The sequence below is a fragment of the Lissotriton helveticus genome, chromosome 2_1 (assembly GCF_964261635.1).
Source record: "Lissotriton helveticus chromosome 2_1, aLisHel1.1, whole genome shotgun sequence".
In the NCBI taxonomy this organism is placed as follows: Eukaryota; Metazoa; Chordata; class Amphibia; order Caudata; family Salamandridae; genus Lissotriton; species Lissotriton helveticus.
The window spans coordinates 1,176,489,047-1,176,633,225 of NC_136059.1; the positions used below are offsets into that span (position 1 = coordinate 1,176,489,047).

Genomic DNA, 144,179 nt, shown 5'->3' on the forward strand with positions numbered 1-144,179 from the left:
CTTCCCTGGACTGGAATCAAGCATCCTAGGACAGGTTTCTAGCTATCAGCCGTCTTCAGCATTCTGATTCTTTAACAAAGACAGTTGGTCTTGGTATACCTCTAGTATTGTGGGAGGGTTCCCCGGGGTGGGGGGGGGGGTGGATGGGAAGAGAGGGAGGGGTAACAAGTCAGAATAAAATGCAAACAATTGTGTTATTTCTGTGCACTGGGTGGGATAGCATGTGGGAAAAAAGAAAAAAAATGTCCTCATTAATGAATACAATCCAAATGTACTTTACTGGTTTATATCAACCAGCCACTTCGCAAGGGTTTCCCAGACCACTATGCATTTATTCCTTATCTTTTTATGGCAGACTCAGGTAGACCTGAAAAACCAAAATTCTATCATGGAACGTAAACGGTCTCAGGGTCCCCTCTTGAAGAAGGAAAATGTTAGAATATTTGATGCTCTCAGATAGCAATGTTTTGCTTACACAAGAGTCACATTTACGTAACGACAAGTGGGCAGAGACACTTAAAAATCAGAAATGGATAGAACACTGTTAGATTTGGGGGTCTCTAGTTGGCAGAGGTAGGTACCTTTGACCAAATAGGGACTCTTGCGTCTAGTCAGGGTAAGGGGCTACACTTCTAAAATAACCCCTGCTCACCCCCTTGGTAGCTTGGCACAAGCAGGCAGGCTTATCTCAGAGGCAGTTGTAAAGCATTTGTGAACACATACAGTAATACAGTGACACTACAGATGGACACCACACAGGTTGTATTATAAAAATGACAAAAATCCACAATACTGTACTAAAAAATAGACTATAAAATGTTATAAAATAGCTCAGTTCCCTCAAGTTGTAAATGCGACACTTTACTCTCAATGTACCTTGAATGCGTAACACAAAGAAAACAAAAGGGTCGCAGGGAAGGTGATGCGTCAGTTCCTTACACTCAGGGGAGTGGATGTGTCGGTTCCTTACTGCTGCACAGGGGAGTTGGTGCTCTCTTCCTTACTGTGTGGGGAGGTGATGCGTCGGTTTCTTACTGCTCTCCAGTACGATGCGACAAGATGGCACCTCGATGCGATACTCTTCTCCGGTGTGATGTTGCAAAATGGTGTCTTGTTTACGATGTGACAACATTATTGCGATGCGTACACGCCCGATGGCCATGCGGTTACTCGATGATCTTTTTTTATCCGCAACAGGCCCTGCGACAAGCTTCTCCGGTGATGCGACGGCGACATCTGTGGGAGCGGCACGCTTCTCCGGTGATCCGCAGCTCTTCAGCGATGCGATGATGACAGCAGCAGCGGCGGCTCACTTCTTTGGCGATGCGACGACAGCGGCTGCAGCGGCGACAAGCTTCTTTTTGTTGCGTCGTGCATGGGAATTCAGGGGGGAGCTGGTTGGTAAACTCTTGTAGCACGCTTCTCTGGTGATGCGCAGTGCTTCGGCGATGCGATGATGACAGCAGCAGTGGCGGCTGACTACTTCAGAGATGCGACGACAGCGGCTGCAGCGGCGAAATGCTTCTTGTTGTTGTGTCGTGCTTCCAGCTCCCAGTGACACGCAGTATCTCAGAAGGCCCAGCACAACAGCAGGCACTTCAATTCGCAGCAAGGGAATTCAGGGGGGAGCTGGTTGGTGAACTCTTGTATCACTGAGACTTCAGGCAGGAGGCAAGCTCTAGTTCAAGCCCTTGGAGATTCTTCTTCAAGTTGATAAAAAGCACACTCAGTCCTTTTTTCCTTTCTTTGGCAATGAAGCTACCACTGCAGGCCAGCCCCCAAACACACAGCACAGGGGTAGTCTCCTCCTTCAGCTTCCTGGTTCTTCTCCCCTGCAAAGGTTTGTCTTGATTCCCAGAAGTGATTTAAAGTTCATGGGTCTGGGTCCCAATATTTATACTCCTTTTCCCTTTGTTCTCTGAAGGCAGAGAGGCCTTTGCCTGGTCCAAACCAGTTCTGGTCAGTCCTGGAGCACTTTGTTGACAAGACTCCTTCTTTCCTTCCACAGTGTAGTCCAGGGACATCAGACACACCACAGGAGGTGGAGCCAGCATTGTGGAGGGAAGGCACATACCTAGTCAGGTCCCAGGTGCTACTCCTCCCTCCCATCTGCATTCATATCTCTCTATTCAGCCCTGTGCTGACTCACCCTGTCTCCTGGAATCCCCCAGCCCCTGTCACTCAAAGAGGCAGGCTTGGATAGTTAGTCAAGAAAATACCTACTTTCTAAAAGGGGTATTTTCGAACGCAGAATGATAAAACCAACTTCACTAAAATATGTATTTTATCATTCTGAGTTCAGGCATACTAAACTGAATTTCTACCTAGTTCCCTGAGTCAGCTAGGATTATAAGATGTTATAATCAAACTGCCCATTCTGGCCTATGGGGAACAGGTAACCTTGCAATAGTGATGGCGGGCGATTACCAGTTCAGGATACTATCTCTAATACCATACTCACCTGGGCCCATAAACATTGCACACCTTAAACCGGTAATCTATTTCTCCTGCTTATAAGTGAATTTAATTTTACCTGAGCACCATAACTTATCAAGTCCTTGTCACTTGTAATTTAATCACTTAGGCGAATAGATCTGGCAGTTAGAATATTAGGTAGCATAACTATTTACCTCATCATAAAATAACCACAGACTCTGGGAAGTTTTAAACACTTTATTTAGGCAATATTTTGTGAGTCAGACACCAAAACAGTGCAACCAAAGAAATTTCAAGTAGAAAATTAACAATCAAAGTAAAAATATTTAGAGACTTAGCAACATTTCTAGACATTGGTACTTGGTGATAAACGGAAACGGTACAAAGACATACCGCACAGATGAATATCGACCTAGAATGGTGCGAGGACCAACCCCTGGCCAAGGGCTGGAAAGAAAGGACTCCCAACTAATCAAGAGCCAACATGTCAGGACAGGTGCAGGACAGGACAGGTAACCTCCGCTAAGTGCAACACCAGCATCACACCCCTCTCTGCAGCTACTCTCGTTCCCCTTCTCCAGGACAGAGTTTTCTCCTTCAGCAAAATCCCCCGATTCTTCTTTCAGAGTGCTCAACCCGCCCTCTGAGGTCTGCAGCATCCACAATTCTTCTTTAGCTTACGTTGAGTCAGTGACAGGTCTGTGACAAGTTGGACAACTAACTGACTAAGCCTACCTTAGTCATACCATTTTCCAGGGCATGTATCACCCCCCAATGTTGCAAATGTGTGTATTCCCTTTATTTGATTGGTCAGAAAGACGGGGAGAGGTCATCACACCATACCAGTATGAACTAATTTCCCCTTATATCAATTAAGCTAAATTCCAGCCCATAATTGTATTTTACCATGTCTTTTATTCCACCCAGCAACATTATTTTCATTTAATATACAATGTTAACAACTTTTCAGCCTCTTCTTTCTCTCTCCGGGTCATGGGGTAAGGTTCCCAGGTGCATCGCTGGTAAAGTGCGTCTTGGCGGGGTTTCAATGACAGAGCTTCAAGGGTTTCAGTTTTTGAACGTGCATGCACACAGATTTCAAGATGGAGGTTTGCGGCACCCTTCAGGCCCGAATACAAGCTATTAATAAAGTAAAAAAAAGACGCATTAGAATACGAGAATAAATGAATGCACTGTATACCACTTATTCCTTCTCTAATTCCATTATTTTATTTTAACTATAGCATTAATGATTAGCAAGACACACAAGGTTTTAGTTTAAGCGAAAGCGGTATACACCTGTTACAACGCATTTTTTACTCCGCACTACCATTACAACGCGACCATTACTCCGCATACCATTACAACGCATTGCGCTGGGGGGCGCTCTAGGATAGGTAATAAGTATAATTTACTATCCAACACCTTCCCTAGGGTCCACGGGGACTGGAGTTAGAATAGTAAATTATACTTACCACTATCCAGCGCCCCAAGGCGCTATGCGTTGTAACGATATGCGGAGTAAAAGTCGCGTTGTAATGGTCTGCGGAGTAAAAGTATGCGTTGTAACGTCATACATCCAGCGAAAGCATGTGCATTAGCATGTGAGATTTAAAGTGGCCATATTAGGCACTGCGGCGCAGTTGCAAAGAATTCCCACCAAAAGCAGAGTACATCATACTACATAGACGCAGACGCAAAAGGGTTCCCGCTTTTTCGGCGGCCATTTTAGGACACTCAGATTATTGGTTAGTAAAAAACATATGCAAGCTTCCCTTACATAAAATAAATGTTGTGTGATGCAAATATTAGTACTTACAAAACATGTTGGTTGATTTGTTACATGTTATTTCGCGAGGATTGAATCTGAGCAAGTTTCTGTACGTATGAAACCATGCTCCATCAATAGTGAAAACCGAAAATGGCTGTAATTCACTATTAGGACATGCCACACACATTAGGGCATATCCTATCTTTTACCCTTGGGCGTACCTTAGGGGTGACTAACATGTATAAAAGGGAAGGTTCAGGGACTGGCAAGTGGGTGCACTTGCCCGGTCAACATGGGAGTGCCAGACTACACACAGGCTCTGCAATGGCAGACCTGAGACACACTTTACAAGCTGCTCCGGTGGGTGGCACAATCAGTGCTACAAGCCCACCAGCAGCATTGGATTTACAAGCCCAGGGCACACGTAGTGCACTGTACTAGGGTCTGACAAGTGAACCAATCAAGCCAATCATGGAGTCACTAATCCATACATCAATTTACCATAGGGAACACTTGCACTGTGGCACTGAACAGCAGTAGCACAGTGCTCAAAAGCATCTGAAACCAGCAAAAACATAGGGGTCAATTGCAAAAAGTGGAAGGGAGACACACGCCAATGGTGCCAGGTCTAAGAAACACTATATCTGTACCACACAATCATGCTCAATAAAAGGGGTCACCCTTATGTTTAGGGAAACCACTCAAGCAATACATGGAGATTGCGTGGTGTATCCACTCGGAAGGTAGGCAATTGCTAGGGCCAAAATTAATGGAGTTTGGTTGACTTTTGTGAGTTATTATGGCCCTAACGTTTATGATCCGGCTCCACTACATACTTTACTCCTTAGATTAATTGACTTTAAAGACCCTATTATTATGGATGGTGATTTCAATGTAGTTTTAGATCCCCGGCAGGACTCAACATCTAAGAGAGCAGTGGCGGAAACTCAAAATATGAGAACTGCCCTGAAACTGTTGATGACAGACAAAGGACTCCTAGATATTTGGAAAGTGATGAAGTGTAAAGCTAGGACAACAGGGGGAAACTTCATGTTTCATAACAAAAAGTGTGGTCACCGTTCCAGGATTGACTTCTTCCTGACAGATCTCTCCACTAGTAAGAACACGGTGAAGGTTAGTCATGTGCCAGAGCATTTTTGCAATCATTCCGCTGTAGCTCTGGAAATCAGCCTTATGAAAAGACCCCCCTCTCGTAGATGGACTCTAAATCATTCGCTAATTTTAGAACCATCAGTAATTGAAAAGCTGAAAGCAGCAACAAAATAGTTTTTCCTCTTCAATTTAAATTCAACATGTCTTCACATTGTATGAGACTCATACAAGGCTTTTTTGAGAGGTACTTTAACCTCTTTGTCTATTTCTCAAAATAAGAAAGTGAGAGAAGAGATTAAAACTCTTGAAGCTGCAATTCACAACAAGCATTTGCAATGCAATAGGTCTCGCATTAGGAAAGTTTGAGCTATTGGTATTGTAAATGACAAATTTTGTATTTGTGTGTTGGTTTTGAAAATAGCTAAATTAATAGCTTTGTCATTTACAATGCCAATAGATGTAACTTTCGCAAATGTGACATCTATAACATTTGTAATGCAATATGTGTTGTATTTACGTGACTTAGATGTATTGATATTACAAATACCAATGGCTATTTTTTTTAAATAATTAATACTTAAATAACAGTTATTGTAATTTATAATGGCAATAGCTTAAACTTTTGTAAATAACTTTTGTGAAGATTATGTTCAGTGTATTTTATTGTGACGAAAAGAGAGAGAGGTAGAGAGAGGGGTGTGTATAGAGAGAGGGGTGTGGAGAGAGAGAGAGGTATAGAGAGAGAGGGGTGTAGAGAGAGGGGTGTAGAGAGAGAGGGGTGTAGAGAGAGGGGTGTAGAGAGAGAGAGGTGTAAAGAGAGAGAGGGGTGTAGAGAGAGAGAGAGGGGTGTAGAGAGAGAGGGGTGTAGAGAGAGAGGGGTGTAGAGAGAGAGGGGGTGTGGCTCAATGGTTAGAGCGGCAGACCCTGATGCAGAGTTCTGGCCAGGGACCAGGGTTCGATTCCCGCCTCGGCGGGGTCTTGGGCTCAATTTCCTCGGACCTGTTAATTCTCGCCTCGGTGCCTATTCTAATCACAGGCCCCACGCTGCAACTCTGGGCAATAGCTTGCTTAGCCTCCACACCGGCCCCAACAGCGCTAAGGATGCCTGGCTTCACCCTGGGGGTGCCCAGGAGTGGACACTTCACAGGGAAAGCCAGGAGGGGTTCCACAGCGGTATGAGTATCAGCGACAGGAAACCGCATAGGCGACACCGCAAGGTGACCGTCTGGTGACAGTGCGCTCTATAAGTACCATGACATTTACATTACATTTACATAAAGAGAGAGGGGGGTGTAGAGAGAGGGGGCACCATAACATTGTACATGATTTACTGTTACTTTATGGTAAATGTGGCCCTGTACCTTGCAGTTAAAAGCTAAACCCCATGGAATGGGACTTACTTTGTGGGATTTATTATTCCATTCTTAAAACCACACAGAATTCCCAATTCCAGGGGTTAATGCATACATTTCCTCCCTGCTCTGAGCAGGCGTTTAACGTATGTGAGGACCTCTGGGAGAGGAGGTGGCTATGGGGGAGGGGTGAGGACTAGGCAAGGGAAGAGGAAGGTGTTTTCTGGCAAGTGGGAACATTTTTTTGCTCCCTCCGATGAGAAACAAATACAGGAAGGATTCTTGGCTACTGCTACAGTCAAAGACTCTTGTGATTCTACTGTTTCAAACTAACACACTGCAAATTCGGATATGGTTCACCCACATCCAGAGAAACATGGTTTGGACCCACTTGAAATCCGACAGAGTGAGGTAATTCTGCTCTTCTCTGCCTGACTCACTCGAGGACATAATTGGGCACCTGGAGGCTTGCGTTACACAATGCACCTTTCAAATATTCAAACAATATATCAATAAGAAACATTTTACAATTTTAGCTCCAACTTGATTGATTTTGGAAGAGTGACATAATCAACTAAAGACTAATGCACAAGACCAAACATGGTTTTTGCTCTTATGTTGCTTTTAGATTCAAGAGCAGGGTTCTAATTAGTGATAAAATCATGTCATGCTCATTGCAGCTAAAATGACAGAAATCCACCATGACTTATTTCTGGCAAGAGTGTCAAGCTTTGGAGCACAGAATTCCCATGTATAACCACAGACTAAATACTTCCTTAAGTGTTTGCCAGGAACATATTGATGTGTGACGGTATAGTTTTCTTTGAGTGTTGTTGACTCATTTGGAATTTTCCAAAATATCCTCTTTTAACCTTTGAATGGTTCAGCGGATTTTGGCTCACCGGTTTCTTTCACGTGCGCTTCGTTGGAGGTTGCACAGCAGACGCAAATTCCCCCAAATATATAAAAATGCCAACAATAGACAATGGTTTTGAGCAATTTCAACATTAAGAAAGAACATCTTTCTGGACAAACAAGATTAATAAAAAGAGTCCTACTCATTAACAGGGATCTCTTCTTTTGATCTTCGAGTTCTCTTTAAGCTTCATGTGGGAGGATCAGGGATTAAGTGGTTTACAAACAAAACCACAAAAATGACCGATTCACATCAGGTGTGCCAAGACATTCTTGGCACCGCATCAACTAAGGCACTTTTTTAAATTAGGCACCATTTTGACATTTCGTATGTCTTGATGTTATCAGGTGCAAGGTTATGGTGTGCTCTTACTAGCAGATGTTGAACTATCAGGTGCAATTACCACCTCAAGACTCACACTTAAACATTACATATATATATATATATATATATATATATATATATATATATATATATTCACTGAAAAAACCATAGGTTATAGACCATATATAGTTAGGAATTTGCATTTACAAAACCTTGAAAATTCAATGAAAAAACCATAGGTTATAGACCATATATAGTTAGGAATTAGCATTTAAAAAACCTTATTTTACTCACACAAAACCATTGAAATTCCATATATAGTTAGTTGTACTAACTATATATCGCGCACCCGCAATCCACTGCTGATCATGTCACATATTACATCATTCATGACATGGTCAGTGACATCACTGATGACATCACTGATGACATCTCAAATGACATCACTGATGACATCACTGATGACATCTCAAATGACATCACCGATGACATCACTGATGACATCTCAAATGACATCACTGATAACATCTCAAATGACATCACTGATGACATCTCATTTGACATTACTGATCACATCACTGATGACATCATTCATGTGATAATACGATTAACCTCTTCAGACTCTAATATAACCTTAGATACACTCAGTGTAAACAGACACTCACAGACTGTCACTCATCCATGGAGTTACTCACTCACCTAGTCAGTCATGCAAAAATCAATCATACCTCCATTTTCTCAACTATACAGTTATACACACCTTACTTATTCAAACATATACTAAAACATATTTACTCTCTTATACAATCCCTGATACAAGTTCACAATGATCCATACAGCCACTCACACATTCACTGGCTCTTATGCACAGTTATTTATATATGTCAACTCTCACATGTACTGTGTTTTACATATGTACTTACTTTGACATGTAACACTGAGATATCCATTCACTCACCAATACACTCATGCACACAGTCAACCGCCCATACAGCTGTTTCCACATGCACTTTTGAACCCATACATCTAGTGAATCAACTGCTCACACATCTATGCACAGAGCCATACACCTCCCAGCCACCCACACACACACTCAGTCGCCCATACAAATACTTGGGCAACCAATCAATAACCCATATAGTTACTCATATAGCTACTGATCAACACATGCAGCAGTTTACAGAACAACAGACATAATGATGCACAAATTAAGACAGTTTAGTCGCTAACCCATGCACTCAGTGAGACACATTTAATCACTCACTCATACAGTCAGTCATGTACCTACTAAATCCTTCATCCAGACACTTATACATCCACTCAAGACATATTTTAACTTTACAGAAAAATACAGTCACTGGATGTTGTCATCAGTGATGTCATCAGTGATGTCATTTGAGATGTCATCAGTGATGTCATCAGTGATGTCATTTGAGATGTCATCAGTGATGTCATCAGTGATGTCACTGACCATGTCATGAATGATGTAATATGTGACATGATCAGCAGTGGATTGCGGGTGCGCAATATATAGTTAGTACAACTAACTATATATGGAATTTCAATGGTTTTGTGTGAGTAAAATAAGGTTTTTTAAATGCTAATTCCTAACGATATATGGTCTATAACCTATGGTTTTTTCAGTGAATTTTCAAGGTTTTGTAAATGCTAATTCCTAACTATATATGGTCTATAACCTATGGTTTTTTCAGTGAATATATATATATATAGATATATATCTATATATATGTATATATATATATATATATATATATATATATATATATATATATATATATATATATATATATATATATATATATATATTCACTGAAAAATACCATAGGTTTCAGGGACGTTATAGTTAGAAATTAGCATTTAAAAAACCTTTCAAATTCACTGAAAACTCATAGGTGGCAGGGATGTTATGGTTAGTTGGGCATTTCACTCGTACAAAACCAGAGAAATGTGGCCGCTATAGTTAGTTGAGCTAACTATAACTCGCGCCCCCACAATGCATTGCTGATGACATCACATATTACATAATTCATGACTTAGTCAGTGACATCACTAATGACATCTCAAATGACATCACTGATGATATCACTGATGATAACATCCAGTGACTGTGTGTTTCTGTAAAGTTTAAATATGTTTTATATATGTTAATGCCAAGGTGTATGGAAGAATGAGTGGGTGTATGAGTGTGTGAATGGATGATTTAGTAGGTGCGTGACTGACTGTATAAGTGAGTGATTAAACATGTCTTACTGAAAGGATGGGTTAGTGACTAAACTGTGTGAATGTTTGTATCAGTCTGTTAGTTGGTGTGTAAGGGGCTGCATGGGTTGGTGGGTAGCTACATGAGTGTCTATATGGGTTATTGATTGGTTATGTGGGTATCTGTATGGATGCCTGAGTGTTTGTGTCGGTGGGGAGTGTGTGACTCCGTGTAGAGATGTGTGAGTGGGTGATTCACTGGGTGTATGGGTTCAAGACTACATGTCTGAAGGGCTGTATGGGTGGGCGAGTGTGTGTATGGGTGTGTTGGTGAGTGAATAGATGTCTCAGTGGTACATGTGTGAGTAACTACATGTGTGAAAGGTAGTATATGTGAGTGTTGGAGTATATAAATGACTAAATGTGAGAGTGGCTGTATGGATGAGTGTGTGCTTGTATCAGTGATTGTATAAGAGAGTAAGTATGTATTAGTATCTGTAGGAATAAGCGAGGTGGTGTGTGTATAACTGTATAGCTGAGTAAATGGGAGTGTGATTGATTCTTTGTATGACTGACTAGGAGTGTGAATAATTCTATGGATGAGTGGCAGTGTGTGAGTGTCTGTATAGGTGTATGAGTGCATATGATAGTGCTATATTAATGAGTGACTGCATGTATGAGTGACTGTATGGGTGAATGAGTGGATGTGTGTGTAGACCTAGGAATCAGTGAGTGGGTATGTATTAAGTGGTATTTGTGTGTCTAAGGTTTCGAATATGACAGTCTGTATTTTCGAGTGGGTGTATCAAACGTTATATTAGGGTATGAGGAGGTGCATCAAATTATCATGTGGATGATGTCATCAGTGATATAATTTGAGATGTCATCAGTGATGTCACTGACCATATCATCAATGATGTAATATGTGACGTCAGTGCATTGCGGGGGTTTGAGTTATAGTTAGCTCAACTTACCATAACGGACGAATTTCTCTGGTTTTGTACGAGTGAAATGTCCAACTAACTATGACGTCCCTGACACCTATGGTTTTTTCAGTGAATTTCAAAGGTTTTTTAAATGATAATTTCTAACTATAACATCCTTAACCGCATGCGTGCGGTTGAAATTCTGCTGCTGCGCTGACTTTTTCAAAAGCGCACTTTACATGACGAGCTGGGCTCGTCATGAGCGTGCGAGGAGGCTACCTCATGACGAGCCCAGCTCGTCATGAGCGTCGAAGGGGTTAAAACCTATGGTTTTTTCAGTGAATTTCTAAGGTATCTTAAATGCTACTTCCTAACTTTAACGCCCCTGAAAACTATGGTTTTTTCAGCGAATTTTGCAAAGGTTTATGCTAATTTCTAACTATTACTACAGAGGTAGGACATGTGCAGAAAGAGGAAGAAAATCGCAGAAAGAAGAAGCAAGAGAAATGCAGAAAGATGCAACAGAAGTCCAGAAAGATGAAGAAAGGTGTAAAAAGAGGCAAGAGATATGCAGAAAGAACCAACAGAGGTGCAGAAAGAGGCTTTGTTGCAAAGTCATCCTGTGCCTCCAACTTTTTGCTGACTGGTACTGGTGGTAACTGACTGACTAACCAGGCCCGGAGCCAGTGCTATGCTGAAAGACACTTAGAATTTTGTGACAACGCCTACATACACTAAGGTACACTATGGGTTGGGGTACCCCTGTGATTGGCATGACCTCCCCTGTAAGGCCCTAGTACATAATAGGGCAGGGGGATTAAAACTACCTCTAAGTCAGAGGTGCAGAAAGACGCATGAGAGGTGCAGAAACAAGCAAGAGAAGTGCTGAAAGAAACAACAGAGGTGCCGACAGAAGCAAGAGCAGTGCAGAAAGAACCAATAGAAGTACAAAAATAGGTAAGAGGGGTGTAGATAGAGGTGGGAGAGGTGCACAAAGAGGCGAGATAGGTACAGAAAGAGGCAGGAGGGGTACAGAAAGAAAGAAGAGAAGTGCAGAAAGAAGCAACAGAGGTGCTGAAATGGGTGTGAAGGGTGCAGAAAGAGCAAGAGAAGTACAGAAAGAAGAAACAGAGGTACAAAAAGAGGCAAGAGAGGTACAGAAAGAGGGAAGAGGGATGCAGAAAGAGACAAGAGGGTGCAGAAAGAAGCAAGTGAGCTACAGAAAGAGGCAGGAGAACTGCAGAAAGAGGCAAGAGAATTGAAAAAACAGGAAAAATGGATGCAGAAAGAGGGAACAGGTGTGCAGACAGAGGCAAGAGAGGTGCAGAAAGACAGAAGAGGGCATAGGAAGAGGAAAGAGGGATTCAGAAATTTGCAGAAGTGGTACAGAAAGAAGCAAGACCAGTGCACAAAGAACCAACATCGGTGCAGAAAGAGGCAAGAGGGATGCAGAAAAAAATAGGAGTATTGCACAAAGAGGCAATACAAGTACAGAAAGAAGCAGGAGGGGTGCAGAAAGAAGGGAGAGAAGTGCAAAAAGTATCAACAGAGGTGCTAAAAGAGGCGCAAAGGGTGCAGAAAGAGCAAGAGAAGTACAGAAAGAAGCAACAGAGGTACAGAAAGAGGCAAAAAGGGTGCAGAAACAGCCAGGAAAGGTGCAGAAAGAGGGAACAGGGGTACAGAAAGAAGCAAGAGAGGTACAGAAAGAGAAAAAGGGTGCAAAAAGAGGCATGAGGGGTACGGAAAGAAGCAAGTGAAGTACAGAAAGAGGCAACAGAGGTGCAGAAAGACGCAAGAGAGGTATAGACACAAGCAAGAGAAGTGCAGAAAGAGGCAAGAGATCTGCTGAAAGAAGCAACAGAGGTGTGGAAAGAAGCAAGAGAAGTGCAGAAAGAGGCAAGTGAGGTGCAGAAAGAGGCAAGAGAGGTGCAGAAAATGGCAAGAAAATAGCAGAAAGAGGCAAGAGGGATGCAAAAAAAGGAAGGAGGGAACAGAAAGAAACAAGAGAGGTGCAGAAAGAGTGAAGACGAGTGCAGAAAGAGACAACAGGGGTACAGAAAGAAGCAAGAGAGGTGCGGAAATAGGCAATAGAAGTGCAGAAAGAGGCATGTGTTTGCAGAAAGAGGCAAGAGAACTGCATAAAGAGGCAAGAGAGTAGCAGAAACAGGCAACGGGGTTCAGAAAAAGGGAACAGGTGGGCAGACAGAGGCAAGAGAAGTTGTAGAATGAGGGAAGAGGGGTACAGAAAGAAGAGAGTGAGGTTGAGAAAGAGGCAAGAGAGGTACAGAAAGAGGTAATAGAAGTGCAGAAAGAGGCAAGTGAGGTGCAGAAGGAGGCAAGAGAACTACAGAAAGAGGCAAGATAGTTGCAGAAACAGGCAAAAGGGGTGCATAAAGAACCAACAGAGGTACAAAAAGAGGCACGAGGGGTGCAGAAAGGGGAAAGAGAAATGCAGAAAGAGGCAAGTGAAGTGCAGAAAGAAGCTAGTGAGTTGCAGGAAGAGAAAGAGAGGTGCAGAAAGATGGAAGAGAAATCCAGAAAGAGGCAAGACAGGCACAGAAAGAAGAGAGGTTTGTGCACCATTAGTACCAATTTAACACCCACATTTCACAATAAGTAACACATGACCATTGCAGCTTTGCAAAGGCACTTCCACCATGATGTAACACGTGAAGCTGCTTTTTGGGGAATATTTGAGCCATTTGAGCTAGAAACAAAGCTTTTTTGTTCAAATCTGCAGATTATGCAGCAGATGATGGGACCTTTGGCAAATGCAGAAAATGTTTAATTATGTGACAAGTGGTGAAGCCAAATTCTGTATACTCAGCCCCCTCACATCCATGCACCATACTCAGCTCTATCAATGCCCCACTCCAAACTCACTCCCACACTGCCCTGCTCTATATTGAACACCCTCACAGCTTTAATCCACTGGGTGTTTACTCTTCTTTGCACCGTCTGCCAATATAATGCAACATTGATGCCCTGAAGACAGTGTGCCTATACGCTGTGCTAATGTTACTTTCTATTAAGCTACCTTCATATTTCCTGGTGCTGTGGAAGTTGTTCAGTTGTGCATGTACACTACAGAATGATGTATAGTGTCAAAATACCCTCTGGTGTTGGAGGAAAGACATGAATGCAGGAGGGAAGGAGACATTGAACTGACACGAGACGTCCAGTTTACAATAAAGCACTGCCAACAAGCAACAAGGCCCTATCCGTGCCTGAGCAGCTTAAACCTGAAATACCATTAACAAGATGCATTGGAACAGTAACTACAGTGTGTGTATGCTTTAGAGCAGCGTGACAAAAAGCAAGCACGCTCTCTCGGTACATGTGCATTTTAATTGTATTTGCCTTTGCAGCACTTTGATATTACCGTGACTAGGGAATGGCATCTTCTTGGGAAAGTAAAGAAAACGGGCCCACACCCTCCGGCTTTGAAGCGAAACAAAAACTAATTACAAAGCAGTGAGCTTCTTACACATCGTACCTGCTGCAGTATTTACAGCTACCCACCTGTCTTCTTCCTCAGACTTTCTATAGACTTTGTAACACAATTAAATGGGATTTGAAATGTGTTTAAAGTTCTATTTTAAAATAAAACTCTTTAAAAAAATGCTAAAGCCAAGATTAGGGCAAATTTCGGGATTCCTAACTGTATGCTAAATGGTACATGCGGAAAAAAAATTGTGTGTGGAATTGTCACCTGTGGATCAGCTGTGACTGGGTCGGTGAGGCAGGAAGGTTACAGCAGAGAACCCCTTCAGCTGGCAGGTTCCTCCTGGCTGCTATGCTGTATAAGGAAGAGCTCAATGAAGAGAGAGCCGGCGCAGCCGGAAGTACTGCTCCATAATTCCAGTTGCCACTGTCATAGGTAAAGTGAAAACGGACAAATAATGCATGACATCATTAGTGCAGGTGTGATTCTGTTAACACTTGTGCAAAAGCGAAGGAAAACTGGTCTAGACGGAAATTCAATATGTCCTTACAGCTACCAAAAAAACACAACAGAGAAATGCTACACCCTGTGGATAAGAGACCGTGAAGGGAGAGGCTCAGGCACCTGTGCACTGCACGGGCCCATCTAGCGCCTAAGACGTCAAGACTCTAAAGTGCACTTCGGTTGCTCATGATGCACAGCCAAGTTTGGATCCAGGGGCCTCATTTATGAAAAGTGACGCATCGCTGCGTGAAAACAGCGATGCGTCACTTTTCACTGCGCTCTCCTTGTGACATGATTGATGCATCATATTTATAATATGACGCATCATGTCGCAAGGAGTTACAGATACGTCAGTATTTCTGACGTATCTGTAGGCGCAAAAGTGACGCATTGCTGGAGTGTGTCACAAAAGTGACGCAACTCCAGCAATGCTTCCTTTCACATGGGGAAAGCCCCATGTGAAAGGGCTTGCGTCAGTCTTACGCCTGCTGTGAGGCAGGCGCAAGATTTTGACGCAACAGCGTCCTAAAAGTGACGCAGTGAAATCTCATAGATTTCACTGCGTCACTATTACGAGGCTTTTTGCAGGTGAACACCCCCTCTGCATACATTATACCTGACGCAGGTATAATGTAGCGCAGGAGTTTACAAAGTGACGCATCTGCTTAGATGCATCACTTTGTAAATAGTGCGCATCAGGAGGCATGTTTTACGCTGCCGATGCGTCACAAAAAGTGACGCATCGGAAGCGCAAAACTGACGCAAGGCCTCATAAATGAGGCCCTAGGTCTTTATAATATGGAGGCGCGCTGCCGCTGCACAAGTGAAATAAACTCCCAGCACTTAAAATGTACAGGCACTGAGGCACATTTTTGCATTTAATTCTTTTATACAGGGTCTTGTAGCGACCTTTTGCTCTGGTAAATATTACATCTGGACTTACATTTGGTGTTTTAAAATGTACTACAAGCACTGCACTTGATTTGAAGCGACCTCACCTTCCAGCACTTAAAATGGGGACGCCTAAAGCATAGCTGCCAAGCTTTCACATTGGTTATGTGTGACATTTTCCTAAGTTCTATGTACTTATGAGTGACATTCAACTACTATGAGGGACACTTTCTCGCAAGCAAAATCAAGCAATGAAGACAAGGGAAACACATAAATATCAGAAATTACACCCATTTGAGCAATGAGAAACTCTAAGAATATCTAAAAACCTGCTTCAAATCACCAGAAATGGAAGGGCACTAACCTAGTGCCCAGTTTACTTATGCTCATGATCATGAAGCGCTAAAAGTAAATTAAACAAGTATTGGAGTAGGTACTAGTGCCACTTCTTCCTCTTTAGTGAGCATGTGGCGGGACAGACAATAAACCAATCAAACATTACAGTGATTGTATTTAATTCTTATATCACCCTGACCAGCATAGCTGCCAAGTTTTCAGACTGCTTATGTGTGACATTTTGGTGGTTTCAGTCTGCGTATAAGTGGCATTCACTACCTAACGAGTGACACTTTCACGCAAGAAAATCCAAGCAGTTACTAGTATTTTTGTGCTTCTCTGTGAATTTTGATTATTATGCAAGGTAGAAACCCAGTTTCTGAAGTTCACAGTCAAGGCCAGACAAATGGGAAACCTTGCAATGCAAACAACTCCTCAACATGTCACAGATGACAAATGCATGAAGATGTAATGAAGACAAGCATGTGCCACTACATTTGGTGTGCCTGACATAGCCTTCTCGTAAAATGCCCCCAAGTTACATAATTTCATCACTAGAAAAAGGCAGAAGTTCCTCCCACTTTGAAATAACTGAAGGGTTCTGCTGAAAACAAAACTACCCACCCAACCTACCAGATGAGAGGCGCCTGCGCAGATCTCAGCTGCTACTATTAATCAATAAAGATTAAAAACCATCTGTAGCTTGGTAAACCTGAAGTTTGGGAAATGGATTCTAATGACACATCCAAAGTACCACAACCAACACAAAAAACAAAAAACAAAAAAAACCCTATCAACCATGAACCCAAAGCGTGCCCAGAAACCTTGTTCTGAGTATGTATAAGCACTAAATAATTGAACATGAATGGGCACCTACGTACTCAACAATTCAAAAGTGTCTCAGGCTTATCACATGGAACGTGAAACATAAATACAAACAGAGTAACTATTAATATCTGCTCTACGTGTTACCACTTCAATAGGCCGACCTTGCACAGCTGTTTAAAATCATGCCTGAACTGGCAATGCCAAGCTGCCCTCTTCTGTATTAATTTTCTCACCTATACTGCCCCTCCCTGGGACCCTACTTTGCAATTATATGATGCTGCTTAGAGAGCATCACTCAAGGGCCTCTCTGTCCGAGGTGGGACCCGACCCAATACCCAACGGTATGTGAGGCCCTAACAATACTCTTCTCACTGGTGGCTAGTGTTGGCAGGTGGGGCGGCAGAAACATTATTTAAAAGAGATTGTCAGCCATCTGCCTACTCGCTAGGCAGGCCCCTCTCTGCTGGAATAAATCAGGAGAGCATCAAGATTCCAGGGCCTCTCTCTGTCCACGTGGGACCCAGGTCAACAGGAAGGATGTGCGAGGCCCCAACATGAAGAAGTTACAGACTGATGCAGGTAACTCAGCTGCCGAAGGGTCAGTCTCAGCTGACTGAGACCATTTACTATCCTCACAAGCTGACTAAGGGTAGCCCAGTAATTTCACATACAACAATGTAGACTGCTAGTACTGTCAGAAACTAGCTTTTAAATTACCCACGGATTTTTTGAGAAGTAAACAGGAAATATATTAAGGGAGCCAGAAAAACATAGTTGTTCCGAGCCCAGGCCGCGGCCTCGCCAGGTCATAACTTGTGATCTACAACAAATAAGTTCTGTAACACGACCCCAGTGAACACTGGCGGCAGGCAGCTGCCTAAAGGAATTATTTGTATAATGTAAATAATTCAACATGCACACTTACTCACTCCGGTGGCTGCATTGAACCCCTGTGTCTCTCTTACTGCAACTTCACTTGTTGCAGCGATTCGGTTCTGCGAGGCAGGTTTAGGCCGGCGGGAGTGACCGCCTGCAGCCCGGCTCCCACCTCCACAGTCAGTTGGGGGCATATGTATGAAAGAAATTTTTAGTCGCAAACGCTGCGTATGGCAAAAAAGCAGCGTTTGTGACTAAAAATTCGCAAAACGTGATGTATGAGGAAGATCGCAATCGCAATATTAAGGAATTGCAAAATTTGCGATTCCTTAATTTTGGGTCACCCAGGCCTGTCGTGTCCAATTCAGTGACAGTGAGTCACTCCACTCTCCTTCTCTGCAACTGAATTCACTGCGGTGCAGGTGGGGTTAAAATTTACTGTAGCTGCTCAGAGAACGCAAGCTGAGACACATAGCGGTCACTGAGAGCAGGCAGCTTGCCGCGCCATTATGAATTGTGCAAAGTAGTGCAGTGCCTCTCACAAGTTAACTCCTGAGAAGTGTGGCTCAGTGGTTAGAGGCGGCAGATCCAGAAGCTGAGATTGGCCATGGACCAGGGTTCGGTTCCCTGCCTCGGCGGGTCTCGGGCTCAAAAATTCCACGGACTCAACAATTCTCACTCCGGTGCCTACTCAACTCACGGGGTCACACTCTGCGACTCTGGGCAATAGCTTGCTTAATCTCCACTACGGCCCCTCGCGGCGGGATGCCTGGCTTTCACCTTGTGGATACCCTGCTGGGGTATCTCACAGGGGAATACCAGGACGGGTTCCCTAAGCAAGCGCCTTGATGCCTTTGGGTGATACGTGCGCTATATAAGTCGCAATACATTTACATTTACCTCTGTTCCCCCCTGGCGCCTAAGTCAGTGCCACACAACCTGTCAGATTGGGAGCCATGTCTCGGTAGTAGCCAGTGGGCACTGCCTCGATGTCACCAGTTAGCACTTTAAGGCAGTGCTAACACAGCCTCAGTGATAGGTGTCTGCCTGGCTCCCCGCTCCTGCATTGCCCATTCAGCCGCTGTCATGCACGGCGCCAGTGCTTCTAAAATGAAAGCGCGCATTGCAATGACACCAGTCGGTGTGGGGTCTCAAAGCGGGAGGAGGATGGCCACCTAGTGGTAGAAACGGCCCTGCCTGGGCTCGTATTGGGAAACTTCAGATGACTGCATAATGCCTAATGGTAGAAACAGCCCTGGGTTACACGAAGGAGTTAACAGGAACAAGCTAATAGCAGCAGCAAACTAACCTCAACTGCTGCTGATGGTGGCAGTTATATTGATTTTCATTTGATGTGAGGCACAAGATGGCTGTCAACACTTCCTGGTTTGAAGTATTGCCAGACAATTAGAGCCAAGCTCGGGGGTAAAGCTCCACCCACACACACACACACACATATATATATATATATATATATATATTCAAAAAAGAAGGAGAGAACTCTGGGTAGGTCTCAGTTTAGGTGGAAAGCAGCTCCTGTTAGAGCACTCTCAACACCAGCGACACTCTAGATCTGCTCACCTCAAATGTCTGTTTTTCTATCAAAGTTTTTAAGCATAGGATTAGACAGTGCTATCCATGCCGAGATAGAAAATGATAAAGTCTTTTGCCATTTAAACAGCAAAGTCTTTAAGCATAGGACTAGTACAGTGCAGTCCTTGCCGAGCTGTCAAATAACAAAAGCCATTTATCACTCCAGGCACAATATTACAGCTTTGAATTGGTAAAATACCAAGTCAAGCCAACCTGAAATGATTAAAAGCAACCCCTGACACAGTGTTTCGCTCTAATTAGAGCTCTTCAGAGAGGTATAGCTTTGTCCAGACACAAGGGAGCACCCAGTATTAAGTCAAAACAAAACCCTTTCAGGCATAGAGTGACGCATAAATTATGCAAAAAAGAAGGAGAGAACTCTGGGTAGGTCTCAGTTTAGGTGGAAAGCAGCTCCTGTTAGAGCACTCTCAACACCAGCGACACTCTAGATCTGCTCACCTCAAATGTTTGTTTTTCTATCAAAGTTTTTAAGCATAGGATTAGACAGTGCTATCCATGCCGAGATAGAAAATGATAAAGTCTTTTGCCATTTAAACAGCAAAGTCTTTAAGCATAGGACTAGTACAGTGCAGTCCTTGCCGAGCTGTCAAATAACAAAAGCCATTTATCACTCCAGGCACAATATTACAGCTTTGAATTGGTAAAATACCAAGTCAAGCCAACCTGAAATGATTAAAAGCAACCCCTGACACAGTGTTTCGCTCTAATTAGAGCTCTTCAGAGAGGTATAGCTTTGTCCAGACACAAGGGAGCACCCAGTATTAAGTCAAAACAAAACCCTTTCAAGTGTCTGGACAAAGCTATACCTCTCTGAAGAGCTCTAATTAGAGCGAAACACTGTGTCAGGGGTTGCTTTTAATCATTTCAGGTTGGCTTGACTTGGTATTTTACCAATTCAAAGCTGTAATATTGTGCCTGGAGTGATAAATGGCTTTTGTTATTTGACAGCTCGGCAAGGACTGCACTGTACTAGTCCTATGCTTAAAGACTTTGCTGTTTAAATGGCAAAAGACTTTATCATTTTCTATCTCGGCATGGATAGCACTGTCTAATCCTATGCTTAAAAACTTTGATAGAAAAACAGACATTTGAGGTGAGCAGATCTAGAGTGTCGCTGGTGTTGAGAGTGCTCTAACAGGAGCTGCTTTCCACCTAAACTGAGACCTACCCAGAGTTCTCTCCTTCTTTTTTGCATAATTTATGCATCACTCTATGCCTGAAAGGGTTTTGTTTTGATTATATATATATATATATATATATATATATATATATATATATATATAGACGCTCAATAATCTTTTTCAGATTCATAAAAAAGATAGACAGCACTCGCGGGAAACTTTTAGCACAGCGGGTTAGCACGGCGGTGGCAAATAAACCCGCTGTGCTAAAAGTTTCCCGCGAGTGCTGTCTTTTTTATGAATCTGAAAAAGATTATCGAGCTTCCATTGATTTCGCGGCGCGCCACCGCGTCACAGCACCCGCCTGTGTAGTGCCTCACGATTAGGCGTACGTAGAGCTGGTATATATATAAGGCCTCTTTCTGAACCAAGACCTACCTTTTTGCCAACTTTGGTGTAATTCCATTCAGCAGTTCGGGCTGTAGCTTTGTCTAAAGTTTCCTATGGAAATTAACATGGGAAAACGCGTTTTGGGACCTCCCTTTTTTCTCAGCCCCCACTTGACGAATCACCCCGATACTTTCAAGACAGGAGCTGACCGGAGCGCCCCATTAGTTTTGAAAATTACACAAAGATTCATCAAACGACGCAAAAGTTATTAGGAAATAAAACGCTTTTTGAACAGAAACGAGGTCCTAACTATAACTACCTACTGGTGACCGCCAGACTCGGCCGCCATGATTGAAGACAAATGCTCGCAGTGGCGCGCGCGCTGCACCACTCACGAGCTTCTTTTCTTTTTTTTGGATCCATTTCACGGCCGAAGCAAGTAAACGCTGACGTCTTGTTTTAGTCCTCTTTTCTGCCGATGTCTCCCGGACCTTGCAGTAATATCCCAAAGCGTGGGGGGGAGATGTCTCTCTCATCCCGCGCATCTGATCTGTGTTTTATGAGCCATGTTTTTACCCATATCTCGGAGGCTGCCACAAAGGTATCACAGTAGCGAGAATAATGAGAAATGCACCGAGGCCTCTGATGAAGTGCCCCTGGGCTCGCAGTGCAAGGCATTTTTACAGTCCGTCAGGGAGGGTCTGTACTTGGAAGAGCGGAGCGCTAGAGCCCCGACGCGTGCCTCGTAAATTAGGCACTACGGCGGGGCCTGTAATTGGTTTGTCACGGAAAAGATTGAGGTCTGCTCTGGTGGTAAGTAATGGCTGTCGTGATGCGGGCCTGGAGTGGGGTCACGGGCGTGTCCTCCCCCACCATTACCTCAATTTGTGCGATAATGTTCTTTTGAGTCAAACTTATCAGTGAGTGTACATGCGTGTAAGAGCCATAGTCATAAAAGCCACAGAGTTTATATCAGTCCTAATTATGAGCTCTTCTTTACTCTTTTACGAGCGCAACCATTCTACCGCTTAAACACTGCACAAAATTAAATGACGTTTGCTCGACTAGTTTTACCGTGACACGCCTTGTATTTATATTTTTAAGATGAATTGATGGCCTTTATAACTCTTCCCACAATACAAATTTTAAAAAAACAGCATTCCGTACTTCACTTTTTTGTATACTTTGATGGCATGTACAGTAATCCTTTCAGGGGCATTCCCATTGTCCCGTGTTCTCACCCAGCGGAGTTATTTTCAGCATAGAATATAAATGATTTGAAGTATGTTCCATCTGCAGTTTATTGCAGTAAAAATCCTCTGTTGCCGGTCCCTGCACCACACAGTGGTCCCTTTGTTTCAGCCCTAATGAGCGCAGTTTTGGTCTGGGGTCCTTACAAAGTTCTTGCTGACTTGTTTTTAATGTTTACTTTGCGTTATGACTGCCGGTCGTTAGTGCTTGTTTTATCACTGGTGTCTTTGGCGTGAGCATTGCACAGAAAACAGTTTTTTTAATGGATATTTATTTAACCCCTGCTGCACTCCGGGCTCCGATAGCGGATTCACAAGGGCGGATATGTTTTTCTGTTTTTATTTATTTATTTATTTATGCGTTTTTATATAGCGCGGACTTTACCCGAAGGTGTCAGAGCGCTTCACAATAGGAACAGAACTGATACATGAGAACATTACAAGTGAACAAATTACAAAAGCAAACGTTACATTACATGAGGCAAAAGTGACAATAGTGAGCCAACAAAATACAAGAGGTAGCAAACGGTGCATTACAGGAGGAAAAAGTGACATGTGTGCAGGTTACAAAAGCGTACAAAGCCTGAATTGGCCTGGGAACGGGATTTATCAATATCCTGGCCTATCTCTCTATGGGATAAGCTGTGGTTAAAATACACAAAACGTCCAGGGCTGCTAATACCACTCAAACTCTTTACTTTTTATATAATCATCTACTTTTCACTCCACAGAAGTTAGCCACCTTCTCCCAGGATCTTTCGCCCACATGTTGGTCCTGTTCCTGTACACATGCAGATTTACTTCACATGCTGCTTCACTGCTCCAGCATTGCTTCCTTTTGGAAATTGGTCTGGTCTCATTTACATAAGATTTTTGGTTTTACACTCCCTTTCTCCCTTCCCAATGTCCTTTTAGGTTCCTTATCCCCTGATTTACCACTCTCCCCTTCTCACTATAAGTTGCTTGATTTGTTTTTGGCCGTTGCATTTCATCTCATTACCTCCAATTGGAAAGATTCCACTAAAGTTAGTTATTCAGCTTGGTGGAATGTTATTTGTTTTCATCATAGACTTGATACCAACTTTGTTACCCCCGTTTCATTAGCTGTTAAGCAATACATATTATGGATCCCTCTCACTACCTACCTTTCCAAGACCCCTCCCTCTCCTCAAACTGTTATTGTTAATTACCAAAATCCTTCTGATGATGTTCGCAAACCACCATGATTTTGCTTATTTCTCTTTTTATTTCAATTTTCAAGTTTTATGCTTATTTATTGATTGCGGTCTATTACGCATTCTTTATTTACATTCATTATCTGCATACAATGTTCTCTTTTCTGAATTGCCATACTCCATTTCCCTCTTTTTTTTGTTTTCTTTTCTCCCCCTTGTTTTTTCTTTTTCATGATTTAGCTATTGGTGTTTATTGATTCCGTTTTATTATACCTTCTTAAATTTCAGTTGTATACCTCTTACGCCTCTCATTGATTGACTGTATTACATTTTGTATTTTATGCTATGTTTTTGGTTTCAATAAACTTGAACTTAAAAAAACCAAAAGCGTACAAAGTAAACATAGAGGTATAATACTGCAATATATGGAGGACACTCAAACACAAGAACAAACGTTACGTAGGCAATGGTGGCACTTGTGCAGGTATCGAAAGCAAACAAAATGTAAGAGGTAGCAAACAGTGTGTTACAAGAGAAAAGTGACGTGTGCATGTTACAAACGAGTACCAAACACAGGTAGAAGGATAATACTGCAATTAATGGCAGACTCCCAAACCACAAGAACATACTGGGAAGGCACTTCCATAGTCATGTAAAGCAGAGTTTTCTATGATGTAAGGTCTTCCTTCAGGTAATAGAGAGGACGTGAATTAAGTTTGGAAGTGTCTTTGAAGGAGGAGAACTTTGAGGTCAGTTTTGAAGGCCTGAGAGGAGGTAGTGGTCCGGAGCTGAGGCAGAAGTGAGTTCCAGATTCTCACTGCGCTGCCTGAAAAGGATTGGGCCATCGATCTTTACTTCTTGAAAGTGGGAGGTTCAAGCAGTAGATTTTCCACATTACGTGATGGTCTAGAGCCTCCAGAGAGTTTCAGTTTATTCGCCAGGTAGCGAGGAGAGGAGGATCCCATTATGTAATTTAACATATTGATGAGACGTTTATGCGATTAAGCATACACTAGTCACTGGCTGATTTGCTCGTTTTCCCCATCTCTTTTCCTTTCCCTCTCCTACCGGCTATGCTTACCTCCCAACCCTTACTATGGAAAAAACATGGGCTTGTTTACCAGCAGATTTTTCATGTTTCGAATGTTTTATTTTACCAGTCGTTTCCTTTCCCCACTTTGGAAAGATGTACATCCTTTGTACTGCGTTTTCTGGAAATGTTTGTTTATCATATCCCTTGGGCTACTGGCCTTGCATTGCCCCCTGCAGCAGTTGTGACTAGTTAATAGCAGTAGAAGGCGGCAGTGTCTTATCAGAGAAACAAGCATTCATGCCACCAGTGCTGCTTCAGAACTGTACATTCAAAAGAAGTGAAGAAATTAATACAGATCACGCCTTTCTTGTGTTTGTGTTTTCATGAGATCGAGTGCCTTCACAATGGAGGCTTGTTTTTCACTGCTGCAAAGTGGCTTAAGCCTGGCCCCTCTCTCTCTACAATCGTGACAATTGCCAGTACGTGTTTTTGTTGTCTCTGAAGTCAAAGGGGAGCAGCGCCATAAATTAACTAAATTGTTTGCAGGGAGAATGTGGGGTATTGGTGTCAGTTTGGAGATAAATCAAGTAACGGGAAATACTATTTTTCATCACCGTTATCAGTGACTGCTGCTGAGATCAGAGAATGAAAAGGGGGGGCCCTCGGCCCCCCCGCACGCATGGCGGCGCGGCGACCGTCGCCCCCACTCTCTCCTTTGTCGCCATTCGGCGGTGGGGGCGTGCCCTGGGGGGCCCGGCCCACCGCCGATTGGCTGGCGGCCTCCCTGACCCGGATCCTGGGAAGTGGGTCCGGGTCAGGGGGGGCGGGCGATAGGAGGGGCCACCTGGCCCCTCGAGAATAAAGAGATAGGGAGCGCCCAGGAGACCCCCTTGTCCCTGGACGCTCCCTCGCCGTAACGGTGTGCCCCGCGCTCGGGGCTTCTTTGTTTTAGCGCTGTCGGGCCCCCAGCGGCCCGTAATTCCTTTTTCTTCTTTGTCCCTCTGCAGGTCGTGGTCTCGGGGAGGATCGGACAATGGAGAGGATTTCATCCGGAGGCCCCGAGGCATGGGGGACAGCCTTTTCAGCAATGCTGGAGCATCGGCAGTACACCAGTTCGGCGGGACGACGCAGGGACGATGGAGAATCATTTGGGGCGGCAGAGATGGAGCAGAGATGGGTCCGCGAGAACCCCAGCTCCGACGGCCGTGTCGACGGCCTCTGAAAGCGTCGGAACATGGTGAGAAAGCGCTACAAGGGGGCAGAGTAGTGGTGTGCAATAGGGGGGGCGCCGGCGGTTATGCCCGCCCGTGGCATTGGCTGCATCTTGATACCTTCCCGCAAAAAGTGCTAGCGGTTGGCTGTCTGGGCAGAGAGATCTTAGTGATTCGCGTGGAAAGCAGTTAGGTACATTGGGCAGTGCTCTGACAGGTGCCTAGAACTGCATGTTAGTGGTTGGAATGTTATTTTATTCGCTGCGTTCTGCTTTAAATGATGAACTTTTACCTTTTAAGATGGGGGAAGGATGTGTGCGTCCTAAGGCCTTTTTACCCAGCGTTTTGTTAACTCTCTGGCACTGTACCGTGTATAGGCTAACCACGAGGGAGAATGATTACCTAAATGCATAACGTTTTGCTTTGGAAGGTCAGAGTTCGCCTGGTGTGCCTGGTTTCTCAGACGGGATGTAATCTAGAAACACCCGCCTTTGCTTGTTAATTAGGCTTGATCGCGCATTCTGTAATTTTTTATTGTGTGGGATCCTGTCAATTAATTGGAAACCTTACACCGAGTGAGACTCGGGTCTTCGTGAAGAAACTGCACGACGCCATCTTCAGATTCCCTACTGGACAAAAATGTTTATTGATAGATGAGATAAAATACTCCATTCTGTACAGTATAAACATGTTGCAGAGCCTTGATTGCGCACATTCCCGGTTTCGCTTTTTTACTGGCGCGCACCTTTATTCGAACGGTTTACAAATGCCACTATTTACCCAGTTACTTTAAACCTGCAGTGGAGTACATCACATATTATTTTAAGGAAAGCAATTTATGCACGTAGCTGATGTACTCTTATTTCCCAAATGTGCTGCACACTTTGACAGCTCGGCTTTCTTTCACTTTTTTATTTCTACTGCTGGGTCTGAGAGTGATCATGCTCTTTGGCTGCACCCCGCACACTGCAAACTAGCGGACAGAAAAGGGACGGCACAAAACACTTCCTTTGCACAAAGTTTCCTCGTCTCTATGCCCCTCTAAGATCTATCTACGTGCAAAATGTGGTTTAGATCAGCGGAGCTGCGTTTGCCTAAACAAAGAGCAACAGTTCATTGTACACTTCTAAGTAAAGGCCTCATATTAGGTCCCCCAATGCAATATCCCCAATTTCAATCTGCACAGAACCTTCTAGAAGCATACTTACATTCGGGCACTTTTTCCCAAATTACACTGTGCGGATTTCTCAAATGAGGTTATCGTATTCCCAGCCCAAATACGGATTCTCCTAGGGTTAATAGTTGACATGATAGTCAAAAGGAAACTTTGGGTATGATTTAGAGTTTTGTGGATGTGAGACACCTGCTAAAAAGCTGCATGTTCCATCCGCCCTATGGACAGTGCAGAGGCATATACACCCTCTAATAGGACACACAGGACATCCGCCGCTGTTCAGTGGATGTCCTTCACCTCCAAACCTTAAACACAGCCCATTGTGTGCTGCAATCGTCTCCATCATCGCAGAGGGACCACAGGGTTAAAAGCTGCATAGGTGTGTACCACTCACACTTACCCTGTTTGCGTCTGCCTGGTCTGGTTTCGCCACCCACGCGGCGTGTTGATTCACCTTACTTGTTCATGAGTTATCTTTCTATTGAGTAAATCATTAGAGGAATATGTTTAACTGTAACATTGGGCTTAATGAATACTAACAGTTGACTCCTAGGCATGAGTAAGGCCAGGAGACAGGCCTTTGAACATGCTCTTCAAAATGACCACTCTCCACTGGGACCGCATCTTCTCTGGGCCAGAAACCAGCAAAGGGGGTCATTGGAGGGGTATTCCAGTGGTAGAGTGGTATATGGTGGTTACTCCATACAGTATTGGGAGGAAGGCATCTGCCCTCGCCTCTCTAAGCCGGGTAGTGTCACCCAGCGCCTTCCTGCACCGGGGCAAGTCTCATTTTCATGTGTAGAAAGAGTAGAATACGTTGGCAGATACGGTTCCGCCAGATAGAAGCATATGATGTTCATTAATAAAGAGTAAAGTTTTCACGCAATTTTTATTATATTGAGCATAAAACGCTTTATATTTCAATCCGGGGTAAAATTACCAGCTAATAAGCCTAGGAAGACCAGGTTTAATGGAGGGAAAATCTCCATTCCCCAGAAGCCTTAAAGGTCCGATTCATTAAACATTTATGCAGCAGCCTTTATGTTAAAGCAGGGAATTATGAAATCCAGACGTCTGCTCAAGGTCAAAACTCCCAATTTTTAAATGCGCAGGAAGAGAAGAAATACGCACTGCGAGAGACTGAAGCACATTTAAATGCCCTTCGTTTAAGATAAAGCTGTTAAACTGCGTGGATAAAGCTGTTGAACAGCGTGAAGTAATTTTAAACACACACCAGAATGTCCCAGGTCACAGAACACTGTTATGTCTTTTGTAGTAAATTTAGGCAGGGTTTGGCTGTTACCGAATTGGGTGACATTTCTAAGGGGAAGGTGATGTGTTCTGCTAAATTTTTGGGTTGCAGTGTTTGTACTTCATTATTGCAAAAATACTGCGCTGGGGCTATTTCGGTTGGGTTGGATTCAGTTTTCATTATTTCGTGAAGCTGTGCCCTGTAAAGTAATTCCCCCCCTTCTCAGACCCTGCCTGGAAAGGCATTTTTGTTCTTGGTAATTGGTCGCATTGGGTTTAATTCTGCTTCGCAGGGAGTACATCATGTGCGTACTGGGTTTGAAATGGTGTTATTTTCGCACGTGTTGTGTGATTATCCGGCCTGCTACTGCTCGCCAGGAAATTCGCGAGCCATCAACATTGGTCAGACTGGGTGACTTTTGCTTGGCCAGTCGGTTTCATGCTACATTTTGTTTGCTCTATTCCTACCACAGTTTACTCTTCTGACGGGTCTTATGTTACAGTGCTCTGACACCTTCGGGTAAAATCAGCGCTTTAGAAAACACATAGAATACAATGGGATAGAATTAGTCGTACATATATAGGTATCCAGACACATTGCGCTGGATTACTGACTCATCTGCGAAGGTAGCGTACACCTACGGAGGATGAGTGTGCAGAACGAGTGCCATGGAATTCAGAGCTGTTTACAAGGTCGTACAAACAGAAATGTAGGGATCTGCACTATCGCAGGGGTGAATATGGTACACACGCTCAAATTACACACACTCGGACTGTGACAGTTCAGAGTTGGGAATAGTGCACGGAATGGGGGTAGTCTTACCTTTGTGGGCCGAGCCGCTGCGCGCACCGGCCAGGAGTTTCAGTGCAAAACAGTGAGCGAGGCCTGTACTTTACCTTGCTCCGTGTTACCGCTTTTCTGCAGTGGTTAAACGTGTTGTATTATGGCATGGGATGTTTCATGTGCACCATGTTTGTAAAACTTTGGCACGGTGATTACAAGTTTCCTTGGATCACCCGGGTGCGGGCGTTAAATACATTCCTTAATAGCCGTGATGCCCGGGTTACATATGCCTTTTTGTGTTCATCCCTGGGCTCCTTTATTGATGTGCTCCAGGCACGTGCAATATTTTATCCAACCCATGGTGGCTGCTTATTTAGCTTACGCAAAGAACGGCCATTGACTTAAGTCAAATTTTGACGCTCTAGAATGACTAGCATTGGTGTCTGCTGAGGTGATAGTTAGAACAATCATGGAACCATTCACGAATAAGGTATAACCAATGGCTTATTACACTGTGGAGGTAAGCACCATATGAGGTGCTGTTGACTATTCTAGGGGGGGCATTGCACCAGTCCAAACATTGCACCTGTCCATAGGACCCTTCATGGATGATAGGTTAAAGTCAACATTATTAGTGAGCTATCCTAGGGTTAGCTGTATTGCGTGCAGCCTTCAGCCAAGTCATGAGGGAATATAGAGCAGCTTGTTTTACCAGTCTTTAATATCATGGATGAGTAAATGGAAAAGAACAGGGGTATGCCAACAAATAGGTGTATTTGTACTAAACACACCCCTTTAGTTCAGTCAGTAAACTTATTTCACACACAAGTAAATTGGCACAAGATACGTTGAGCCTATGATGAGATTTGAGGCGAATAATTACACACCTAAAAGGTGCCCAAGAGCCTGGTTGCGGCATCAGATAGTTCTGGGGATCCATGTGATCATGTCCGGTTGGCTGGGATGATATCTCCCAGAAGCCAAAGTGGCGAGCGGAAACGGTCCTTGGGCCAGCGTATGGCCTGGCGGAGATGGGGCTGTGCTAATTCTTTTAGCTAAAGACTGGGATGCTGCACTATTAAGTAGGCTGTCTTATTTTACACATAAGATCCTATGCATGAAGACGTGGGTAGAAAACCAGGATTAAGAGGCGATGTCCTCGCCCGCAGCACAACTTTCTCGTGTAACAATGATTGGGAAAATGGGAGGCCAATTTTACAGCCTACCAGGGTTAACATTTTCCGTCGACGTGTTAATGTGTGGTGACCTGGCACTAAGATTGTCTAAAACCTAGCGACTGATGGTAATGTAAGTTTAATGCGTGTACAGCGGTTATTGCCAGAACACTAATGGTGTGTGTCTATCTTTCCAATTTATGTATGACCGGGTCCATGGTGAATACCTGGAGTGCCCCACATTACAATGGCTGCAACAGGTGGACAGCCCAAGGGATGCTTACGTCAGTCACGGCTGGGTCCATGGCGGATATCGGAGGAGTGCTCCACACCGCAACATCAACAGCTGGTGGACAAAAATGGGAAGCAAACGTCGAGAAAGAGGACACCAAGGGTCCAGGTATTCCTGGCAGGTGTAAGTGCTACCCATTCCCTACGGTGGAAGTGGGAATTGGTCACCCATGTTTTCTTGGTCTTTTCCTGGTTGCTGCAGTTTTCTCAAACCTGTCACGCAGGGGAGGGACTCATCACCAGAGGTGGTGGAGCTATAATGGGCCAGCACAAACAACAAGCTGGATGCAGGACAGGGAAGAGTTGGTTGGAGGGTCTGTGCCATGGTCAGTTCAGGAGCTTCTTTCAGGGACTTATAGCTCAGCAGCCCGACCTCCTGTCAGCGGTGATACTTCACCTAGGGGGGGCTGAATTGGCCAAACTGGGGAGGCGAATACTCATTGATGGGTTCTTCTCCACTGTGGGTGGGTCTTCAGGACTTGGGTGGCACGGTAGTAGGGTCTCAACTTATCCCGGGGTGGCAGGGACTCGGTCAGGGTGTTGAATCACTCGATAAAGGGGATCCACACACAGTGGGACAAACTATTTCAAGCCCCCACTCGGCTTGCAGATGATCCAACATGGGTGTATTGGTTCTACCTGGTAATGGGTGTATTGGCTCTGCCTGGTAACGGGAGTCCATGTGACGGAGGAAGGGAGGGTCCTGTGGTCTGATGATGTCGGGGCCTGGCTGGAAGGGGTTACTAAAGGGAGAACTTTGTCGGGTAGACCTAGGCAGGGGGAGGCCAGATCGTCGGTTAACAATGCTGGCCTGTGGCGGTAAGGTCATTATCGGTGAGCACATATTTGAGGTCTGAGGGGGCGGGCATCATCCTATGGAGGTTCCCGCCCAGGGGGAGGAGCCTGCGGGCCACTCCCACAACTCCAGGGGCAAGGTAATAGATGCTGCAAAGCAAAGGAGCGCGGGTAGGAGTAGTTCACGCTTTCCTTAGGCTGGTAGCCACCCCGCGCGCGTGGACTCATGACGCCACCGGCGCAGAGTAAGGGCCCTCCTTTAGTGGGTAAATGGAGTTCAGGGCGTAGACCGGGCAATTCCCGGGGTAACACTGCGCATGCGCACATCCAGAGGGGAGGCGCAGCTTGTAGGACCTGACACCGGTAGTGACCCTGCCATATGGCCAGAAATGTACAAAAATTCTAGATGAGGATGTTTAGTATAAGTTAGGAAACAACTTGTATTAGAGTTTTGTTAAAGTCAGGCTCTCAAACTTGTTGCTAGAATTATGTACCTAAATGTCCTGCTGAATTTTTGTATAAATTGTTGATTATGCAATTAAAACCTTTTTTAATTTCATACTTTAATAAATACGGCCGGGCGACTAGCGCCCGCCTTCCAAAAAGTAAAGACGTCTCGTGTCCATGTTCCTGGGTATTGGGTGCCGGATTGGGGGGGAGGCGGCAGCTAGTCGCTGACCATGTGAAAAGGGGGGGCCCTCGGCCCCCCCGCACGCATGGCGGCGCGGCGACCGTCGCCCCCACTCTCTCCTTTGTCGCCATTCGGCGGTGGGGGCGTGCCCTGGGGGGCCCGGCCCACCGCCGATTGGCTGGCGGCCTCCCTGACCCGGATCCTGGGAAGTGGGTCCGGGTCAGGGGGGGCGGGCGATAGGAGGGGCCACCTGGCCCCTCGAGAATAAAGAGATAGGGAGCGCCCAGGAGACCCCCTTGTCCCTGGACGCTCCCTCGCCGTAACGGTGTGCCCCGCGCTCGGGGCTTCTTTGTTTTCCCACCCACCATCCCTTGGAACAAAAGTTTTGTAGCAGTTTTTATGTCTGGTTGAATGGTAAGTTTTGAGGGTACGGTCCACGGGTCTCACAGGATGACAGAGATGGAACTGTTGGTATATTGTTGATGCTTTTGTCTAGGAATTTTATCCCTTTTTAGCAAAACAGGTGTGAAGTGAATTGTATTTGAAGCCATGTGTCTTTAGGCCTTTTTTCCTTTGTAGCTATACGTTGATACTGTTATTTAGCGAAACATGTCTGAAGCGAATTGTATTGCAATGCCATGTGTCGTTAGGCCTTTTTTCCCTTTTTAGCTATACGTTGATACTGTTATTTATTAGCCAGTGTAGCTGTCCTTTAGAATTTTTTCCCATAGGTCGTCGTATTTATTAGGTATGGGGCATGCGGTAAGGTCATTATCGGTGAGCACATATTTGAGGTCTGAGGGGGCGGGCATCATCCTATGGAGGTTCCCGCCCAGGGGGAGGAGCCTGCGGGCCACTCCCACAACTCCAGGGGCAAGGTAATAGATGCTGCAAAGCAAAGGAGCGCGGGTAGGAGTAGTTCACGCTTTCCTTAGGCTGGTAGCCACCCCGCGCGCGTGGACTCATGACGCCACCGGCGCAGAGTAAGGGCCCTCCTTTAGTGGGTAAATGGAGTTCAGGGCGTAGACCGGGCAATTCCCGGGGTAACACTGCGCATGCGCACATCCAGAGGGGAGGCGCAGCTTGTAGGACCTGACACCGGTAGTGACCCTGCCATATGGCCAGAAATGTACAAAAATTCTAGATGAGGATGTTTAGTATAAGTTAGGAAACAACTTGTATTAGAGTTTTGTTAAAGTCAGGCTCTCAAACTTGTTGCTAGAATTATGTACCTAAATGTCCTGCTGAATTTTTGTATAAATTGTTGATTATGCAATTAAAACCTTTTTTAATTTCATACTTTAATAAATACGGCCGGGCGACTAGCGCCCGCCTTCCAAAAAGTAAAGACGTCTCGTGTCCATGTTCCTGGGTATTGGGTGCCGGATTGGGGGGGAGGCGGCAGCTAGTCGCTGACCATGAGAGTTCACGTACGGATGCGGTCTCATAAAAGACCCTCTCACTCTGACTTCAATCCTTCTGAATCCCATAATGCAGACCACTACGTTAATGCACATACTGCAGAGCTCAGCATGCAATGTAAAGCTCAGGGTTTGCAATGCTGTGGGGGCTAACTGAGCATTTTATCCTTCTTAGGTCGATGGACTGCGCTCCACCTCTTGTTTGGTTAGGCACGGGGAGATTAAGTGATTTGCCCAGAATCACAGGATGTTCAGCGTCATTGCCGAGACTCGAACCCAGTTCCCCAGCAACATCAAGATGCAATTGGAAATGTGCGTACTGTACAATGGCTGTCACATTGATTGAAGAGACAATGGTTAATAGTGCCTGGAGACGCTACTCTAGTGGAATTGGCAAAATTATGCGCACTGTAACTGAATTAGGGCGCAGAGTGCGCCTGACGGCCGTGCGGTCGTTACAATATACCACTGAAACACAATCTGTGCAGTCACACTCCAGCATGCTTAATGGCTGTTGTTGAATGACAAGCCGAGCTTCCCTTCTAGATAAGGACCCTGCCGGACTTTCGCTGATCACTTTCAAATGCTGGTGTGTGCCACTTTCTCTCCAGTGTCTGCTGTGGCTTCTTGTGGGATAGGAAAACTAATGAAAATTCGGATTTTGGGAAGGTACCTAGGGTCATTTCCTTAACTTCCTTCAAAGTACACACAACACAACATTTAAGAAATACGTGGTGTCTTTATAGAGAGGAAATGCCAAAGTATGAACCGGCATTTCTTCGGCCAATTAAGGGCAGAGATCTCCACGCATACACACCACCAGACCTCAGTGCACACTTTCACCGGACACAAACACCACCAGCCGTCAGTGCACACGTTTACCAGACACAAACACCACCAGCCATCAGTGCATGCTTCCACCAGGCACACACACCACCAGCCGTCGGTGCACACTTTCAACAGGCACACACACACCACCAGCCTTCAGTGCACCCTTTCACCAGGCATACACACCACCGGCCGTCAGTGCACACTTTCACCAGGCACAAACACCATCAACCGTCAGTGCACACTTTCACCAGGCACAAACACCACCAGCCGTCTGTGCACTCTTTCACCAGGCACACACCACCAGATGTCAGTGCACGCTTCCACCAGGCACACACCACCAGACATCAGTGCACGCTTTCACCAGGCACACACACACCACCAGATGTCAGTGCATGCTTTCACCAGACACACACACACCACCAGCCGTCAGTGCAGCTTTCACCTTGCACACATCACCAGCCGTCAGTGCACGCTTTCACCAGGTACACTTACACACCATCAGCCGTCAGTGTAAGCTTCCACCAGGTACACAGCACCAGCCGTCAGTGCATGCTTTCACCAGGCACACACACACCACCAGCCGTCAGTGCACGTTTTCACCAGGCACACACACCATCAGCCGTCAGTGCACGCTTTCACCAGGCACACACACCACCAGCAGTCAGTGCACGCTTTTAACAGGCATACACACCACCGGCCATCAGTGCACGCTTTCACCAGGCAGAGACACCATCAGTCGTCAGTGCACGCTTTCACCGGGCACAAACACCACCAGCCGTCAGTGCACTCATTCACCAGGCGCAAACACCACCAGCCGTCAGTGCACGCTTCCACCAGGCACACACCACCAGACGTCAGTGCACGCTTCCATCAGGTACACACCACCAGACATCAGTGCACGCTTTCACCAAGCACACACACCACCAGACGTCAGTGCATGCTTTCACAAGACACACACACACCTCCAACCGTCACACACCACCAGACATCAGTGCACGCTTCCACCAGGCACACCACCAGACGTCAGTGCACACTTCCACCAGGCGCACACCAACAGATATCAGTGCACGCTTTCACCAGGCACACACACACCACCAGACGTCAGTGCACGCTTTCACCAGGCACACACACACCACCAGCCATCAGTGCACACTTTCACCAGACACACACCACCTGCCATCAGTGCACGCTTTCACCAGGCACACACCACCAGCCGTCAGTGCATGCTTTCACCACTCACACACACCATCAGCTGTCAGTGCACTCTTCCACCAGGCACACAGCACCAGTTGTCAGTGCATGCTTTCACCAGGCACACACACAGACCACCATCCGTCAGTGCACGCTTTCACCATGCACACACACCACCAGCCGTCAGTGCACGCTTTCACCAGGCACACACACTACCTGCCGTCAGTGCACACTTTCAACAGGCAAACACACCACCGGCCGTCAGTGCACACTTTCACCAGGCACAGACACCCATCAGGGTAATCAACCTTTACTCCGCATCTTTTTTTCCGCGGACTTTCAGTCCGCATACCATTACTCCGCAAGGTCATTGACCTCGCATACCATCACTCTGCATTTTTTCACAACGCATGTGCATTTACCACGCATGCCTTTACAACGAATTACGTTGTAAAGGCATGTATGGTAAATGCACATGCGTTGTGAAAAAAAAACAGACTTCATGAAGATGGAACCAGGAGGTGTGTGGAACCACGATGACGAGAGAGGTAAGGGGGTTTGGGTTAATTTTTTAGGGGTGGGGGTCGTGCCGGGGTAGTGATTGTGTAGTGTAGTGTAGTGTTAGTGTAGTTGTGGTGGTTGTGTAGTGTAGGGTCGTGCTGGGGGAAGTGTTATAGGGTTTAGGGTAGTGTTGTACTGTTTGTGTAGTGTAGGGTCATGCTGGGGGTAGTGTTTTAGGGTTTAGGGTAGTGTTGTAGTGTTTGTGTAGTGTAGGGTAATGCTGGGGGTAGTGTATTAGGGTTTTGGGTAGTGTTGTAGTGTTTGTGTAGTGTAGGGTCATGCTGGGGTTAGTGTATTAGGGTTTTGGGTAGTGTTGTGGTGTTTGTGTAGTGTAGGGACATGCTGGGGGTAGTTATTTAGGGTTTAGGGTAGTGTTGTAATGTTTGTGTAGTCTAGGGTCATGCTGGGAGTAGTGTATTGGGGTTTAGGGTAGTGTTGTAGTGTTTGTGTAGTGTCGGGTCATGCTGGGGGTAGTGTATTAGGGTTTTGGGTAGTGTTGTAGTGTTTGTGTAGTGTAGGGTCATGCTGGGGGTAGTTATTTAGGGTTTAGGGTAGTGTTGTAATGTTTGTGTAGTGTAGGGTCATGCTGGGGGTAGTGTATTAGGGTTTAGGGTAGTGTTGTAGTGTTTGTGTAGTGTCTAGTCATGCTGGGGGTAGTGTATTAGGGTTTAGGGTAGTGTTGTCGTGTTTGTGTAGTGTATGGTCATGCTGGGGGTAGTGTTTTAGGGTTTAGGGTAGTTTTGTAGTGTAGGGACATGCAGGGGTAGTGTTTTAAGGTTTAGGGTAGTGTTGTAGTGTTTGTGTAGTGTAGGGTCATGCTGGGTGTAGTGTTTTAGGGTTTAGGGTAGTGTTGTAGTGTTTGTGTAGTGTAGGGTCATGCTGGGGGTAGTGCTTTAGGGTTTAGGGTAGTGTTGTAGTGTTTGTGTAGTGTAGGGTCATTCAGTTGTAGTGTTTTAGAGTTTAGGGTAGTGTTGTAGTGTTTGTGTAGTGTAGGGTCATTCTGGGTGAAGTGTTTTAGGGTTTAGGGTAGTGTTGTAGTGTGTGTGTAGTGTAGGGTTATGCTGGGGTGTAGTGTTTTAGGGTTTAGGGTAGTGTTGTAGTGTTTGTGTAGTGTAGGGTCATGCTGGGTGAAGTGTTTTAGGGTTTAGGATAGTGTTGTAGTGTTTGTGTAGGGTCATGCTGTGGGTAGTCTATTAAGGTAGTGTTGTAGTGTTTGTGTAGGGAAGTAAAGTGCTTTATGGTAGTGTTGGGGGGTCGTGTAAATGTAGGAAAAGGATTGTGTGCCAAGGTGTGCCAAGGTTGGGTGGTGCAGGGGTACTACATTAGAGTGTAGGGTAGGGTAGGGTAGGGAACTCTTACTTACCTTTACAACTTTTACAACGAGTATACCTTTAACATGCATGCCTTTGCGTTGTAAAGGCATGCGTGGTAAAGTTTCTCTACTTTAAAAATCGTGTAATTTACAAAAAGTGAGATATGGTGCAGGTTATGCAATGTACCTACAAATTCTCGATTATTGTCGCTATTCAGCTGACCTGAAAAGGAAGGGGACAAAAAATTATTGGTGGTGGTCCACTCCTTACCATCCAGAGGCACAGTGACCTGTGGGTAAAATCAAAAGGTGTGGCTCAGATCTCTAGACAAAATTTGTCATACTATGTGTGAAATCGTGCCTGGTGTGAAAAAGATACAGACAAGACATAAAGACACTCAACATAAAGCACACACTCTAAAAAATAACACATCATTAGAAGTTAGGCTGGTTGCTCAGCAAATCGCCATCTTGTGTTGTCATGGGATCAAGAGTACTTAGTTAATGCAGTGAAAGGTACCCGAGAAATGAAAAAAACATACTGTTATGTATTGATTCCAATGTCTCATGAGCCTTAGGAAACGTAGGGGTCCTCGTGCTGGTTCGCTACCTATGAATAATGCATAGTCAGTGGTTTCTCCAGAACTTACATTATCGTAGAGTCGGTAGTCCAAGATTGCTGGTAAGTATACTCACGAGGTCTGAGAGAATTTCTCCTGACTGCCCCATATGCGGCTCCGTTGAGAGTGTGTGGTATGAGGGTCAGGTCTCGTTATTTATACTCCGTGAGGTTGCCAATTAAGCTCATAATTGGCAATTTGGTAATCGGATATCTCCTTACTTGGGTATTCCCGTGTTCGTGGCCGTGTAGCGGCTGAGACGTCTGGAGTGGATTCTGCGCATGCGTCCTGTGTGGACGTGTCTTTGTGCATGTGCGTTAGCAAGCTCAGAGCGCGCCTGCGCGATTTGGAATACTGATCCTCTGAATGGAAACACTGTGTATCACGCCTCGGAAGCCTTAGAGGATTCAAAAAGGTTTAATACGTGCAATCTATACCCAGTGGCTCATCTCCTCTCATTTCAGGCAGTTATATATACGCTGGGGGTTGTGCCCACTGACATGGAAAGCAGTTTATACATGTCAGTAAATATATATAAGAATGGTATAGTGAGCAATTGATTATTGGGCCATCTCCCCTGTTCGGGGTTCATAGCTCAGTTGTGTCACTTTATGCAGGGGTGGTCTCACAATGGTTAGGACCGAGACAGCTAATAATCGTAGTCTTACAGAGTCAGCGGGTTGTATGGAAACTGGGGATCGCTTTTGATTTAGGTAAGTTGGCCCCACGGAATTTCGTCATTAAGTCCTCTGATGTGGGTGCCCAGCCGGAACACCCAGCGTTGTTCTTTCTCAAATAATCCCACCTCTGATGGCAATTGCTCTATTACTGTCCAAGCAATGTCATTGACGCAGTGTTGTGTTTCAAGAAAATGAGTGGCCATTTTGGTGGTGCTTTTCTTACACCAGATGTTGCTTTTGTGTTCATTTAGACGCACTTTAACTGGTCTGGTGGTCATGCCTATGTATTCTAGGCCGCAGGGACAGGTAATCATATAAACTACATTTTTACTATTGCAGTTCGTTAGCCTCCGTTGGTCCCACTTCGTGCCATTACTGAATGTCAGTTGTTTACTTTTTTTAGTAAGGTGGCAGCTTCCACAGTTGCCGCAAGGGTAGTGGCCATGTATTCCATGTTGGGCGAGTGGTAGTTGTTGTTCAGGTTTGGGACGAGTGTGGACTAGTATGTCCTTGAGGTTTTTGCCTCGTCTGTGAGCGAACATTGGTTTCACAAAATCTAATGTTCCACATGTGAGAATGCGCCAATGTTTATTTACGATCTTAGAAACTTCATTGGAATGTCTGCTGTACGTTGTCACACAGATGGGTCTTGTTTGTTCTTTGCTGGGTTGCACCCTGTCTTCCAGTAAGGCTTCTCTATTATTATTCCTAGCCCTCTCATGGCTGCATAAATGATTTTATCTGGGTACTGCCTTTTTTTTAGTTTCGTTTTGAGGTCTAAGGCTTGGGATTTGTAAGCAACCTCATCAGTACAGTTTCTTCTCAAACAAAGAAACTGTCCGTACGGTAAGTTTGCCCGTAGGTGACGGGGATGGAAGCTGTCATATCTGAGTAGGCAATTCCTTGCCGTGGGCTTGAAATGGGTCGTTGTTTGCAAGCTGCCTTCTTTGTGGTAAATGTTGAGGTCTAAAAAAACCAGTGCTTCGTTTGATACTGAGTGGGTGAATCTTAGGTAACAGTTTTGGACATTGAGCCACTCCATGAATTGTGTTACAGAGGATTGGTCCCCTTGCCAGATGACTAGCACATCATCAATATACCTTTTCCAGGTGAGTATGTGCTGTCTGTACGGGTTGCTAGTGTGGAGAATTTTATTTGTCTCCATGTGATGGACATAAAGCCCGGCCAGACTAGGAGCGAAGGTACTCCCCATGCTGGTCCCATGGCTCTGGAGATAGATGGTGGTATTGAATTCGAAGAAGTTTTTAGTGAGGGCCAGTGCGATGCACTCAAGCACTACTCCTCTGGGTGTCTGGTACTTCCAACTGGTACTGTACAGGACCTCCTCAATGCTTGCTAATGTCTCGTCGTGGGGTGGCTCGTATAAAGGCTTTCCACGTCGAGAGTCAGCAACAGCTGTGTACCTGGATCGAAGGTGAGCTCTTTCAGTAATTGCAAGACTGCCTTGGTGTCCTTAAGGTAAGTGTCTGTGGTCTGTACTAGAGGGCGGAGGAAGACATCCGTAAATTTTGAGAGCGGTTCTAGGATAGACCCAATGCCAGAGACTATGGGTCTCCTTTGGGGGGTTGTCCAGGTTCTTGAGTATTTTTGGGATACAGTAGAATGTTCTATGTGCATTTGTCTCTGTAAGTACGTCTCTTCTCTGTGTGTGCATCTTTGTTTCTATGTGTGTCTCTGTCTGTGTGTGCGTCTCTATACGTGTGTCAGTCTCTATGTGTGCGTGACTCTCCGTGCGTCTCTGTGTGTATGTTTCTATGTGCGTGTCTGTCTCTGTGTGCGTTTGTGTGTGTTTGTCTCTATGTGTGTGTCGATGCATGTGTCTCTCTGTATGTTTGTCTCTGTGTATATGTCTACTGTTAGCCTTTTTGGCAATGCAAACATGGCATGGGAACGCTCATAATACACATACTTATTCCACAGATACATACAAACCTGCCATTCCCTAGCACACACAGTACACAAACCAGCAAACATATCGAGCTAAATATAAACAATACCAAATTCTCTAACTCTAATGCGAGACCTGTTGCATTGCAAATGCTTGTTTCTTTTGTAGGTGGATAGAGCAGCATCCCGAGATTCTTGACAGGGAGCAACCTGCAACCCAAAGGTAAAACAGCTTATGGCATCTTTTACCACCTTCCAGTTGAGATGCGAATATTTTTTCAATTCAGGGGTGCAAACCATACCCTTGCTTTGTTTTTGTTTTTCTCTAAAAGGGGTGCAACCCCTCACAGCCCTTTCTGCTTCTCTTTTTTTTAAATATATTACCCTGCTTCCACCTGCCACGTGTCCAGTACTGTGATGTGATGTAGTCAGGGAAATATCCAGCAGGGAGGATAATTGTGTAAAGACTACATACCAATTGTTAGGTCTTGTTTCTCAGCGCAGATTTATGCATGTCCTATTGCTACCAATTATTTAAAATATACATTAGAGTGTGCATGTCCCCACACAGAGGAGTACTTCTTTCTCATCTTAACCTATTAGCTGTATCAATCAGCACATGTATAAATATTCATGCCATAAATGCATTAAATGCACAAATAATCCTAATTCATTTATTTTGTATTGCAGCATCCTTTTTAGGTCTCGCTGGAGTTAGCATCAGAAGGATGCGCCCAGTTAGAGATGTATAGCTGCCCGTCTCGGGGGAATTAGGGACAGGAGGGTGTTACGAGCTTTTCATGTGGATTTGGGTGCGCGACCGCGCACGTCCAGCACGGCGCCGTGCACACTGTCTTAAACACGGGCACCGGCAGGGAGGGAAAGCACACGGGGGGCGCGGCCACCGGCAATGTGCCCCGACGCCCCCCTCTGCTACCACAACACCGGCCCCACTTACTGGTAGGCTGCCGGTCTGCTCTGGAGCTCCCGTTCTTAGGGGCTCCTGCGGCGGCATCTCCTCATGTAGCGCGGGGCTCGCTCCATCATACAGGAGCCCCGCGCAGCTCCACCGGCTTCCCCTTCACCCGGCAGCTCCACCGGCTTCCCCTTCACCCGGGCCCCCTCCTGGGACCCGGGGCTTTCTGCAGCAACTCCGGTCTCCCTCCACCGCATGGGAGACCAGCAACGACAGCTAAAGTTTCCCCCAGGCAGGGGGAAGCGGAAACCTCGAACAGGCCCCGCCCACGTCTCCTCCGTGTTTGCCTGTCTTCCTTCCTCGACGGCCACCAATGACAGCGCGGCCCCGAGCAGGGAGGCGGGCACAGCGTCTCCCGTCCACAGTACAGCGAGGTAGGCTCTCGCTTAGAGAAATCCATTGTTTGGAAGGCATTGCACCCGGGGATCTTGTTCCATAACAAAGCGCTGCATTTCAGCTGCTCTCCTGGCAGGGGTCACAGGAGACAGCCAAGCTTCTTCCCGCCTTGGCACCAACACAGCTGGGGAAGATGATCACATTAGCATATCTATAGAATCTGGGGAGCAACCCCGCCCCCCATCGAGTCTCCCCTCCCATTCTTCCCCAAGAGACAAACTTTAAGAAGCTGAGAGGGCTTGGGGGTCACAATCCTACAATCCTGAGCGAAAGCAGAGCAAGATGGCGAGCCTTCTGACTCTGGCAGGTGGAACCAGCGAGGAGAGGGGGGTCCGCAGGGACCCCGGCGCCAGCGCAGAGCCCGAGGTATGGCAGATCTTCATTCCGGTGCTCTCCCTCTCGCCCACCGTGCTGGGCCTCCAGAGACACCAGGGTGCACCGGGGCCAAGGAGTGCACCAAAGAGCCGGCCTTTAGGAGCCAGAGGATGGCACAGAGGTGATAACCGATGACTGTACACTAGAGGGCAGCCCCGTTCACCACTGACGTCCGGGCAAGTGGGCAGGCCAAGAGGTGCACACTCAGTGCCACATCATTATATGCCACACAATTACACTCTACTGAATACAACATACACTCACACAATACCACTCAGTGCCACGTAATTATATGCTACATAATTACACTGCGCTCAACGCAACATACACTCCAAATACCACTCAATGCCACATCATTACACACCACATAATTACACTCTACTGAATGCAGCACACACTCCACACAATACCACTCAATGCCAACTAATTATATGCTACATAATTACAATGCAACATACACTCCAAACAATACCACTCAGTGCCACATAATTACACGCCACACAATTACTTTACTGAACACAACATACACTCCTCATAATACCACTCAGTGCCACATAATTATATGCTACATAATTACTGCGCTCACGCAACATACACTCCAAATACCACTCAATGCCATATAATTACACGCCACATAATTACACTGCACTCAATGCAACATACACTCCAAATACCACTTAGTGCCACATAATTACATGCTACATAATTACACTGCACTCAATGCAACATACAATCCAAATACTACTCAGTGCCACATAATTACACGCCACATAATTACACTGCTCTCAATGCAACATACACTCCAAATACCACTCAATGCCACATAATTACACTGCACTCAATGCAACATACACTCCAAATACCACTCAGTGCCATATAATTACAAGCCACATAATTACACTGTACTCAATGAAACACACTCCACACAATACCACTCAGTGCCACATAATTATATGTTACATAATTACACTGCACTCAATGCAACATACACTCCAAATACCACCCAGTGCCACATAATTACACGCCACATAATTACACTGCTCTCAATGCAACATACACTCCAAATACCACTCAATGCCACATAATTACACTGCACTCAATGCAACATACACTCCAAATACCACTCAGTGCCATATAATTACAAGCCACATAATTACACTGTACTCAATGCAACACACACTCCGCACAATACCACTCAGTGCCACATAATTATATGTTACATAATTACACTGCACTCAATACAACATACACTTTAAATACCACGCAGTGCCACATAATTACACGCCACATAATTACACTCTACTAAATACAACATACACTCCAGACAATACCACTCAGTGCCACATAATTATATGCTACATAATTACACTGCGCTCAATGCAACATACACTCCAAATACTACTCAGTGCACATAATTACACAACACATAATTACACTGCACTCAATGCAACATACACTCCAAATACCACTCAGTGCCACATACTTACACGCCACATAATTACACTGCACTCAATGCAACATACACTCCAAATACCACTCAGTGCCACATAATTACACGCCACATAATTACACTGCACGCAATGCAACATACACTCCAAATATCACTCAGTGCCACATAATTACGCACCACATAATTATACTGCACTCAATGCAACAATACACTCCAAATACCACTCAGTGCCACACAGTTACACGCCACATAATTACACTGCACTCAATGCAACATACACTCCAAATACAACTCAGTGCCACATAATTACACGCCACATAATTACACTGCACTCAATGCTACATACACTCCAAATACCACTCAGTGCAAAATAATTACACGCCACATAATTACACTGCACTCAATGCAACATACACTCGAAATACCACTCAGTGCCACATAATTACACGTCACATAATTACACTGCACTCAATGCAACGTACACTCCAAATACCACTAAGTGCCACATAATTACACGCCACATAATTACACTGCACGCAATGCAACATATACTCCAAATATCACTCAGTGCCACATAATTACACGCCGCATAATTACGCTGCACTCAATGCAACAATACACTCCAAATACCACTCAGTGCCACACAGTTACACGCCACATAATTACACTGCACTCAATGCAACATACACTCCAAATACAACTCAGTGCCACATAATTACACGCCACATAATTACACTGCACTCAATGCTACATACACTCCAAATACCACTCAGTGCCACATAATTACACGCCACATAATTACACTGCACTCAATGCAACATACACTCCAAATACCACTCAGTGCCACATAATTACACGGCGCATAACTACACTGCACGCAATGCAACATACACTCCAAATATCACTCAGTGCCACATAATTACACGCCACATAATTACACTGCACTCAATGCAACAATACACTCCAAATACCACTCAGTGCCACATAGTTACACGCCACATAATTACACTGCACTCGATGCAACATACACTCAAAATACAACTCAGTGCCACATAATTACACGCCACATAATTACACTGCACTCAATGCAATATACACTCCAAATACCACTCAGTGCTACATAATTACACGCCCCATAATTACACTCTACTGAATGCAACACACACACTCCACACAATACCACTCAGTGCCACATAATTATATCTATCTATCGCCCTCACTCTATCAATCTATCTATCTATCACCCTCACTCTATTTATCTATCGCCCCCACTTTATCCATCGCCCCCACTCTATCGCCCTTTCTCTATCTATCTATCGCCCTCACTCTATATATCACATCACCACAACATCACTCAGCACCACCACAGCATCACTCAGGGGCACCACAACATCACTCAGCGCCACCACAGCATCAATCTGTGCAACCATTCAACAACAACTAGTTCAAATATGTTCTCTCAATGTTTCAAGCTTTATTATAAATGTCACAAAAAAGATGTTAATATTTCACATCTATTCTTGGATTTTCGGCACAATAAAATACACTGAACATAATCTTCACAAAAGTTATTTACAAAACTTTAAGCTATTGCCATTATAAATTACAATAACTTTTATTTAAGTATTAATTATTAAAAAATAAATAAAAGCCATTTATTTGTAATATCAATACATGTAAGTCACGTAAATAAAACACATATTGCATTACAAATGCTATAGGTGTCACATTTGCGAAAGCTATACCTATTAGCATTGTAAATGACAAAGCTATTAATTTCGCTATTTTCAAAACCAACACATAAATACAAAATTTGTCATTTACAATACCAATAGCTCAAACTTTCCCAATGCGAGACCTATTGCATTGCAAATGCTTGTTTAAATAGATTTTGTCTTGAGAATTGAGAATGAGTTTCACATTAATGTGACTGTCCTACTGGGGTATTCCCCTAAAATCCTGCAAGCCTTGTCCCAGAATCCCTGCAAGAAGTGACCGTATGTGGCACAGTTACCTTTAATTACCATTTCCCTTTTTCCACGCCAATATCTATTCTCGAGGTGATGAATCATGGCCACCGTATTTTAACGAAAATAGCTCCTTCATAAACACAAGCAAGTAATCAAATACAAATAAATATTTTAATCAAAAATTTGAGTTTGTGAGCAGTTCTAAAAGTTTTATTTTCTAATTGAAGCTCAAGATGCTCTGATTCTTTATTCATTAGTCAGATATTAATCAGGTTACAGAATTGATCAAAACAATAAAGTTAGTGCAGTGCATACAGCATGTTTAATAAAGGAAAGAATCTTTGTTCAAATAAATAGGGTGCAAATGATGTCAGTCAGCACCCATGAAGTGTTAAAAAATAAAGACAAGAGTGAGATTAGCGTTAAGCTAAATCAATAGTTAAGAATTGTAGAATCTCCCATAAAAAGAAACAAAGCCCGTTTGCGACTGCTTCAGCACTTTGTCCTCAGCCCTCAGCCCAGGGGACTACATTAACCATTGCACAATGCGCCAGCAGGCGTCAACGCGAATACCGACGCGCCAGCGGCGCATAAAGGCTTCCTCGGACTCCTGCAGCGCGGGAGCCTGTTTGCGACTGCACCAGCACTTTGCCCTCAGCCCACGGGACTACATCTCCCATTGCACAACGCCCTAGGAGGCGCCAACGTGTATCCCGATGTGCCAGCGGTGCATAAAGGCTTCCTCAGAGTCCCGCGGCGCAATTCTTTTTAGTGGTGTTTTATGACTATATTCCCTGGTATTTTGCTTCTTAGTTCCTTAAGAACCCAGTCTAGGAAGTGTGCCTCGTATTTTCACCGACACTTGAAGAGGCCCGTATTCTGTACTGCGCTCTGTAGTATACACAAGATAAAGAAGCAATGGGCAAAAGGAAATTGACTATTGGCCAAGGGGGTCCCCCAGGAAGTAATACAGTAGTGCCCATAGATTCCTTCTTAACTAGAGAGGCAAACGTTATCTCGAAGGAGATAGCTTTGACTGAGAGAAGGCACCTCATGGAGACTGAGAAATTAGTCCTAGGCTCTGAAAGGAATGGAGAGGTGCTGGAGGCAATTAGGGATCCAATGGGGGATTGGTCCCTCCCATGCCCGCACCATCACCGACGGAAGGCCCTATGTTTGAGTCAACTACATCTACATGTACTCCCGCAGCCACCTTGATATTGGGCAATGACCACATTTTGGACTGTCCCCCCACTAAAAGGAAGCAAATTGGCGCCAAAAGAGTCATGAGGAAGCCAAGACAAAAAACATCCAACCACCAGCTGAACACAACCTGGAACTGCTGCTGGATACCCTCTTTGTAAGGCTAGAGACTATGACTAAAGATGTTTTAGCACCTATATTCTCAAAGCTGGAAGGGATTGAGAAGAGATTTAACTCATTTGTTCCCACATGTAATAATTGTCTCGTAGGGCCTGAAATAGCAGCCGGGGGGAGGGAGAGGGGGGGTGCCTTGTTTGGTGTCTGGCAGTTAGACCCAAGTCCCCCAAGTGAGCAGTAATCAAAACCAAGTGGGCGTGGTTTCGTCTTGTAAAACTAAAATTAATTGGATGTCGGGGAGGGCTATTATTGTACCTCAGGTGGCCCATATGGGAGGGCAGGTAACACCCAAGGAGGGTCCATCATCCACACGTTATTTTTCCCACCCTATAATGGCATAATCTGAAAATCAATGTATACTCGATCTCCCCCCGAATCAACACCCTAGTTGCTGTTCTATTAGGGGTTCCTTCACTTACACAAGGCACCAGGGAAACCTCATTGGACCTTATCCAAACCATTGGTGCAACAACAAAGTAGTTAATGGTCCTAATGTATCCTCTGACATCATTATAGCCAGAAGAGTGGGTTGGATTGGCCGTAAGACTAGGAAAAACCTTGAGGGGGATTGCATAATTGTTCATTTTAAGCACTCCGTTCAGGCCAAAGCATTAACAGCATGCCAATATAGGGATGACACCAAAACTAAAATGATAACTGATGCTTTACCAGTTTGGTTTTTTACCCTGTTAAACAACCCCTAGTAAACCTTCAATGGCAGCTGCCCTTCAAGCTGGCTAAGCCTGCCCAAGTCAGAAATGTGGGTCCAATACGACCTTTGACCAATCGATACCTACCTCTAGCAAGCCCACAGGGCCTTGATGAAAATGACTGACTAATGCCGGTGGCAGAAAAAATGCAGGGCAATAAGTCCCCACCTAAGGCTTTCACTAAGCTAAGCCTACCTGCTTCTATACCTCAACTCCCACCAGATAATATCTCCAATCCTATCTCCCCATACAAAGGTACTCTCATGCAATATAGGTGGCCGTAGGTCAAAGAAGGGCAATATAACACTTTCTTGCTACACACCACATTATCGCCCTACAAGAAATGTGGGAGTCTAATAACAGTTTTTACCTGGATGGTTTTACTTCATTTTGTAAATATGCCACCCCCTCGAACATGGGAAGAGCTAGGGGGGGTCTCCTTTTAATGTTTTCACTCAAACTTTCTTATTGAGCCAAATTGATAGACTGCCAATCACCCCATGTGCTAGCAGTGAAATTGTCATGTAAGAACCTCCCCACTTAGCTAGTTGTTAATTTTTACAAATCCTTCTCTAGAACCCATGAGACAGAACATCTTCTGGCCCTAGATGAATTTCTGGAATACTATGGGAAAGGTAGACAAGCTTATCATGACACCATACTTTTAGGGTATTTTAACACCCACCAATGCTGCCTTAATTGCATTTCCATGTCGGAGCAGGGGGATGGCTCTCAGTTATCAAACCATTTTGAGCACACAGCATCAGGCATTTTTCTAGAAGGTCTCCTTTCAGCCTATAATCTACATTGCCTACAGCAAACAGATGTGTCTGTCTTGGGTCCTACCTATGTAGGAAGTGGTAGCCCTAGCATTATTGACTATATCATGCTCTCAGCACTATTAATCCTAGCTGTGGAAAATATAAGCGTTTCCTGGAACTGCCATAGTGATCGCAATCCTCTAACATTGGATCTTTCCCTTTTGGCTGCCCTAAAAGGGGTGGCGGACAGCCATATCTCTAACATCCAACTTAATCACCAAAATCAGAGCATGATGCCCGAAACTCAAAAGGTGGTTAGACTGCACCTATTCGGTAGCCCATAAGGAGCTAATGCAGGCCCTAAAGCAAAATCCGAGGCCTGTAACATCAGTCAGGAGCTGCAGGAAGGCTTGCAAGTTCACAGTTCTGGAAAGGAAGAAGCAGATAAGAGAGCAGGCTTGGGAAGGCCCTCAGCCAAGAAATTGTCTTGACCGATAGCTCTAGATTTTGGTCTGTGGTAAATAGTTTTCTCTGACACGCCAAATTCTAATACAGACTGCATGATATCTGCTGAGTATTGGGTCCAGCACTTTGGAAATATCTATAGCGGTGCAAATCTAGAAGAGCCTGAGGGACAAATAGCTTCCGGTCTAGCAAGCACCCCCCTCCACTTTAGCACAGATGAGGTCTATAATGCAATCATCTCGATATCTGGAGGTAAGGCCCCTGGCCCAGATGGAGTTCCAGCAGACCATTACAAGGCCGATCCCACAGTTTGGGCCAAGACTTTAGCTCACGTTTTTAATGCAGCCTGTTCCTGTGGCTTCCCTTCCTCATGGGCAATGGCAGTTTTCATCCCCATTTTAAAAAACGGTGCACGCGTTGACCCCGCCTGTTACAGACCGATCTCGCTCTTAGATACAGCCGCTAGAATCATGGGAAAGTAATATTGGATTGTCTAACAGTTTGGCGTGATCATTTTAATGTTATCTCCGATTTACAGTAGGGTTTCAGGCAGGGGAAAAGGATGCTGGACCAATGCCTCAACCCCCATTTAGTGATCAGGAAGTATGTTATTGCCAAGAAGGAAATTTTACATCTGGCTTTTATGGATTTAACCTCAGCTTTATCTGTGTATGTAGGTGTAAGCTGTTTGTGATTTTATGTGACATGGGGCTAGATATGGAATTGGTGCCTTTCTTGTACATTGCCCATGAAAATACTATGGCAGCGGTAAGATACAATGAAGATGGCAGTCTTACAGATCCCTGGGCAGTAAGGGGGGTCCGGCAAGGGTGTATCCTGGCCCCATTGCTGTTCACGCTTTACAATAATAAATTGGGAGACTCCATAATATCTAGTTGTAAAGACATACCTAGGGCTGGCACTAAGATTATTCCTGCACTTCTGAATGCCGATGATGCAGTCCTACTTGCCAGAACCGTAATGGGCCTCTAACAACTTTTAAATGGTTTTATAGCTTTTATGGAATTGCTAGATCTAACTACAAATTTAAAAAATCACACACTATGTCTACAGACTCGCAAAAGGCTGCCAAGGCCACGTATTCTTGCAAGGGGTCCAAACTAACCAAAGTGCCCACGTTTCCATATCTAGGGGTACAATTTGATGAACACGGGTGTGCGCAAAGAACACTTATAAAGAATGTTTTAGCTAGAGCGCAGGGGCCATGCTTGATTTTGCAAAAAGGTTGGGGTCAAAACCCTTCCCCGCACTGCTGAAGATCTATAATGCAAAATGTATTCCCATGGCAACCTATGCGTGTGATATCTGGGGTTACAAGGATGCAAAGGGAATTCAGGGGGCTGAGAACAATTTTATGCATAAACTCCTTGCAGTCCCCTCTGCAACCCCATCATTTAATCTACATGAGGAATTGAGGGTGGGATACATTCGGATCAGATTGCAGTAGCCCTGTTGTTGCACTGGCTCAGAATCTGAGCATGCCCGACCCCAAATTCAACTTATAATCACCGATTGCACTGCACTGGAGGGGGCCTTGCACATTCCCTGGCTGAAATATATAATGGAACAGACAAGATGGCTTGGCTGTCCTGACCTGTTCTGGAGCCTTAGGCCTCTGGGTAAAATCGCAATCAGAGATATCATACAGCAGTTTCTGGACAAGCGGCAGGGGCTCAGGGAAGAGACAGAGCCAGCCAAGCCCCTCCGTGAGAAGGTTTGCCACATTGAGCTTGAGTCAACAGATGCAACCATATTTATTTTATGTTAACAAAGCATAGCATTGTGTTGTCCTGACTAGATTCCACTTGAACTTGGTCTCCTGGCTACTAGCATTTCCTCAAGGATATGCGAAGCCCAGTGCACTAAAAGCCTGTCCCTGTGACAATTTCTCAGATCAGGACACTCTCCATATTATGTTTTTCTGTGCCTATTACGACTGCAGAAAACACATACTTCCACTACTCAGAGATTGCCAATTTGTCAAAGACAGGCCTGCTTTGATTTATCTTCAAATGTTATCTACTCCAATGGTCTGCTTTAGGGTGGCAAGTTTCTTGAAAGGGGCCATTAGACATAGAAAAAAGTTGCCGTTGCAGTAGCCACCTTGTTTTTCCAGGAGATGCCGATGCGCTTTTTTATACAACACTATGTGCACTTTCAGAGATAAAAACTATAGCACTTGGCCTCATGCCTAGCACTGTTGCACTTTATATGATGTATTTTCTGTGGTTTAATATATGATCTTTGAAACAGCAACGCTGGTCGATTTTTATCATCCTGTAAAGTTATTTTTAATATATTTATGTGACCTAAGCTCTACATATAGAATGTAGCCCGTTGAAATGTGCTTCGTTTAAAATTGTTTGCTTTTATGGCTCTTGGCTGCCGAATAAAGTATTTTTTGACTTTGAAACAAAGCATAGAGCAAATAAGCCTTGGGAAAACCAATTAAGCAAAGAATAAAGCTTGGATTTTTAATAAACGTCAAATGGAACACAGCCTTCATCTAATCTGCTCTCATCCTGCTGAATCTGCCTCCTCCTTTTCAGCTTGGTATGAATCTGTTCTGCTCTGCATCAAAGTTTGCCCTATCCTCCTCTTTATCTGTGTTCTGCAAATCACCTCTGCTTTACTCACTTCAATTCTGCATCTAAGTCTATCAGTCTTCTCCTCTAAAAGAATTCTCTCCTGTCTCTCTCTGCAGATCTCCATCTCTAAATCTGAAACTCCTAAACTATGAACGTGTTTATAAATCTGTAAAATGTAGCTGAAAGGATGCTGCATGTTCTCTGTCTCCCCCAATTGAAATCCAACATTCTCCAAAAGGCAGATCTCCCCCATCTTGCTGTCCACACGTCATCCATCAGGCGCTGGCTATTGCTTTGTTCTCACAGCACATTTTGAATCTTATTAAAAATTAGTTTGTTTCCTAACCTACTAATAACTAAACACATTATATTAGCTGCTAGAGAAACGTATTATTTAAGCAGAAATCATGAAAAAAAAGTATGGTAATACATTTTGAAATGTGTGTGCTTTCTATTTTCTATGGCAAAAAAATGAATCTTTAAGTCAGTTATGAATAGGGCTCTGTCTAAATGCAACAAATACAATATTTGAAGGTTACCTGCTGTAAATTATACGAGATGTCTTTATTTCACAGGACAGGCACATTCTTCTGTTATCTGGAAGGTGAATTTGAAGCTCTTCCAGCATGCTAAACCATTAGCTGTCACTGTTTCTGGCATTTTAAAATGTTGTGTTAAGGGTTGCATACATGTTAATAATTATCGCAAGTTAAAACGGCATTCTATAGTGAAGAAAAAATCTAAACTAGTCAAACTACAAATTAATTGTGCAAAGGGAAAGCATAGGATTAATGGCCTGTTAACATCAAAGCCTCATGTTTTCATTTTCAGCACCCAATGTCTGCGTGTCATGTTTGAAAATGCATTTTTACTTTCTCACAATCCCCCCTCTGATGATTTGTAAAATTATCACACCTCTGCTCATTTGTAAACTCATCACACCAACTTTATTTCACATGTGAAATCATTTAAACAACACTCTTATCAATAGTTGAATGAAAATATATATTTTTTCTTTTTCTCTGATCTAGAATATTGCTACTCATCTGTGGTGTGTGTAAACATGGTAATTTCATTAGAAGACCTAGGGCCAGATGTAGGTAAATTTTATTTTACCACCTCTTAAATACCGCATCATACCGACTCGGTATTTAAGAAGTGGTAAAATAAAAGTACCGAGATGTAGGTAAATACAGATGTGCATTTACCGATTCGGAAACATTCGGTATTTACCGATGCGGTACATACCGACCGGTAAATGCCCATTCATTGAAGCCCATAGGAATGATTGGGCATTTACCGGTCGGTATTTACCGCATCGGTAAATACCGATTGTCACAAGGGTGCAGGGGGTGTCACTTTGACACCCTCTGGCACCCCAAAAGAGGCTCGGGTGCCATTTGGCAGGCATGCCTGCCCTAAGGGCAGGTCTGCCTGTCATATGGCATAGGTGTGCATGCACACATGTGCAAGCACACCAGAATCGGTATTTTACCATCAAATAGTATTTGATGGTAAAATACCGATTTTTTAATGCTTGTGGGACTCAGAAGAGTCCCACCTACATATCAATTTTCCCGATTCCGTAAAAATACCGACTCGGTATTTTACATAATCGGTAAATGTACCTATCGGTAAATTTACAGAGTCTGTAAAATACAGGGCCCTACATCTTAAATTGCATTTACCGGTCGGTAACGGCCGAATTCGGCCGTTAACGACCGGTAAATGCCTACCTACATCTGGCCCCTAATATCTATTAGGTGTGTTAAAGAACCCTTCTAAAACTAGTATGATCAGTGTCACTGTCATTGCAAAATTTTAGCACATGATAAATTTACATCTATTTCTAAGGCAACACAAGTTTTGTCTGTAATCAGATCATATATAGCGAAGTTCAAGAGTTCAGTGCAGAGTTCTGTAAGTAGTTTCTTGGAACGGTTAGTTTTCAGCAGTTCAGAATTCTAAATAGACAATCCCTAAACCTACTCCGTGTTCTTCTAAAAATGTTATCCCTAACTCTTCTTGTAGCTTTTTCTCAGGTGTAGGTTGATCTTCTGTAAAATCAGTAACTAAAATAATAAAGGTATAATAGGACAGTTCTTTTTCATTGATCAAGTATTGTTTTCTTTTCAGCTTATGATGGTTCTCAGTTATTGGTTTCAGCTTTTCTTAAACCTTTTTTTATCTCAAGCTTGAAATAAGTTTGACCCATACTGTTCAAATCTCGCATCACACAGGTCTTCCAATGTGACGTTCAGTACTTTGTCCATGCAATATGAACAATCAGGTGCTGAATATCTCCAACAGGGCATACTTGTTTTCTTTGATTTTCTTTGTTCCTGTTGATCTTCGTCTGTCTCACTTTCACCACTTTGTTCTTTATCTTCAACGGACGTCTTTGGTATCCAATCAACGGGTACACTTATTTTCATTCTCTTTTGAAGGGACCTTCTGATCTCCCTAAGTGACTCAGTGTAACACGTGTTCTTTTCCCTGCATTGATTTGTTGACATGTCACATCTTGATGATACTCTTCATCTACAAGCTTCCTAAACTTTGGGTGGCATCTAATCTTTTTAAAGAAACATGTCATTGAATCCCTTTCTAAGTGTGTGTGTCTATGTATGTATTGTGTCATTAGAAACAGCGACTATTCAGCAACACTGGTCTCCCATTAGCTGACATTTGGATGTCATTCTTGTTTTTCTCAAAATCTGTTCTGATCCAATCTTGCTCTTCTGCCTTTGAAACATTTTCTTGTACCCCTTTTAACTCTTCCTGAGTGTAAGTTATTGACATCAACATTGAATAGACAGTGTCCTTCTCAGAGTCACATGTGAAAATTCCATTAAATGTCTAGGCTAACAGGATACAATATTGTGCATCTGAATTAGCATATCTATTTCCCAGGGTAATAGTCACTCCTATTTGAGCAGTTAGACTGCAAGCTGTAGTAAGGTCAATCAATTGTGTATCTTGTGCTGAGGTAACTTCTTGAAGCCATGAATCATCGACAACATCATTTTTTGTGCACACTGCATGTGCTGCTCCTAATGAGCCATTATTACCTCTTAAACAAGGGCCATCTACAAAATGGACATGGTCGGCCTCAATCAGAAGTTCAACATTAGTGTCTAACCTTGGCTTCATGCATAGATCCATGACACCTAGACATTCATGCTCAAATTGATCACAGACATTTCATTTACTGGCAATAGTCTCAATACATTTGAAATTAGACATCTTTTGATCACAACATTTTTCAGTAGCAACTGCACAAAGTAAGGGACCATTTCAGTTACTGGACAATACAGCATTTTGTTCACACTCTTTTTGTGATTGACATCAACCGCAGCTACTAATATAAGTCAGCCAGGCATTTCTGTGGCAAAAGGGTCAAGGGTTGTTGGGAAATACACCATAGACCTTTGAACATCTTTATGTTTTTGAACAGGCACTGATAGAGTGCAGCCCTTACTCTCTCTTCAAATTAGTGTATATTCTTTTAAATAAACTGGCCTCTCTAATGCAGGGGCACAACACACTTTCTCTTTTGACACTAGGAATGTTTTTGTGCAATCGTTGTCCCATGAAAGCGGATCAGACACATCCTTGTGTGTCAGCCTCAGTAAAGGCTTTGCCACTAGGAAAAGCTTGGTATCCACTGTCTCCATCAGCCAACCATTCCCAAAAGCACTCTGACTTCTCTCCGAGGTGAAATAATCTGGTGACTTGCTTCACTCTCTCTGCTGACACCTTTCTAGCTCGTTTTTTAATTATGTGTCCCAAATATTGATCTTCTTTTTGACAGTACCCCTGACTATCCTCATGTAGTGGCATTGTGATTTAAACCTAACAAAAATCCATAACAGTAAGCAATTCATCAGTACACGGAATATGAAAAGGTATATTGGCTGGATTCGGTACCATAGGAGAACATGTAACAATTATGCTGCTAACCTCCTACAATATTCTGTACTTCTCATTGGGTTTCTGTCAACCCATGATCACAGAGTTACATGAGCTTCCAATCAATTCCTTGAAAAATCCTTTGCTCAGTTTATCTTCAATTACAGGTGTAATTCTTGCAACTGTCTCTTAAATCTTATTGTATAATAACATTTTTGGAAACACTGCATCTGCTTTTAACGTGACTCGGACTGGTCTGCTGTTTTTATTAATCTGATATCTTTCTCTGTGAACTCCCATACTACTATGTTAACTGTTTCTTTCAAATCAGAGGGTAATTTTTCAACTCTCATTCCTGAAATAAATCCTATAGCTGTCTTTTATTGGAATATTTTGAACTGTATATCCTCATCAGGAGTCTGATATTCAACACCATCTGGTGTACAGTAAATTATGCAGTATAGCTTGCACCACAAATGTCTTTCTAGCAGGCTTACATGGTTTTAGTCACAAATAAAAAATTAATAACTTCCCTCAAATGAACTTATGTTTATTGCAGCCTTATCTAAAACTAGATTTGTAATATGTTTGTTTAAAACTACTACAACTTAGATCTTCTTTCCTAAGTGAGGTAGGTCTGGAACTTCCATGTTCTCACAATGGATCAGATAATATCAGACATTTTGAGCTAAAACTGTTATTTTCAAATACGGCAAACTGTTGAAACAGGTTCTGATATTGGTTTTGAAAAGAATTCAAATTTGCTTTGGACAACTGATTTAAATTAGTTTTAGGGTTTCCCATATTTTCTGGGACCATCTTGGCTTTGAGAACTTGAATCATTGGGACCTGTTTCTGAATTTATAATTGCCTTTGATGAACTAGCACATTTTGCATCTGCATTTCTTTCTGTACTTGCACATTTCCATTTACTACATCAGGTTTAAGTCTACACTTTCTCTTCCAATGCTCCAATCTGTTACAAATATGGCAGAAGGTCCTTTTTGTCAACATTGCGACATCCATACCTGAATTTGGACCAAACCGAAACACCTCTACCTCTATCCTGTGAAACACCAAATCCTCCCTGAACACCTTGTACTCCTGTTTGTAGAACCACAACTTGTATCCTACCCTCATTCCCTGCAAACAACCTATTCTGCAATCCTCTCTGAGCAACCTTCCTCTGAACCATCATAGGTTTCTCCTTAAGCTCTTTCTGTTTCACTAGAGTACCCTTCATCCTTCAGGATCCTTTCTGTCAACTTTCTCTGCTCAAAAAACACACTTTGCTGTATGTGCACACTGATCTGACCAGAAATCATTAATCCAATAATAAACTGAGACACAAAGAATCTCATGGCACTTGCATCAGCATATTCTCTCCTGCTGTTTACTGAAACTCCTGAAACACTCTTTCACAAAATTCATGAACCGATTCTTTTAGTTCTTGTGAGGTTCTTTTAATCTTTACCCAATCAAGATCTTTTGAGGGCACTCGGCCCTTCAGAAAAGTAATCACTGCTTCATGTTTCTCGATAACTATAGAATATGGTGCATTAGTGCAAGCATTTTTCATTGTCTCCTCACTTGGCCATTACACAACAACTTTACATTCAGACCACAAATCAGTTTGCATTGCAGTGTTCAAGAACATTTTTAAATTAATCCACAACACCTAGGAAATATCAATAAATCAATAAACTTGTGTGTATCTCTGTACAGGCTTGTCTCTCAATTATTGGAAATGTCTTCACAAATACTGCAAGTTCCCCTTTGTTCCATGGTACAGGAACATGCATTCTTTCCGATATTTCTCTCCATGGATAAGCTATAGCTTCTCCCTCATCCTGTTTATTATTTTCCCCACCTAGGACGGGTGGTTTATTTTTCTTCTCGTGTTTCCTTGCCCACTTGTTTCCTAATTTCTCAAAATGATTCCATCAATGATAAGGAAACTCCAAGACGTGCAGAACGGTGACACTCGGTTGCTGCTGAGTACTCCCAAAGTATTGAAGGCCCACCACTGGCAGCCAATTATTGAAAGAATAAATGGAAATCTCAGTGCACAGTCCATAAAACCCTTTGGGGGAAGGGGCCCTTAATTAATCAATTCTCTCGTCACTTTCTACCATGCCAGGAAATGCCTTCGCTCAGCTAATCTAAGTTAGCCTTAATCCCTAAATCTAAAAGGGTAAGATGTGGAGGCAGTTCTTTTTCGTTTAACACTGCCAGATTGTGGAAAACACATGCCCCCACCTTTGCTCAGCGACCCGCCATTTCCCCTTTCGAAAGCTCCTCAAAATCTGGTTGTTCCACAACGCCACCCTATAAATCATCTAGCTCTGATTTGTCTGTTGTTGCTAGCGCTGGGATGCCCCCTAGTAGCTATGCACTTAATAAATGCTGATAATAATAATAATTTATTAACTAATTTTAGTGATTCTGTAATGTGTAATGCCATTTGTGAAGAACATCTTTTTTCAATTTCTTCAGCATCCATCTGTACCCTGAAACTTTTCTGCAAAGGAAAACTTCCTGAAATATCAATTATATATATTTTGGGCCAAATATGTCAGTCTATCATGTGTACTATCTGCACATATTGTAATTTCCTTACTCAGGTAAACTCATTATTTTTCCTGATACTGGTTAAAATGCTCAAGATCTAAACATTCCCTCATAATTTCTTCAAATTAAATTTTTTACTTTGAAACACCAAGTGGTCTCTCTTTTTTGGGTTTTGGGTCAACTTGTTCTACCATGCTCTCCATCTTTTTAAACCCTGGTGCTTTCTCAAACCATAGTCGAAAAATCCCATCTTCAAATAATGTGTTTCTCCCTGGGCTATCGGTGTTGTAAAGACAATTCTTCTCCGATCTCTCAATGCTTCAACTGTCTGGAGCAATGTTTGTGCAGCTACAGTTTGTTGAATTTGTACAGAAAGAGTCACAATTGGAGCAGTAACACTTTGCGATATAACTGTTGGTATCAAGTCAACAGGGGGTGGAACAATGTGAAATGTCTGTAAAGTTCTCTCAATCTGTATTTCTCTTGGTTCAACAGAAGCAGAAGCCACTGTAGGACTTGCTGGTGCACTATTATCAGTATTTGTAGTGGGGACCAAATAAGGTGGTGGACACTCAATTAACAATGCATCCAATGTTTCATTCCCTAAATCACTATCGGTTTAAGGCTTTTTGTCATCCCTAATTTCCTTTTCTTGTATCTTATCCTTTTCCTTCTTCTCAGGTCTCTCAGTAGTAATGATTTTGTATAATATGGTTACCACAACTGTAACATTCCTTCATCTCTGTAGTGCTTCATCCCAATTAACATCTGCAAAGTTAAGCTCTACTCTGCTAGTGTCATTCTGCCATTTCTCTTTTTCCTTGTTTCGTGTTGTCTTTTCCCACACGCTTCAGGCTTCAAATTGTGTGGTTCTACATGGTAACTTTTTCACAAAACATTTCCCTTAATCTGTCAATAATTTGCGATTCAAAAGTACCATACTTTGGAAAACTCAAGGGATCCTCTTTCTCAGTGATCTTGCACCATTGGCGAATCCACAAACATGAATTCATTCCCAAATTTGTTAACATAAAATGTGCATGCATACTCTCAGGAGGTGCCTCGTCACTGACCCAAATCAAATTGGTCATATTACCTCATTTCTTGAAACCTTTAAACAATAATTCAATGGAATGTTTTAATTCAATTCCCTAAGCATCAGATTTATTTCCTCCCATCCTGCTACAGTTTAAATTCTTGAAGCCTTTGAACAAATCTCAGTACAGGAATCACACAGCTGACCTATCAAAGCGCAGCACACTCTGACGCCACTCTTGTTCCTTGCTGCGGCTCACTCTCCTTCAGAATTTCTTTGCACGCACATACATTCTCTTGAATGACAATTGTCTGTTCTACTAAAAGAATCAATAGAATCCAATTATTCAAACAGCACACACATTCTCAAATGAAACCTCAACCAGCGTGGAATAACCTGAATCAGTATAGTTCTTCTTTTGTGCAAAAAGGTCCTGCACACTATTCACAATTGTCCCATTTACACAAAGTTTCCTTACTCAATTGGGCCGTCGACAACATTTCATGACAAATCCCTACGAAACTCAGCAGACAAACACAACACTGTGTCTTCTGCACCTTACTAAATCCCGGGAGCTTGGGCCACATCGGACTCGACAACAACTTCAACAACAACTGATCACCACATTTACACGACTCTTACAATATTTCCAACAGACATAACACAACCAAATTTGCAACTCAATCTAACCCACTGCATTTACCGCAAATGCAATTACCGCAAATGCAATTCATGCACATCCACCACATGCAGAAATCTAACCCAATGCAATTATTGAAAACACACTTACCACAAACACATTTCTCCCTATTAATACTCACACCTTCTTAAGCAACCACCTTCTTGTATCACCTTCCAATACTGCTTTGCCAGTCTTCAAGTACTGGACATTGGACTAAGGAATTTTTGGGACTTGCATATTTATTCTAACTTGGACAATTCTTTTGTAGCTCCATTCAGGGTGTTAACCTTAACTCTGCTACTTTTTGTCAAAGTATAAAACCATCCTCTGCTATCAAACAATGTGAGCGCAGAACTCTTGAGGAAATCTCTCTTTGTAAAATGAAGTATATGTGGCACAGTTACCTTAAAGTACTATTCCCTTTTACCATGTCAATATCCATTTTTGATGTGACAAATCTTGGCCACCGTATTTTGACCAAAAGAGCTCCTGCACAAACACAAGCAAGTAAGCAATTACAACAACAAAAATGCCACCCGGGTTATTAACCCTTATGTCGCACTGGAGTCCACCACAAGGGTTGTATTCATAAAGGAGGAGTGCAGAATGTAGCCCCCCTCCCCAGTCAAGCCCACTGCAGGGGCCAAAATCATTGTTCATGGGGCGGGAGGATGTGCAACCTCCCCTCCATGAGCCATCAGAGGCCCTTGGGATCCCACCCTCAGGGTTAAAACATATTGTGCATGGGATGCCAAATCCACCCAGAGACATAGCAGTTTCCCTGGCCAAGTCTGCTCCCAGCAGGTGGATGTTTTGAAAATGCTCCCGCCCACTGGGGGCAGACTTTTAATCTGTTTCCCTGACTGCATTAAAGAGGGCAGAGAAACAGACCAAAATTTTGCTCCTCCCCAAAGGGGGCTTTATTGGGAACTGCTACCTGAGGGCAGAAGCAATGCCAGCTCCTGCTAGATGTGAGGAGCTGACTGGGGCTGCATGTTATTTGGGGCTCCTCCCATGGCCCCCAACATGTGTATGCTGGGTGCCCTGGGTGGGCACAAGGGCACTAACCTTTGGCTGTGAGGGCCCTTCAGGAAGGGGCCCCATAGCCAAAATCGGCCCAGGAACGAAGGGTGTGTGTCCTCCTTCCCCTGAAAAGCATGCCAGGCCCAGGAGGATGGGGTCCCCAAGGCCGAAATTGGCCCAGGGAGAGAAGCTGCGTGTGCCCGTCCAGCTCAAAAGCACACAAGGCCCAAGGGAATGGAGTCCCAGGACTGATAATAGCCTGGATAGTGGGGCTGTATACCCCTCTTTACCAGAACATCACACCGGGCCCTTGGGGATGGGGTCCACAGGGCCAAAGTCGGCCTGGGGATGGGGCCATGTGTGCCCCATACCCTTTATTGAAAAATGTGGCCCCAGGGGATGGGTTCCCCTGGGCCAATAACGGCTCAGAGAGGGAGCTGAGTTAGCCCCTTCTCCCCTTAAAAAAAATACACAACCCTGGGGGATGATGTCACCAGGGCCTAAAGTGAGGCCTCTCTCCTTTTCCAGAAATACTTGCGGCCATGGGAAATGGGTTCCCCAGGGTCTAAAGAGGCCATGTTATGAGTGATGTAATATATGAAGTCATAAGCAGTGCATGGTGGGTGCGCAAGTTATGGTTGGCACTGCTAACTACAACTTATAAATTCCAGTGTTTTTTTTAGTTAAAACTTTAATGTTGTCACTTACATATTCATCTAACTATAAGGTTACTTTACCCTTTGGGTTTTCAAGTGAATAGCTAGATAGATAGATAGATAGATAGATAGATAGATAGATAGATAGATAGATAGATAGATAGATAGATAGATAGATAGATAGATAGATAGATAGATAGATAGATAGATAGATAGATAGATAGATAGATAGATAGATAGATAGATAGATAGATAGATAGATAGATAGATAGATAGATAGATAGATAGATAGATAGATAGATAGATAGATAGATGGATAGATGGATAGATGGATAGATGGATAGATAGATAAATAGATAGATAGATAGTGCTGAAAGTAATCCAGATGAAAATACTTTAAGATAATTTGTTCCTTACAGCATGGCAAACATCCATCCATCAGCAACTCCAGATGCAATTGAAGCGCTCATGGAATACTTAATCTAAGCTCTAAACAGAATGTAGAACTCAAACAAAAGTAAGCATGGCACATGCCACAGCTAAGTGGTTAAATGTATTAAAGGGACAGTGTATACAAATAAGTGGAATGTAACACATCCCCTTATTTAATAAAAAGAAAAAAACACAAAAAGAACAGCGAAACTGATCCCAACATGATATGTACTAAATACATGGTATCAGACAAAATCCACATATTTTTTGGGAACTTTTCTTAAGCAATTAGAAGCGTTAACCCTTGAAGACACAGTATCATCTCCACCATCCCAATTGGAAATACCACTTTGCACACAATGGTGTTTGTTAGCCGGAAACACATCTTCATTGTAATCCTCATCAAAATTTGCAGAATAAGTATTGCACACTTTCCCATCTTGAGTAATTACACTTTTGGGGAAAATTCTCTTGATTTGCCTGGCTTTACCAAATGTGTTCGCTCCTTCATTATTGAAACCAGGTTTCAAGATCCTGACCCAGTCCCCAACTTTAAGCTCATCCATCTTTGTCTTCCACTTATTATCATACCAAAATGTAGTTTTATCTTAATTCCTTTTGACTCTCCTAGCAGTATAATTTACACACACTCCCTCTTCACCATTTTTCCGACATTTTTTTTTAATCACCAAGGACTTACACTAGAAGCCGGGTCTCTACTTTCAACAGTCTAAACAGACTGATTTCAGTAGTAGTATGTGGGGAAATATGATATTGCCATAGTCTTTCTCTCAAAGCACCCAACCTCTCACTTTTATGCTGAATGGCTTCTACCACATTTACTTTCAGAACACGATTAAAGTGCTCAACTTGGCCATTTTCATGTGGCTCGTACAAAGAGGTCATCACATGTTTTATTACGCAATGCTTTAAGAAAACTCCCATTTCATATGACGTTAGTTGCACTCCCTTGTCCATGACCAAAGTAGATGGACATCCTTCCCCTGCAAACACTTCGTTAAAAAAATCTATCACTGCACCAGTGGTAGCCTGCGAAACAAATTTCTCCTCTGGCCACTTGGAGTGGAAATCAAATATTACAAGTGCAAAACGGAACATATCTGGCAAAATATTAAAAGGGCCTGAGATGTCAAACGCAATCTTTGCCAGGGTTCCCTTGGCCATTCTACGATTTGCATTGGGGGTGTGTTTACCTTTAAAAAAAATTCACTAGACTCAAACACATCACACTCTCGGTGCCAGACCTCCAAATCAGACCATCAATGCAGTGACTACCTTCAAAAGCAAACTGCATCAGTTTGACAAGAGAAATGGCCCATTCAACAATATTTTGAGATTTCTTAATCATCTGAGGAATTCCAAGATGGCCGCCGGCCTGGTAGAGGAGGTGACGGTCTAGTGGTTATGTTTCCTCCACAGGTGCTTGAGCTAAGGTGAAGCGCGCAATGACAAGCCAATGCGCACTTCACTAAAGAAGCTTCCCGAGTCGAACGAACGCTTGTTGTGTTCCGAGATAATTTCCTTCTTCCTGTTAGTAGCGGTATTTTGACATTTCCTTTCACCGCGCATTTTAAGATAGTGTGAGTGAAAAGGGATTCCTTTTGAAAAAGAAATAAATTCAGTGTTACCTGTCAAGGGAAGTTGGCGCTTCCTCACGATATCCTTCTTCGCTCTAGTCTTCCTTCAAGTAGCATCTTCGGCAAGAGGCCTCCACCAGCAGCAGTTCCTGAAAAGAAGAAAATAAACAGCGATAAGTCATAATTCTATGTTCCATCAAAATGGCAATGACAAATTGATTCTCAGCTCAATTAGAAACTAAGAGAGAAAAGACTTTCAAGGAAGAATACTTACAGAGAATAACGACTTCTTTGGGCATCTAAAGAAAAGAAAGAAACGCACATAGATATTAGAATAGTTCAGGTTAGGCATACAATACATAAATTAGGTAATATCTAGGTATTTAGAATAGATTTGTTAGCGCGCATTATTTAGTGTAAGTCTAATTAGGTATTTAGAAATATTAAGCAGCCATACATAATCCAAGTAAATAGGATTTAGGGTTCAAGATCATGTCATTTTAGATCCATTTAAAGAAGAATGTTGGTTGATTAAAAGTCTACTAAGAAAACTAAATGGTAATAGATAAATTAATAAGATCATTTTAAAAAGACAATTCAATAGGAATACAGAAGTAATCATTATCTTGTTAAACAGCTGCCATCATTCAAAGAAGTGATAAAATACAAGAGAGCAAATAAACAAGAAAAGAAGAGAAGCCAGTTATCTGGAGCTTAATGTATAAATAGATAAAATATAGAGATAGAGTATAGTGTAGGTCAGGAAATATGTTAATGTTGTTTCTTTAATATAATTTAGGTTTCTCCGGAGTTTATGTCTGCGGGACGGACTAAGCAAGAGAAGCAGAAAGAACAATTCCAGAGCGGCCTCTTCTGTTGTTTCTTATTTTATCCACTCCTCTTTCCCCTGGGCGGTTTCTACGGGTCAAGTTTTATAACGGACTCTGGGACATCCTTCGGAGGGAGTTGAGATATTAGCGACTCTGTTCCTGTGCAAGTTTTGGCGGTAAGAGTTTCACTTCAGACCTTGACAGAGTGAAGTGCCCACGCGTAGATAGTTGCACCCGAACAGAATGGCTGAGGGTATCAACTTACAAACCCTGGGAACAGTCTTAGAGGCTATCCAAAAGTGGTTCACAGCTATGAAAAATCCTCTCCACAACCATACTTAGGCACGGGCTTTAATAGAAAGAGGAAAGAAAAATATCTTCACTTTCGTTTGGGTATTTTACCATTCTTACCGCATCTTCCACCATGGAAGCGTCTTCAGGGTCAGTCAATATGCCGCCTATGTGCTGACGCCAAGGAAAGTGTACTACACCTACTATGCATATGCAGAAATCTACAGACAGAACAGCGACAATTACTAAAGCCGCTGTTTGTAAGTAAGCGGATAAGAACCTGCAGACAAGCTGTGAACGCATGTTTTGGAGGAGGTGATGTACAACTAGCGTGTTGCCTTGTCCAATTTATGGAAGCAGTAGGGGCAAAAATTATTGCGTCAAGTGACCAGACTACTTAATCTTTGCGTTCCATGACCCCTTAAAGCTGACAGCAAATCTTTTTCTTACTGCTGGAACCAACTAGTTGACGATGGAACAGTTTCTCTCTTTTTCTTTGAGAAGTGAACCCTGCTTTTCTTAAACTTATGCACTGCGTAAACATTTACTGACAATTGCTCTGTGTCTGTTAATATAACACAAGAAAGTTTTATATGTTTTATCGTCCTAGTTTTAGAATACAAATTTTGCTGCTGCTGCTCTGTGAATGTTAGCAATAATTCATGAAAGCCCCATATGTTTTTATTTTAATGGTTTTAGAACATGAATTTTGTGACTATTATGTTTTTTTTTTACATGGAAATTGTAAAGGTTTTATTTAACCAAACAATAAATATATTGCTTACTTACTTAAAAGGAATTGGTACTAGTTAGAGAAGATAATCAGAGTCTTAGACAAGAGATGAGGAATTCCAGGAAGGAAACCACAGGGTAAGCTCAGAGAGTAGAACAACCATCAGGTTCAGGAAGGGAAAATGTGAATACCCAAGCTGAAGGTTCCAATACACTAACCACACAAGTAATACATTCCTTATCCCCAGTTATTCCTTTAGCCCCTCCTGAGAGATTTAGTGGGACCCCCAAAAGGCGCAGATATTCCTCACCCAATGCTCTCTTCACTTTATGTGCCGCCCTTTCATTTTCCCAGATGTGCAGTCCAGAGTGGCGTTTGCCTTATCATACCTGAGCGGTGACGCAGTGTCATGGTCGATGCCATTAGTTTCCAGAGTTGACCCCATCCTGCAGAATTACGACGAGTTCAAAAAAGAGTGCCTGTGAATTTTTGACAGACGAAGAATCTCTCAAGCTGTCCACAACGAGCTACTGGAATTACGCCAGGGTAATAGTGATTTAGTGGCCTACCTGGCCCAACTTAACAAACTGGTAGTTGAAACAAATTGGCCGGAGAGTAAAAGAGCCGCAGTATTTTATCGTGGGCTGCGTGATGAACTCAAGGATGTCTTAGCACAAATACCCAACAGACCTACAGAAATTTCTGAATTAGTGGACTTGGTATTAGAAATCGATTTTCGCCAAGGACAGTTGTGCCAAGATTTGATAGAGCAAAATCTGAGAGTAATCGAACTATAGATGGAACATCCAATCTGGAGCCGATGCAGATCGAAACTATCAGGGGTCCTTTAACTAAAGAAGAAAAAGAGAAAAGAATAGCTGGGAACTTGTGTATGTATTGTGGCTCCAATGGACATTTCGTAAGAAACTGTCCAAAGAAACCGAAGACATCATTTAAACCGAAGGAAAACTTGCAGCACCACCTGTAGGAGGAGTTGGACAGGTGGATGCTAATCAAGAATCAACTGCAAAAGAGCACCAGTTAGCAAATACCTTACAGTACTCTTCACCCCACTTGATTTTGTCCATGGTAATCAGATTTCGGCAAATCACCTTGACTGAAGTTTCCGTGATAAAAGACTCCGGGGCTACGGGAAATTTTTGCAATTTAAAGTTTGCAACTAAGATGGGATTGAGAGCGATTCAAAAAGACAAGAGTGGACCTGTGCGAGCAGTTGACGGTACTAACCTCTCGTCCGGACCTATTGTAAGTCATACTGAACCGGTACAAATGATTTCGATTGATGGCCATGAGGAGATAATCCAATTCAATTTAATTGACACACCACAGTTTCAGCTGATTTTAGGATTACCGTGGTTAACAGAGCACAACCCTACCATCAATTGGAGTGCACGAACAATAACTATGGATTCTGCTTACTGTAAGGAGAATTGTTTTGGGGAAAATGAAAAGTGGTGTGGGGTTAATCCTGCTCACTCTTTATGCGTGGCTGGTGCATCGGTGTTCATTATTAACTCCTAGGAAATTCCTCCGTAATACCAAGATTTTGCAGGCATTTTCGACGAGGAAGAAGCCGAACAATTGCCCCCTCCCCCATCGAGCGTACAACTGTAAAATTGACTTGAAGCCTGGTGCCAATCTGCCATGCAGTCGAGTCTATGCATTAACAGAAAAGGAACATCAGCATCGGAAGGAATATTTGGATAAGTACTTGGCGAAGGGCTTTATACGGCCGTCCCAATCACTGGTGCCCTCGTCTTTGTTTTTCGTACCGAAGAAGGAAGGAGATCTGAGAACCGGCATAGATTATCGCGCCATAAATAAAATCACAAAGAAGAATCGTTACCCACTCCCTCTCATCTCAGTCCTATTAGATCAAGTCAAGGGAGCCCAAATATATACTAAATTAGACCTGGGAGGAGCCTACCATTTGATTAGAATGAGAGAGGGCGACGAGTGGAAGACCGCCTTCAGAACATGATTTGGGTTATTTGAATACCAAATCATGCTGTATGGTCTGTGTAATGCCCCGGCGGCCTTTCAGCACTTTATCAATGATATCCTCAGCGAGTGCATCGACCAATGTGCAATAGTATATATTGACAACATTTTAATTTACTCCAGTGACAACAGCAAGCACCCAGAACAAGTAAGAAGAATTTTGCAAAAGCTCAGAGAGAATCGACTATTTGTAAAATTGAAAAAGTGCGCTTTTAATGTCTCCAAGGTGGAATTTTTGGGATTCGTTCTTTCACCAACCGGCATGAACATGGACGAGAGAAGAATCAAAGCAGTGGTTGATTGGAAATCTCCTGCAAGTGTGAAAGAGGTGCAGAGTTTTATTAGTTTTGCGAATTTCGACAGGAGGTTTATCAGTGAATTTTCACGGAAGATACTACCTCTCACAAGGCTGTTGAGGAAAGGGATTTGTTTCGAATGGACAGAAGAAGCTGAAGAAGCCTTTAAATTGTTGAAGAAAGGTTTTACCTTGGCTCCAGTACTTTTATATGCGGATCCATCAGAACCATTTTAGGTAGAAACAGATGCTTCGGATCAAGCGATTGGTGGAGTATTATCCCAAGGACACAAGGAAACAGGACAATTGCATCCAGTCACCTACAGATCTAGAAAATTAACACCAGCAGAAGTGAACTACACAATAACCGAAAAGGAGTTACTGGCAATTAAAGACGCATTCAAGGAGTGGCAACATTACCTTATGGGAGCTGGGCATCAGGTGACAGTTTTTACCGATTATCGGAATTTAAAGTTTTTGAAATCAGTTAAAAATCTAATGCCCAGGCAACTTAGGTGGTCACTGTATTTTTCGGAATATGATTTTGTAATCACTTACCAACCTGGGGCTGAGAATGGAAAAGCAGATGACTTGTCCAGGTTGGAAACTGATATCAACAAGCCTTGAGAAGAAGGACGAACAATAATACCAGATTCAAAGATCATTTGTACCACTACACCACTCACTGTGAATGAACAGATTGTCCAAGCCATGAGTCCAGAGGACATGCAGAAGTGGGTGAAGGAAGAACCCAATAGAGAAATTCGACATCAACTACCTTATCATAAAGGAGCTCTGTACTTACCTACTAAAGAATTGCAACAACAAGTGTATGAATGCCATGACAACCTCCTAGCAGGACATAAAGGTGAATCTAAGACTGAGGAACTAGTCAAAAGACATTATTGGTGGTCTCGAATGGTGACTGATATTGAGAACTATGTAAAAACTTGTGAAGTCTGCGCTCAGGGAAAATCGGAACGACAGACTTCAAAAGGATTATTGCAGCCTCTGCCCACTCCCCCTGGCCCCTGGCATACAATCACGTTAGATCTGATAGTCGATTTGCCTTCCAGCCAAGGTTATAATACGATTTTGGTAGTGGTAGATGCATTTTCTAAAATGGCACATTTTTTGGCTTTAAAGGGAGTTCCAACAGCTAAACAGTTAGCCAATCATTTTGGTACACAAATAGTAAAAATACATGGAATTCCAAAGGTAATCATCTCAGATCGAGTTCTCAATTCCTTTTCCGTTTTCGGAGGGCCTTTCTGGTGGGTTTTGGAATTGAAGCTAGATATTCTACCAGTTACCATCTTCAGACAGACGGGCAAACAGAGAGGGTTAACCAGGAACTAGAGCAATATCTTAGGTTGTTCCTTTTGAAACAAGAAGGAGATTGGTCAGATTACCTTTGGATAGCCGAATTTGCACACAACAATGCTAGAAATGTTTCTACGGGTTATTCTCCGTTTTATTTGAATTATGGCAGACATCAAAATTCAACTGTGATCCATACTGAAATTTCTGTCCCAGCAGTAAGAGATTTAGTAACCCATTTAAAAAACTTGCTTCCCAAAATTTGGAACAGGCTAAAAAGAAGTACAAGATCTATGCAGACAAAAAGAGAAGAGAGGGTCCTAGTTTACAGGAAGGAGAAGATGTTTGGTTAAGCACTAGAAATCTGAGGTTAAAAGGGAACAGAACATTTTTACCTAGGTCCATATCCAATTGAGAAACCGACAAATCCTGTAACTTATCATTTGAAACTGCCAGCTAAATGGAAAATTCGCCCTGTTTTCCATGTCTCCTTGCTGAAAAAGACGTCACCCGATCTACGAAAAAATGTACCACCAAAACCTATTCAATTTGAGTCTAGAGTAGAATATGAAGTCAAAGAAATTCTGGATTCTAAAAAAGTTAAAGGACAACTGTATTATTTGGTGGGCTGGAAAGGTTATGGACCAGAAGAATGGTCTTGGGAATGCTGGTCGGATGTCCATGCCCCCAGACTTGTGAAGGTTTTCCACCAAAGTTCCCAGCCAAACAGAGTATGGGGGAATCTCCTTTGTTGGGGAGTACTGTCAGAACTCCAAATCCGACCATCAATGCAGTGACTACCTTCAAAATCAAACCGCATCAGTTTGACAAGAGAAATGGCCCATTCAACAATATTTGGAGATTTCTTAATCATCAGAGGAATTCCAAGATGGAGGAGGTGATGGTTTAGTCCTTATGTTTCCTCCACAGGTGCTTGAGCTAAGGTGAAGCGCGTGATGACAAGCCAATGAGCACTTGACTAAAGAAGCTTCCCGAGTCGGACGAACATTTGTTGTGTTCCGAGATAATTTCCTTGTTCCTGTTAGAAGTGGTATTTTGACATTTCCCTCTACAGCGCATTTTAAGATAGCGTGAGTGAAAAGGAGTACCTTTTGAAAAAGAAATAAATTCAGCGTTACCTGTCAAGGGAAGTTGGCACTTCCTCACGATATCCTTCTTCGCTCGAGTCTTTCTTCAAGTAGCATCTTCGGCAAGAGGCCTCCACCGGCAGCAGTTCCTGAAAAGAAGAAAATAAACAGCGATAAGTCATAATTCTATGTTCCATCAAAATGGCAATGACAAATTGAATTTCAGCTCAATTAGAAACTAAGAAAGAAAAGACTTTCAAGGAAGAATACTTACAGAGAATAACGACTTCGTGGGCATCTAAAGAAAAGAAAGAAACAAACATAGATATTAGAATAGTTCAGGTTAGGAATACAATACATAAATTAGGTAATATCTAGGTATTTAGAATAGATTAGTTAGCGCGCATTATTTAGTGTAGGTCTAATTAGGTATTTAGAAATATTAGGCAGCCATACATAACCCAAGTAAATAGGATTTAGGGTTCAAGATCATATCGTTTCAGATCCATTTAAAGAAGAATATTGGTTGATTAAAAGTCTACTAAGAAAACTAAATGGTAAGAGATAAATTAATAAGATCATTTTAAAAAGACAATTCAATAGGAATACAGAAGTAATCATTATCTTCTTAAACAGCTGTCATCATTCAAAGAAGTAATAAATGACAAGAGAGCAAATAAACAAGAAACGAAGAGAAGCAAGTTATCTGGAGCATAAGGTATAAATAGATAAAATATAGAGATAGAGTATAGTGTAGGTCAGGAAATATGTTAATGTTGTTTCTTTAATATAATTTAGGTTTCTCCGAAGTTTATGTCTGTGGGACGGACTAAGCAAGAGAAGCAGAAAGAACACTTCCAGAGCATCCTCTTCTGTTGTTTCTTATTTTATCTACTCCCCCTTCCCCCTGGGGGGTTCCTAAGGGTCAGGTTTTATAAGGTACTCTGGGACATCCTTTGGAGGGAGTTGGGATATTAGCGACTTTGTTCCTGTGCAAGTTTTGGTAGTAAGAATTTCACTTCAGACCTTGACACTCGGACAATACGATCAATGAGCTTATCCATTCCAGGCCACCAGAAATAGTTTCTTACTAAACGTTTCATGGCCAACATCCCTGGGTGAGTTTTGTGTGCAATATTAAGTAATAATTCTTGTATACCTTTTGGAGGGACACACTTACTACCTTTAAGCAGTAAGTTCCCTTCTAACTCCAATTCCTCTGAGAAATTAAATAGTGGAAGTAATTCGGAACTTATATGTTTCATGTTTCTTCTTTGGCCACCCTTCCAACACATGCCTTTTAATGTTACCCCAATTATCATCCTTACGTACACACTCTTCTTCAATTAATTTCGGTAATTTCATTGAACTGCTCTGGAACCATATCATTGATATTAACCACAACATCACAATCTTTGACTATGGCAACCTCATTTTGACTATATGGTAGGTGTGATAAAAAATCTGCAGTTACATTTTTTTTCCTGGTACTTATTCCGTTTTGAAATTGCATTCCTCGAGCTTAGATGATAGCCTAGCAATTCTTGCTGTGGAATTCCAACCTCCATCAGAAGACAAAATATTTACTAACGGTTTATGATCCGTACTCAAGGTAAACCTGATGCCTCACACATAAATGCGATAATGTTCAATAGCCCACACGCATGTAAACAACTCCCTCTCAATAACCACATATTTGCGTTCTGATTCATTTAGTGTTCTTGAAGCAAATGCAAAATTTCACTTCTCTTTACCACTTATTTGTGACAAAACGCTTCCTATGCCATACAAACTGGCATCAACAATAATTATGCATTCCTTACTCATACAGAACGGTTTTAACATTGTTGCCCTGACAATTTCTGACTTAATATCCTCAAACGCTTTCAGTTGTTCACTTGACCAGTCATAAGAAACATTATGTCTCAATAGTTTCCTCAAAGGTCCCATTGTAGTGGCAAAGTTCTCAACAAATGTGCTGTAGTATTCACACATGGCAGCAAATGACAACAATTGTTCTTTATTAACGGGGGCTGGCGCATTCAGTATAGCATCCACATTTGATTTTTTAGGAATAACCCCATCACCAGATAAAGTGTGGCCTAAATACTCAAGAGATTTCTTAAACAAATTGCATTAATGTGCCTTAAAGATAAGGCCATATTTTTCCAACCTCTTATAAACTTCATTCAAGTGCATTTCATGTTCTGTTTCTTTTTTAAAAAAAATCAGAATATCGTCTTAAAACACTTCACATATTGATCAACAGATCTGAATATCTGAAAAATTACTCTTTGAAACACTGAAGAGGCAGAAGCTAGACCAAAAGGCATTCTGGTGTATTGATACAGACATTGAGGAGTAATAAATGCTGTCAATTTTTTAGACTCTTCGGCCAATTCTATCTGGTTGTACGCAGACCTTAAATCTAATGTTGAAAAAACCTTGGCCCCTTCTAGCATCGATACCATCACATTTGCATTGGGTGAGGGGTGACAATCCAATATTATGTTAGCATTTAATGCTTTCAAATCTACACATACCCTCAACTTTTGATCAGGTTTGTGCACTAAAACAATGGGGAAAACCCATTCAGAGGATACAATGGCTTCAATAACGCCTTTGCTAGGTAATTCCTTGAGCATGTCCCTTAATTCTTCTCGAACATTAATAGGAACACCACTCAATTTTTGTTTGACTGGAATAGCATTGTCCTTTAATTTGATTCTGTGAGAGTAGTTTTCTAATTTGCCCAGCTTGTCAGTAAAGACATTTTTGTACTTTCCAATAAGTTGTAGTTCTTTCCCACCATTGCTTAAGGCAGAAATTTGTTCTGCCCATTCTTCTCCACACAGTAACACAGGTTTCCTAGAGCGGGGATTTAATATGATGCCTAATTTCCACTGATCTCTCCAACCCAAAACATTTACACCTTTCACTGCAATATATAACTTAATGTGTGCACATATTTCTTTAACTTAAAAGTCAAAGGAAAATCAAAATATCATTCCATTTCAATTTTATATCCATCAAATCTTTCAGCCACAATGTCAGATGGTTGTATCTGAGTACCTTTACACGCTTCACTCAATTTGTTCCTGTAATACTGTTGAGTGATAAACGTCCAAGGAGACCTAGAATCAACCATACGTTCTAATTCTGCTCCCAGGACTTGTACCAAGCACTTAGGAGATTTATTTACCATATATTCATTTGAGTGGAGTTCATTGTTGATGATGGACACAACAAAACCCTTTTCACCCTCTGGTAATTCACTGTACTCACCTCCACATTTTACCATGTTTGATTGGTATTTCTCCTACTATCTCTGCACACATTAGCAAAATGGCCCATTCTGCCACACTTCTTACATTCTCTGTTTATAGCTGGACACCCTGAGAATGATGCTATATGGGATCTACTACACCTGTAACACACATTTTGATTCTCATATCTATCATATCTTTTACAATTAATACTATTATTTCATTTTGAATTATTGTATTTAGCTTGTGAATGATCACTTTTGTGTTCATTTTATGTTTAAGTGCACATAGTTCTTCTACCCCTTTCTTCTTGACAGCATTTTGTCTTACAGTCTGCATCCACTTTTCCGCTTGTTCTAATACTTTAGCTGTAGCAATGGCTTCTGCCAGTTTTGGATCCCCCATAACCCATAGCTTTTCATGTATTTTTTTATTCCTCACATGCACAATGATCTGGTCACTGATCATTTCATCTCCCATTAACCCAAAATTACAATGCATACTCAATGACCTTAACGCGGTTAAAAAAATCATCAAATGACTCGTCTTCTTTTTGAGCTCTCGTATAAAATTTAAATCTGTTTAGCGCAATATTTGTTGTGGGATTGAATTGAAATGCGTAACATCGCCTCTTTGTATACATTCATGTCATCTTGTCCTTCAGGTGTGAACACTTGTGGTAGAGCTCTAAAAAGGACTTGCCCTTCTGAACCAAGACAATGTAAAAATATGCTCCATTTCCTTTCTGCTCCCATGCGCTCTCCTTCTATTCCCTTCATGTATGTTAAAAAATCCTCCTTTCATCTTTTCCATGGTATGGGAGGATCACCTTTACTTTGCAAATATTTCCCAGGATGTTCAAACTTCATAATGTCTTCGGCTGTGTGTAGGATATAATATACCTGCTTTAAAACTTTTGCGTCCCCACAACGAAAAAATATATATTTTGATTTGTTGTCTGTTTTTTTATACCAGAAGTTACTTGACAAAACACACAGTCTTCCTCTGAAAAATATAGTAATCTTTCTTTTTTAAACATTCACTCACCCAAATTGTCATTTTTTTATTTAAAAGACCTAATCTTGTGTTGATCACCTAAGTGGAGATGCACTACTTGTGTGCTGTATGAAATTGTGCTCCACAGGTGTAAAAATGCAGATCGTTGTGCCTGTTACTATGGAAATATAGCTATCGGTAGGCTCGTTGTTATCATAATGTTTCCAAAAGAGGGTCCCTGTGTGACGTTGCACGTAAAGATCATGTGTCTTGACGTCACCACATGACACGCAAGCTTATGTGTTATGCTCCTCAAGTTAGAACGTTGTGAGAAGACCGGCGTCCGTGGTTCTTCACAGGGAATGCTCCGTGAAGTTTGAACGTTGAATAAAGGTGAACGATATTTACTTTTTAAAATTCCTCGTTATCCTTTTCGATCCCTCGACGATTGACACCGCATCCAAGCAAATTAAAATGAAATGGGTCCAATTTGTAAACACCTAACATGTGCCGGTGGCAGCGCTTACAGTTTCCAAAGCGCGTGTTCCTTTTTCTTTAAATCCAAAACCATAAAACAGAGCAAACTCAAGAAAATCTTTTGGGTTTAGGAAACACTCCGCTCCCGTGCTGAAATTGTGACAAGAGTGGTTCCTCACCTCGTCGCCATTTGTTGAAAGTAATCCAGACAAAATTACTTTAAGATCATTTATTCCTTACTATCAGGTTCTAGCCTGTGTCGGGCGCGTGTGCATCTCGCGCCGTGCATTGACTCACTCAGACACCAGCTTGAGTCTCCGCGTGGTCCCAACTAACTCCTGGGGCCACGCCTCTTTTATTTTATACTCTACGCGGCGTCCGTACGACACCGCGTAGGCGCACGCCTATGTGCGCGATAGACTAGACCGCAAACATGTGGTCCATCAACATTACATTCCTTTCAACCTTTATTGGAAAATCAAAAACACTGGGATATTGAGGCACTCATGCATTAGAACTAACAGTAACAAAAAGTTCGCGGCCATCCGGCCAGTTACCAGTCTCTGGATTCATCCGTTCAAGGTCAGCCCACCGCATAGTCCGCCAGCTGTGAAGAAGGGGCTGGGTTTCTCCTCAGTCCATAGCCTGCCGCTTCTCCACGGAACAGCACTCTCCTGGGGGGCTCGTTACTGGGAACCCCGACAGCCTGGGGCCCCGTGGGGCTCCGAGAACTTGCAGCTTTCGGCGTCTCGGAGGCTCGTGGTCCCTCTGCTGGACTCTCGCTTCTGCCAGGGCCTGCACTTTCAGGGGTGCTCTGGTTCGCTTCGGGTCGGTCGGGTGACTCCTGATGATTCTCTGGGCCAGGCTGGTCTTCTGTCGGATTTGCCGCTTTCTTAAAGAACGAAACGTTGCGAGTGACTGTCTCTCCTCCTCGCTGAGCTGTTATCATTGTCCCGTTGCGGCTCGTGACTGTCCACGGCCGTGGCTCATAAGGGAGTCTGAATTTACTCCCTGGGTACCTGTCCCTTACATAGACTTGGTCGTTCTAGCCGATAGAGGATTCTTTGGCTTTCCGCCAGAAGCTGGCATAGTCATTCGACCTCTTCCTGTTGGACAAAGTCCTTCGCGAGTTTGCTCTGTTGGGGGTCCAGGTGTGGTGATTGGGGATGTTGTCGCGGACTATTCGACCCATTGCTGATGGGCCAGGGGCAGCTTCCGTGGTGCGATGCGGCGTGAGGCGGTACTCCCTGAGGTACGAGTATATTTCTTTTTCCAATGGGGCTCCTTCAGCATGGGCAATCCGGATAATTTTGTTTAGGGTGCGCATAAACCTTTTCACCTCTACATTGGCTTGCGGCCACCGGGGTGTCACCTTCCTGTGTTGTATTCCCCACTCTGCCAGATAGTCCGCAAACTCTTGTCCCTGGAAGGGGGGTCCGTTGTCAGTCTTGACCCGTTCGAAGATGCCATGGGTGGCGATGGACTTTTCAAATTTAGCTATGACTTCTTTGGCTGTGAGCGTCGCCACAATCTCCACTTCCGGATATTTTGTGAAGTCATCCATGATGACCAGCATGTGTCTCCCATCCGGTAGGTGACCAAAATCGGCACTCACATGTTCCCAAGGCTTTCGTGGGTCGTCTTCGGTGATGACCGGGGGTGGGCTATCAGGGGGTCCTGCTGCTTGGCACCATTGACATTCTTTGACGGCTCGTTCGACCTGGGAATCCATGTCTGGAAACCATATTTTCGCGCGAAGCCTGCTCTTGGTCTTTACCACTCCCTGGTGTCCTCGGTGAGCGAGAGTGATGGCTTGGTGGGTGAGACTCGAAGGCATCACGATCCGGGGTCCTCTTAACAAACACCCCTGACTGTCCACTGATAGCTCTTCTTTGACTCTCAGTAGTGCTTCCAGTGCTCTTTTTGCCTGAGGTGTCCTTTTGTTCAGTGATGTTTGGAGTGTCTTCCAGTCATTGGTGCGTATGGCGCTTGCTATGAGTTGGGAGATCTCATCATTTCGGGTTGCCTCGATGATCATGTCCAGACTCATGGGCAGGGGCCTTGACCTCTCGACTACCGCTTTCACATATGCTTCCGTATCCTCAGCATTCTCCTTTTCCCCGCTGGTGGCCGCCCGGGGGTGTCTGGAGAGATAATCTGCTGGGTTGGTAGCCCCTGGTTTGAATTCCAGCTGGTAGTCGTACTCCTGTAGCTGCAGGATCCACTTTTCTATCCTGGGGGTGGTTTGGAGACTGACCCTCGGAATAGTGGAATTAGAGGCTTGTGGTCCATGGAGACGGTGAATGGGTGTCTGTACACATACACGTGGAAATGTCTACAAGCCCAATGGATCGCTATGGCCTCCTTCTCAATCTGAGAGTACCGTTGTTCCGTTTCAGTCAGTGATCTGCTCGCGTAGGCGATCGGCGCCCAGTCATCTTCCCCTTGGCGTTGAGTCAGGACCGCTCCCAGACCGTACGGACTGGCATCAACAGCGATGTTAGTCGGCTTGGCCGGGTCGAAATAGGATAGTGTTTTCTCAGCTGACAGTGCTGCCTTGGTATTTTGGAATGCGTCGGCCTGTTCTTCGCCCCACTGCCAGGGAGTGGTCCACTTTGTGAGCTCTCGGAGAGGTCGAGTGAGGTTGGAAAGGTCCTGGATGAATCTACCGCAGAAGTTGACCATTCCTAGAAAACTTCGCACCTCCGATATGTTCGTCGGGCAGGGGCTGCTTGTACGTCCTTGACCTTGTCAGAATCGGGCGCAATCCCTTTGTCGGAGAATGTGTATCCAAAAAAACTGATTTTATTCTGGAGAAACTGGCACTTCTCTCGGTGTAGCGTGAGGCCGGATTCTTTGATTATTTGCAGTACGCCCCTCAACCTCTGGTGGTGTTCTTCCACAGAATGCGCATATATGAGCAGGTCATCACTGACTGACGTTTAACACTCCCGGAAGTCCGCTCAGCACTTCTCGGATCGTATTTTGAAAAACCTCGGCCGCGCTGGATATGCCGAAATTGAGGCGTCGATAGCGCCTGAGGCCCACATGGGTGGAGAAGGTGGTGATGTACCTGGAATCGGGGTGCAGGGGCAGCTGGTGGTAGCCGGAGCGGAGATCCATCTTGGAAAACCATTTAGCGCCATTTAGTTCGCCCAAAATATCGTCAATGGTAGGTGTCAGGTGACGTTCCCGCTTGACTGCTGCGTTGGGTAGGCGCATGTCTACGCATATGCGTACCTGTCCTGGCTGCTTAGGCTTCCGTGCTACCACAATCGGTGATACCCAGGGTGTGGGTCCATCGACTTTCTCGATTATGCCTTGCCTCTCGAGGTCTTCGAGTTCTTCCTCCACTTTCTTCCTGAGGTGGAAGGCTATCCTCCGGTGTCTGAGGGCGACTGGCGGATGGAGGGATCTATATGTAGCGACACCTCCTTCCCCTTGAGGCATCCAATGCCTCGAAAGGTGTCTTCAAATTCGTCGAGGATTGCGTCCAGTTCATCCTCCAGTACCGCCATCGCGTAGAAGATTAGCTGGAGTTCCTCCGCCGCTCGTCCACTGAGGAGCATGCCGCTCCCCTCCTTCGTCACGTAGACAGTTGTGGGGACTTTCCTGTCCAGATGATGGATTTCAGTTTGGAAGCACCCAATGAGTGGGATCGGGGTTTTCTGTCCGTAGGCAAAGACACGGATTTTAGCTGTCTTCAAGATTGGCTTGTCTCGCAGTTGATTGTATACGTCGGCCGCCATGAGTTCTATCGAGGCTCCCGTGTCGATGGTGGCTCTCACCTCTTGTTGGTTCAATCTTATTCGACACTTCGGGAGACGCCTCTATTTCTTGGCTGGTTGGTTGATGGCAAAGACGTAGTGGACAGGATAGTAATTGGAGTCGTCGTCCATGTCTTCGCTCTCTGGGCTTTCTCTGATGGCATGTGCTGCCTCTGGTTTTTGTTTCGAGGATCTGCAGACTGAGGCAAAATGGTTCATCCGTCCACATGCGCCACATTTCTTGCCATTCGCTGGGCAGTCTCTCGCACGGTGAGGCACGCCTCCGCAGTACCCGCATTCTTTTCGCCGATCTTGTGGCTTCTTACTTCCGAACTGCCGTTGTTTCGGTCGGACAACGCTCACTTGCTCTGCCACGTTGACTTGTTCAACCTTCACTGGCCTATGTAGCGCCGCCTCCATGTGTGACGCTCTCGCTCGCGATAATTCTTTGGAGCGGCCTAGTTTCAGGATGTCGGCCAGAGGTTTCCCATCTTCCTGGAGAATTTTAACTCGCAATTCGGAGGAGCAGCAGTTCTGAATGATCTGGCCACGTATTTCCTCTTGCTCATCCCTGAATCCACAGGTGCTGGCGAGTTCCCTCAGCCTCCCATGGAAAGCGTCTAGGGATTCTTCTGCTTCCTGGCGTGCCTGCCGGAAAATGAACCTTTCGTAATCCTTGCTGGCCATGGGTTCAAAATATGCGTTGAGCGCATTAAGGAGGGTGACGTATGTGTGTGGCGTGGCCTCCACTAGAGTCTTATAAATTCTGTGGATGTCCTTACCCCCTAGGTGGAGGAGGAGCGCTCTGCGCCGTTCCCTCGCCGTTCCTGCACCTTCAAAGTAGAACTGAAGTCGTTCAGTCCAATCTTTCCACCTCGGCGCTAGGGAAGCGGGCGCTCCGTCCACTACGAACGGCTCAATTGGAGGAATGGCAGCCATCTTGGCCCGAGGAGTCTCTACTCCGCCGGTGGTGGGCCCAAACATTGGAGCTGAAACGATGCGACACCTTCAGGCGGGTGCACCGCTGGTGAGACGTCGGGTATGTCTTCCGCTATGACGTCTGCGGCTGGCGGGGCCACCCTCAGTGGTAAATGATCCTGCAGGCACGATACGCGGCCTAGCGACCCTCTAGGCCCGTGCGGGATGAAGGTGCGCTCACCCCTATCGGCCAGGCAGGCGAGGGGTGCGTCCGGTGCATCCGTACTGGGGCGTGCGCACATGCGGCGCTGGTCAGATCCTGGTGAAGCCTTCACCGTGGGCCCTGTCATGCGACTGCCGAGGTCGAGACGCGGGCCCCAGCCGGGTCGATGGAGCTCGAGGACCTGGGGGCCAGGATGGCATTGGCGCCTTGGGCATGCAGGTTGGAACGTCGGGTGGAGCACAGCGTGGGGCCGTTACTCCCTCGTCGCCATTGTCAGGTTGTAGCCTGTGTCGGGCGCGTGTGCATCTCGCGCCGTGCATTGACTCACTCGGACACCAGCTTGAGTCTCCGCGTGGTCCCAACTAACTCCTGGGGCCACGCCTCTTTTATTTTATACTCTACGCGGCGTCCGTATGACACCGTGTAGGCGCACGCCTACGTGCGCGATAGACTAGACCGCAAACATGCGGTCCATCAACATTACACTTACAGCATAGCAAACATCCATCCATTAGCGACTCCAGATGCAACTGATTCGCTCATGGAATACTTACTCGAAGCTCTAAACAGAATGTTGAACTCAAACAAAAGTAAGCATGGCATATGCCAGAGCTAAGTGGTTAAATGTATTAAAGAAACAGTGTATGCAAATAAGTGGAATGTATCAGATAGACAGGTAGATAGAGATAGATGGATAGATAGATAGATAGATAGATAGATAGATAGATAGATAGATAGATAGATAGATAGATAGATAGATAGATAGATAGATAGATAGATAGATAGATAGATAGATAGATAGATAGATAGATAGATAGATAGATAGATAGATAGATAGATAGATAGATAGATAGATAGATAGATAGATAGATAGATAGATAGATAGATAGATAGATCGTCATTAACTATACTTTCTTTGTGAGGTGAAGGCATGTGTGGTAAAGGCATATGCTCAGTAAACGCATGGGTGGTAAAGGCATGTGTGGTAAAGGCATGGGTGGTAAAGGCATTGCATGGTAAAGAAGACTGCATGGTTAGAGCTATTTCCCACTGGAGACAGAAGACTCTGTATACAGGCACCATTCTTTTGGAAACGTTATCATCTATTCGCAATCTAAAACTTTTATAAGACAGGGCTCTTCACAAGCATACTGAACATCCTCTTTTCTGCCTTAGTCATCTTAGGTCCTCATTCCGAGTTGCATGGTACTGAGGGCACCGTACAATTGTATATTGATTGATTGATTGATTGATATATGATTTACAGTTACCGTGTGGTAAATGTGCCCCTGTAGTGTGCAAATATTACAAGTTATACCCGATGGAATGGGAATCACTTTGTGTGCTTTATTATTCCAGTCTTAAAACCACAGATAATTCCCAATTCCAGGGTTTAATGCATACATTTCCCTCCTGCTCTGAGCAGTCGGTAAATGTATGTGAGGACCTCTGGGAGAGGAGGTGACTATGGGGATGAGTGGGTAGCTGGGTAGCAGGCAAGGGAAGGGGAAGGTGTTTTCTGGCAGGTGGGAAAATGTTATGCACCCTCCAATAAGAAACAAAATACAGGAAGGAGGCTTAGCTGCTGCTATAGCCAAATCCTCATGGAATGTTACTGTTTCAATTTACCACACTGTAACTTCGGATATGGTGCACCCACATCTTGAGAAACATGGTTTGGACAACTCGGAATCAGGCAGAGTGCAAGTCTATGAGATAATTGTGCTTTGCCTGACTCATGAGGACCTAATTGAGCACCTTCAGGCTTGCGTTAAAAATTGCACCTTTGAAATATTCAAAATATATACATACATAATATCAATAAGAAACATTTTACAATTTTAGGCCCAACTTTATTGATTTTAAAGGAGTGACATAATCAACTAAAGACTAATGCACAAGACCACACGTGGTTTTCGCTCTTATGTTGCTTTTAGATCCAAGAGCAGGGTTCTGTTTAGTGATAAAATCATGCCATGCTCACAGCTGCTAAAATGGCATAAATCCGCAATGACTTATTTCTGGCAGGAGTGTCATACTTTGCACCACAGAATTCCCATTGTACAACCACAGACTAAATGCTTCCTGGAGTGTTTGCCAGGAGCATGTAGGTGTGACGGTGTAGCTTTCTTTGAGTGTTGTTGACTCATGTGAAATTTCCAAAGTGCCCTTCTTTGACCTTTGAGTGGTTCCGCGGATTTCCGCTCATTGCTTTCTTTCACGTGCGCTTCGTTGGAGGTTGCATGGCAGACACAAATTCCCCCAAATGTATAAAAACGCCAACTGACAATGGTATTGTGCAGTTTCAACATAAAGAAAACACATCTTTCTAGACAAACCAGAATAACGAATCCTATCCATTAACGCGGATCTCTTGTTTTGATCCTCGAGTTCTCTTTAAGCTTCACGTGGGAGGATCAGGGATTATGTGGTTTACAAACAGAACCACAAAAATGACAAATTTACATCAGCTGTGCTAAGCCATTCTTGGCACTGCATCAAGTAAGGCACTTATTCAAATTAGGCACCATGTTGACATTTCATATGTCCTGGTGTTATCAGGCGCGAGGTCAGGGTGTGCTCTTACTTACAGATGTTGGACTATCAGGTGCAATTACCACCTCAAGGCTCACACTTAAAAACATATATATATATATTCCTAGCCGGTAATGTTTAAACCTGTGTCATATTTTCTAAACAAAAACTATTTACATGTGTCTTCATTTTATTGTATGTTCTGCATGTTTAGCTTCCTATGGCTCTTCATGGCGTAGTTGCTGACATGCTCCATGAGCCAGCGCCAGTCCCACGATGAAATCTCCTCCTATCATTCCTCATTCCCTGAGTAACTGTTTCTTTTAATATCCTGTTCTTCCTTTATATCTGTGTTTGTTTGTACGTGTATAGAGCAATATCTCGAGATTCTTGGAAAGGGACAACCTGCAACCCAGAGGTATAATTGTTTTTAGCATCTTTTCCCACCTTCCAGTTGAGCTGTGCATATTTTTTCATTACAGGGGTGCAATCCATACCCCTGCTTTGTTTTTCTCTTTAAAAGGAGTGCATTTCCTCACGGCCCTGTCTGCTTCTCTTTTTAGGTCGAACCTGGGCAGCGCTTGCGCTGCTCTGTGAGGCATGCTGTATTCTGGTAGGGACTTGAAGTTCCGCCCACTCTCCACCCGTATTTTTTTTGGCTTGTGTCATTGTCCACTGTTCTTGCGCTGCTCTGTGAGGCATGCTGTATTCTGGTAGGGACTTGAAGTTCCGCCCACTCTCCACCCGTATTTTTTTTTGGCTTGTGTCATTGTCCACTGTAAACTGTGGTTGTTCATTTGTCAATAGGCTTAGTGGTCCCTCCTTAGTACCGCCTTGTCTCATTTTGTAACCTCACATGTCGACACCCCTGTCACGTGTGTTGTTACTCAGTAGGTTTAATTACAGCCTCTGAGCACTTTTTTCTCAAACAGCTTTGTCCTGCCTGCTAATGCAGGCAGGACAGTCTCTCTCTCTCCTAGTGGAGAAGTGTGGCTCAATGGTTAGAGCGGCAGACCCTGATGCAGAGGTCTAGCCCGTGACCAGGGTTCAATTCCCTGCCTCGGCGAGTCTTGGGCTCAAAAATTCCACAGACCTGATAATCTCGCCTCAGTGCCTATTCCAATCATGGAGTCCCACTCTGCAACTCTGGGCAATAGCTTGCTTAATCCCCACAACGCTAAGGATGCCTGGCCTCCACCTTGGGGGTGCCCAGGAGTGGACACCTCACAGGGAAAGCCAGGATGGGTTCCACAGCGGTATTCATACAAGCGCCTTGAGACCCTTGCGGGTGAGTAGTGCGCTATACAAGTATCAATTTTACCTAACACTTTTTGTAATTTTTATAGCACAGCGCTGAACGCATTTGCAATGCAATAAGTCTGCATTTGCGAGAGATTAAGCTATTAGCCTTGTAAATGACAATGCCTTTTATTTATCTATTTTGAAAACAACACATAAATATTGCCAATAGCTCAAACTCTCGTAAATGGGAGACCCATTGCATTGCAAATGCTTATTTAAAATATATTCCCTGCTTGTGTCTGCCTTGGTGTCCAATATTGTGTTGTGACGTTGAAAGGGATATGTCCAGCATGGAGGATAAGGGTATAAAGACAATATGTTGATTGTTAGGTCTTGCTTCTCAGCTCATATCTCTGCATGACCTTATTGTTACCAATTTTTTAAAATGTACATTAGTTTGTGCTTGGCTGCACACAGAGGAGTATTTCTTTCTCATCTTAACCTATTTGCTATCTCAATCATCATATGTTTAATTATTCATGCCATACATGCACTTTATGCACAAATATTCCTTTAATGTTTATTGTGCATTGTAACAGCTTTTTTCTAAATTGCTTTTGCCATGGGAATTGAGAATGAAGTTCACCTTAATATGGCTGTCCTACTGGAGTATCACTTTTAAATATGGGCAGCTTTGTCCCAGAATGCTCGCAAGATGTCTCTGCATTCCAGGGTTTCCAGATAGCTTCTCTTCTGTACGCTGATGACTAAATCCTCATCATACACACTCAGAAAGGCTTAAAGGCCTAACGTTCATCTATGGAAAAATACTGTATGGAAAACAACCTGAAGACCAACAGACACAAAACTTAGATGATCATTTTCGGGAAGAAACAGATAAAATAAAAATGTTACATCGAAAGACATGCCTCAAAGAAGTCGACATCTTTAGAAACTTCGGTGTGACAAATACTTCAAAGTGGACTAAGAAATCTGAACTCTCACTAAACACAATCCTCAAGCTCGTCCACTCATAGACCAACTGTTTCTAAAAAACTGAACAAGTGGTGCAAGCTGAACTCCAACATATGCCACATGTCACCAATTAAATTTGCACTGAAAAGATTAAAATTTGACAGAAAAAAAGTTGTAGACAAACCTGAAAAGAAAACTTCTCCCTGTATTCCCAATCCAGCTATACCGAAGTCTGGGAAAAAAGAAGCCCAACATCTTGGACTTGCACTGACAAGTGTCATACCAGATCTGACTCTCATGCCTAAAAGAAGGATAAGTACAACACATTCAAACCTTTTGGTGAATCTTCTGCTTGTATCCAAGCTTTGAGCAACTCAACCTGGCCAGCCAACCAAGATTGGTGAAAGTATCACTACAAACTGAAGCACAGCCTACTTGAGGAACCTGACAGACCCAAAGGAGAGAAGCTCGTTTGTCTTGGCTAGAACAGGAGCCCTCCTGCTGATGGCATTGCTCATGAAAAGAAAAACAGAAAGTTTGGCGGACTCTACTTGAGGACAGACAGAAGGCCTGTCTCATTTTTTGCTGTTATGCCCACTTTGCAAACCACTAAGAAGAAGAAATATCAAACACTACTTAATCATAGAACAGATGGAGACTAATGATGAAACCATAGTTTACCTACTCAATGACATCTCTGAGTCCACCATACGCCTTCTTGTCTGATATCTGTTAAAAAACTTGACCATAAGTGAAAAGATTTTAAAGAGCATGTTCAAGACCTGAAATCCCTACCTGAATCTGCAAATGAGTTACCCTTAAGTCTTTGCTTTTTTTGAGACTCCAAAAAGACCTATGGAACGGCATGATCTGTTATTCTCATTTTCTGTGTTGCATTCACGCAATGACGGTCGGCAATTACCGATCCCATAGACATGAGTCATTCTGGCATGTTGGAGTCCTGCAGGATTCCAAGTTTGCCCATGAGGTTCCCTGTGAAATCGGGAATTACAGTAAAAATCAGAACTGTTGAACAGAAGTCTTACAATAATTCCCATTTTTGGGGGCCATTCCAATCTGGCAAATTTACCAGATTTTAGCTGGTGAAATGTGTGTGGCATCGAATTACTAAGAATGCGGTATTTCAGGATTCCTTCTAATTCCTAATTCATCTATCTAGCATGGTTTCTATCTGAACGGGTAATTACATGGGACCCATGATGAGGGCATAAGACCTCAGCACCAACACGGAAATGTTCTGAGATCATCTGTGCCATCATCCATGCTGTCAGCTAATAAATTCGTTCTGGAGAAATCCAAACTCCAAACAAGCATTGTCATAGTGAAGAATTCTCACCTTCGAAGGGTGATTCCTGCATGGTTGACTTTGTTGGTGCTTTTTTTTTAGAGGCACTGAAAAAAAAATCAGAATGACCAGAGGTGTGTCACGAAGTATGTGCATACATGGGAGACGTCTTGGAATGTTTTTCATCATGAGACAAATCATTCCAAGATAGCCTCTGTGTCACTAGCTTAATAATTTGTTTGAATTACAGGTGGTTGTTGTCCAATAAGCTAACATTAGTTTTTAGATCACCGCAACTTTAGGCGGCAGCCTAACACAACAAAAGTACTGGTGAACACAGTGACTAGGGGCCAGATGTACATACATTGGATTCACTGAAAGTACTCACAATTTGCGCATCGACTTTCAGCGAAACCAACTTCATTTTATGAACCAACCTATGTTGGTTCACAAACTAACAAATTGCAGCGCGTCACAATTTGCCCTACCTCATAGATATCAGTGAAGTAGATCACAAATTGTGACCCATTACAATTCACTGCCATCACAGAGATAGTGTCCTGAGGGGGGCAGCAGACCACCATGTCTGTGAATGCTTTTAAATAAACCAATATATATATTTTTTAAATTAGCCTGTTTTCCTTAAACGAAAATGGAGGGCATTTACAAAAAAAGAGAAAAGTTTGTAAAACCAATTTTTAAGAGTAGGCAGTATTTGCATGGAGAACTGTCTACTCCTAAACAAGAGTACACGGCTGCTGGCTGCAGTGTTGCTGGACTACTGCGAATAGCGGTAAACAGCAATCACAACACGGTTTTTACCACGCTGTGCCATTACATCGAATGCGTTACAAACCATGCGATGTAACTACGCGTAGCCATTACTACGCATACCATTACATCGCATGCGCTGTTACAACGCATGCGATGTTATGCCGATCCACCAGCTTGTTTCCTCACAACAACGTCCACCGCTGTGAAGCAGGAAGCAAGTACCGGGAGCAGAGACGGCGACGCTGGAGAGGAACCATGAGGAAAGAGGTAAGGCTGATTGTGCTTGGGGAGCGGTAGTGGTTTAGGGTAGTGTCGTAGTGTTTTAGGGTTAGGTATAGTGTAGGGGTGGGAGTAGTGTGGGTAGTGGTTTAGGGTTGTGTTGTAGTGTCGTAGTGTTTTAGGGTTAGGGGTAGTGTAGGGGTAGGAGTAGTGTGGGTTGTGGTGTAGTGTCGTAGTGTTTTAGGGTTTACGATAGTGTAGGGGTGGAAGTAGTGTGGGTAATGGTTTAGGATAGTGTCGTAGTGTCGCTGTGTTTTAGGGTTTAGGGTAGTGTAGGGGTGGGAGTAGTATGGATAGTGGTTTAGGGTAGTGTTTTAGTGTTCGTGTAGGGTAGTGGTTTAGGGTTTAGTGTAGTGTTGTAGTGTTTGTATAGTGTAGTGTTTTAGGGTTTAGGGTAGTGTAGTGGTGTAGTGTTTTAGGGTAGTGTTGTAGTGTCTGTGTAGTGTAGAGGTTTAGGATTTAGTGTAGTGTTGTAGTGTTTGTATAGTGTAGTATTTTAGGCTTTATGGGAGTGTAGTAGTGTAGTGTTTTAGGGTTTAGGGTAGTATTGTAGTGTTTGTGTAGTGTAGTGTTTTAGGGTAGTGTTGTAGTGTTTGTGTAGTTTAGTGTTTTAGGGTTTAGGGTAGTGTTGTGGTGTTTTTGTAGTGTAGTGTTTTAGGGTTTAGGGTAGTGTTGTAGTGTTTGTGTAGTGTAGTGTTTTAGGGTTTAGGGGAGTGTTGTAGTGTTAGTGTAGTGTGGTGTAGTATTTTAGGCTTTAGGGTAGTGTACTAGTGTAGTGTTTTAGGGTTTAGGGTAGTGTTGTAGTGTTTGTGTAGTGTAGTGTTTTAGGGTTGAGGGTAGTGTTGTAGTGTTTGTGTAGTGTAGTGGTTTAGGGTAGTGTTGTAGTGTTTATGTAGTGTAGTGTTTTAGGGTTTAGGGTAGTGTTGTAGTGTTTGAGTAGTGTATTGCATTAGGGTTTAGGGTAGTGTTGTAGTGTTTGTGTAGTGTAGTGTTTTAGGGTTTAGGGTAGTGTTGTAGTGTTTGTGTTTGTGTTGTGTAGTGTTTTTAGGGCTTAGGGTAGTGTAGTGTAGTGTTTTAGGGTAGTGTCGGGGGGTCGTGCAGGGTAGTGTAGTGTTATTGTAGGGAGAGGACTGGGGGTCAGGGGAGGGTTGTGTAGGTGTAGGGGTAGAGGTGTCACTTACCTTGCAAACTTTAACCACAAGTATAGCTTTAACACGCATGCCTTTGCGTTGTACTGGCATGCGTGGTAAAGGCATACTTGTGGTAAAAGGTTGCGATGTAATGGCATGTCATTGTCATTGACATTGCGTACTAATACCCGAGTTGTAATGGCACGCGTGGAATTAGTATGCGATGTAATGACATACATCCGTGAATAGCAGAAGGTTAATGTGCTTGTGGAAAAATAGTTAATCACACAATGATGCTGGGACAAGTGGCATGACGCTTGTGATGTTAAAGGGCTAGTGACAATAGAAAGATAAGTGAGTCAGTGGAATCCTTTTGCCAGTGTTGTCAGGTTACTGGTGATAATGGTAAGTTAACGATAGCAGAAGGCTGCTGGCGATAGTGGATGCTGCTGGGCTACTGATGATGGAGTCAGCCTATTAGCAATAGTGGAAGACTGTTGTTGATAGTGAAATGTTACTGTCGATGTTGCTGGGCTACTGCCAATATTGGAAGCCTCCTTCCTGGTAATTTTGCTGGGCTACTGGCGATCATGCAAGATCACCAACAAAAGGTAAAGTGTTCTGCCACTGGAGCTGTTACCTGGCTGCTGATGTTGGTTTATGTTTGCACATGCTTAATCTAACCCTCTGTTGTCACGTTGTGAAGCTGCTGCCCTAAGCTTCCTCTCCCCCTTCCTGAATAAAATGAACCGTTGTGCCAATAGACTCAGCTGGGATGAGAGGGGCAACAGCCAGGAAGGTTCAAATAGCAGTCCCAGTGTGAGCAGGGCAGAATCAGGAACAAGAAGCCAATAATTGTATTAATTGATATATACACCAGCATCACAATTTAATACATGCGCATCACCTGGATAAAGGTATATATTTTCAAAACACAAGCATTAACAGCATACAAGCACTTCAAGAAAATCGCTGTTCTGGATCGATGATATAGATGGGTAAAAACCACTACCAGCATGCAAAAACAACAACCTTTAATGCCATTAATAAAACACAGGCATGTGCTCATTAATTATGTGTGCCTGCCCCATCAATATTTGTATGCAGTTCGAAAATCATGTGACCAGATGCATCATTTGTTTCATGGGGAATTTCTTATTTAATTATGCAGACAATATATATAGGCAGCAGAGCAATAAACGGCCCAGCGGCTGGCCAAAGATGGGCTTTGTGCTGCTATAAACAAACCTCATCACAGGCAACGGAACAGAACAATGACACTGCAAATAACAAGTTGAGAGGGGTGGGAGGTGTTGTTGGGGGAAGGCACAGGGAGATGAAATGTACTGGGTCTGGAAGCAGAGCTGTGCGGCCGTGAACGGTGAGGAGAAGGTGGAAAGAAAAATTAGTGCACTGAAACAAAACATATGGTCACTAGAGATAGGATCCATGTAGCAGGAGTAGTAGCCAGGCTGGTAAAAAACAGCCACAAGGTGTAACAAATGTACACTATTCAACAACAAATGCAATGGAATTTGTAAAGGCAGACCAAGCAACCAATGAAAAAGTGGTGGGCGTGTTCAAAGCCCACAGAGGGATTACAGCATTCCTTGCATAGCAGCGCATATGTGCTGACTTTTGGCTCAACCTTAAAAGCACTTATTTAACCATTCTTTCTGGGGACCTTTTTATGAATGGGCTATCACCTCCTTTGAGGTATCAGTAACATAAATGTTTTGTGACCACATTTCAGTCACAAAACATTGATACATTCCATAAGGAATCATTGTTTGGAAGGGACTACCTAAACACACTGCTTCTAAATAGTTATTCCTTATGATTTCGTAAACCAATTTAGCGACTTGATAACATGTTACTGAATGGGTAAATGGGTTTAGTAAATTTGAAAAACATATTTTCTTGTTTTAAACTCTGTGAATTACTGAATCGCAAGGTATGGGGCTAGAAAATGCATTACTACATTTGGCCCTAGGTCATTAGCAAAAAGTCACTATTATAATGGACAGTGCTTTGTGTGCATGCATCTATTGGTCATTCTAGGTGGTAGTGAACAGATTCAAAAGAGGCTGAGCAGTTTGTTTTTTTCCCTTAGTATCAGAAGGCAGAGACAGCTCACCAGCATTAGCATGGCTTGGCTTTTAGCGAGCATAAAGTCAGTGTGTTATTTCCTATGTGGTTGTATGCACATGTCTGCCATCTACCTGGGTTTGACTACTTTGAGAGAGTGGGAGAGGTCATGTGGTGAGATTGGAGAAGACCCTCAGGAGGCTGGTACCACGCGACTCTATGGGTGCACCCTGGGTGAAGGCCCTTCCTTTGAGGGTCCCTCAAGGCATTTGAATTATTATGAAGGGAAATATCTGGAAGAGGAGACAACCTTAACTGACAGTGTTCTCTTGGGGTGGCATGGTTTCCAAGAGATATAGAAGCCATTGACGCATTGGTGACACACCATCTTGGACTCCAGAAGTATAGCAGTAAATACAGGCAAGCAAGACTCATCACAGATGGAAACTAATCTTGTTGGCATGCCTGGGTACTGGGTCACGCTCCACTTATGTCTCTGGGGTGTTCTAGCCTCTCTCCTAATCGCCTTCTTGTTGTCATGTAGGAATAGGATCCTGATTGTGGAATTCCTGGAAGCCAGTCCCCTTGATGTTCCCTTAGGGGAGGAATATGGTGGTTACACCCTCACTTTACACCCACATATTCTACAACAAAAATATCTTCCAGTTCAACCAGAAAAGGGAGGTACCATTGTCAAGGAACGACACAGGAGATAAAAGGGGGGAGTATGGGGTAGTTTAAGGAGTCTGGTGTGAAGACTAGCCTATGGCTCCAGGAATCTTTGTAATTCCACTACTTTCTCTCCTGAATACATATGTAGGTGCCTGTAGGGTTAAAGTGTATACAGTATCCCCACATGAGAAAACATGTATCACGAATTTTAACTAGGTCCTGAAGATCTACGTTGGACTTAGCTCAGAAAACTGGATGACATTATGTTGTGGTTGGGGCATATCCCTAAAGATATCCACTCACAGAATGTACCCATGTGGATAACTGCCCAATAAAGTAATGTAATACAAGATACAGTATGTGTTCTCTTTAGGAAGGATATGATTGGCTATGTTGTTCAAGGGCTGTCTAAACACCAAAAGTAGACTGTAAACAGAAAGCACATATGTTTGTGACCAGAAAGTCAACATTAGAGTTACTTAAAACTGGAGGTGTGCGAAATTCGAGTACTTTACTTTGATCCATTTCAGCAGAATTCTGCTCAATTTAAGCGAAATTACGCAAAAATGTGAAACCAGCATTTTGCACTCTATTTTAGAAGTCAAATGCGTCCTTGTACCCACATTGGTCACGTTAAATAAAGTGCAAAAACACACCAGTGCCATGAACAAGTGCTAGCTTTCTGGTCTTTCACTTGTTCCCGTGATCCTGTGCTAAAATATTGCCACCATGTGGTGCAATGGTATCATTTCCGAAATTTCACAGTCATAAATATAAAGTCAGGTTTCCCCCCAATGAGGACGCTGCAACGTTGGTGGTGTAACTCATGTTTATTAATTATTTAATCCCTAAAGAGCGCCGAGCCGCGTCTGCTCCGTGTCGGCTTTTCGCGCTACTAAATGCGCGCTGCGCGCGCAGCCCTAAGATGGCGGCCGCACGTCACGTCTGTACGTGACGTGCATAAGCTAGACTGCGCCACTACATATCTCCCCTTTTTTCCCAAACAAACATTTAACTCACTGTCCGTTGCTCATATCAAAGTCTCGAAATCTTGCAGGCTTGATCACCGCCCTACCACTCCGTGTAAGTCTCGGGGGGTCAGGCGGGACCACTCCTTCCTGTGTCTCTTCACTCCTTCCTCCACCTTCAAGCGCGGTCGCGCCTCCGTCTCGCCTGCTCATTCCCGCTTCACTGACTGATCCCTGATAACCATAGTCCATTCTCTCTCTCCGCTGTTCTCCTCTGTTCACCTCCAACTCTCCATCAGATCGTTCTTGTTCTTGAGACTCTTCTTCTGCCCCTTCTGGGTCTCCTCCACCTCGGTTCCATCCTTGCACTCCATTGCATCTAGCCATGCGATCCTGTGACCACACGTTGCCATCACTCAGTAGAGCCGCCCTACCCCTCACTTCCTTGACTTGCAGGGGCTTGCTGTATTTACTCTCTCCTTTCCTCCTTAGCGTGGCAAATTTTACTCGTACCCATTCCCCTTCTTCCAGCTCTGTCTCCTTCACATTTCTCCGGGCGTTGTAATGTCTAGAGTAAATGGCTTGTGCTTTTTCCAGGTTGGCTCGCACCACCGCGGGGGACCATTCGCTTGTTATGATTTTTTCCTTCCACACGCGGTTGTCCTGGGTGAATGGTTCGCGGCCTCTCAGTATTTGAAACGGGCTGTACCCTGTACCTGTGGGGGTAATCCTGTACGCCCACACCATGTGTTCAATCTCTCTTTCCCAGTCCTTGTTGCTGGAATTGGCTGCCTGCACGGAGCCCATCACCACTCTGTTAAATCGCTCCACAAGCCCGTTCCCGGCTGGGTGGTATATGGACGTGTGCTTAGCTAGGATTCCATTTCTTTGCATAAAGTTACTCCACTTCTCTGATCTGAATTGGGGGCCATTGTCACTTAGGATGGACTTCGGGATGCCTTCCCTCACGAAGGTGTCTGCCAGGAACTTTATGATGGTCTCTGTATCCATCACCTCGTCTACTCTCAACTCAGGCCATTTCGAGTACCTATCTACCAAGACACATACATACTTCTGGACTCCGTGCACGTCCAGGATAGGGCCCAGTATATCCACTGACAACTCCTCCCACGGATTCCTTGGGGGGTCAAATTTGCCCAGGGCTGGGCGGAGTGGTTTGAGCGTTTTATCTGCCCCTTGGCACTGCGGGCAGTCCCTGACGTGTCTCTCAGCCCTAACGTCCATCCCTGGCCACCAGTAGTTTTGCTTGGCCCTTAGTTTAAGTTTTCCTATTCCCAAGTGTCCCTCATGAAGTATGTCCAGTAGTTTGGGGATGATTTCTGCTGGGGGGATGACTTTCTCTCCTCTGTATACAAACACTCCTTGGTCGTCTATCGACAGCTCTTCTCTGACTTCGAAGTATGGGTTAAGGCCTCCACGGGTCAGTCTCTTCTCGGGCCATCCCCCTGTGATGTATGATTTTACTTCCTCCATGACCGGATCCTTACCGTACGCCTGCCTCCATTTCTGGTGTCCAATGGTCTTCTCTTGGTCTTCCATGAGTGCCACCATTTCTTCCGTTCCTGCTTGGTCCTCTCCACTCTTATCCATGGCTGCCGCTCTACTCAAGTAGTCTGCCACCCTGTTCCTGCTGCCAGGGATGTGTTCTACGTCATACCTGAATTCTAACAGTTTGAGGGTCATCTTTGAGATTCGCGGCGTGGCACTTGCATGTCCGCTGGACGTTAGCACCTTCAGCAAGGGTTTGTGATCTGTCCTTAACAAGAACCGTGTGCCCCACAAGAACTGTCTGAACCTGGACATGGCCCACACGACCGCCAGCATCTCCTTTTCAATTACACTGTACTTCTTCTCAGTCTCACTGAGCGTGCGGGATGCAAAGCTGATCGTTTCCATTTTTCCTTGGCCTCGATCTTGCATAAGGACGGCACCCAGCCCCTTGTCGCTGGCATCCGTGGTCAGTACCGTGGTTCCTTGGGGGTCGTATCCTTGGAGTGGAATTGCTCCAGCCACTTCTCTCTTGATGACATCAAATTCGCCTTGCGCTCCTTCCGACCAGCAGAATTCTGTGTTGTCTCGTGTTAGCTGCCTCATGTGATGGGTTTTGGATGCGAAGTGCTGCACGAACTTACTATAATATTCCGCCATTCCGAGGAATGATCGGACTTCTTCTTTGGTGGAAGGCGGTGGCGCATCGCAGATGGCTCTCACATTATCTGCCTTCGGGGTGACCCCTCGCACCCCTATCTCATGACCCAGGTAAGTCACGGACTCCATTCCTATTCTGCACTTGGTCCATTCAGCTGTAAGGCCCTTACTCTCAAGGATCTTTAGCACCTTTCCAAGTTTGCTGTCGTGATCCATTCTGTCCATTACCAAGATGTCGTCCTGGAAATATTGGACTCCGTCGGTGTCTTTAAACAGCTGGTGCATCAACTTCTGGAACACCGCAGCCGCCGAGGCTAGCCCGAACAGCATGCGGCGGAACTGGTAGCACCCGAATGGAGTGATGAAGGATGTGAGTTTACGGCTTTCCGGATGCAGGGCGATCTGGTGGTAGGCGGAGGTCAAGTCTATGGTAGAGTACCATTTGACTCCCCTGGTCCTGGCCAGCATTTCCTCAATCCTGGGCAAGGGGAACTTTTCCACCACTATGCTCTTGTTCAACTCGCGTAGGTCGACGCACAGCCTGATCTTCCCGCTTGGTTTCTTCACGACCACCAGGGGCGCAAGCCACTCCGCGCACGTGATAGGTTCGATGATCCCCTTCCTTTCCAGAACCTGTAGTTCTTCTTGCACTGCATCCCTCACTGCCAAAGGTACATTTCTCACTTTGTGGGCGACCGGTACTGCATCGTCCTTCAAGATAATCTTGTGCGCAAATTTCTCCATCCTTCCAACCGTGCCTCCGAATACCTTGGGGTACTCTTCTTTCCATTTGTCTAGGTCAGGCCAGGTTCCCGGTTCCGTGAGCAGAATCTGTTCCTTGCCTCCTGGGTCCAGCTTGATGCCCAGGTCGCCTTGGTCGAGCCATCCTAGGATCGAGGGTCCTTTCTCAGAGATGTACAGTTTGCAGAACGCTGACCGGCCTCTGAACTCAAAATTCAATGGTCTGAATCCTGCCATGGGAATGCGGTCCCCGTTGTACGTTACTGGGCGGATGTCCAACCTCTCCAGTTCCGGGCCTAGGTGTGGTGCAAAGCTCTCCTCCCACACCGCCCTTTGGATGATGGTGTAGGGCGAGCCGGTGTCAGCCACTACTTTAATCGGTATTCCGCCAATCAGCATCTCCAGGACCGGTTTCATCGTTCTCTTGCCATCGACGTTCAACACCTGGCCATCTACGCTCCGCACTTGATCTTCTATGTAAATGACTGTGACCACGTCTTCCTCTGCGCCCTCATCTTGTTCTTCGCTGTCCTGTCCGACATACTTCACCATGCTCTTCGAGGACTTCCTCCGACACACCTTCTCGTAGTGTCCCACTATGCCGCAGTATAAACATTTGGCGCGGAATGCGGGGCATTTCCTGTCGTGCGCCTCGTGCGACCAGCTCCCGCACCGATAGCATGGTTTCTTGCTACTTCCTGCCTGTTTCCCTGGAGGGCCTGGGTTGCCTTGCCATTTGTTAGGCCCCTTTGCCGCCGAACCCTTGTTCTTGTAGTCCCTGCGGGGCTCCTCTTCATCTATTCTGTTCACCATGGTGTTGGCGGCTGTCTCTTTCCTCGTTACTTCTGCGCATCTGCGCGCCAGCTCTGCCCTCTTGAAGATTACCATCACCTCCTATAGGGTAGTGTCCCCGCTGGCCCACAACTTGTCTTGCACCGCTGTGCTCGTGGTATGCATCACCACCTGGTCTTTGATGAACTCCTCTTCCCAATTATCATATTTACACGTGGACGCTAGTCTCTTCAAGGCCGCAACGTATTCCTCTACTGTCTCTCCCGGCCGTTGTTTCCTTTGCTGGAAATTAAACCTGTCCACTGAGACACACACCGCCGGTCTGTAGTGCTCGTTCAGGTCTTCGATGGCATGGGCATACACGTCCACGTCGGTGCTACCTCTTTGTTTTGGGACTAGGCTTTTGTAAATTCTCAGGCCTTCTGGGCCCAGGTTGAGCAACAATATGCGTTTCTTCCTCTTGGGATTGAATTGTTCTTCATTTTCATCCTCCAAGACTCCTATGAAATTATCGATGTATTCCCTCCAGTCGTCCCACTTCATAAGCGGTTCTCCTGGTCTGGGCAGGAACTGCACTGGCGCCATCGCGTACCCCGTCTGCGCACTCATTTTCTCGCTCTTGATCGCGGGATGCACGCTCTCTTGGCCTCTGGGACTTCCTGGCGTGTTGTCCTGCTCTTCCTTGGCTGTTCGCGCTTGGGGAGAGCCTTCGTCCGCCCCCTCAATCTTGCCTGGGGGATCCAGCGTGGTCCTCACTGTCCGGTGGGTCGTCGCGTGCTCAGGCGCACTTGCTTGACGTCTCTGGGGTGTGGGCTACCCTCTTCGGGCTAGCGGTCACCTCCCCTGGGCTGTGCTGAGCTCTGCCGCGCTCTTTAGGGTGTGATACCTGTGTGGGGCTGCTGGTAGCCTCCCGACTTCTTGCTCCTCCTGGCTGCAGGTTCCACGTGGTTCAGTTTCTCACTGTGTGCCCTCTGGCCACCGGTGTCAGCTTGTTTCCTGGTGGTCTTGTTCTCTGCAGGGGGCAGGGGGGGTCTAGGATCCCACCCTCGTCGCCATTGTAAAGTCAGGTTTCCCCCCAATGAGGACGCTGCAGCGTTGGTGGTGTAACTCGTGTTTATTAATTATTTAATCCCTAAAGAGCGCCGAGCCGCGTCTGCTCCGTGTCGGCTTTTCGCACTACTAAATGCGCGCTGCGCGCGCAGCCCTCAGATGGCGGCCGCACGTCACGTCTGTACGTGACGTGCATAAGCTAGACTGCGCCACTACAATAAAGTGTGGTATGTGGAATCGGCAAATTTATGCAGGATTACGCCGCTAAAATGGAAATTACTTACGTGCCTCAGAAAAACTCAGAGGAACGACAAATAATGATCACAGGAAAACTCGAAATGTTGTCTGTTATTGATCATGGCTTTCTGTTTTACTTCGCATTAATTGTGAAGTTTTTAGTGTCAAACTCAAAGCCCTGACAAAAGAGAAAATGACATAAAATATATTTTCTAAAGTCATGTTATTCCATGTAATTAAAGGCTGCTACAAACCGTTGCGTAGTGATGGTTTTGCGAAAACTTTTCAGATGCACCCTTATCAGCCAATTACTATTTTCAAGCTTCCTATCCTATAAATAAAAGTCTATATATGACAGCAGCAAGTAATCTGGGCCTAGATGTATCAAGCCTTTTGCGATTCGTTAAGGCCGAAATTCGCAGAATTTCGGCCTTAACGAATCGCAAACGGACATTTTGCATCTTTTGGGATGTATGAGAAATTAGCAAAATAAGGAATCGCAAAAAATTGCGATTCCTTATTTTGCTTAAGCATTTAAGGAATCGCAATTTTGCGATTCCTTAAATGCCATGTATGAAACTTTTTTACATTGCCAATTCAGGTTAAGGAATCGCAAATTGACACCAATTTGAGGTTCGTGTTAATTTGCGATATCCTTTCAAAATCCAAAATATGACAATTTTGAAGGTGGCATGTGACACACATACATGCCCATAGGGCATGTATGTGTGCCATATGCACACACATGTAAGTTTCAGGGGTGCAGCAGGGTGTCCATGAGACACCCCTGCACCCTTGAAATAATTCTCAAATTGCGATTAGCAAATTGAGAATTCGCAATTTGAGAATTACTTCACAATCATTCCTATGGGCCTCCTGGCCCATAGGAATGCATGGGAAATTATTCCTTATTTGCGAATTCGCAAAATGCGAATTCGCAAATAAAGATTAATAAGGAATCGCTAAAAAAAGCTATTTTTTACATACATTCCATTTTGCGAATTCTAAATAGCGGTTCGCTAAAAATCGCTATTTAAGATTCGCAAAATGGAATCTTGATACATCTAGGCCCTGATCCTTTAACCCGGCAGGCCTTCCAGGCAAGAACAGATCAGTCATGTATCTCAGACATGAATCTCATTCATGTATTATCTCATGGACAACTGGAGCAGAATGGATATGAGCAGCACGTTCCACTTGCCTCATAATATCCACTGTAGTTTGTACTGACGTTTGATTGTTTCAAGAAATAAAACTTCTATGATGCTTGAAAGTTCTTCATTATTTAGACCATCAAATAAAGGTTATGAATCAAAAAGTTATTTTTAAAGGGCCGAAAATTAATAAATTAAAATATATATATTCTTCGACTTGACTTGTTTCTTAAAGGTCTTAATGACTCTTTAGAGGAATCAAAGTTGCTTTAGGGAACCAGCGTGTCATGTAAGTATTAGGTTGTATTTGTCAATATTCAGACAGCATGAGAATCTCGTATGAGTCATTTCTGAGGGCCCTGTTACGAGTTACTCGTTAGCTCAGTGGATTGTTCCAAGGCCAGAGTGTCCAATTCCAGCTGGTATCTCTCCGTGAGATAAAGGGGATTACAAGTAGCTTCCGGTCTGACTGGAGAATAACGTCGACTCTGGAAGACTGGGTCCAAGTCCCCTTTCATGGGAAACAACAGGCCTAAATCCATGAGGCATTTTATTTTCTCTGTGGGCAGATGTAAGAGGTCAGGGAGAGACAGTAAGGAAGGTATTCTATGCCTTCAGCAGGGCAGCTTGTTTTGCTGCTGGTTTGTGAGAGGCGGTTGGGCACAGCAATTGCCTGCAGCCTCACACTTCCACTGATGGTCCCTGGTCTGGTGTCGCTGGGCCCAGGACTACTCGGAGACACTGCTAAATTTGTAGTTCCCCACAGTGGTATCCCTCCTAGGGACACCTGTGATGTCTCTGACAGGTAGGTTCTTTTATAGAACATGATGTGTGGAAGGTGATGTAAGTCGAATGTTAGTACTGAGGTGCTGTGTCAGTTGCTTCAAGGAGGTTGATGGAAGGGATGCTGCTAATACAGATGAACTACTTGCTCCTCTTAGTCAACACTTCCAAAGGTTATTCTTTAATTTCACACGGGCGACGAGGAGCCCACTCAATATTGAAGCACGTACACCTCAACATGGAGACCTTCAACAGAATTTTTGGATTCATGCAATAATTTATGGAGCAGCAAAGTGCAGCGGTGCACAGCTGCACTTGTGAGTTCTTGAGTCTCCGCGCTGTGCCCCTAAGCTGTTTTGAAAGGCTGCGCTTGTGGAGATCTGTTGGCGCGCCGTATTTGAAAATGTTGTGGGAGGCTGCGCAGGAGAGGAGGTGCCGGCGGAGGGGTAGAATGTATCTGCATTTCACTGTTAGTGTTGCCAGATGTTGAGACACGTCCGAAGCCCAAAGCTGTCCAAATGCAAGCCCAAATTCAGCCAAACACAGAGCAGTATAAGCCCAAAAACTAGCCCAAAGGCGCAACTCTCAAGTTATGCACAAATAGCATTCAGAAAACATTTTCAGGATAAGCCTTAAGGGGGATGGGTATGCCCAGACGTGGGTCCCTTGATCACCGTGCCACTGGATTCAAGTTAGCCTGGCTGGTTAGGGGTAAAACCCCAAAACAGGTCCCAGGATGCTTGTTTCCAGTCCAGGGAGGACCTGGCTTGGCAGTTCGGGCTGGACTGTTCCCATGAGGAACAGGGTCAAGACTGATTTGCATATAGCTGGGTCTAAACTGGGATGGCATGGTGATTAACAGAATGATGGATTTAACCCAGATTTCTTGACTGGGGGTGGATGCATGATTTATTCAGCATTCTGTCCATCGTTTGTTTGTGTAGCACTTTTCGCCCTAAGTGGGATGGGTATGTCCAGACGTGGGTCCCTTGCTCACTGTGCCACTGGATTCAAGCTAGCCCCAACCCCTTCCATTGCCCCAACCCCGACCCGCCCTATAGACTAACTCAACTACCCATTCCCTCTCACTGCCATAAGGCCTAAAACCCTTCACCCTATCTTACACTACCCTGACCCCCCTCACCACCCCTGTGCTGTCCCTTAAACTACCCCAACCCCTTCCACTGCCCAAAAACGTAGCCCGATCCCCACCCAGCCCTTAGAAAAAAAAAACCAGCCCCACTTACCTCACCTTACTTCTGTCTTCCTGCAGCTGGACTGGGCACTGGCTTAACCATACATACGAGTGGCAGGTGTAGGAGTCACATAACATCCATATTGTTAGGCATTATATGTTAAGAGTACGTGGTCGCGAGAAAAACAAAGTCTGGCTTTAAAACATAATGCAGTGGTTGCCTGTGCTGATAAGACTGCATTATTACCCAAATGTACCCTTTTCAGCAACCTTGGTGTAATGAAAGCTTGAGGGAAAAAAGGACCAAAGCTATGCCTTACAGTTTGCATACAGGTCCTTGATGGCTGTTCATTGCTCACTGTGCTATATTAGAAGGATGTTAACTTATTAACTACTAGTAACTAAAGGATCTTTGTAATAAATGCAGCAACCCACTGATTGCTCTATATACAATGCAAATCCGGAAGCTGCATGTTGCAAGTAAGGTTGTCACCTGGTCAGATTTGTACCTGCAAGACCAGTGTTTTAGGATCCCACAGTACTGCCAAGTTTCACACACCAAGGGTTAATGTGACTCATTATAGTGTCACCCTTTATTACTGCAGGGTCACCAATTCGTCACGCTTATAGATCTGAGATGATAACGCATTCATTATCAGTTTGCCTTTCCTGCTTTTGGAGCTGAGAGGACTTTGTTCTGTCCTAGGACAGAGGTTGATTAGTTGAATGTGACTATTAACCACGCTGTTGTGATCCTATCCCTGCAGCAGGGATTTGAAGTGTCTCACCCACATGGATGGAACCACATCTTCAGACCAGCATGCGTCATTTACAGCCCCAACTCCTGTCAGACAGATAATAGTGAACTTTGCAGCTTATTTTACAAGGACGAGTGGAAGCTGCTTCATTACATGTTCAAGTTGGTCAGACACAGGTGAACATACTTGTCACAGCTTGGGGTCTGCCCAGGAGTGTAGATACAAATGATGCAGTAGGTGCAGTGACACCAGAACCTAGAGCTGCAAGGTTCCCATTTCACCCTAATTGTGTGGGGCCAATGCACTGTGTCTTGGGAGTCTGGGCATGCTGCACTGGACTAACAGATTCATCTCTGCCTTCAACTAGATTGGTTCTCAGAAACGGCACAAGCTAGTGAACCCTGGAGAAGAGAGCTGAAATGGCCATCATAAGTTAGATAGAACAGCTTACAAACATGCAATGCGATGAAGTACAGGCCTGTGTGTGGAAAGAATGGATAGCTGAGACTGCGCAAAAGGTTGGCTGTAAGGTAAATAAGTGCAACTTAAATTCAACCTGTCTCATGTTCAGCTACAGCGATGTTCGATTCACTGTGTAACCAGTCGAGGTCCGTGGTGGGAGTGCTGCCGGGCGGTGATGTGGGGCGGGGGAGGGGCAGGGTGGGGGGTAGTAAACTATGGAATACAGCCAAATACAGGTAAGTAAACATATAAATAAATAAAATGAATTTCGTTGCACGCACTGCATCGCATTTGGCGATGCAGTGCACGCTACGAAATTCTGTATTTGGCCGTATTCAGTAGTTTACTACCCCCCACCCTGCCCCTCCCCCTCCTAACATCACCGACCGGCAGCAGTCTCACCACCGACTGCTACTGTGTGTTATTAAAAGCACCAAGAGCTACAAAGGCAACACACCCACATTACAAGGGTGGCAGTGAAGTTCAGCATTACCCTGGAGGGAAAAAGTGCATTCATCAGGACGCAAGAGAGTCAGAAGGATAGGTGCGCTCAAAGAGCGCCCAACACAGCCGTTACCTGACTAATAAGGGAAACTTTCAGCAAAGACCTTTTTAGTTGATACCACTAAGCATCCTGGGATTTGGAGTTTCACCACATAAGTCACAGTGATATTGACTAAAACAGCCTTGGCTGAAATTCCCCATTACGTTGGGTCGGTTGACTGCTATAACGAAGAAAGTGAGTGCTGCAGACCCAGAGTGGGGGATTCTGTACCACTAAAGGTGGAGCGAATACTAGAGGAAGCCAGCCAGGTGTGTTGCTCCATCCTGAGAAAAAAAAGTGTGTCGTAGACTGATAAAAGAGTGGGGGTACTGTAGAAGCATGGAGGAACATGGGCAGTGAGTTCAGGCTGTAGGAGCCTGAAAGGAGGCACTGCTACACCATCATGGTGGGAGGAGAGAACACTCCTGTAGTGGCATGTTTTGGAGGGAATGCCCCGGCAGGGTCCTATTGTCACTAGAGAGAGCCCTTCTGCTGGAGCCGAAAAGGAGGGAGGTCTGCAGTACCGAATGAATGCTGCATGAACCTGAATTAAAGCAGTCAGTGCTGCAGAAGCCTGGAGGGATGGTGGACATTGCGTGCCTGGAAAGACGGAGTTCTGCTGAGATCTGGAGGATGGGTCATGATGTAATCAATAAGAAGCTGGATCTTCCTTATTGATTAAGCAAGTTACTTTATTAAATTAAGATGATAGAGAATAAGATATAGTGATAACCCCATCAGGAGCAGCTGTCCTGCTGCTCAGCCCTCACCCAACTGACATTCACAACACACTAACATTCCATTCATCCAACATTCCACATCACATGCAATCATGCTGAGCAGCAGGAAGATATAAGATACAACATATCTCCCTTCGTTGGGAAATTAAAAGAATCAAAAAGAACATTGACAACATGCCAAGTACAATTGGTCAGTAGATTCAATAAATTTAAACACAGCACAAGTAAGATAAAATGTGCAACACAATCAACAAACGATAGGTACCCACAAACCTCACTTCATAACCAAAGACACAATCATCAAACTGACGCAAGAAGACACATCCTGTCCCTTTCCATACTGACACACACACACACACACACGACAGTCTGAACAGGCATCACATGCATCACATCACTCCCTGAAATAACAACAAACCTACATCCTACATCCATATGTCACAAATCATACTAGTTGGCCAGACCAGTACAACAAGAAAGACACACAGAAACAAACCATAACACCATATATAAGCATAAGGAAATAACAAGCACACCTCAGACGCACATCCATAACTCATTCATAACAGACATCCCAATCGCAACCCTGACGTGCGAGACAACAAACATCCCCATCGCAACCCTGACGTGCGAGGTAACAGACATCTCAACCGCAACCCTGACGTGCGAGACAACAAACAACTCCATCGCAACCCTGACATGCGAGGCAACAGACATCCCAATCGCAACCCAGACGTGCGAGACAACAAACATCCCCATTGCAACCCTGACGTGCGAGGTAACAGACATCTCAACCGCAACCCTGACGTGCGAGACAAAAAACAACCCCATCGCAACCCTGACGTGCGAGGCAACAGATATCCCAATCGCAACCCTGACGTGCGAAACAACAAATATCCCCATCGCAACCCTAACGTGCGAGGCAACAGACAACCACATCGCAACCTGACGTGCGAGGCAACAAACATCCCCATCGCAACAGACATTCCCATCGCAACCCTGACGTGCGAGGCAACAGACATTCCCCATCGCAACCCTGACGTGCGAGGCAACAGACACACCAACGCAAACACACTACTCATACACGACACACACTGTGGGACAGCTCTTGGTGAATACATCACCAGCAACAACCAAACAACAACAATGAAGAGAGTTGTCCCCAATATTGGCTCTTAGACCCATATTTTGGTCCCCGTTGAGTTTTCCATTCTGTAAAATAGACCCAAACATGGTCTCACTCAGACCATCGTCTTTTAACAGCGACCTTTAGCTTTCCCCAGCTTCCTCTATGTACGACAACCCGCTACTGTTCTTAAAGATAAAGGAGCTACTCTTGAAACAGCTGGGCCTTGAAACCAGTTCCGAATCCTAGTCTTATCAACTTTTCAAAACAGTTTCTTTTGTTGCGCCTTTTCAAAACGGTTTCTATCCTTGCACCTTGCCATTATACTTTTTTTTTGCTTAACATCCTAAAAGTCAGTCGTCATCAATCGTAAAAAAAAAAACCAGAGATGACAGTACCTGACGACCTTCTGATAACACCCTCAGCAATACTTCCCTTACGATGTATGCCTTTTTTTTTTTACCATCAAAATGAAGGCACGCACAACAACGTAAAGCAGGGTGGTTCATGGCACGCACACGGGCCAAATCATTCTGCGAGGTGAACAATCGTCACAGAAGATGACGGTGATCTACTCTGTGAAGGAAAACCAGTCTCGTGCAGATTTGAAAATGAGACGGTAACCGTTACTTCTCCGTGCTTATGTTAATGTACATCACAATAAAATGTACTTTACTTCATACGAAAGTTAATTTTTCCAGATAATATTCCCCCGCATCGGTTCCTCCACCTTCACTTAAATGTTGAAATGACACCACATCGTCATAAGACTTCACTGCTCACTTCCAGTAGGCAATTCTTTGCAGGATCTTTGTTCTTAAACATCTGACAGCGGCAGATAATGTGCACACACTTTTCACTGAGGCCCGATTCTTGCCCCCGAGTACAAACAAACAGCAGAGCGGTAAACATTAATTCTCCACTCTCCATATGCTCGTAAATCTCTCTGAGGCCCGATTTATTGCCCCCGAAAATAAATGAACAGCAGAGCGGGAGTCACTCTTCAAATGCTCGTACTACACTGTGAGGCCCGAGTTTTGCCCCCGATCACTATCGAAAACAGAGCAGCAGTTTTTACAACAGAGCAGCAGTTTTTATCCAACACATTCCACTGAGGCTCGATTTATCCTTGCCCCCGAACTTCATTTAAACTACAAATCAGCTGATTTAAAGCTCATGATAAACGCAATTCTGGCACCTCTGGGTATTAGGGCGACCGATGGCAGGGTCACTGATGGGGTTTTTCCTTTTGTGCCAGACAACGTTTAAGCCAATGGATAAAACATAAAAGTCATTTACCTTGAAGTTATTTTTTTTTCATTTATCGGTTTCAGTCCAGTCTTCAACCTTTCACTCTTTACCATAAAAGTTGCACGCGTAGATTCTCCTTCCCAATAATCGGCAAATGATGTAATCAATAAGAAGCTGGATCTTCCTTATTGATTAAGCAAGTTACTTTATTAAATTAAGATGATAGATAATAAGATATAGTGATAACCCCATCAGGAGCAGCTGTCCTGCTGCTCAGCCCTCACCCAACTGACATTCACAACACACTAACATTCCATTCATCCAACATTCCACATCACTTGCAATCAAGCTGAGCAGCAGGAAGATATAAGATACAACAGGTCACTCCAGGTGTAACACAGAAGGCATACAAAGGTCACACATAGGCATACTGCAAATATGTACATTTCACACATTATCAGGATGAAAAGTTGACAGCCCTGGTTCCAGTTGTAGAAAAATTAGCAAAATCGCCAAAAGCCAGCAATTTTCCCCATGCCAAAAATGAATGCATTGTATTTTTTTGCAGTGCTTTAAATGGGATTAAAAAACTGAGGGGTCTCTCAAAATTGCATGGCTGATGTAGTTAGGGTGTGGCTTGAAACATGCAAGCTAAAACATCTGTGCTTAGCATAGTGTGGTGCCTGACTGGTAATTTGCTGCTTATGTCATTGCATCCAAATATATAATACAGCTAGTAACATTACACCTACAACAAAGCCAGGACTATTGGCTTTGCCAATGATTGTTAGTTGCATAAGCTGCATAAGGATCAACTATGGCTTTGTTCTATAGAATATTGAAAGTGTTTCAATTCTGAAATGATGAGACTGTGAAAGAACTATAAGAAGTCTCTTTGAACTTGTATCATAGGTAGTGAAGGGTGGTAGTGTTGCAGAGTTAAGATTTATTTTTCATACTGAGGGTGGGGACAATACTGGAGAGCCTGACATGCACTTCAACACACAGAGAGCAACAATTGACACACTGACGAAGGCTAATGCCGAAACGCGTCTGTGCTTTTTCTGTTCCTGAATTAAAAACTTGGACACCTCTTGGCTTGTGAGTGCTGCCTCTTTGAAGCAACGTACGAAGAGTTGAGCGTCATATATATATATATATATATATATATATATGTATATATATATATGTATATGTATATATATATATATATATATATATATATATATATATATATATATATATATATATATATATATATATATATATATATATATATATATATATATATATATATATATATATTACCTACTGGCGGTCGCCAGTAGGTATATATAGTTAGGATTTTTTCTCTATGGGATTTTTGAAAATTCTATGTCTAATAACTTTGGCGTTTGTGGACGGAATTGGCTGAAATTTTCAGGAAAATGGCACATTTTGTTTCTGAGCAGCCGCTGAAAATTCTGGGGGGGTTCGTCAAGGGGGGGCCGAGAAAAAAGGGGGGTGCCAAAACGCGTTTTTCCCATGTTAATTTCCATAGGGCGGTTGGCCTCACTTTTAGCCCGAACGGCTGAATGGATTTGCACGAAACTTGGCAAAATTGTAGGGACTGGTAGCCCGATGTGCCTTTTGTAGGTCTCAATATATGTGGATTTTGAGAAATTAACGTTTAAAAAAAGATATATATCTGTAACAGCGGACCGGGCAGCGCTCCGCTACGCGTACTTTTCGCGCAACGGAGCTTTGTGAAGCGAAGCTGATTGGTTCTCCGGCGTCTGTCAACATTCCAAACAGTCCGTAGCGGCCGCCATCTTGTCTCTCGGTAGGATCGAGAGACAAGAGGAGGCCAAAGCGAAGGGGCAAATGACCATAAGGGGGCATAGTAGATCGTCCCTGACCCCCTAGGTTTGATGTGGAGGCTTTGAAAGGGTCTCGCAGGGCAAAAAAAAAAATACTGTTTTTTTAGTTTTTTTGCGTGGAGTGCGCCCGGTTCGCGAACCGGGAAGCGTTCTGGGGAGCGTACTTTCTTGAAAATTAGTGAAAAAAGTTAGAGTAAAATAATAATTGTGAGTGATCAGATGTAGGGTAGCTCTGAGAAGAGCTTTTGGGTTTATGGTACATTTAGGTACTTATAAGTAGGTACCAATGCACAGTCTTAAATTCAGAGTGAAAATTCTGTTGCCCTCATCTGAGAAGTGAACTCCATCTCCTCTGTAGATATCTTGCATGTAGTAACGCAAGTTATTGTTGTACAGGGAGCCCATTCCATGGTCTCTCATGTATGCTGAAACAGATTTGTTTACATGCTTCCTCGATTTCTCAATTTGTGGACAAAATTGGTTCGACCACCTCCATTTTTGTCTTTGGCATATATTTGAATATACCAAGGCAGTCTGAGGAAAAAGTGCCATCAATTGCTCAAAGGTGTCCTTTAAAAGCATTTCCAGACCTACCCCAGTCAAAGTGCCCAAATCATTACCTCCACAGTGCACAATTAACAGGTCAGGTTTTGGCAAATGCATAAAGGTTTTCACCAATGGTATCAATTGGTGACATTTTAATCCTCTGTGGCCAAACCACTTAATTTCCACATCTGGTAAATTGAGGTTAGGTAAATTCCTGTTTTCAGCGTACCTTTGAGCCCAATAGATATAACTATGTCCAACAATCCAGACAGAAAACATGGCGAGAGAAGGTTCTCCTGCAGTCAGATGAAGTGTGGCAATGAAATGGCAGTTGAAAAAATGAGAGTGTAAAATGAAAAAAACTGAGGAGTTTCTGTGTTAATGAAGCAGTAAGAGTGATTGGTGGATTTTGATTGCTGAAAACAGAAAGTTAGTGTGCATGGATGTGTTCCTTGAAAGATGTATTTTGAGTGGCGAAGAAAAAATCATTAAATGAAAGAATGCTCTGGATATGCAGGTGCACTGAGAGTTCAGAGTTCAATTGGAACATTGTTGTGTGAACTTGGAAACACCAGAGGTCTTGCAAGAGGTGGTTGCTATGCAGAAAAAGCAGAGAGGGGGCAGAGGGGGGAAGGGTTTTGCTTTGAAAAAAAGTGAGGGAAGAGTTTTGATTGGGTGACATGAGAGATATGTGTGAGGAATTACAGCATTTCTGTGCTTTTGATAGCTGCAGACTCTGGAGTGCATACCTTTTGCTCTGCTGAAGACAAATTGGTGTGTTTCTGAGACTGTTTTGAAACTCAAAGTATGTGCTAAGGTGAGAAAAGATTTCTTTAATTTAGATAGAAAATAGTGTGCTTTAAGGAGAAAATTATGAAGAAAGTTGTGTTTTTCAAATGTTGCTTTGTCTCAAGTGTTTTACAAATAGATTTTGTTTCTTTGAGGAATTGTAATTGGAGAAAATGTGAAGTATTAGTACTGACAGGGCTTTTATGTGCATAGGAGCTGTGGAGTGTTTTCAAATTATGACTTGTAAATCGTTTTTGAGAAAAAGCAATGGTTTTAATATTGATGAGAAGGACATAATGGTGTCTGCTTCTTTATAAGGTAATTGAGAGTCTCTGATGTTATTTTTCCCATTTCAATGTAAGAAGTTTGTCTGTGGAGCAAATTGCTTGTAAATATGCTCCCACCTGTGCATGGGAAATTTAGATTTTGAATGTTTGCGTTACATAGGCATGTTAAAGGTGACTGAAACATGCTGCAAAGGCAATCAAAAAACGCTTTTATGTGTCTTAAGGACATTTTAAGTCATTTCCCCATGTGCAGTGTTTTCAAATTATGAGTTGAAAATCGTTTTTGAGGTAAAGGAATGTTTTCAAAATTTATGTGCGCCATATGCCCCCAAATTTCTTTTTCAGGGGTGCAGCAGGGTGTTCTTGAGACACCCCTGCACCCTCGGAAAAATTCGTAATTTGCGATGAGGTAATTGCTCATCGCAAATTGCACCTTCATTCCTATGGGCCTCCTGCTGCATGGAAATGAATGGGTAATTTGTTATTAGCAAATAGCTCATCGCAAACTAGGAATGGTAAAGAATCGCTATTTATTCCTTAAAGTTCGCTATTTAGGAAATGCAAAAAACTTTGATGATACATATGGCGGTTCATCTCTAACAAGATAAGAAGCATAGGGATAGATTTATGATGACTGGCGCATCACCAGGGATGTGTTAGTCATTCTGTGCCGCTGTTCCGTCACCTATGGTGTGCTGCATTTACAATGCGGCGCATCATGGGGCAAAAACAGCACATATGCGTGATGTATCTGTGCCGTAAAGGTGGCGCATTGCTGGAGTTGTATCGCAAGTGTGATGAAGCTCCAGCAAGGGTCGGGGGTGCCCCTGTCGCAGGGTTTCTGTTCTCACACAGAACTGTGGACAGAGGATTGGAACCTCGGCGAATTAGGGTGTCCCAAAACTCACCTTAGTAATCAAAACCCCTTAGCAAGCTAGGTACAGTGTCACATTGGATATAACAAACTCTCAATGTTTAGACAATCCAGAATATGAACTTATAGTACCTCAGGATACGTGGAACTCATGAACAGTCGGTCGTTATATATTTCTTAGAAACCAGAACATGGAGTTAAGAAGAACACATGTGTATTTGAAATGTTTATTTACTAATGCCGTCTTCTCAGGCGTAGTATCTTAGATTATACAAGTACACATATTATCAGTAGCAAAATTACTAGCATAGTTAGTAGTACATAAAAAGCGAATGGTGACAGTATGTTAACATGCTGTAAATGAATAAGAGTTAGCAACACTTATAAGCAGCTGCGGGCCGTGGAGGGAGTTACGGTGGGGCAGGGAGGCGGGGAGGGGGAGGGGCAGGGTGGAGAGGGCTCCACCCTGCCCCTCCCCTCCCCGCCTCCCTGCCCCACCGTAACTCCCTCCACGGCCCGCGGCTGCTTATATCTCACCCTCCCTAATACACATAATATATTATTTGCTAAGAAGGTCTCTTTGTGTTGGTTTAGGGCGTGCCGATACTTTAGTGTCTTAGATTTGAAGGAATCACATCAGCATACACCAGCTCTCTCTTCATGTGAACCGCATCAACTGTTGTGTATGTGTGTTCGGCAAAGCAATATAAAACCCGCCTCATGCCCAGAATTGGCAGAAGCTGCACTTATGTTATGAGTATGAAGTCGTGGAGATCAGACCTCATAACAATTCTGTATCGTGTTGTTCTTGAGACTTCAGCACTCGCTGTACAGATATAGTTTAACAAGTAAAGCAGATAGTAGAGCAATAACATATTATTGTCATGTAAATCACGATGAACTACTAGGTTGAAAGCTAAAGCAACAACTAAGTGTCGTGTGCAGAAGTTGCAAAAAAGGAAAAAATGGCGTTTAAACCGGTAATGAGTCCATGCTAACTTAACACGGTGTAAAGATATCCAGGACCTAGATGACACCTCCCCATGATCCGGAAACGAACTGAATAAGATAATAGAAGTGCCATCTCATGAGAGCAGATTGCAAGTTTATATGTGGACGGTCCGCAAGGTAAAACATTAAAAACTAGGAAAATTTAATGCTAAAGAAAAATAAAACAGCCAAGTACTTTATCGTGTCTTAAGCCAATAGGCAAGCTAAATAATAAAAACTTGACAAATAAGTCAATGAATTGTCAATGAAATGCTAGTACTCAGCATATCAAACATGAAAAAGGTCTATGACATAACTGTGTATGCAAAATAAGCTGCAACAGCCTCCAATAGGAAGTCACCGTCTTCATCCGAAAAGAGTTCAGCCATCCAATTTAAAAGCGGAAAAGAACATACGTGCTCTCCCAGCACCGGATCCTCTATCAACATCAGAGGACAGCTCGGTGGGTTTTCAAGAAAGCTCTGTTCCAAGAAAGACTGTGTTGCCGCCAGTAAATTCCAGGGACCAATTAGTCCATGCATCAGTGCCACAGCCATAATCCTTTCGCCAGGACAAACCAACTCGTGAGTAATGATAGGAGTCATCAGCTGATTAAAGTCGACGTCAGGAGAAACCGGTCCGCAGAGACACAAATCAATGGCCCAATCGAAATCACAGGTCAGGCAGTGAAATACAGGCTGGACACAGGTGAAGTAGGAGAATCGAAAAGATAATCCATATGCCGTGCTTAATATCGCCAACGGCATTGTGCCATAATATTCAAGCATGCGATTGCGGAACAGTGTCAGCAGCTGCAGGGCGGGTGCTTGCACAGGAGGGACATCCATATTTAAAAATGTAAAAAAGCACAAGAGTGTCCGCTGGTAATGCAAGTAAAAATGGGAATCCACGAAGCAGAGTGGAAAAAATAGAATGAAAGAAAGCAGGGATGACTCCAAAGATTTTCTCAAATGAAGTCACGAGACCACTGGTAACAACTTTAAAAAAGTGCGCCAGGCCCTTTGTGGAGGACGCGTTAGAGATAGTCCGAACCATCTTGCTGAAATGGAAAGGCGAATCTGTATTTAAAAGGGTCTGCACCTCTGTACGGGTGTTCGCTATGTGAAGCACGAAAGTTTCACGGGCCGAAGTCAAGGCCACCTCTCTCTGAGACAAAAGAGCTCTTATTCTTGTCATGCCGTTGAAATGTGCTCCCAAGGTTGGTATTTGTGGCCAGATTGAAAACTCCCTATGTTCATGTGTGGGAGGAAATAGAACATTTCTGCAGCAAATAACCCGTTCATTTACTGTGACGATAAAATGAATACTTTTAATTAACCCAGAACAATCTTCATTATTGAGCATCAAATAACTACCATTTTCCAAGAACTTGAACGTGGGGATGATAGCAGGAACTGGTGTGCCTTGCAACACGCAAGCCATATTTGGTCGGTGTTTGTTGCATGAACCGTGTAACTGTATGTGCCTACACATTAGTGAATGATCTGGCGTCTCAGTGCATTCCTCTCCATTCAGATAAACTTCTTGATCATCTTTGAAAATCTGTATGTGTATGGAAGCGACCAGACCTCATGAAGAAAACCACTACCTAAAGGTTAATAACGACCTATTGGTATATATTTCATACAATTTGAAAACTTATATAAAGCAAAAGGCAGCGTTATTAAACCGTGGATAAGGCACGTTGCCAAAGCAGTCAACCTTTTGGATTTATACTGGAAATGTTAAAGGAAGAATTACGGAGTAGGGCCTGTAAATCTTTAATGGACAACGAGTAAAATTACTCCAACCATCATATTCCTCTAACTCCGGGATAGTAGGGGTGTTTAATTTTTTAGAAGTAGCCAATCCAAAGCATTTGGTCTGGGAAATTGTTTCATTCACAAACAACATATGATTTGGGATGAGACATGCACGGTGGAAAGCCTCAGTGCCTTGTACCTGCCAGGTTCGTGAACCCCAAACTGATGTAGATCCTGGATATTTTTACTCTGTGTTAAGTTAGCATGGGCTCATTACTGGTTTAAACGCCATTTTTCCTTTTTTGTAACTTCTGCACACGACACTTAGTTGTTGCTTTAGCTTTCAGCCTACCTGCGTCAAGATCTATGCCTGCTTCAAGCAGGCGCAGGGTTTTGATGTAGCTTTGTCCTATCTGATTGCAAATGCGGCACACCGTGGGTGGCAGAGCAGCGGTGCACGTTAACTGGTGCATCCCTGGGGATGTGCTAGTTAATATAAATCTGCCCCTTTACATTTAATTATGTGCAGGGGACACAGAGTAGGTGAGGTTTATCCAAGGTTAAGAAGAGATGAGTCCTGTTCAGTGAAAAATTGGAGATAGGCTTCAGTATATTATATACTTAAGTAGTGTGTTAAGTTTTTGATGACTGTTATTAATTTACTGTTGGGTAATAGTGGTTAATAACATTTTTTATTATATTTTACCACAGATTCAACTGCAGATTATTTCAAGATTTTAGGATGCCAAGCAAAGAAAGAGTGAGAAAGGCTGCAAAACGTCAAAGACAGCAGGACCATGGAATAATGCAGCAGTCCTCTAACAAAAAGATTTGTCAAGTCACCAATAAAGCACCGGGTAAGAGTCCAAAAACAGTCATAAGAAATATGTCTAGTAAAAAAAATATTACTACAGAAAATGTTTCAGTCCAGAAAAGGAGAAACAATTCAAATGGTAAGGAAAGGCCAATGAGAAATGTTACTGCTAGAGTAAGAGATAACTCTATGCATGAAAGTAGAAGGAAACAACAGTTTAGGGACATTCGTAAACGAATGTTCCGCAACAGGATAATTGGGAATTTGTTAAAAAATATTAAGAAAGGTCAACAGAAAGTGGTTTTTTATAAGAGAAAAAAAATAGTTGAGAAAGTTATTGATCAGGCATTTGAAATTAAACGTAAGTTATTTATTTTGACAATCAATAGAATTAGGAAGCTAAACAAGGCAATTTATGATTTCAAAAGAAATAGTAGATGGAAGAGAATAGTTATTCGTAGTAATTTTTGTGAAGTTTTTTCTGGAGAATGGATGCATAGCTCAAGCTCTGAGGCATTTTTTAATGAGGAGAGTTATTTCCAGGATAATGATTTGGTGCATGCAGTTGACACCAGTGGTCGAGCTTATGAAGTGAAAGATGGTTGTCCAGTTGAAAAAGAAAAAGTTGTGAGAACAGAGATAGAAGAGGTGTTAGGTAATGAGGTTTTAGGGAGACGTCCTAAGGGTCCTGTGTACACCTGGAAGTGTAGTAGTATTTGCAGTGTACGACAGGATTCCATCAATTTGCTTTGTGATTTTATACGGTCATTTAATAAGAAAAGTTTGAAGCAGAAAATGAAGTTGTTGCAAGAATTAGATCCTTGCAGAGTGAGAGAAGTGATAGGTTTGCATGGTCATTCACTGGCTTGTCTTTCCAGGAGAGTATGCCAGAGTGTTTTTCATCATTTCAGGATGCTAGCAGTGCATCATAATAAAGTGAGGAAATTAGTTAGAATGTTGTATTATGCTAAGAGTCCAGCAATTATGCTTAAACAATTATGCACTGCTCTTTTGCATGGTTCTGAAATAGATGTGAAGAATATATGTGAAGAAATTGAGTTTTGTTACTTTGGAAGTAAAGAGGAGAATGTTGAAATTGACCAAGAAGAAAAGAGTAATGTGGAAGATAGTGTACAGGTTTCCAGTACAGATAATTTCCAGAGGGAAATTGCGACGTTTGAGGTGAAATCAAGTGAGAGGCCAAATTTCACTTGTGTGTGTTGTCGACGCACTTATTATAAGAATCAGACTAAGTTAGTGGATTTATATGGAAAAAGTGAAAGGGAAAATAATAGTGAATGGAAGGATTTTACAACATACTTGATGGTAGAAAATTGTTTTGATTTGGGATTGGATCAACGTGTGTGTACTTATTGTTGTAACAAATTAAATCAAAACCAGATGCCTGCTAGAGCAGTTCATAATAATCTGGAATTGGTTGAGATTCCTTCTGAATTGAAGGATTTAAATACTTATGAATCTATTTTGATTCAAAGTATCCATCCCTTTCAGGCTATTGTAAGAATGGAGCCAAAGACAGGGAAATTGCCTCCATCAGATTTACAGAGAGGATTAAAGGGAAGAGTTGTTTATTTGCCTCTAGATTTGAAGAAAAACATTAACACAATTGGAGTAGAAAAAGTGGAAGAGGAACCTCTTGTTATCTTAGTTAATGGGGTTCCGACAAAGAATAAGAAAATATGGCAAGATTTAGTAGATGTTAGGAAAGTCAAAAGGGCAACATTGTATTTGAAAAAATATAATAAATACTATAAAAATGTATATGTTGCAGAAGAGGAAGTAAGTGAGGAAGAGGATAGCGATTTGTGTGCTGGTCAAATTGAGAAAGTAGAACCCTGTACTAGTGAAGAAATATATGAACATTATAATGTTCATCCTTTGCATTCCAAGGAAATCATGGAGAATGCTATTGAGTTGTTTCAAATGAAACAAGCGAAAGGGAGTCCCATTAGTGTTTGGGAGGAAAGTTTGGAAGCTCGGTGTTTCCCACAGCTTTTTCCAACAGGTCAGGGAGGAAGATATGATGAGCGACCTCATCAAATTCCTGCTTCTGAATACCGGACTTTGCGATTGTATGCAGGAGATCCTAGGTTTCGACAATGCATTCCTTATTTGTTTCATCTCCTGTTTGAAAGCGATCTGTCTGGACTGTCATATGCAGTGAACCACATCTTGAAAAGTGGTATACACATGCAAAACATCTCGGCAAGTGACTTTATGGATAAAGTCAATGTCCAAGACAGTATTTTGGATTCTCACCTGATTAATCTCATGGCGTGTCAGCGTGGTACTAATGAGTACTGGTACCGTCGTCATGGTGATTTAAAATGTATGCTGAGGAACTTAGGAACTCCCACATGGTTCCTCACTTTGAGCTGTGCTGAGTATGGCTGGGAAGACTTACTTGAATTTCTATGAGAGGCAAATGCTAACGTAGAAAACATCGAATTCAAGACACCCGGAGAACTGTGCTCTTTGGATCCAGTCAATGTATGTAGGTACTTCAATCATAGATTTGAAGGTATGATGTCTTTCATCATGAATAAGAAGAATCCACCTCTTGGAGAGGTGTTGGATTTCTTCTGGAGGAAGGAGTACCAAGCAAGAGGTGCTCCTCATATACATATGTTGCTGTGGATCAAGGATGCACCTAAATTTGGAACGGATGCAGAAGACTCAGTGATGAGTTTCATAGAACAGTATTCTACGTGTGCTGTTCCAAACGCAAAGGAGAAAAAAAGCCTAAGAGAAAAAGTTCTACGTTTCCAAAGCCATCGATGTGGAAAGTACTGTCGTCGTAAATTCCGGAACAAAGACAAGTTCTACACCAAATGTCGTTTCGGCTTTCCACGACCGGTGATTTCTAAAGGAAGAGTGAACAGTTTGATGTCTTCGCTGCAACATAATGTGATGAAGAAATCACCTAAAAACACATACAATTTGAAGAGGAACAAAGAGTCTAAGTACATCAAGACTACAACCCGGTGATTTTGTCCATGTGGAATGCTAACATGGATATACAGTTTGTGGCTGATAACTGTATGGCTGTGGCTCGGTATGTGACATCTTACATCACCAAAAAAGAGAAGACAGAATTGAAGGATATGTGGGAGGACATTTCCCATGAAAAGAGCCTCAGCAAGAAGTTGTACAGTTTCAGTCTGAAGATGTTGTCGCATCGAGAAATCGGAGCTTACGAATGTTCTGACCGGTTGTCTTCAGCAAGTCTCTATGCCAAGTCCAGGAGTATCGTTTGGGCGAGTGTTGGTCTTGCTGCAACGCGTAATCGAGTTCTGAAACCTGTGCGGGAAATTGAGTATTTGGCGGAAAAGGAGCCAAACAGTACCGACATTTTGAAGAGCAACATGTTGGATACATATTATCCAAATCGAAGCAGTCACCTCGAGAATGTTTGTCTGTATGAGGTTCTGCAAAATTACATATTCAAGAGGAACATCAAAGAAGATACTGAGAAAGGAGTGTATGCTGTAATAGGAAGTGAGGGATGTCTGGTCAAGCAAAGAAAATGCCACTTGATAAACCATCGAAAATTGAGTGGCGAATCTCCTGAAAAAAAAGGAGTTTTTCTATTTAGCACTTTTGCAACTTTTTAAGCCTTGGCGTGCAGAAGAGGAACTGCTTGGAGATTTCCTTTGTTACGAAGACTCATTCAATGCTGCCAAGGAGACCATAGAATGTCCTGCTTTTCCCAAATATGTAGAAATGTTGAATGTGGAAATTGAGCAGGAAGCAACGATTGCAGCCGAGATTGCCAGAGACAGTTCTCAGGACAGTCAGAGTTCTGCTTCATTGAGTCAGGATCCACTAGGAGGACCTCTTATCGAAAATGAAGCTGCCACTGCTATGAATGAAGTGGAAAGAGCCATGGCACATGCTCAGGAGGATGCGGTTAACTTAGAAGAGTTGGAAAGACAACTCAACGTTGAGCAGAGGAAAATATATGACGAACTTACCATGCAAATTGATCATGGATTAAGTCATGACAAGAAAGAGTGCTCATGTACGTCGTTGAAGCCTGTCCGACTGTACGTGAGTGGAGAAGCGGGAACTGGAAAAAGTTTCCTTATTAAAGCAATTTCATGTTATTTGCAGGAAAGGACAGAGTCATCGCTGTCTTGTGTTGTCACCGCTCCAACTGGACTGGCAGCACATAACATTAAAGGGATTACTTTACATCGTTTACTGATGCTGCCAGTGGAGCATGACAACAAATTAGAATATCACAAGCTATCTGGAGATGCTTGTTTTGAAGTTTCAAGAGTCTTGAGGAAAATGAAACTTCTTATCATTGACGAAGTAAGCATGGTTTCCAATGTCATGCTTGCCTTTGTGCATTTGAGAATGCAAGAAGTTCTCAAAACAGAGTATAATGTGTTATTTGGTGGCAAACACATCATTGTTTTCGGAGATCTTCTGCAGCTGACACCAGTGAAAGGGCAACCTGTGTTCAAAATGCTCACGCATGAAGATACCAGGAAGTGCTTAGGGAGCATTGGCAACGTCAATATATGGTTAAACTTCAATTATGCTGAACTGCATGAAAATATGCGTCAGGCAAAGGATGAAGTTTACAAGACTATTCTACAAGATGTTAGAATTGGAAAAGTGACCGAGCATGGGAAAGAAGCTTTACATGCACGATTACTGACAAATTTATATCCAGACGAAGATGTTGTGCCTGAGAATATTTTTCAGAAAGTTACTGAGAAAAAATCTGGAATATGTTTGATGCCAACTCTTGCAGAATGTGCCAAATTCAACAACAAAATGTTGCATTTAGAAAAGCAAGAGATTGTGAAACTGGAAGCTATTGACAGAGTAGAGCATATGGGATCAACAATTATTTTGTCTGAGAATCTGAAAACAAAATTGGATTCATTAGAGAAGAGTATATCTAAAACTGCGGGTTTTGAAAAGACTCTGAATGTGTGCTTGAACTGCCGTATAATTTTAAGAAGGAATTTACATGTTGAAAGAGGTCTGGTAAATGGATCAATGGGTAATGTTGTTGATTTTGTGAAATACAGAATGTTGGACAGGCCACATGAAGGGCTCGCTCCCTCCCCGCAGGACAGGGCCCGGGCCACCGTCAGCACCATTGCCCGGCCCAGCCGCCATCTTGGACACGGCACCACGCGGCCGCGCGGCCTCAGCCCGACCCCAACCCTGGGCCTGGCCAGGCCCCGACATCCCGGCACCACCCTCCACCCAGGAGGTGAACGGACCACTTGGCAGGTCAATGGGAGTAAGAAGTGTCGATGGCTCTCCCCCGCCAGGTGCCGAGCACCCCCAGCCTCCTCGGGCGCTGGCTCCACCCCCCTGCTGGGTGTCTGGACTCCCTCATCCCAGACCTCCCGACCTCCAAGAGCGAGGGTCCGGACATCAAAGGGCGCCAGACCTATAACTGAGGCCGCCCCAGGACAGGAAGGCAGTTGTATCCTGGAGTCGAGAGACACCGCGACGAACTCATCCTTGACGGACTGCTGGCGCTGCCACAGCCCTGCCTTGTGCATTATTGTCCTGCCTGCTGGCGCTGCCGCGGCCCTCTGCAACCTTCATCCTCGTGGGACCTGCTGGCGCTGCCGCGGCCCTCTGCAACCTTCATCCTTGTGGGACCTGCTGGCGCTGCCGCGGCCCTCTGCAACCTTCATCCTCGTGGGACCTGCTGGCGCTGCCGCGGCCCTCTGCAACCTTCATCCTCGTGGGACCTGCTGGCGCTGCCGCGGCCCGTTGTAACCTTCATCCTCGTGGGACCTGCTGGCGCTGCCGCGGCCCGTTGCAACCTGCATTCTCGTGGGACCTGCTGGCGCTGCCGTGGCCCGTTGTAACCTTCATCCTCGTTGGGACCTGCTGGCGCTGCCGCGGCCCGTTGCCACCTACGACCTCTTCGGGACCTGCCGGCGCTGCCGCGGTCTGACCCATCCGAACACCGAGCTCGAGGATTGTGAGCTATCACCGTTACACCTCAGTACCCGTGGGTACCAAGACTGTCCCGCTACCCCCTTCCCTTACTAGAGACTAGAATTGAGAGGATCATCGTGTCCTGATCGCCTTGTATCGTACCACTCTACTACCAGAAGTGCCTATAAAAGGTGTTACCCTGATCTTTGTGTGGTGTCCATCTGTGGGGGGGAAGTTACCTGTCTGTGCGATCACTGTGCTCGGCCGACCCTCCAGGTCCCCGTCTAACATTGGTGGCTAGCGGCGCGATCCGAACCAACGCGTACCGTACAGACAGTAACTCACCCTACGACTAAAACCACAATGACGACCAAAGAGAGCGGATCGGCGGAGAAGTTCCAGATGGAAAAGCTGGAAGAATACAACCACCGAGAGCTCAAACAATTTTGCATGGACTTAGGCATTGCTACCACCGGGCTAAGCACAAAAGAAGACTTCAAAAACGCCCTAGAGGCCTGGACAGAGACAAATACCGCAACCCCCCGGGACCCCGCAGCCCCGGAAGTCAACACCACCCGGACGGAAGAACGGAGAACAGGCCCTTCCCGTGAAGAGATCCAAGAGCGGGAAAAAAATAGATTACACGAGTTAGACTTGGCACGACTCAGATTAGACGGAGAATTGAAACTGGCGGAACAAAAAATAAACTTAGAACACTTACGGCTCAGAGAAGAGCGAGAGGAGAGACAGAGAGACCTCGAAGAAAAAAGACTGGCATACGAGCACGAGTGCAAACTAGCGGAGATAGAAATACGCAAACTGAACAAAAACATAGGGGTGCCCGAGCAACCGCACTCCCCGGGTCCTACCGAGCAGAAGGTCCACATCCCCAAGGATGTGGTCCGAGAATATCACCGGAACGACGACATACAGCAGTGGTTCAAGGCCTATGAGATTGCCATGACCGCCCACCGGGTCGCTCGAAGTGACTGGGGAGCCGGTCTATGGGGGAGATTCGTCAACGAGGGTCGTGATGCCCTGCTGCAGCTTCCGGACCATCAAATGACGTCCTATGACCACATGAAGGCCGCCCTCCTCAGTCGATATGGGCTTACACCCGAAATGTACCGCCAGAGGTTCCGCAACTGCACCCGGATCCCAGGTACGACGTGGTTGGAATACGTGAACTATTTCAGCCGAGCCTTCGAGGGGTGGATCAAGGGTAACAACGTAACCACTTACGAACAACTCTTCAATCTCATTGTGTGGGAGCACCTCTCCAACAACTGCTTCGTCGAGCTCAGGCAGCACCTCCTCGATAGTAAATTGACTGAACCCCGGCAGCTCGCCACCGAGGCTGACCGGTGGGAGAGCACCCGAGTGGCCCGGAGTGGGCCGAATGAGCAGAACAGAACCAACCAAGGTCATCATCGTCCCCGAGGAGGAGGAGGAGGCCCGGGCCGGGGCAGAGACGCCGTCCCGGCCGCGCCCACTAACGCCACCCCGGCCCCAGCAGGCCGGGGAAACCCCCCGATGCGCCCGGGGTTCCGAGCTAACGTGACGTGTCATCGATGCCAGCGAGTCGGCCACTATGCCAGTGACCCGACCTGCCCGAAGAACCAGGTCCCCGGGCCCCGCCAGATGGCGGCCGCCGCCCTGGGAGAAGAACAAGTCTCCGAAGACACGGAGACCTATGAGTCGGAGCAGTTCGAGTGGGAACCCGCCGCCATGACCCTGGCATGCCTGGGAGGAAGAGACATGGTCCCGCGGACTCCCCTGCCCGCCAACACTCGGAAGTACAGCCAATGGGTGAGCATCAATGGGCGCAAGGCCGAGGCCCTGCGTGACACCGGGGCCAGTGTGATGGCCGTCCGTTGTCACCTGGTGACCCCAGAACAAATCCTACCAAACGTACTTTGCCCCGTCCGATCGGCAGATAACTCGGAGAGCCTGTGTCGGATGGCCTGCGTCCCCTTCGAATGGGGAGGAGTGTCCGGCATGCTGAAAGTAACTGTCCGCGACGATGCCCCCGTGGACTGCCTCCTGGGGAACGATCTCGAGAGCTCCCCGTGGGCCGCTGTGGAAAGAAGAGAGCATCTGGGGATGTTGGGTCTCCCGGACTGGGCGTGCGTAACCACCCGGTCCATGGCCACCCGCACCATCCCTAGACCAGAAGAACCAGAATGGGCAGCACCTCCGCCCTCGATCACTCCAGAAGAAGACTTCCTCCAGACCGACCACCCGGACCCCACCACAGAGGGGTCCACACAGCCCCCCGAGCTTCCCGACCTGGCTCAGTGGCGTCAAGAAGGGGGGCCCACCCAGGAACAATTCCGGCAGGAGCAAAAGACCTGCCCCTCCCTCGAGGGATTGTGACAGCAAGCGCTCGCCCAGAGCCAAGGAGACACCACCGGGGCCCACTGGGTTTATTGGGACAATGATCTCTTGTACAGCGAGCAGAAAATCGCAGAACTGGGGGCCGGGCGAGTGCTGGTGGTGCCCCTCCACTTCAGAGACTTCCTGTTGAACCTAGCCCATGATGTCCCCCTGGCCGGGCACCTGGGCCAAGACAAGACCTACCACCGCCTGGTGACTCACTTTTTTTGGCCCAAAATGAGAAATGACGTCTCCAACCATTGCCGGTCCTGCCCGACCTGCCAGGCCAGCGGGAAGAGCGGCCGCAAACTCAAGGCACCCCTACAACCATTCCCCGTGGTGACCACCCCGTTCGAAAGGGTGGGAATAGACATTGTGGGGCCCCTGGACCCCCGAACAGCACAGGGGCATCGCTTCATCCTGGTCCTGGTGGACCACGCCACCCGCTATCCTGAGGCGGTCCCCCTTCGTACTATAACAGCCCCAGTAGTGGGTCGAGCCTTGATGGGGATCTTCTCTCGAGTGAGCTTCCCCCGGGAAGTCGTCAGCGACAGGGGTACGAACCTTATTTCAAAGTATATGAAATCCCTCTGGCAGCAGTGCGGAGTCACTTACCGCTTCACCACCCCCTATCACCCCCAGGGGAACGGACTGGTCGAGCGGTTCAACCGCACCCTCAAGGGGATGATCATGGGGCTGGAAGAACCCCTACGCCGCCAGTGGGACGTGCTACTACCGTGCCTCCTCTTCGCCTACCGAGAAGTCCCCCAGAAGTCCCTCGGCTTCAGCCCCTTCGAACTCCTGTACGGACACCCCGTTCGCGGGCCTCTCAGCCTAGTGAAGGAGGAATGGGAAATGGCCCCCCTAAAGACCCCTCCGGACGTCTACAAATACCTCCTGACCCTCCGAAATCAGACCCGGAAATTCAGGGAGATCGCTAAAGCCAATCTGGAGGCCAGTCAAGAGGACATGAAGAAGTGGTACGACCAACATGCCTCCTCCATCGAGTTTGAACCGGGTCAGCAGGTATGGGTGATGTCCCCCATCGAACCGTGTGCCTTGCAAGACAAATGGACGGGGCCCTTCAAGGTGATCGAGCGCAGGAGTCCCGTCACCTATCTCATCGACCTGGAGTCCCCCCGGAACCCCCTCCGGGTCCTCCACGCCAACAGGCTCAAACCCCACTTCATGCGCTCAGAGCTCAGCCTGCTGATGGCGACCGACAGTGGCACAGAAGGAGACTCCGAGCCCCTCCCTGACCTACTGAGGACTCGGGAAAGAGATGGCTCGGTGGACGGGGTCCGACTCTCCGAGGCCCTGACCCCAGAGCAGCGTCAAGATTGCCGGGCCCTCCTGCGGCCGTTCGCAAACCTGTTCTCCCTCGCACCCGGAGTCACCTCCTGGTGCCTGCACGACGTGGACACGGGGGACAGTCCTCCTGTCCGACACCGGGCATACCGAGTACCGGATCGGGTACGTACATGCATCCAAGAAGAAGTCTCCAAGATGCTCGCCCTCGGGGTCATCGAGCCTTCGGACAGTCCCTGGGCCAGCCCGGTCGTCCTGGTCCCCAAGGCCGCGGCACCGGGCACCACGCCGGAGCTCCGATTCTGCATTGACTATCGGGGGCTGAACGCGGTCACCCGAACCGACGCTCACCCTATCCCCCGAGCAGATGAACTAGTCGACCGCATGGGGGCAGCCCGCTACCTAAGCATCTTTGACCTGACAGCGGGCTACTGGCAGATCGGCCTCACCCCCAGGGCCCAAGAACGTTCCGCTTTCTCCACCCCGGACGGGCACTACCATTTCAGAGTGATGCCCTTCGGCATGAAGAACGCTCCAGCCACCTTTCAAAGACTGGTGAACCAGGTATTGGCGGGCCTCGAAGAATTCAGCGCCGCCTACCTGGACGACATCGCGGTATACAGCCGCCACTGGGCAGACCACCTCCACCACCTCAGAGCGGTCCTGCAGGCCCTCCAACAGGCCGGCCTCACCATAAAGGCCAGCAAGTGCCAAATCGGCCAGGGGTCCGTGACCTACCTCGGACACCAAGTGGGGAGCGGTCTGGTGGCCCCCCTCCAACTCAAGGTAGCTGCCATCCAGTCCTGGCAACCCCCCGAAACACAAACAGAGGTCCGAGCCTTCCTGGGGCTCACCGGATACTACCGGCGGTTTGTGAGGGACTATGGCAGCATTGTGGGGCCCCTCACGGAACTCACGTCTAAGAACAACCCAAAACGAGTCAACTGGACTCCCGACTGTCACGCGGCCTTCGAGACGCTGAAGGCCGCCATGTGCACCGCTCCGGTGCTCCAGGCCCCCGACTACAGCCGCGAGTTCATCGTGCAGACCGATGCCTCCGACCATGGTATTGGGGCCGTCCTCTCCCAACTGAACCCCGAAGGAGTGGACCAACCCGTGGCCTTCATCAGCAGACGCCTACTGCCCCGAGAACAGCGCTGGAGCACCATTGAGCGAGAGGCCTTCGCAGTGGTATGGGCCCTCAAGAAGCTCCGGCCGTACCTCTTCGGAACCCATTTCCGGGTACAGACAGATCATCGGCCCCTGCAATGGCTCATGCAGATGCGGGGGGAGAACCCCAAACTATTGCGATGGTCCATCTCCCTGCAGGGGATGGACTTCACTGTGGAGCATCGCCCTGGCCAAGACCACGCCAACGCGGATGGCCTGTCCCGCTTTTTCCGCCTCGACGAGGAAAGTCCCCAAGAAGATGGGTGACTCTCCCCGCCTTCAGCTGGGGGGGACGCATGTTGGACAGGCCACATGAAGGGCTCGCTCCCTCCCCGCAGGACAGGGCCCGGGCCACCGTCAGCACCATTGCCCGGCCCAGCCGCCATCTTGGACACGGCACCACGCGGCCGCGCGGCCTCAGCCCGACCCCAACCCTGGGCCTGGCCAGGCCCCGACATCCCGGCACCACCCTCCACCCAGGAGGTGAACGGACCACTTGGCAGGTCAATGGGAGTAAGAAGTGTCGATGGCTCTCCCCCGCCAGGTGCCGAGCACCCCCAGCCTCCTCGGGCGCTGGCTCCACCCCCCTGCTGGGTGTCTGGACTCCCTCATCCCAGACCTCCCGACCTCCAAGAGCGAGGGTCCGGACATCAAAGGGCGCCAGACCTATAACTGAGGCCGCCCCAGGACAGGAAGGCAGTTGTATCCTGGAGTCGAGAGACACCGCGACGAACTCATCCTTGACGGACTGCTGGCGCTGCCACAGCCCTGCCTTGTGCACTATTGTCCTGCCTGCTGGCGCTGCCGCGGCCCTCTGCAACCTTCATCCTCGTGGGACCTGCTGGCGCTGCCGCGGCCCTCTGCAACCTTCATCCTCGTGGGACCTGCTGGCGCTGCCGCGGCCCTCTGCAACCTTCATCCTCGTGGGACCTGCTGGCGCTGCCGCGGCCCGTTGTAACCTTCATCCTCGTGGGACCTGCTGGCGCTGCCGCGGCCCGTTGCAACCTGCATTCTCGTGGGACCTGCTGGCGCTGCCGCGGCCCGTTGTAACCTTCATCCTCGTTGGGACCTGCTGGCGCTGCCGCGGCCCGTTGCCACCTACGACCTCTTCGGGACCTGCCGGCGCTGCCGCGGTCTGACCCATCCGAACACCGAGCTCGAGGATTGTGAGCTATCACCGTTACACCTCAGTACCCGTGGGTACCAAGACTGTCCCGCTACCCCCTTCCCTTACTAGAGACTAGAATTGAGAGGATCATCGTGTCCTGATCGCCTTGTATCGTACCACTCTACTACCAGAAGTGCCTATAAAAGGTGTTACCCTGATCTTTGTGTGGTGTCCATCTGTGGGGGGGAAGTTACCTGTCTGTGCGATCACTGTGCTCGGCCGACCCTCCAGGTCCCCGTCTAACACAGAAATAGAGATGGAATTGAATTTTTAAAAATTAAATTTGATGGCATTGAGGAAGTACAGCTAATTGCTCGTTGTTCTGCTAGATTTTTGCTTGTAAAAGACTTATATGTTCGTCGTAAGCAGTTTCCTGTTTGCTTGGCATATGCGGTGACAATCCATAAATCGCAAGGTTTAAGTGTAGACTGTGCATTGGTGAATATTGGCAGTTCTGTGTTCAAGGAGGGTATGGCATATGTGGCATTGTCACGAGTTAGGACTTTATCGGGATTGTACTTGATTGAGTGTGATGTCACAAACATTTGTGCGGATCTAGATTGTGTTAAGGAATACAATAGGTTGAGAAGAGAGTATGCGCCACATTTGCCTCAGTATCCTTTGTTTGAGAAACGTGTGGTAGGCCGGAAACGAAGAAATGTGACCAATACTGGGGAGGTTGTAGCAAAAAGACGAAAAGTCGATGAACCTGAAATTATAAGCAGACACAAAAAGGATTCTGTTGAAGATGTTGTTGGTTTTCAATTTGAAAACAGTTCTGGTGTCAACTGCTATGCTAATGTAGTGGTTAATGTTTTGTTTTCTCTAGAAAATGTAAAAGAAGAGATTGTGGTCAATTCTGATCAAAGATTTTGCAGTTTGTTAAATTCTGTGTTAGAGAAATGTAGCACTGATAGAACAAACATAGAAAGTGTGTCTGAAATTCGAAATCTGTTAGACAGATGTTCAGGCCAAACACAATTCTCTCAAAATAGTCAGCAAGATTGTCAGGAGTTTTTAATGTATATGCTTGATGTATTGCATGATGAAGGTGTAGATGTAGATCACCTGTTTGGGCTTTCTTATCAATGGCAGCATGACTGCGAGAACTGTAGGGTATCAAGTACTACTAGTGTAGACTCAGAAAGATTTATATATTTAACTTTGCCAGACAGTAAATCAGTCTCTTTTAATAAGCTAGTAAAAGCAGCTGATCACAACATGGAGTGTAGCCAATGTAAATCTGAAATGATGTCCACATTATTTATACGAACATATGGCCAGTATGTAATTTTAATGTTCCAACGATGTAGGCCTGATGGAACAAAATTGACAACTTTAATTAAAAATTTTGTGGCTTCACAGTTGTCAATATCAGGAAGGACTTTTGTAACTGTAGCAATTATATATCATGATGGTCCTTCAATAACATCAGGACATTATACAGCTTATTTAAAGTGTAGAAATTGCTGGTCATTCTGCAATGATTCTGTTTTAATTTTCAAAAAAAAATTGCCATATGACCTTAAAAACTCTTACCTGGTGTTTTTAAAACCAAAATTTTAGGGAAAGAATCTCGGGATGTGCTCTGAGGAATTTCAAGAAGTTCTCATGGCTCCTACACTATTTGGCCTTGAGGATAAGTGTAGTACAGAGACATAACTTCTTACCATAACACTGGACGTCATGGAGAAATACGTGCACTTTGAATGAGTTCAGAAAAACTATTTCTTTTTATAAGCTAATTGAAGCAGCCAATCAAAACATGGAGTAGAGGGAATGTAAGTCTGCAATGCTGTCTACTGTTTTACATTGCTTTGTGATTAAAAGTGATGTAGAGAATTAAATAATTGTACTAGTCATAAAGGTAGTGTAAGTCTGCTTCATAGTAAGCAGTATCAGTGTGATAGGAAATGTAGAACATGATTGAGCAAGAAGGGGAAGATATTACTAGTCCAGGATTGTGGAAATGATCTTCAACATTTTAATTCTGAAAGTTGCGGAAATGCGAAAAGACGGGATTGGCTTACAAGAAATCCAAGAGTTATAAATGGGTCTGACAAGATTTGGCCTTGTGGAAACTTGTGGTAGAGACCAAGAAGTCATTTATTGTATGTAACATGTTTTTGAAAACGATGGAGGTTTTCTTTCAGAAAGTGGCGGGTTGAAAGTAATAACAGCACAACAGAGTGTAAGCTGTTCATAGGACATCCTTGGCCGTCATGGAAAGTAAGTTAACTTTAAGGAGTTCTGAATTCTGATTTGTTATGTTGTATGGGTTTTTTAAACACAATCATTTTGATTGTGTTTTTTTTCCCCCGCTGTTATATGATGAATACCTTCAAGTCACTGTTTTTAGTGAAATTTGATACATTCTGAGAACAGCAAAAATAAACCATTTAACATGTATAATTAATTCTGTTCTGTTTGCATTTATGATGTACATGTAGAACTGTGTAGGAGGCATGGAGAAGGTGAGGCTTCTGTAAGTGTCAAAGTTGTTGCATACAGTGAACACATTCACACATCGGTCCACTCTTCCTTGGATGTGGTGGAGGTGGTGGGAAAGCACCAGCTGAAGCTACTAAAGAAGCCATTGCTCACTGGTAACAAAGGGTCTTTCTCTCACAATGATGAAAGTCAGAGTGAGGAAAGAAAGAGGGATTTTCATCATTTGGGAAAAACAATAGTTCTCAACCAATGAAAAGTGTTCATTTTAGATTATATGACCTAGTCTTACATCATTAGGAAACCAAAAGTGAAATGAACCAATGAAAAGTGTTATTACCAAGTCACATGACCTGCTGTGTTTACGTTACACGCTTTGCAGGGCCTCCCGGTTTGCTTCCAGAAACCTGTGCTTTGCGACTCGGTAAGCGTACCAGTTCGCTAACGTAGTACGTCATATGACGTATCACGCGACAATGCGAAACGTCATGCGGACGGGAGGCGTCACGATGTTGTTTTCTAACGCGGCAGTTGCGGTCTATTTCGCGGCATCAAGGTCAGCTAACGGGAAGCTTCCCGATTCGCGAAGTGGGAACGAAGAAAAAAAATAAAAAAATAAAAAGTTATTAATAAACATATAAAATATATTTTGGAATTTAAAGAAGAATACATTTTACAGCTACAGATATTTGCTATTAAAAAACCATTGAAATTCACTGAAAAAACCATAGGTTATAGATTATATATAGTTAGGAATTAGCATTTACAAAACCTTGAAAATTCACTGAAAAAACCATAGGTTATAGACCATATATAGTTAGGAATTAGCATTTAAAAAACCTTATTTTACTCACACAAAACCATTGAAATTCCATATATAGTTAGTTGCACTAACTATATATCGCGCACCCGCAATCCACTGCTGATGATGTCACATATTACATCATTCATGACATGGTCAGTGACATCACTGATGACATCACTGATGACATCTCAAATGACATCACTGATGACATCACTGATGACATCTCATTTGACATCATTCTTGTGCTAATACGATAAACCTCTTCAGACTCTAATATAACCTTAGATACACTCAGTGTATACAGAAACTCACACACTGTCACTCATCCATGGAGTTACTCACACACCTAGTCAGTCATGCAAAGAAACAATCTCACCTCCATTTCCTCAACTATACAGTTATACACACCTTACTTATTCAAGCATATACTAACACATATTTACTCTCTTATACAATCCCTGATACAAGTTCACAATGATCCATACAGCTACTCACACATTCAGTGGCTCTCATGCACAGTTATTTATATATGCCAACTCTCACATGTACTGTGTTTTACATATGTACTTACTTTGACATGTAGCACTGAGATATCCATTCACTCACCAATGCACTCATGCACACAGTCAACCACCCATACAGCTGTTTCCACATGCACTTTTGAACCCATACATCTAGTGAATCAACTGCTCACACATCTATGCACAGAGTCATACACCTCCCAGGCACCCACACACACACTCAGGGGCATATTATCAAGGGGGTTTATCTCCGCTTTTTTGGCTTTAAAAGCCAAGAAAGCGGAGATAAAATTATCTCCCTATTACCAAGCTGTGGCTAACACCAGTTAGCGACAGCTAATAGGAGATAGCGACCATCTTGAGCCCCGCTTTGCATGTCAGTGATATTTATCACTAATGACATGCAAAGTGGGCGTGCCAAGATGTTAGCGACTGGAAACAGTCGCTAACATCGCTATCTCCTATTACCAACTTTTGGAGATATTCGCGCTAAGCGCGAATATCTCCAAAAGCTAACACCTGCCCTGAGCAGTTCTTAGCCATGTTAACCAATGGGAGGTGGATAACATGGCTAAGAGCATTTGCTCGATAATGCATGAATATCGCTGACTTTTCAGCGATATTCATGCATTGCGGCCGTTTTTTATCGCATTTGCGATAAACCTTGCTAATAGCAAGGTTTATCTGCGATAAAAATCGCCTATGTGCGGCGATAATTTTTGTCTCTAAACAAGTTAGAGACAAAAATGATCTCTATTGGTTGGTAATATGCCCCTTAGTCTCCCATACAAATACTTGAGCAACCAATCAATAACCCATATACTTACTCATATAGCTACTGATCAACACATGCAGCAGTTTACAGAACAACAAACATAATGATGCACAAATTAAGACAGTTTAGTCACTAACCCGTGCACTCAGTGAGACACATTTAATCACTCACTCATACAGTCAGTCATGCACCTACTAAATCCTTCGTCCAGACACTTATACATCCACTCATTCTTCAATATGTAAGACATATTTAAACTTTACAGAAACAAAAAATCACTGGATGTTGTTATCAGTAACCCTGGGCGTAGTGGGGCGTAGTGGGGCTCCGCGGAGCTACGCGGAGAGGGCGAGAAGCTACGCCCACTCCCGCACTCCGCGTAGCCCCACTACGCACCTCCCTCCCGCTCTCCCCTACATACTTTATTTAAGCATTTACACGGATTAAAACAACTTAAAAGCACTTACCTTGTCCGGGGCTCGTCCGGGTCTTCATCTTTGAATAGCGTCCTTTGCCTGGATACCAATGCGCATGCGCGGGCGCCCACGCATGCGCATTTCTCCCGAGAAATGCGCATGCGCGGCCGCCCGCGCATGCGCATTGGTATCCAGGCAAAGGACGCTATTCAAAGATGAAGACCCGGACGAGCCCCGGACAAGGTAAGTGCTTTTAAGTTGTTTTTATCCGTGCAAATGCTTAAATAAAGTTATCTAGTGGAGGGCGGGAGGGAGGCGGGTGGCGGCCGACTCGGCTACGCTCACGGAGTGGGCGTAGTGTTGCCGGCTACGCTGTCTACGCAAAATGCGTAGAAGGCAACACTACGCCTACTCCGTGGGCGTAGCCGATTCGCACGCCCACCCTTAGTTATCAGTGATGTCATCAGTGATGTCATTTGAGATGTCATCAGTGATGTCATCAGTGATGTCACTGACCATGTCATGAATGATGTAATATGTGACATCATCAGCAGTGGATTGCGGGTGCGCGATATATAGTTAGTGCAACTAACTATATATGGAATTTCAATGGTTTTGTGTGAGTAAAATAAGGTTTATTAAATGCTAATTCCTAACTATATATGGTCTATAACCTTTGGTTTTTTCAGTGAATATATATATATATATATATATATATATATATATGTCTGTCACAGGTGGGGTTAATTTCTGAAAGGAAAAATGCAGATTGTCCCGCCTACACTCTTCTTTTTGAGTAGCCCTAGAAAACCTTCACTGAGATGGAGTAAGTGGAAAACAATGTTTGGGCATAATGCTGGGGTTTGTGGTACAAATTTGAGTGCCAAACGGAAGTGTTCTTTCCTGTTGCATTGTCTGGGAAGTGAGGGGCAGGAGATTCTAGAGAATTTTGCCATAGTTGAGTGTGGGGAAGCAAAGGGATTTAAATGAATATAAGCTATGTCTGTTAAAACATGTTCTCCATTATCTTCCAAGAATGAGTACTCTAATGGAAAGGTATCATTTTGGGTTGTGGGAACAGGGTAAAGAGGAGACAGTGGAATAATATATCACTAGTCTCAAGAAGTTAGCAGCTACATGTAAGGGGGTTTGGGCCCAGATCGCTGTACTGGGGTGAATGTATGACATTGTTCTGCATTCTGTCCATCAACTGTTGTTTTTGCATTTGTCACCCTGAGTGGGACAGGTATGCTCAGACGTTAGTCCCGTGCTCTCCATGCCACTGGAATCAAGCTATCCTGGCTGATGAGGGCTGAAAGCCCGGAACCGGTCCGAGGATGCTTGTTTCCAGTCCAGGGAGGATCTGGCTTGGCAGTTCGGGCTGGACTGTTCCCATGGGGCACAGGGTCAAAACTGATTTGCATATGGCTGGGTTCAAAGTGGAATGGCATGGTGAGCAAAAAAACGATGGATTTAGGCCCAGATCTCTGTACTGGGGTGAATGTATGACATTGTTCTGCATTCTGTCCATCAACTGTTGTTAGGTCTTCTCTATTCCATCCTGTAGGGATGGTAGGAGAGATTATAGTAAGCGGTCCGAAAAGTCTACCCAAACAGCGGATTCAAAACTGTTCATGTGAGCCAGGCGCGTGCACATCACATCACACACCATTTGTTGTCAGCTTGTGAGCCTTGGCATCAGACTTCAAAGGATCCGCTCCCCCGCCCCCCCATGAGACTTCAAAGGAATCCGCTCAGATCCCCCCCCACGCAATGCCGAGAGCATGTTTTTCACTGCTCCGAGAGGCTTCTTTGTATCAGCCTGACTGCATGCTTGTTTAATGTGGTGGATACTCACTGCCTTCTAGTGGCCATGTTTTATTGTGAAAAGCTTCAGCCTCCTGCCCGTCCCTGACCCTAGTCCTCCCCACGCGGCCTCAAGCGCCATCGCTCAAGTGCTTCCATCCAAAGTATGTCAACAAAAAAAGGGGCATATGTTTGTTTAATCACTGTGGGAAGCGGCCACTCTCTTCCGATGCCGTCAGAGCTCAGCAGAAAGGCACCCACGGTCTCCAACGGGGCGATCACCATCAAAACAGGTTTTAACAAGAAATGAATCTCCGCATCAACCACAACTGGACCACAAGTTTTAAAAATGCTTGTCTGCATCCGCCTTCGAGGAGTGTACATAACACTAAACAATTCCGGGCAAAAAAGACGCCTGCCCGTCTTTTTTACAGCACACATTGATCACAACACCAAACGACTGCAAAACGCTCCAGCAACATCGAGGATGACTTACGCTCTTAACGCCCCCCAAAACACAGCCATGCACAAAGGCACCCTCTTCTCCGACCGCCCGCTTAACTAGAAACGAGGGCTTGAAAGGCTATCACCCACTGACCTTGTAAGGTCCTCAGGGAGTACTTATGTCGATGGCACAAAGAACGGCCACCCAAACACATGCGCCCAGGGAACAAGTCTACACCTCCGCAAAACCCGGGCATATATTTAGACAGTACAGAAAAAACACCCTCACATCCCCTCACCCTGACATCCTCTCACAATCCCTCACCCTCACACACCCCCTCACACACCCACCCTCTCACCCTCACATACCCTCTCACCCTCACACACCCTCTCATTCCCCCTCATCCTCACACGCCCTCTCATCCTCACCCTCACACATGCTCTCACCCACCCTCACACCCCTCACCCTCACACCCCCACACCCTCACCCTCACACCCCCCTCACCCTCACACCCCCCTCACCCTCACACCCCCACACCCCTCACCCTCACACCCCCTCACCCTCACACCCTCACTCTCACACACCCCCTCACCCTCACACCCCACTCTCACACCCCCTCACCATAACACACCCTCACCATAACACACCCTCACACACCCTCACCCTCACACACCTCCACCCTTACTCACCCTCACACACCCTCTCACCCTCACCCCCCTCACACCCCCTCACCCATCCTCACCCTCACACACCCTCACCCTCAAACCCCTCTCCCTCACATACCCTCACACCCTCACCCCCTCACACCCCCTCACCCTCACACACCCTCACTCTCACACCCCCTCACCCTCACACACCCTCACCCTTACACACCCTCACCCTCACACACCCTCTTCCTCACCCTCAGACACCCTCTCACCCTCACACACCCTCACCCTCACACCCCTCATCCTCACCCCCTCACACCCCCCACACCCCTCACCCTCACACACACCCTCACACCCCCTCCCCTCACAACCCCACACCCTCACCCTCACACCCCCTCAAACCCCCTCACACTTAGACACCCTCACCCTCGCACCCCCACACCCTCACACCCCCTCAACGCCACACACCCCCTCAACGCCACACACACCCTCACCCTCACACACCCTCACCCTCACACACCCTCACCCTCACACACCCTCACCCTCACACCCTTACCCTCACATCCCCTCGCGTTCCCTCACCCTCACCCACTCACACCCCCTCACCCTCACTCCCCCTCACACTTCCTCACCCTCACACACCCTCACCCTCACACCCTCACCCTCACACTCCCTCACCCTCACACACCCCCTCACCCTCACATCCCCTCGCGTTCCCTCACCCTCACCCACTCACACCCCCTCACCCTCACACCCCCTCACCCTCACACCCTCTCACCCTCACAACCCTCACACCCTCTTTCCCTCACCCCCTCACTATCACACCCCCTCACTCTCACAACTACACCCCCTCACCCCCTCACCCTCACACCCCCTTACCCTCACACCCCCTCACCCACGCCCTTACCCTCACACACCCCCTCACCCTCACACTCCCTCACACACCCTCACTCCCCCTCACCCTCACTCACCCTCCCCTCACACACCCTCACCCTCACACACCGTCACCCTCACTTCCCCTCACCCTCACACCCCCTCAACCTCACAACCTCACACACCCTGACACCCTCACCCTCACACCCTCACCCTCACCCTCACACCCCATTACCCTCACATCCCCTCACCCTCACACTCCCTCACCCTCACAACCCCTCACCCTCACACACCCTTACCCTCACACCCACTCACCCTCACACACCCTCACACACCCACACTAACCCTCACACCCCCTCAACCTCACCCTCACTCACCTTCACACCCTCAGCCTCACACCCTCACACACCCTTACACACCCTCACCCACCCTCACCCTTACACCCTCACACCCCCTCACCCTCACACACCCTCACCCTCACACACACACACACCTTCAAACCCCCTCACCCTCACACACCCTCACACACCCTCACTCACCCTCACCCTCACAACCCTCTCACCCTCACACACCCTCAGTCACCCTCACACCTCCTCACCCTCACCCTCACACCCCATCACCCTCACACCCCCTCACCCCCTCACCCTCATACACCCTGACACCCTCACACACCCTCGCTCACCCTCACCCCCTCACCCTCACCCCCTCACACCCCCTCACCCTCACACACCCTCACCCCCTCACCCTCACACCGCCACACCCCCTCACCATCACTCCCCCTCACTCCCCCTCACACCCTCACACCCCCTCACCCTCACAACCCTCTCACCCTCACACACCCTCACTCTCACACCCCCTCATCCTCACACACCCTCACCCTCACACCTTCTCACCCTCACACACCCTCACCCCCTCACACACCCTCACTCACCTTCACTCACCCTTACACACCTCACCAGCATAGCATAACAACACACAGCATAGCATAACAAAACAGAGTATAGCATAGCAAAACAAAAAAAGCATAGATTAGCAAAACAGCATAGCATAACAAAACAAAGCATAGGATAGCAAAACAAAACATAGCATAACAAAACAAAACATAGCATAGCAAAACACAACAAAGCATAGCATAGCATAACAAAACACAGCATAGCATAACAAAACACAGCATAGCATAGCATAACAAATCAAAGCATAGGATAGCAAAACATAGCATAGCATAACAAAACAAAAGATAGGATAGCAAAACAAAACATAGCATAGCATACAGCATCACTCAGCACCACCACAGCATCACTCAGGGGTACCACAACATCACTATGAGCTACCACAGCATCACTGAACGCCACAGCATCACTAGTTCGCAATCACAACATCACTCAGCGCTACCACAGCATCAATCTGCGCAACCATTCAACAACAACTGGTTCAAATGTGTTCTCTCAATGTTTCAAGCTTTATTACAAATGTAACAAAAAGATGTTAATATTTCACTTCTGTTCTTGGATTTTTGTCACAATAAAATACACTGAACATAATCTTCACAAAAGTTATTTACAAAAGTTTTAGCTATTGCCATTATAAATTACAAAAACTTTTATTTAAGTATTAATTAAAAAAAAAATCCATTGTTATTTGTAATATCAATACATGTAAGTCATGTAAATACAACATATATTGCATTACAAATGCTATAGGTGTCACATTTGCGAAAGTTATAACTATTGGCATTGTAAATGATAAAGCTATTAATTTAGCTATTTTCAAAAACAAAACATAAATAAGAAATGTGTAATTTACAATACCACAGCTCAAACGTTCCTAATGCGAGACCTATTGCATTGCAAATGCTTGTTTTTGCATTTGTCACACTGAGTGGGACGGGTATGCTCAGACGTGAGTCCCGTGCTCTCCATGCCAATGGAATCAAACTATCCTGGCTGATGAGAGCTAAAAGCCCGAAACCGGTCCTAGGATGCTTATTTCCAGTCCAGGGAGGACCTGGCTTGGCAGTTCAGGCTGGACTGTTCCCATGGGGCCAGGGTCAAGACTGATATGCATATGGCTGGGTTCAAAGTGGAATGGCATGGTGAGCAAAAAACACGATGGATTTAGGCCCAGATCTCTGTACTGGGGTGAATGTATGACATTGTTCTGCATTCTGTCCATCAACTGTTGTTTTTGCACATGTAAGTTTGAAGCTGCAATTGAAGAAAGAATTAGAGAGCAATTTGCATTGAAATATGCAAGTGACAAAATCAGGGAAGAGTTGTGGTTGAAGGATGAACCACGCCAGGAGGAAGTGATTATGTTGGCATAAAGAGTAGAACACATGCTCAAATGCATGTCTGAGCTAAGCAATGCCAAAGAAAAACGTGGTGTATTAACTGAGAAGGTTGAGGAAATTATATGTGAAGTCAAACGGAAAGAAGTGTTGAAAGATACTCACTTAAACTTCACAAGAGAATGTTTCAGGGGTGAGGAAAGTTGTCATAGGGCAAATGTAAGTGACTGTCTGGCTTTGATTGTCTATTTCAATGACTTGTGAAAAAAGTCCTTTTATTAAAAATGTTGCAGAAATAAAGCAAAAATAGATGTGAGGAAAGAAGTAAAGGAGGTTTCACAGGAAATTGTATCTCAAATGAATGAACATGGTGATGAACATCCTAGTGAGTTGATGAAAGTGGATGGGACAGATCTACTTATGATAGTTGGAAGGAAAGAACTATCCAATGAGCAAAGGCTTGTACACTAGAATGAGTCAGAGGGAGCGTAATCGGTCGAAATATCTACAAGACTACATGATCAGCTGGGTCTGTTGGCTTAGTGGACTAGTGCTTCCCCTGTAGGGGCCTGTGTTTGACCTCATGGTTCCAGCTCTAAATCTCGGCAGGTCCACTCAGCCTTTCATACCTCTGCGGTCGATAAAGAGTTAGGTAACAACATCTGTTATTCAGCACCAAGATGCCCAAGTGCACTTTACAAATACACATTATGTTATCAGCTGATATGGAGCATGTGTATATAACCTTTCTGTCAAGAAATGTGGAAATGATTTATGTAAATAATGTCTGGTTTAGATTTTGGTTGAATCATTATATTTAGCTTAGTATAGATGGTTTTCCTATATTTATGTTGTTGGAAAGGAAGGGAGAAGTGCAATGTCTCTGTTATGGAACATAGTGTGTGGAATGTGATGTGAGAAGAATGTTAGCGGTGAGGTTCTGTGGCAGTTGCTTCAGGGCGGTTGATAAGTGGGGTGTGTTAGATCTATCATCCTTGAGGTGGTCTTTCCCCAGACCTTTTGCCTTTCATTTTTGCTGATTATTTTTGCTGGCCTTAGGACTCTGACCACTTTACCACTGCTAACCAGTGCCAAAGTGCATGTGCTTCTCCCCTAAACATGATGACATTGGTGTACACAAGATTGGCATATTTGATGAACTGGTAAGTCCCTTGTAAAGTGATATGCAATATACTCAGGGCCTGTACTTCAAATGCTACTAGTGGGCTGCAGCACTTATTGTTCCACCCACATAAGTAGCCTTTCAAACCTGTCTCAGGCCTGCCACTGCAGTGCCTGTGTGTGCAGTTTACTGCTACTTTGACTTGGCATGTAAAACTAATTGACAAGCCCTAAACTCTCCTTTTATTTAGGCCTGAGCGTAAAATTCCGCTCCGCTCGTGGAGTTTGCGGAATAAGCAACTCCATGTTGTAGGAAGCTGGTTCTGTATATACTATACCAAAGTAAGGAATAGTGTGCACAGAGTACAGTGGATCTCCAAAAGCTTACAGAAGTGAAAGTAGATAATCCCTTACTCTCTATTTGGGGTAGTGTTAATCATGTATTACACTCACTTAGGCAAGAAATGATTTCACACACTCAAAGACTGAACTCTGACCAATTTGTTTTGTATAAAAATATAATTTAGTTGTATTTTATTTCTAGAACCCACCAGTACCTGGTACAGGTAAGTGTAATAGTACTTTGCAAGAATAATGCAGTTGAATACAGTTGAATACAATTGGTTTGGTTACAGGTAGGTCAAAGGTCCAGAAACTGTTCAAATTACTGTACAGTTACCTCATAATTACTTTGTGAGTATTTGTTGTGCTACTTTTCACATTACTTTTCTTACTCAGTGGGGTATGCCTAGATACCACACTGGGACATTTCACAGATAAAGGTAGGTAATGCAATTTGTTATTGAAATATACTTATTTGATTTTTCATATAATTTCCAACTCCACACTTAGAAGCTTTTTCACAGAAAAGCAGTCATTGCACTCCTATAGGAGGAAAGTTATCGGTTTAAAGATAAGAACTTGGTCTTGGGAGCTTGGGTTCTGGGGGCTAAAACAAGGGTTCCCCCAGGGTCACGGATGCACTCAAAGAGCACCCTCAGTGGCACCTGGGTGGCCGGGTGCAGAGTGCTGAGGCCCAATGTTATCCAATGGGGGATAGGGGCCTCTAGTTGGCGGATGCTCACGGGCACGCCACTTGTATGTGGAAGCAAAGCTCCTAGGGTTAATTTCAGGGCAACGGTGGATCTGAGTGGCACTGAGTTGGCTGGGTGCTGGCTTGGCGTTGGGTGCCTTGTTATTTTCACAGGGAGTTGCGAGTATTGGTTTGTGATTGCAGGTTCGGTCCAGGAAGTCTTCTGGGAGGACCCAACAGTGGGCAGGTCAGTTGGAGGGCTCATGGATGTAGCTGCACCTCTTGTCCTTTTTCTCCAGGGTGCAGGGCAGCTGGATGCAGGGGTGCCTGTTGAGGTCAGATTTCAACTCACCGGCCACTCGCGGTTGGGGGAGTGTCCATGTAGAGGCTGCAAGTGACATTGGGGAGTCCTGGAGGGGTCAACCCAGGATGGACTCTAAATCTGGAGCGCTGGAGGACCTCTATGGGACCCGTGGGCCACTTGGACTCGGGCCGCAGGCGACTGGTGCATTGGTGGTTCCAGGAGTTGAGTTTCTTCATCCTCAGCAGGCTCAGAGTCTGTCTTTGGAATTCCTTTTGAACAGAGCTGCTGTTCACAGCAGATCCAGTGTTTGTTGAAAGCAGTCAGTCCTCCCAGGGGTTCTGGAGGTTGCTGGCTGCAGGCCAATGTGACTTTTGGTGCAGGGTCTCTGGAAACTGCAGATGTGCCGGTAGGGCTGGGGCCAAGTCAGTTCTTCTCTGCAGTCACCACTGCTGGGCATCTTCTTTCATCCTTCTTCTTCATTGATTGCTGGAATCCGCCTTCTGGGTTCAGGGCTGCCCCCTTAATACTGTATTTAGTTTTTTTTGGGGGATCTCGAGGTCCGTACCTAATGGGATACTGACCTTAGTGTGACTACACCCTTGGTGTGCTCACCCCATGTGGGAGAGTGGGAATAATCCCTAAAACTGATTGAAGAGTGCCTTCCATCTGCAAGATGGCGGGCATTGAAGAGTGGGCTTCACCTCGCCTCCCCCAACTGAGGGGTGGGGTTGAAAGAGGTGGACACACCTTCTGGGCTGTTCTAATTTATTTCTCCTGTCTTCCTACCATAAATGGGGTGAGACAGGAAGGGGGCCTGCTCCTGATAGCAGGAGAGGCTGGGAGTCGTGTTACAAAGGCCGCAACACCTTTGAAACTACCCTGCCACAGATGGTTCTTACTGACCTGGGGGGTGGTGAAACCACCTCCGCTCAAGAAAGGCTTTGTTTCTGGGCCCGGGGGTCAAGAAACATGTCTTGTGGTGGCAGGCTGATGTTTACCAGTCAGGGAAACCTTCAGAGGCTGGTCGTTTACTAGGGGGAAGTTCTAAGATGCCCTCTGACTGCATTGTATAATAAATCCCACACTCGCATCAGTGTAGGTTTATTATGCTGAGAAGTTTGCTTCCAAACTTCCCAGAATTCAGTAAAGCATTATGGTGCTGTGGAGTTCGTAATGACAATCTCCCAGACTGCATACTCTTTAATGGCTTTACTGCACTGACAATGTCTAAGAATGGATTTAGACACTGGTTAGGTATAGTGCTCATGCAACTCTATCCTCACCAGTGGTATAGTACACCCAGCTAGATGGGTGTCTTACCTATACAATAGACCTGTGGTTCCCAAACTGTGCACAGTGGCACCCCGGTGCACCGTTAGGAGTAGCCGGAGCGCCACACACGATGTGGGATAGTGTGTGCTGAGGAAGCTTCTAATGATGCAGTTGTGAGAATGTGAACAATTAACTACATCTAAGCCTGAAGGCAGCAGGTGAAGCTTATTTAAATTACACTCAGCTGCAGCGCAACACAAGGGGGAGTTAGAAATGCTACCTTTGTAATCCGGAATCATGGTTTGGCCCAAGACGGCACGTCCGCTATTTGCGCGTAGGACGTGTTTTCACGAAGCCTCCGCATATGCAGCAGCCAGCAGACTGTCGAGCGTTCTTGTTGCTCGAGTTCAGCTGCGCCTCTGAAGACCCTCTTCACAACTTACAAGTAGGGTGTTTGCACACTAGAGTACTCCTTGCTTTAAGGTAAACTGCACAGAAGGGGGACATGAAATAACTTGTAACCCCCAAGCCGGTGTGTTTCTGTTGGCTGCTGTCCCTGCATTTTGTTCTGTGAAGAAACATCATACCGGAATTTACTAGGTAGAAATTCCAGTGGGTACACTCACTGTGGAACTAGGTCACATTACAGCTTGGATCAATTTCTCGGCCCTAGTCTAACCCTCAGCCAAGGCCAAGCAGGACGAATGTAATAAAGAACTTGTTTCTTTCTCAGCCTCAGTGAAAGCAATTCCTCCTCAGTATATTTCTCCATGTTAGTGACAAGAGTATGGCCTCCAAAATTAAATGAGTAGTACAGCTTATCTGGAACTGGTTCTACCCTCTGAAGCTGTTTCGTACAGCTGAAGATGTATTTCACAGAGAGAAAATTTAGAGGCATATTAACAAGGGCCTTATCGCCGCTTTAGCGGGAATTTTTCCCGCTAAAGCGGCGATAATTTTATCGCCCTATTACCTAGCTGTCGCTAACACCAGTTAGCGACAGCTATTAGGAGATAGAGATCATCTTGGGGCCCACCTTTGCATGTCAGCGATAATTATCGCTAATGACATGAAAAGTGGGCGTGCCAAGATGTTAGCGACTGGAAACAGTCGCTAACATCGCTATCTCCTATTACTTACTTTTGGAAATAATCGCGCTAAGCGCAATTATCTCCAAAAGCTAACGCCTGCCCAGAGCAGTTCTTAGCCATGTTATCCAATGGAAGGTGGATAACATGGCCAAGAGCATTGTCACGATAATGCATGAATATCGCTGATTTTTCAGCGATATTCATGCATTTCGCACGATTTTTACCGCTTTTGAGATAAACCTTGATAATATCAAGGTATCTCAGCGGTAAAAATCGTCGGAGCGCGGCGCTATAATTATAGCCGCTAACCAAGCTTAGCGATAATTATCCCTATTGCTTGGTAATATGCCCCTTAGTGTTATGAACCACTGAACGCACTTACATTTTCTCCACTTTTGCCCGATTCAGAAAAGCTTCCTTTGAACTCGGGATAAAGATTTTGGAGCTCATTCTGAGTGGTCTGATGTGTTTATTTCTGCTTTAATTTGGGTTAATTACTGCTGCACAATTACCATCTTTACTGATTGTCGAGTTAAAAACGATCACACAAAGTGTGTTTCTGCTCACATTTGCACTTAGGATATATAAACAGAGAAGTACCTGGAATTCAAGGATTGCACGCTGTTAAATCACTCCAGACTGGGCCACCTATGTTTTATATCTGGGAAGAGGAGTGCAGCAGAGGGATGAGAGATTCGCAGAAACTAAAAGTGACACCAAGACTTTCAGTCTGAGAAAACAAGGGCAAGCAGCAGATGGAATAAAGAATACACAAGGGTAAAACAATGTGTGAAAGAATCAAAGGGGAAGAGAAGGATAGCTGGACATAAAGGCAAAGAGATTGGAGAAATAGAACATATGAAGAGGAAAGGCATCAACAAGAGGTGGAGAAACAAAAAGGATGAAGGAATAGAAGATGCTTTAGTTTTTCATAATTGAAGGTTTCACAAAACGTCATTAATTGACCATATAGAGATACAGGAGGGTCAGCAACAATGCAAGCTTCCTTTAATGCAAAGAACAGGCACACATAGCTGCTCTTTGGCTCTATTTTAGTGTTTAGTAGTGCATTCTAGGGCTTGTAGTTTGTCTTTTTTACAATATGAGTATCATCTCACTACTCATGGCAAGCGAGAGTTAATAGGTGACTCTGAGTCTGAGAGGATTAGGGCGGGCAGCGGGACAGTGCCTGTGCAGGGAGGCCAGGAAGTGCCAAAAAAACAAGTGTTGCAGCCCGCTTTGTAATTCATGGGCCATTATAGTGGAAGCAGCAGTGAGAATTAGGTAGCTGCTTAGCTCTCACAGCTCTGGGTTTCAGAGCTTTAAAATTGGGCTGCAAAACTTGGCTTTGGCAATAGCTGACCTCGCTGCACATGCCCAGGGTTTGCTTCTTCACTGGAAGCAGCTCTTTGCATGACAGTGCTTACTTCAGTTATTACTGAGGTGGCATGGTAGTAAAAAAAATAATTATGGATTGGGATGCGGCCTGAGTGATTGCCATTGGTTGAGATTAATTCAAGCATTCCAACCATCACCTTGTTCTTTGTACTTCACTTATTTGAAATACACATCGCCTTCATCCGTATTAATTTCAGGGAGAAAACTGGAAGTACCTCCGAGGTCGGGCTTACATCCCCCCACTAGTAAAAAAAAAAGTGACATGATGGGGAGCCATGGCCAACTGCCAATTCGGTCAAGGGAGCCACAGTTCGAAAATGTTTGGGAACCACTGCCATAGGCATTGGGATGCAGGCATGGCACCCAGGTATGTGTGCCATGTCGACTCCTAATTTTTCTCTGCATCAAAACATGCAGCCTGCAATGGCACTGTGTGTGTTAAGGTACAGGACCTCTAAGGGTGGCACAATGTGTGCTGCAGCCCTTACAGGTATTCCCTGGTCACAGTGCCCTTGGTGCCCATGGTACCTTTTACAAGGGACTCACGTGTGGCCAGAGGTGCCAATTGGGGGTAAAATGTACAGTTTTGGGAAAGAACACAGGCCCTGGGAACCTGATTGGGAGGGACCCAGGGCACATCAAGTTGAAGTGCATCAGAAATCTGGCAAAATGTGGGGGGGATACTGCAACAGGAACCCATCTTCCTACACATGTTCAGTGGAAAACGCAGAGTTACTGCTAAACTCCGCACTGTGCAACAGAGCAGACTTTTTTTTTCAATTGGCGCGTTCTTCATGTCATTTCGTGTGGGATGAGCCCGACGAGACTTGAAAGGCACTTGCAAGTAGCCAGGCAACCCTCAGCAGTAAAGGGGACTTCATCCCCCGACAAGTAGTGTTCCAGGAAGCATCTGAGCAGAGTGGTTGAGAAAGGGGGCAGGGCCTCTCACAGCATCTCAGCAATCCCACTGTGGGGGACTTACTTGTCGCAACAATAGGGGTTCCTGGCCCCCAATGACCCTCAGCAGCCAAGGGGTCTTCATCCCCCAACCAGTAGTGCGACAGGAGGCCCCTGTGCAAAGTGGTTGAGAAAGGTGGCCGGGCCTCTGATGAAATATCAGCGATCCTGCTGTGGGGGACTTATTTGTCACAACAATAGGGGTGCTTGGCCCCCAACCACCCTCAGCAGCCAACAGGGCTACATTAGGGGTAGCCGAGCATTACTTCGTCCGCTCACGGAACTCTGCTGAATTTGGCAGTTTTTCAGCAACTCTGTTGAATTCAGTAGAGTGAAATTCCTTGAGCTCCACCTGCCCTACTTTTATGACATATAAGTCACTCCTGAAGTAGGCCCTAAATGACTCTAAGGGCAGGGTGGGATGTAAGTAAAAGGTAGCACATGTTCCTTTGTATTTTGCATGTCCTCGCAGTGGCAAACAGCGTATTTCGTTTTTCACTACTATGAGATCTATTCCTCTCATAGGCTAGCATTGGAAATGTATTATTAGACTTTTAAGCTGTTATTCCTGATCAGAGAGGAGTAGCTCTTGCATGTTTCATATGTTTGGAATGGTAAGTATACATCGTCCTTACTGGTGAAGTTGGATTTAATATTACTGTTTTAGAAATGCCACTTTTAGAAAGTGGACATTTCTCTGCACTTACTGCTCTTTTTGCCTTACAGCCTGCCTCTAAAACACGCCTGGGTTGGTTGACAGCAACACTTTGTCCATTCTCTCTAGACAGCCACAAACACAGGAAGGTAAGCCTAATCTGCATTCTGAGCAATTATCTGCATTCATCTACATTCTGATGGGTCTTCATGGGCAGGGAGGAATGGGAGGGGTTGACACTTACAAGTCAATGTGTCCTGTACACACACAAAGCACTGATTTACCCCCCACATATAGCCTGGCAGACAGGGCTGGTTTGGAAGGGACCCTTGTGCACTTCAAAGAGCTGCTTCGAAGTCACCCCTATATCAAAAGCAATTTTGGGTATAAGTACTGGATCTCTGATCCACTAATATCATACACTTCTGGATCTTGAATTGAAACTCTGTAAGAAGGACTGCTGTGCTGCTTAAAAGACTCAACCTGACTACTTTTCTGGAAGGACTTCTTTTCTGCTTGTTACCCTGCTGCTCCCTGACTCTGCTGAAGGAGAGCTGGACTCTGCCTTCCCTCCAAGTTATATCCAAGGGCTTACTGGCTTGCCTCCTTTTTTCTGAAGTATCAGGGACACAAAAGTCTTCCTACCATTCTGCTGATGCTGCTGGACTCTGCCTTCTGTGAGCCCTACCCGTGCCTGAGGTGCCCTCTATAAGTTTTGGCCCTCAGAAGTGGGTTCTGCAGCTGTTTTGCTACAAAACTGACACATCGTCACCTATGTGCTGACCGGAACCGACTCATTGCCCTTCTACGCAAAGGGTGTTCCAAGACAGCGGTTCTACAGCCTACATGGCCCCAGGACGATACACTGTGCGGCTCGATGA

General features: G+C 44.8%; 1 long non-coding RNA gene across 1 annotated transcript; it reads right to left on the reverse strand.

The window, feature by feature from the left end:
• Positions 1-3,032: 3,032 nt before the first annotated feature.
• LOC144819654 (uncharacterized) lies at positions 3,033-70,087 on the reverse strand. Its single transcript, XR_013607497.1, has 5 exons — positions 69,990-70,087; positions 63,634-63,658; positions 63,411-63,508; positions 14,771-14,929; positions 3,033-3,576 (listed from the first exon to the last, which is right to left on the reverse strand). It is a non-coding gene; the product is annotated as an uncharacterized LOC144819654 (long non-coding RNA).
• Between the last annotated feature and the right edge of the window lie 74,092 nt (positions 70,088-144,179).